Consider the following 122,102-nt stretch of genomic DNA (forward strand, 5'->3'; position numbering starts at 1 on the left):
CTTAACCAAGACAAAGGTTATGGTTAATTTTTCATGGTTTTGGGACAAGTGGAAGGTGTGGTGTTTAGGCTTAAGAAAGTATGGGTCAAGTGGAAAGTGTATATGGCTTTTTGGCTTAGATGGTTAACAAAAGATGGAAATGTGAATGCCTTGATCATATAAGTGCACAACATAAGCAAACCACCAGGGAAACTCAAGCAAAGTCTATCATGCAACCTAAGCGTAGTTCACTCATCAGTGTTTAGGCTCAAACCTCACCCGGCTATGCATCTACAAACTATCAAACTCAGCTCAGTTCTATGATCAACATTGAAACCCGTATGCAACTAGTCATGAACTAAAGATCTAATGTGACTTGAAAATGTCTAAGGTACACACACCATAATCATCAAGCAAACTATAATCCAGAATTGACCACAAGCAAAACAAGTATCAACAAGATTAAAAACCATGCTGAGGCAGACTATTCACAAAAAGAACTAACAGAGTAATCATCAAAAAGACTATATATAAAAATAGTTAAATACTGAAAATAAAAGACAGAAGAATAAATTGCAGTAGACAAAGGTAAACTAAGGTAGGCTCCATCTGCTTCCATCTATGGGGTCTGGTCATCATCATCTCCAAGAGCTGCTCCACCATCATCAACTCCATCAACCTCAGCAGCTCCACTCCCCCAAACTTAGGAGCCTGGTCCCCAGGCCAACCAGTATACGCCTGAAAGTCCTGGTAACCAGAAGTGATTGCAGAGTGTACTCATGAAAGAACATGGTGAGCACTAAAATTATACACAGTGATGACCAAGCAAATATAGCAAAAATGGAGAATATCCTTAGACCAAAATTAAGCACAACATGCATGCACACGGAAATGAACTATAACAATGCAACATAAAGCACACAAACATACAACATACAACAGAACATAAAGAAACATGATTGAAAATAGATAAATATGGGCTGTCAGGAATGTCCTACGCCGGGCGCAACACAGATGCGCCGGGTTTCATATCAGTAAAATTCAACGAGGCTTCAAAATCTGATATCGCGCCGGGCTTGCGTTAAACGCGCCCAGCGTAATGGGTTCTAGAGACCACAATTCGAGTCTTGCGCTGGGCGCGAGGTGAAGCGCGCCGGGCGCGTAACCCTGATATGGTCAGTTTTGCCTAAATTTACTTTGAAAGGAGGCCTTATAACCACCAGGAAACAGAGTTACTTCATCTCTCACACTCCAAACAAAATGTACCCTATATTTACTCATTCAAACATGATTCAAACACTTAACAATTAACGCATACCACAAAACAACACATACACACAATAACATATGACACAAAACAACTATGCATAACAAACATTAACACTAAAGTCTACAACAGAATGAGATGAAAAACACATAAACAAAGTCAGATCTCTGGGTTGCCTCCTAGGAAGTGCTTGTTTACTGTCCCGAGCCTGACGGGAACTAACTTGAGGTGCTCTGATTCCCCTTCTCCTCCTGTTGCTCTTGTTCCCCTTTGCCCTGTGTTCAACCTCATGATTGCTCAACAACGGCTCAGAAGGATTGGTCAATTTAGTTCACAGTACCTTGCATACAAGAGAAAACTGAAGACTAGAGTACACAAGTTAGTTCCAACACTTCATTACTAACAAAAAATAACAAAAACAATAAAGGATTAAATCACAAATAGCTATAAATACTAAATCGCCATTCTAATCCTCGACAACGGCGCCAAAAACTTGTTGAGATTTCCGTTGAAACACTTTTGTTTTAATATTTGTAAATTCGTTTAATTCTATCAACGGTCTCAAATACGGCAAGTATACCGGCCGTTCAAGTAGTAAAAATATCGTATCCACAGGGATTAAAAGGTAATATAAGCATTTATTGACTATTCGTGACTAAAGAATAATTCCAATTTCATAGTTTGTGCAGTGAATTCAAAGTTGTGACTATTGGAATGAAAGCTGTAAATAAATATTATTTTGTGAGTGGAAAAGGTAAGGAATAGTATTGTGGTATTGTGAGGTTGTGGGGGTCAGATTTCACCAAACGTAACACTAATGTATCCTTAATCTCTTGTTGAATTCATTGCTTAGTCAACCCAAGAGTTTACTCAAACCTAATCCCTTAGAGAAAGAGCCTAGATGCGGATATTGAATATCAATTCCTTGAGTACCCAATATCTACACCCGCATTATGGGCTAGGGTTTAAGACTACTAATGGGTCAAGCTCTATCCCTAGATACAATCACCACTAGGCATATGTTTCAGAACTAGTTTCAAAGGTTATTTTCCAATACCCATGGAACCTTAAATCATGCAAAGGTGATCAATCCAAAGCAAGCATTAAGAATAGAAACAAACACAACAAAGAATAAAACATGTATATATATATATATCATTAAAACCGTAAAGATTACAATAGAGTACGTTGGTTACATCTAACCCCACAAAAATTGGGTGAAACCACTCACAACAATGAGGGCAAATACAAAATAGAGATGGAAGAGGAAGTGAAGAACCGAAGGAAAGATCCGCACACGGACGATCCCAAGCCCTAGGAATCCCTTCCGTAGCTCCTGGAGGCGCCCAATGTGAGAATGAGGGAGAGTTCCCCGAAAATGCCTTCAAATACGAGCTTGGGGAGATAGATTAGGGTTCATGCGCCCGGCGCATAAGTCTTCGCGCCCGGCGCATAAGTCTTCGCGCCCGGCGCATGGCCTTCCAAATGCCCTCTGTCTTCAGGACACGCCCGGCGTAATTCATATTACGCCCGGCGCAATAGCTTCCAGAGGTGAGATGCTCTGTTTTGCTCGCCCAGCGCGGATCACCTTGCGCCCGGCGCATAACCTCTTCTCTGCTCCTTAGCTCCTTTTAGTTTCCAATTCTATGGATCTTCAATCCTCAAGTCCCTAGCTCAATACCTGCACAAAAAATGAGGTGTATTAAGGTATTGTTAGCTAAATTTGGGTTAGTTATATCTGCACACAAAATGAACCAAAAAGAGAACAATTATATTGCAATGGTTCAAAGGATGAGTGGAATTTGTTCAATAAGTCTCATCAAAAAAGAGGTAAAATTGAGACTTAACACTTATACCACTCAACGGTATCAGCACCGCAATGCGGCAATATCAGCACTGCTAAGCAACAACAACAGCACCACTCAAGTGGCTATAACGGCACCGCAAAGCGGCAACAACAGCACCGCCTTAGCGGTTAGAATCAGCACCACCTATGTGGCTAACAACAGCACCGCCTTAGCGGCTAATATCACACCACTCAGCACAGCCCAGCCCAGCACAGCACAACACAACACAGCACAGCACAGCACAGCGAAACACATCACAGCAATTCAAAACAATCATTATTTTCTACCATTCATTCCAACAGTCTATAATTCCACTATACCATAAAATTTCACTTATTTATCCATTGATTCCAGCTCAACAATACACCTCTAATACAGCTAACATATTTATCTCAACTTTATCCCCTAGTCATTACAGCATATTCATCAAATACCACTTGGTTCAGCATTTAACATCATTGATTAACAATCTCGGCACAATTCTACAGCCATCATCATATAGGTCATCATCTCCTTGCGCGCCCGGTGCCCTCGAGGTCGCGCCCAGCGCGGCTTAACCAATGAGCACCAGGACCAGCGCGCCCAGCGCAGGAGTACTCGCGCCCGGCGAGACTCAACCCGAGAGCACTAAGGCTCTCTTGCGCCTGGCGCAACTCCAAATTGCGCCCAGCGCCTGTCTGGCAGAGACTCAAGGTGTCTCATGCGCTCAGTGGGGCCTAACCCACGCCCAGCGTGGGGAAGGCAGAGACCTACCAAGGTCTCGCGCCCGGCGCAATTCGTATTGCGCCCGGCGTGCACTTGGCAGAGACTCCCAAAGAGCCTCCACGCCCAGCGAGCCCAAACGCGCGCCTAGCACGGCACCACAGTACCCAAAACAAGTCACCATTGATATCGCGCCCGGCGTAGCCCAAGTCACGCCTGGCGCGGGCCAACCAGAGCCTCCCATTTGCAAGCTCGCCTGGCGCGCACAGCTTTGCGCCCAGCGGGCTTGCCTAAATAGAGGCTCCTGGTGGTCATGCGCCCGGCGCGAAGAACGGCGCCCAGCACGAATTCAACAGCAACTCTTCCCAAGTTCAAAATTTTTCCTAAACACCTGCAAAACAGCCAGAAAACTAACATGCAATCCATCCAACAGTCTGCATTTTCATCAAACATCATGAAAAACATCTCCTTTTTAACATGCAACCACAAAACAAGATTTTCCCTGAAATTTTCCCAAAGACCCCTAAGACCCGAAAAGCCACTAATCATCCATCACAGCAGATCTTCAACTCAAACGTAACAAACATCATACCACAAAAGAGCTCATAGAACTCGTTTCAGCCAAACAAAACAAAAGACTAGCTTCCCTTACCTCGTAAAAGTTTTCGAGCTTCCGGGAAAGAATAAGACAATGGAGAAAAGGAAGAAAGCTTGAGACGAGAGGAGGAGAAAGACCACTTCAGCTAACTCTGAGACTCCGACTCAGCACCTTCAACCCAAGAGAATCACCACAAAGAACCATTTTAGAGAAAGAGGGAAGAATGGGGTCAAAGAGAGTGAGTGGATGAGGGTTCGGGAAAAAAATGAGAAAAGAAAAGGGGGCCTCACAACCTCCCCAACAACAGGAGTTTTCATCCCCGAAAACAAACTTACTTGGGAATAGAAACGGATACCGCTCCCTACGCTGCTGCTCCACTTCCCAAGTAGCTTCACTAGTAGCTGCATCCCACAACACCTTAACCAGAGCAATGGACTTGCCCCTCAACTCTTTCAGCTTTTGATCAACTACAGCTACTGGCAGCTTCTCAAAGGTCAGGTTCTCCTTTACCTGCACATCGTCTAGCTCCACCACATGACTCGGGTCATGAATATACTTCTTCAACTGAGACACATGAAATACATCGCGTAGGTTGGAAAGGGATGGCGGCAAAGCCAATCGATAAGCAACCGGACCTACACGCTGTATGATCTGGTAGGGACCCACGAATCTCGGTGTCAACTTCCTTGCCCTCAGTGCTCTACCCACACCAGAAGTCGGAGTCACCTTCAGAAATACATGCTCCCCCTCAGCAAACTCCAAAGGCTTACGCCTTTTATCCGCATATGATTTCTGCCTACTCTGAGCAGTCTTCATCTTCTCCTGGATCATCTTCACATTTTCAGTAGTCTGTAGGATCAGCTCCGGTCCCACAACCATAGACTCACCATCCTGATACCAGCACAGAAGAGTCCTACATTTTCGGCTGTACAAGGCTTCATATGGTGCCATCCCAATGCTATCATGAAAGCTGTTGTTATAAGTAAACTCCACCAGCGGTAGGACCTCCTCCCAGCTACCTAAATGGTCTAACACACAGGCTCAAAGCAGATCCTCCAAGGACTGGATTGTCCTCTCTGACTGACCATCCGTCTGTGGATGATAAGCAGAACTCAGCCTTAGCTTCGTGCCTAGGGCCTAATGTAGACTCTGCCAAAATCGGGAAGTGAACCTTGGATCTCGGTCGGAGATAATACTAGAAGGCACCCCGTGCAACCGTACTATCTCCTTTACATACAACTGAGTCAGCTTTTCCAAGGACCACTTGATGTTGACAGGCAAGAAATGTGCACACTTGGTCAGCCGATCAACAATTATCCAGATAGCATCACTATTCCTAGCTGACCTAGGCAGCCCAACAACAAAATCCACCATTTCGGAATCTCTATCTGCTGCATCAACCCACTCGACTTCTGATGCTCAACCTTTGCCTTCTGACATGTCAGACAGGTCGCCACATACTCAGCGATCTCCCTCTTCATACCAGACCACCAGAAATCTTTCTTGAGGTCTTGGTACATCTTAGTCATACCCGGGTGTATACTAAGTCTACTCTTGTGGCCTTCTTCCAATACAACTCTCCTCAGCTCAGCATCCTGAGGTAAGCAAATCCTGCCTCTGAACCTCAAGATCCCATCTTCTCCCAGCTCAAAACCAGCAGCTTTCTCGGTACCCAAAAAACCAAGAAGTCTCACCAACTCCTCATCATGCAACTGCTTGAGTCCAACCTGCCTCAAGAACTTATTAGTTATGGTAACTGCCCCACAACTAATGTGATCCTGAGCTAACTCCACACAGAGATTCAAATCTCTAAACTCCTCAACCAACTCCAGCTCTCTAAGCATCATACTCGACATGTGGATGGATTTCCTACTCAGCGCATCTGCCACCACATTGGCCTTGCCCGGATGATACATCAACTGAAAATCATAATCCTTCAGAAACTCCATCCACCGCCTATGCCTCATGTTCAGCTCCTTCTGATCAAACAAGTACTTCAGACTCTTGTGATCACTGAAGACGTTGAACCGAGCACCATATAAATAATGTCTCCAAATCTTCAAGGCAAATACCACAGCTGCTAACTCTAAGTCATGAGTGGGATAGTTCCTCTCATGAGTCTTCAGTTGCCTTGAAGCATATGCCACTACTCTCCCGTTTTGCATCAGCACACACCCCAGACCCTGATGAGAGGCATCACAGTACACGTCAAAAGGCTCACCAGAATCCGGCAACACTAGTACAGGAGAAGTAGTTAACCTCCTCTTCAGCTCAACAAAACTCTGCTCACAAGCATCAGTCCAAATGAATGGTTGCTCCTTCCTAGTCAGCTGGGTCAGAGGCGCTACTATCTTAGAGAATCCTTCAATGAACCTCTGATAGTAACCCGCTAAACCCACAAAGCTCCGAATATCTGTGACAGTCCTCGGGCGCTCCCACTGCAACACCGACTCCACCTTAGTCGGATCAACAGCAATCCCCTCAGCTGAAATCACGTGGCCCAAGAACTTCACCTCCTCCAACCAGAACTCACATTTTGAAAGTTTAGCATACAGCTGCTTCGCTCTCAAAATCTCCAATACTGTCCTCAAGTGCTCTTCATGCTCCTCCGGGGTTCTCGAATAGATCAAGATATCATCAATAAACACTACCACGAATTTATCCAAAAACGGCCGGAAGATCCTGTTCATGTAGTCCATGAATACTGCGGGGGCGTTGGTCACACCAAACGGCATCACAACATATTCATAGTGGCCATACCTAGTCCTGAAAGCAGTCTTCGGTATGTCACTCTCCCTCACCCTAATCTGGTGATATCCTGACCTCAAGTTAATCTTAGAAAACACCGACGCACCCCTCAATTGATCCATTAAGTCATCTATCCGGGGAAGTGGATATTTGTTCTTAATGGTCAATTTGTTCAGCTGCCGGTAATCGACACACAGTCGACTACCCCATCCTTCTTCTTTACCAACAACACAGGAGCACCCCACGGTGAAACACTCGGCCGCACCAACTGCTTTTCCAACAAGTCCTCCAATTGACCCTTCAGCTCAACCAGCTCAGCAGGGGCCATCCTATAAGGAGCCACTGACATTGGTCCCGCACCTGGAACCAAGTCATTGTTGAACTTCATCTCCCTAACAGGAGGCATTCCAGGCACCTCATCAAGGAACACCTCGGCATACTCCCTCACCACATCGATATCAGCTAAGACCCTCTCGGTCTCCACACTCATAGCAACAAGCAGAACAGCTCTATCTCTCAATAATGACTCATCCTGGCCAGCCGAGATCAACAGCTCATCCTCCTCCTAAGGAAAGATCAACCGCCTATTGGCACAATCTATCAGAATGCGATTGACAGACAACCAATCCATTCCCAAGATTATGTCAATATCCACCAAAGGTAAACAAATCAGGTTCACCTTGTACTTCTTCTCATTCACCACAACCGGGCAACCCACACACAATTCAGAAGCAATCACAGAAGCAGAAGCGGGCATAGACACTAGCAGTCTTAATCCCAAATCACACACATGTACACCCAACACAGCAGCACATGCATATGATATAAAAAAATGGGAAGCACCAGAGTCAAAGAGAATCATCACATCCTTACCAGCAGCTTTGCCCTTCCCTTTCACAAGATCAGAAGAAGTCGAAGCCTCAGCACCTATCAAGGCAAATACTCTACCAGTAGTAGTCGGTCTGTCACCCCTCTGCGTATCAGCTCTCTGTGCACTACTCCTCTGAGTATCAGCTCTCTGCGCATCACCCCTCGGAGTACTCCTCTCTGGTCTGCCCCTAGCAGGACAGTTGGCTGACTCGTGGCCTATCTGATGACATCTGAAGCAACGGCTTTCCGTGTGCGGGCAGTCTGACAAAGTGGGGCCCGGCACACCTGAAGCATCTCAGAGTGGCACCTCCACTCTGTCTACCTCCACTAGCAGCACTGGAAGATTGTCGAGCAACAGAACCCCCTTGCTGAGACTGGGGCCTGTCATACGGCTTCCTCTGACTCTCACCCTTCTTGGACCCAGATGGCCCCCCAGCAGTCCTCACAACACGGTTACCACCTTCCAACCGCTCCACCACCTTCGCCTTCTCCACTAAGGCCGGGAACTCAGTGATGGCCATAGGCACCACCACCCTCCTCAACTCATATCTCAACCCATCAGCAAATTTCCTGCATTTCCAAGCCTCAGCTATACCTTGCGAATAAAAACGAGCCAGGTGCTCGAGTTTTATCGCATACTCAGAAACCGTCATCCCTCCCTGATGTAACCCCATAAACTCAGCCTCCTTAGCGTGTCTCACGCTCTCAGGGAAATACTTCTCCATGAACATCGTCCTGAAGCATTCCCAGTCAACGGTAACTCCTCTGGCAGTAAGCATCTGATAGGTGCCCCTCCACCAATGTTTGGCCTCCCCAACTAGCATGTACACAACATATGCTAATCTCCTCTCTAGAGGACATCCCAGTACAGTAAAGATCTTCTCTAGCTCACGGATCCAGCGGTCAGCTACCTCTGGATCCGCATCTCTTGCAAACTGTGGAGGATTACACTTCCGGAACTCAGCAAGATCCCGGCTCTCCTGTGACCCTGTAGGTCTTGCTGCACCAGCTGCAGCTCTCTCAGCCTCCATCCTAGCAAAATAGGCATTTTGCTGTTGCATAGCCATGGCCATCATCTCTATGTCACGGGCTATCTGCTCGTTGGACCTATTCATCGTCTACAAAAGTAACAGCATCTTTAGTAAACAATAACTAAACCACACAACAATCAATAGCACAACAAATTATCACAACAATTTTCAGCACAGCAAAACAACACAGCACAGAGTTAACACAGCAGAAAGCCTAAAGGGACCACCCCCAAAGAGTGTCCACTAGACTCGACCGGCTCTGATACCACTAAAGTGTATCGACCCGGCTGGCCACTACACTTCCAACTACCGCACACCGGAAACACTAGACAGAATAGAACGAGTATATAATTATAGGGTCTAGAATATAAATATATACAGAATTCCAATCCAACTAGAGTTAGAGTGTACAAAAGAAATTACAATCAAATGCTACTATCCCAAGTAGCTACACAGCAAAAATCATAAAAGCGATCAACTCTACTGGTCCGCTGAAGACTCATCATCAGACGCCCACCTATCCCTGCTCTACTCCCATACATAGTATGATAATTGCAGTCCAACACCATGGAGACAACAAAAGGGTAAGCTAGTGTAATTAAAATTCAACATACAAATATATATATATATATATATATATATATATATATCATTAAAAATAACAACAGATACAGTTATCAGCACACTTGTTCAGCTTATACCACTCAACGGTATCAGCACCGCAATGCGGCAATATCAGCACTGCTAAGCAGCAACAACAGCACCACTCAAGTGGCTATAACGGCACCGCAAAGCGGCAATAACAGCACCGCCTTAGCAGTTAGAATCAGCACCACCTATGTGGCTAACAACAGCACCGCCTTAGCGGCTAATATCACACCACTCAGCACAGCCCTGTAACGACCCGCCACGGTGTTTACACTTAGTGAAATCGCACTATAACTAGTTAACTAAGAGAATATTAAACTGGATAACACATACATACAGGCATAAATATAAAGATCAAAATAATTAAGTTTCTGTATATAAAATATAGCACCAAATATGTACAGTCATCCCAAATATTCCTTAGTGCCGGTCAAGCACATACAAAAAAAATATTACCCAAAATGGTAACTCAAAACACGAGACTCAGCTCCCCGTCTCACAACAATCACATCTACTCCAAGCTATCCCTGACCTGCTCCCATACCAAGTATGATCATCGCAGTTCCACCACATGGAAACAAAAGGGTAAGCTAGAATTCAAAAATTAATAATACAAGTATAAAATAAAATCTATATTACACATGCATCCCAAATCCTGTCCCTAAGGACCTTTTCATTTCAATCAATCATTCATTCATCAAACATGAAGTCAAACACCACACTTCATCATATTAATAATCATGCAATAAATGCAACTCATGACAGATATCAATGCATATCAATCATCTACTGCGTCGTCACGCATACACCTAGGAGATCTCCATAATAATAGAGCTGTATAAGTGACATTACATCCTACCGAAACCACCCCAACCGTTTTCACGCCCAATGAGCCCGCTCGGTCACAGCTAAACAGGATATATAATCCTCACTCGGGTTTACTCGGATGATGTCACTTACACACTTGGAAGTCCAGATCCACCGTCAGGTATAGCACAGCTGGGTACGGGCTTACCACGACCTTGGCATGCATTAACCAAGTCAATTGTGGAGTTCACCCACCGACTATCTGCAAGGATCCACGCACCTTCCTGAGTACTTGGTTAAGGGAATAACCCTCGACCTCATACCCCGCTCCAACACTAGCTAAGGACTTAGAGGAGACTCACCCAACCCAGTGGTCTATCTGAGCACCACTCTCCCAAATCCAGTGGCCTCCCAGAGCACCACTCTCATATATCAGTGGCCTATCCAAGCACCACTCTCAAGAGACTCTATGTGAGCTCTTCCAGTTTGAAAATATTTTTCCTCTCCTCAAGTCCTAGGCTAGACTCATGCCATAGGCATCACATGTAATCATGCATCATACATCATAATGGTCTGCCCACCATCATGATCAACAATCATACACATGTCATAAGACGTCACATGCAATAATGCATCATACATCATAATTGTCTACCTACCATTATGATCAATAAACATACTCATATGAACATATACGCATGTCATATCATATTCAAACATTCATATGTATCATCACAAAGCATACATATGAATCACACCTCACCATACATCATATATCATACATACATGATCCAAATCTTCAACTTTAAACATGCATAAGCATCAATTATTTATAAATATACTCAAGCACAGCGCCGTCAACTCGCGCCTGACCTAACACCAACCCAAGAGCTCTAAGCTCTTCCAGGCTTGACGTGCTCAACCTGCGCCCGGCCTAAAACTATTCAGAGAGTTCAAAACTCTCATCCAAACTAACAAATTCAGCCACATGCAAACAATCTAGCTTCCCTTACCTGAAGATTGGCTCAGATAGCCAAAGACTGAACAAAAGTAGAATTTTCCCTCGAGGCTCAACTCAGAACTTCAATCCTCCCAAAACAAGCTTTCTAATCTGAATTTCAAGAAAAGACAGAAGGAGTTATTGATCTAGAGGAGAAAAGGAGTTAAACAAAGAAATTTGGGAGAGAAAGGAGCTCACTGACCCAGAGACCTTCTCTCTAAAACTTCTCTCTAGAACCAGAACTCCTCACAGCCCCCCCTCACCTCTATTTATAGGCAATCCGGAGTGGCCAGAACGGCCCGTACCGATACCGGAACGGCCCGTTCTGAACTCCCAGATCACGCACAAAATCCACGCCCAGAACGGCCCGTTCTGAAATCAGAACGGCCCGTTCCGATACTCATCCGGAACGGCCCGTTCTCCTTCTGGAACGACCCGTTCTCCCTCCGGAACGGCCCGTTCTCCCTCCAGAACGGCTCATTCTCCCTCCGGAATGGCCCGTTCTCCTTCCTAGAACGGCCCGTTCTCCTTCCCAGAACGGCCCGTTCTCAACTACAATATGTAGTTCAATTCAGTAGTGTGGAACGGCCCGTTCTCAGCCTCTTTTTTTTTTTTTTTTTTTTAACAATGTTACAAGCCCAGCCCAGCATAGCACAGCACAGCACAGCGAAACACATCACAACAATTCAATACAATCATTATTTTCTACCATTCATTCCAACAGTCTATAATTCCACTATACCATAAAACTTCACTTATTTATCCATTGATTCCAGCTCAACAATACACCTCTAATACAGCTAACATATTTATCTCAGCTTTATCCCCTAGTCATTACAGCATATTCATCAAATACAACTTGGTTCAGCATTTAACATCATTGATTAACAATCTCAGCACAATTCTACAGCCATCATCATATAGGTCATCATCTCCTTGCGCGCCCGGCGCCCTCGAGGTCGCGCCCAGCGCGGCTTAACCAATGAGCACCAGGACCAGCGCGCCCAGCGCAAGAGTACTCGCGCCCGGCGAGACTCAACCCGAGAGCACTAAGGCTCTCTCGCGCCTGGCGCAACTCCAAATTGCGCCCAGCACCTGCCTGGCAGAGACTCAAGGTGTCTCATGCGCTCAGCGGGGCCTAACCCACGCCCAGCGTGGGGAAGGCAGAGACCTACCAAGGTCTCGCGCCCGGCGCAATTCGTATTGCGCCCGGCGTGCACTTGGCAGAGACTCCCAAAGAGCCTCCACGCCCAGCGAGCCCAAACGCGCACCTAGCGCGGCACCACAGTACCCAAAACAAGTCACCATTGATATCGCGCCCGGCGTAACCCAAGTCACGCCTGGCGCGGGCCAACCAGAGCCTCCGAATTGCAAGCTCGCCTGGCGCGCACAGCTTTGCGCCCAGTGGGCTTGCCTAAATAGAGGCTCCTGGTGGTCACGCGCCCGGCGCGAAGAAAGGCGCCCAGCGCGAATTCAACAGCAACTCTTCCCAAGTTCAAAATTTTTCCTAAACACCTGCTGTCGCCACCGGCCCGAAACGGGGCGTTCGGCATTCGCGAAGGATGGTTGGACTCGTTTTTTTGTTTTAAAATGTGGATTGCTAGAAAGACTTATTCTCAAACTGAGACCTCGTCAAACGAGCAATTTTATTAAAAGGCTCACCAATCCATATTAATCCCAAGCGGGACCCTCCATGGATTAGTGGTTTTCGCAAAAGGAGGGTTCGTGGAGTCGCCACCAATGTTTTACTCAAAACATTGGAAAAAGGGATAAGGCAATTGATTTAAAAATCAACTTTGGCCACTACAACCAGAGTTGGGTAAGGGAGTCGGTTACGCGTGGGGAAGGTGTTAGCACCCCACGGCGCCCCTTTCGGGTTCCCTATGACAGATTATTTTTAAAATAATAGTATAAAATTACTAAATTACCCCTATTTATTCTAAGCAATTATAAATTGACTATCTACATGATGACAGTTTAAATGTGCACACAGAAAGCAGTAAAAGGAAGGATTGAAAGGAAACCTCTTGAAGCGTGCTTTTATATATCGCAAAGAACTGGGAAGCGTTTTGGCGTTCCCTCGCTCTACAAGCCCGCTCCTCGCTCTCCTAGAACAAAATTTTAACTAAGGGAATCAAAAGATTTCCCCTCGACTAAGTTCGATCCTCAAGCAAAATGGCTCGGGGCTCAAGAACTTCGTCGGATCGACTCCCAGAGAGATTTCTAGGGCAGAACACTGCTCAAAAACCCCAGAATACTCAAGGAGGGAGTCAAAACTGAGTGAAAAAGTGTGGAATGACGTCCAATTGACGTCATATTTATAGGGAATAGGCGCAATACGGCCTACAGGGGCAATACGGCCGTATTGAAATTTTTGAACTTCAATACGGTCGTATTGAAGTTCAATACGGTCGTATTGAAATTCAGAAATTTCAATACGCCCGTATTGAGTTCGCTGCGGTTGTATTGAAGTGTCAATACGGTCGTATTGACTTCAGTACGACCGTATTGAAGTGCCAATACGGTCGTATTGACTTCAGTACGGCCGTATTGGGCTTTTTCCCTCCACTTCCTTATTTTGAGCTATTCTAAGACCTCTAGACCTACAGAGAACCCTCCTAGGGCCTTCGAGGAGTCCTTCTGGCTGATTATCCTTCAGTCTTCGAGAGTCTTCAAGCTTTATTTCCGACCCGGACAATTTTAGGGGTCTACAGCTGCCCCCCCTTTACTTAGTCGGACGGCCTTTTGGTGTATCGGCTGACAAGTAAAGGAGTTGACCCAATTGTCCGGGTATTGTGCCGACCTTCTGACTTGTAGCGTCTTCCGGTGGAAAAATGTTGAGTAGCCTCTCCAGGTGGGTGCATACCTCGGCGTTTCTGACATCCTCGGTAGCTGAGTTTACCTTCTCCAAGGTCAACTTCACTCGACGCCCGAGCCGGAAGTTGGACATCAACGCGCCTCTGATGACGCTGATGGTTGAGTACCGCCTCTCTAGGCTTAGCTTCACTCTTTGTTCGAGCCGGAAGCTAAATATCCTTGTGACGACGGTGAGCAGTGTGAGTTTTGCCTCTCCAGGCCTTGCTTTGCTTGTTGCCCAAGCTGGAAGCTGTAAGTACCGTCTCTCCAGGCTTAGCTTCACTCTTTGTTTGAGCCGGAAGCTAAGTACCTTTGTGACAACGGTAAGCGGTGAGTACCCCTTTTCCAGAGATAGCTTCGCTCATTGCCCGAGCCGGAAGCTGCATACCTCCGTGTTTGTGACGACGGGGTAGCGTGAATATCTCCTTTCCAGGGATTTGGTGATGATTTTGTCTCCACAGTCCATGATGCTGCTTCGACGGTTGTTTTTTGATTTTGTGCCACTAGGGGCTGGATAACGCAGGGATCCGTCTAGGGGATGTGCAGTTACTCATAGGTTCTTGTGTCCCAACTTTCCATTGCGTAGTTGGTGCCCACTGGGGAATTTCTGATTCCTTTGGGGTGTAGACACAAAGATGCTCTTTCTGATGTGAGCGGTGCCTTATGATTGGCTGACGTCCTTTCGACGTTGATGGAGTATCCCGGTTATCCTTGTTCGGGTGTCTCTTTTGGTTTTCTGATTTTGCTGCCTCTGTGTAGGCTGTTATCCACTGGGGGATTTTGTCGTTGATTTTGATTAGCCTCTTCTGTTAGGCGTATCAGCTTGACGTTCAATGATTGGCTGAGAGCCAGATTCCACTTGGGGAATGATTATTGATTTTTTTATTTTTTCTCCTTCTGCAGGGATGCCTCTTGAGTAGGCGACTGGGGATTTGGGGATCTTATGTATCCCAGAGTATTATTTAGGAAGCCTCTACAGGCTTAGCCTCACTCGACACTTGAGTTGGAGAGCTATCTTCACTGAGGAAGTTTAAGTCCTTTGACTTGGATATTCTGCTTGGGTGATCGTACTTCCATTGAGAATGTCGTCGATCTTGCTTTGATAGCTCTTGCTGGGGATCTTGAGTCCAAGAGCGTGAGTTGAGGTTTCTCTGGGGAGTATTATTTCTGCGAGCCTCTCCAGGCTCAATTATTCTTTGATGTGGGGGATGAGGAGTATTGTTTCGGCAAGCCTCTCCAGGCTCAGTTATTCTGTATAAACTGTTTGTCGGATTTTCTATATCCTTGCCTTTTTTCTTTTTTGGCTTTTTCTGTACAGAATTTAAATTGCCAGAGAATTTTGAATTCAGTTATTATGAGAGAGTATTATTTCGGCAAGCCTCTCCAGGCTCAATTATTCTGTATGATGCTGCTGATTTTCTGAATCTTTGTATTTTGCTTGCTGCTGTCATACACAAGCAATTTTCTATTTTTCTATTTTATGCAGTTGCCTCATGATAAGGTCTTTTGAATGTGCAACTAATGTGTGTGTGATGCACAAATGCAATACAATTTTTTATTTTTGTTCATTTATTTAGAAAAGTGAGTGGCTCTCCCTATCCTCTTCTTCTTGGAGGACTTTCTGTCATTGACGCGAGGGGGTATTTTTGTGAGCCTTTATGCAGGAGATTATGGATTTTACAGGAACCCCTCCAATTTTCTTTTATTAACCGATTATTAAGAGTTTCGTACAATTTTTAGAAACATCAATTTAAAGGCATAATCACAAGGTCAAGAAAGAAAAGAAACAAATGGATATTTTATTGATATTCACAAATGTTTATACAGAAAGATTTACAAAAGGATTTTCTGAAGAAAGGCTGGCCAAGGTAGGCTATACATTTTTGGCTTAAACAATTATATCTGTAATTGTCGCTTTTCTCGTTCCCCTAATCGTTTTGGGTGAGATGCCTGAGCCAGGAGTGTAGATACTGCAAGACGCTTGCTTCTAGAAGATTATCACTTGAACCGCCTTTCGGTTTTCGGTTCAAGTGATCGTTGCTTGCTTTACTTTTTGCATCTTATTCTTTTGCCCCTAATTTTTGCCTAGGACGTGTCCTAGCGGGGATAATTTTGCCTTTGTTTTGCCTAGTACCCTTGTACTGGCGGGCTTTTTGTTTTGCCCTAACTTTTGCCTAGGATGCCCTTTTTGGGTTTTCATCCTAGCGGGCTGATGCAAGCAACGTCTTCAAGCATAATACTTCTTTACCACGTCAGCATTGACTGGGTATCGAAGTTCTTCTCCGTCCATGTCTGTGAGAATCAATGCTCCTCCAGAGAAGGCTCGCTTCACCACATATGGTCCTTCGTAATTTGGGGCCCACTTTCCGATTTTGTCCTTTTGAGCTGGTAGCAATTTCTTCATCACCAGCTCTCCCTCATGGTAGATTCGAGGATGGACTTTTTTGTCGAAAGCCTTTTTGATCTTCCTTTGGTAGGCTTGACCATGGCATATGGCGTTCAGTCGTTTTTCTTCGATAAGGTTCAATTGGTTGTATCGACTTTGAACCCATTCTGCCTCGGAAAGTTTTGCTTCCATGATTACTCTCAGAGACGGTATCTCGACTTCAATCGGCAGAACTGCCTCCATTCCATAAACAAGGGAGAATGGAGTAGCTCCTGTGGATGTACGTACTGAAGTCCTATAACCATGGAGAGCGAAGGGTAGCATCTCATGCCAGTCTTTGAATGAGACAACCATCTTTTGTACTATCTTCTTGATATTCTTATTGGCTGCCTCGACTGCCCCATTCATCTTTGGTCGATATGGGGAAGAGTTATGGTGCTGAATTTTGAACTCTTCGCACAGTTCTTCCACCATCTTATTGTTCAAATTGGATCCATTATCAGTGATGATTTTGTCGGGAATACCGTATCTGCATATGATATTCTTTCTGATGAAGGATGTTACCACCTTTCGGGTCACATGAACATATGATGCCGCTTCTACCCATTTGGTGAAATAGTCAATGGCCACAAGGATGAACCTATGTCCGTTGGATGCTTTTGGCTCGATGGGTCCAATAACATCCATGCCCCACATTGCGAATGGCCATGGTGAAGCCAAAACATTGAGTGGCGTTGGTGGGACATGAATGTTGTCGGCATATGCTTGACATTTGTGGCATTTCCGGACGTATTGGTAACAATCCCTTTCAATGGTCGACCAATAATATCCTGCTCTGAGGATTTTCTTAGCCATTGCAGGCCCGGGAATATGGGTACCGAAAACCCCCTCATGTATTTCTTTGATTACATTTTGAGCTTCGACTTGGTCTATACATCTCAACAAGACCGAGTCATAATTCTTTTTGTAGAGGGTTTCTCCAATTAACAGAAATCCCATGGCCCTTCTTCGGATATGCTTTTTATCATTATCACTAGCCATATCAGGATATTCCCCTTTTGACAGATATTGTTTGATGTCATGGAACCATGGATGATCGTCAACAGCTTCATCTATCAGTAGGCAGAACGCTTGCTTATCGTGCCGCCGGATATTGATGATGGGCATTTCATGCTCCTTATCCAAGGCGAACATCGATGATAGTGTAGCAAGGGCGTCAGCAAACTGATTCTCCTCCCTTGGAATGTATTCAAAGATGACACTTTGGAAGAATTGTGTCAAATCTTTGATATGCTCAACATATGGTATCAGTTTAGGATTTCGGACTTCCCAGTCACCTCGCAGTTGGTGAATGACTAAAGCCGAATCTCCAAATACTTTGAGCTTTAGGATACCATTGTTGATTGCTGCTTGGATTCCTAACGCGCAAGCTTCGTATTCGGCCATGTTATTTGTACAGTCGAAGTTGAGTCTCGCCGTTAGGGGGATATACTTTCCTTGTGGGGAGATTAGTACTGTTCCAATCCCCTGTCCAAGCATGTTGGAGGCTCCATCAAAGTACATGGTCCACGTATCATCCTTAGGATCTTCATGTTGTATACTCATTATATGCTCATCGGGGAAATCATCCTGAAGGGATTGATAGTCATTGGTCGGCCCATGTGCCAGGTAATCGGCTAAGGTACTACCCTTGATGGCCTTTTGTGTGACATGTATGATGTCAAATTCTGATAATTGCACTTGCCATCGGGCAATCTTCCCAGTGATTATTGGTTTGTCGAACACGTACTTAATTGGGTCCATTTTGGAAACCAACCAAGTAGTATGCCTTATCATGTACTGCCTGAGCCTTTGTGTTGCCCACGCCAACGCACAGCAAGTCTTTTCTAATGGCGTGTAGCGGATTTCATAATCAAGGAACTTTTTGCTCAGGTAGTAGATGGCTTGTTCTTTCTTTCCAGTTTCGTCCTGTTGCCCTAGCACGGCTCCCATGGACTCATCAAGCACTGTCAGATAGAGGATTAATGGCCTTCCCTCGACAGGCGGCACCAATATTGGTGGATTGGCCAAGCACTGTTTGACTTTGTCAAAAGCTCGTTGACAATTCTCATCCCAAGTTTCGGAATGATTCTTGCGCAACAGCTTGAATATTGGTTTGCACGCGTCAGTTAACTGTGCGATGAACCTTGCGACGTAGTTCACCTTGCCGAGGAATCCTCTAATTTCTTTCTCAGTTTTAGGAGGAGGCATTTCCATTATTGCCTTTACTTTATCGGGGTCAACCTCTATGCCTTTTTCACTAACGATGAACCCAAGAAGCTTACCCGACCGAACTCCGAAAGTACACTTAGCCGGGTTTAGCTTAAGCTGATACTTACGAAGCCGATTGAATAATTTCCTCAAATATTGGATGTGGTCCATTTCGTCTTTTGACTTTGCGATCATGTCATCCACGTATACTTCAATTTCTTTGTGGATCATATCGTGGAATAGTGTCACCATCGCTCGTTGGTAGGTGGCACCCGCATTTTTAAGTCCAAAAGGCATCACCCTGTAGCAGAAAGTCCCCCAGGGTGTAATGAAAGAAGTTTTCTCGCGGTCTTCTATATTCATCTTGATTTGATTATACCCCGAGTATCCATCCATAAAGGAATATAGTGTGTTTGTGGCGGTGTGATCCACGAGTGTATCAATATGTGGCAAGGGAAAATCGTCCTTTGGACTGGCACGATTCAAATCCCTATAATCAACACACACTCTAACCTTCCCATTCTTTTTGACGACTGGCACAATGTTAGCCAGCCATTCGGGATACTGGGATACAACCAAGAATCCCGCGTCCAATTGTTTTTTCACCTCCTCCTTAATCTTTAAGGACCATTCGGGCTTGATTCGTCGAAGCTTTTGCTTAATAGGTCGAAACCCCTCTTTTAAGGGCAACTTGTGTTCGACAATGTTGGAGTCCAACCCGGGCATATCATGGTACGACCATGCAAATACGTCCTTGTATTCCCTCAATAATTGAATTAATTGCGTTCTTATTCCATCACTGATACGGGTCCCAATGTTGACCTCTTTCAATTCTTGACCCTGCCCCAAATTCACGGTCTCCAATTCTTCTTGATTCGGTTGGAGTAGACGAGCTTCTTGATCTAGCAGTCTTTGCAGATCCGGAGAGATGGTCTCCTCATCACTGTCCAACTCAACCCATTCACCCTCGGCTTTCGGATCCCGGTCAGAGCGAGCAATCACAGACATAATTATTTATTGGTTCTGTTTAGGTTTAGAGTTTATTAAATGAGAGAGAGAGAATAGAACAAAATTAGAGAATAATGTGTGAAAAATGCCTTTTTATTGATAGATGAGTGTAAAACTGTACAAAACCCTTTATTTACATGAAAAGGTCCTCATGATCTCGGGTACTGATCATGAGTCCCTAAAAGAAAAAATGTGGAGGGGCCCTATCATGGCTTGCCCTTCTCTCTACTCCTGCTGCGGTAGAGGATTCTTGCTCACGTCGGGCGCCGTCGAATCGAAAGTGACCCACCCAGCGTCGATAAGGTCTTGGACCTTATACTTGAGAGCTCGGCAGTTCTCCGTTGAATGTCCCTGTGCCCCCGAATGGTATAAACATTTGTCTTGTGGATTGTACCAATCGGGGTAGGGTGGATTCACCTTCTTTGGTGGAATGTAAGCTATAAGACGCGCCTCTACTAGCTTCGGCAGGAGATCGCTGTAAGTGGTCGGAAGTCTATCAAACTTCTTCACAGAGTTGTTTTGCGATTTGCCTGACTTCGAAGCGGAAGAAGACGGAGCAATGGTTACAGCGTTGACTCCTCCTTCTTTCTTCTTCCCGAAGGCCTTCTTAGCTTCGTATGATTGGGAAGGCTTAGCCAGCTTCCCACTTTTAAGTCCTTGTTCCACCCTTTCTCCAATGGTGATGATGTCCGAGAAGAGTGTCGTCGTGTTCCCTATCATTTTATCGTAATAGGGACCAGTCAACGAGTTGATGAATAAGGACACCGTCTCCTTATCCGACAGCGGGGGCTCTATCTGTGCCGCCAACTCCCTCCAACGTTGGGCGTACGCCTTGAAGGATTCATCGTTCTTTTTACTCAAGGCTTGAAGATCAGACCTATCGGGTGTTAGGTCGATGTTGTATTTGTAGCGCTTGAGGAAGGCGTCGGCCAACTGCCTCCATGTGTGTACTAGATTTCCATCTAGCTGCATATACCAGTTGAGTGCAGTTTCAACTAAGCTCTCTTGAAAGCAGTGGATCAAGAGCTTTTCATTTGTGGCATATGCAGCCATCTTGCGACAGTACATGGTGAGATGACTTTTAGGGCAAGTCGATCCCACATACTTTGGGAAATCCGGCACTTTAAATTTAGGAGGGAATTGAATGTCCCTCACTAAACACATGTCGGCGGCATCCTTAACGTCAAAGTCATGCCCCTCCATAGCCCTTAGCCGATCCTCGAGGGCATGGAATTGTTCCTTTGAGACCTCGGACTCTTTTATTATAATTCCTGCCCCAAGGGGTACGGCGTTTGGAGGATCTTTTTCATGCTCTTCCTCCTCTCCCTCATGATGGGACCCATGATCACTATGATGAGAATCATGGATGTTGTGATGACGCATGAGTTCCATCATTTGCGCCATCTGCTCTTTAAGCTGTGAAAGCTCGGTTGTGAGCTTCTTGTTTTGCTCCTCCAATGCTTCCATTTTCTTGATTTTCCGTGCGCGCGTAAGGACAGAGAGATGACCAGCCACTTTCTAAAAATGAATATTTAATCTAATTAATTTATGGAATGAATACGCTCTTGACATGAGCTCGATAACCCTCCATTTTTAAGGCGCTGCCTTTTTAAAATAGAGTGTTACCACCCTCCTTGACTCATGATCTCTCCTCAATGGAGAATCTCTATAGTCATGGGTCTCTTTCACTCATGTCAAGGGGTATTGGTGATCCTAAAAATGTATGTTTTTATGAGGATGCATGATGTCTTATTGGTAATGATGTACATGCTCCTTACTTTTATTATATTTTCATACATGGTCTTTCCTCTCATGTCATGGTTTTTTATGCATGGGAATCATGTTTAGACCTTATCACGAGGTTATTTATTAATGCACAAACAATTGCACATAAGCATTTGCACAATCAATTCACTCATCCACGAACAGTCACGAGCGAATCACGAGGTAGGGGTCTCCTGCAGAAAAGTGCATATTCAAGGAGGATCTAACTGTTCTCACTTGGTCAAAGGCCCCCAAGGTGCCCCCATTATAGGGACCCAATTCCTCTCATCGTAGGTCGATGGAAAGTTCCAACGCACCGTCGGACTCAAGTTCATGGTTATCACCTTGAGTGATGTTTTCCGACAACGGTCTACGGGCACCTATAGACCCATTCGACAACCGGCCGTACTAACATCCACTCCCTATGGTTAATCACTCATGCCCCCGGGTATAGAGGGAACTGTTGTGTGCAAAGGTTTGTGTGCAGTTTTTATCTCAAACATTTGCGGAATTTAAACATACAACAGTTATTTTAAAGCCATATAATAAATCATGTTATCATACAAGCAAGGGGTAATAAAGTAATTTTAACTATTATTTGTTAAAAATAATCTGTCACTAAATGGGACTGACTCTCGAGGCTTCCCCAGTGGAGTCGCCATCTGTCGCCACCGGCCCGAAACGGGGCGTTCGGCATTCGCGAAGGATGGTTGGACTCGTTTTTTTGTTTTAAAATGTGGATTGCTAGAAAGACTTATTCTCAAACTGAGACCTCGTCAAACGAGCAATTTTATTAAAAGGCTCACCAATCCATATTAATCCCAAGCGGGACCCTCCATGGATTAGTGGTTTTCGCAAAAGGAGGGTTCGTGGAGTCGCCACCAATGTTTTACTCAAAACATTGGAAAAAGGGATAAGGCAATTGATTTAAAAATCAACTTTGGCCACTACAACCAGAGTTGGGTAAGGGAGTCGGTTACGCGTGGGGAAGGTGTTAGCACCCCACGGCGCCCCTTTCGGGTTCCCTATGACAAATTATTTTTAAAATAATAGTATAAAATTACTAAATTACCCCTATTTATTCTAAGCAATTATAAATTGACTATCTACATGATGACAGTTTAAATGTGCACACAGAAAGCAGTAAAAGGAAGGATTGAAAGGAAACCTCTTGAAGCGTGCTTTTATATATCGCAAAGAACTGGGAAGCGTTTTGGCGTTCCCTCGCTCTACAAGCCCGCTCCTCGCTCTCCTAGAACAAAATTTTAACTAAGGGAATCAAAAGATTTCCCCTCGACTAAGTTCGATCCTCAAGCAAAATGGCTCGGGGCTCAAGAACTTCGTCGGATCGACTCCCAGAGAGATTTCTAGGGCAGAACACTGCTCAAAAACCCCAGAATACTCAAGGAGGGAGTCAAAACTGAGTGAAAAAGTGTGGAATGACGTCCAATTGACGTCATATTTATAGGGAATAGGCGCAATACGGCCTACAGGGGCAATACGGCCGTATTGAAATTTTTGAACTTCAATACGGTCGTATTGAAGTTCAATACGGTCGTATTGAAATTCAGAAATTTCAATACGCCCGTATTGAGTTCGTTGCGGTTGTATTGAAGTGTCAATACGGTCGTATTGACTTCAGTACGACCGTATTGAAGTGCCAATACGGTCGTATTGACTTCAGTACGGCCGTATTGGGCTTTTTCCCTCCACTTCCTTATTTTGAGCTATTCTAAGACCTCTAGACCTACAGAGAACCCTCCTAGGGCCTTCGAGGAGTCCTTCTGGCTGATTATCCTTCAGTCTTCGAGAGTCTTCAAGCTTTATTTCCGACCCGGACAATTTTAGGGGTCTACACCTGCAAAACAGCCAGAAAACTAACATGCAATCCACCCAACAGTCTGCATTTTCATCAAACATCATGAAAAACATCTCCTTTTTAACATGCAACCACAAAACAAGATTTTCCCTGAAATTTTCCCAAAGACCCCTAAGACCCGAAAAGCCACTAATCATCCATCCCAGCAGATCTTCAGCTCAAACGTAACAAACATCATACCACAAAAGAGCTCATAGAACTCGTTTCAGCCAAACAAAACAAAAGACTAGCTTCCCTTATCTTGTAAAAGTTTTCGAGCTTCCAGGAAAGAACAAGACAATGGAGAAAAGGAAGAAAGCTTGAGACGAGAGGAGGAGAAAGACCACTTCAGCTAACTCCGAGACTCCGACTCAGCACCTTCAACCCAAGAGAATCACCACAAAGAACCATTTTAGAGAAAGAGGGAAGAATGGGGTCAAAGAGAGTGAGTGGATGAGGGTTTGGGAAAAAAAATGAGAAAAGAAAAGGGGGCCTCACAGATTTCGTTGCTTATAAACATCAGACAGAATGTTTTTGTTGAGCGTCTAGTATTTATTTAAGCACTTCAATTTACTTGGTAAATAACTAAAAACATCTCATGTTCAAATACAAGGGTATAGTACAGCTGTTATTCAGAGGAACACATGAAATGCTTATTGGATTGATCAAATATAATTCGGATCTTCTTAGAATGACACGAAATGTGTAGTAAAAAAATTAAATACTGACTTGGGAATGGTGGATTTTGATATATTTTCAGAAGAAACTGCAAACCTTGTTGTAAAGCACTTGGTTGCCTAGTTATAAAAGGGGTTTACGTATAGGAGGTAGGATTGTATTTTTCCAAAACGTTTGTTTATATATTACACAATTTTCAATCGTAGAGAATATACTTTATTAACTAAAATTATTTAATTAAAAATTGAGAGACTAAAATTATATAACTATAATATTTTAAAGATTAAAAATGTATTTAAGTCTAAATTAAATTAATATACAATGTAAAAATCTAATTTAACTCTAAGTACATGACCAACTAACATAAGTTATTTTGATTTAACTAATAATTTTGAATATAAAATCATATTAAATACTTTCTCTCATCCATTGACTCCTAAGATTAATGAGCTGAGTGGATTGAATTATGAAAGTTAAATGTTTGAACTATATCATATCATGTAATCTATAAAATGAACTAAATTAAATATTACTACATCCCGTTCTTATTAAAAAATACAAATAGTTAATTCATTGACATTAAGATAAGTTAATTTGTAGATTAAAATTAATATATATATATATATAATTAAATTTTCATTTTTTTCAAATGAAATACTTTATAATTCAATTTAGTTCTTAATTGGGTAAGATAATGGTTCAAAGGAAGTGATCAATGTAATGTTTTCAAAGATTTTGCATTTTAAGAAAAAAAAATTGTGTTTATTTGCATATATAAATTAAATGAATTTAATTTACTTGTTGAGTTAAAAAAAATGCATTTTATAAGAATATTTTTGTAAAAAAAAATAATACTTAAGACAATAGATTGGGTCTTTTGGAAAAAAAATAAAACTAAATTCTAACAACCAAAGGTAATATTTAATAAGTTAATAAATTTTACAAGGTTTAATATATTATTTGATTTATGAATTTTTGAGAATTTTAAGTAATTTTTAAATTAAGAAAAATTGTAATTGAATTATTAATCTTTTTTACTTTTTTTTCGTAATTTAGTCTGAGATTAAAATTTGTTTAAAATTTATTAAAAATAAATAAATATTTTTTATATACTTATACTTGATTACATTAGATTATTATTTCATATGATTATGAAATATAAAACTTTAATACATATGGGCGATAGTGTAACAAATTCAATTACGATGATATAAAATATATTTTATCAAATTTTAGGGATCGTAAATAAATTTCTAATTTCAGACTAAATTATAAAAAATATAAGTATATTTTTTTTTAATCTACAGACTTAATTAGAATTCTTTAAAAATTCAATGAAGAAATAATTTTGTAAATCATTTTATTATCAATACACAATGAATATATTTTTTAAAATAAATATAAGATATCCCACACCCGGACTAAAATACAGGTGTTTGTAATTTCAAGAACTAAACTCGTTTCCAAATTACAATTGAGTGGGATAGTAAACAATCGGCACACCTAGTCGCAGGTTCCATGGCAGAGATATATCCACAGACTCTTTTAGGAATTTGTCTCTCTCTTCTTAATCAACACCCCTTGATCCTTGTCCTTCCAACCTTAATAATTAAAAGAAAAAAAATTATTCCTTTTGCACACTCATTTATTCAACCACCGTATCAATCCAAGGAATTGGACTCAATTCATGCTTCTTAGCAAATGGGTACTCCTGAAATTTGCAAAAGTGAAGAACTTTGCACAGAATTGCTCCAGTCCCAAAGTGGGGGCACTACCAATGAGTCTGTGACCCTAACTTTGCGTCTTCAAGTGTTTGGTATGCTACATTGGGTTGTTTCCCTTGGCCTCTTTCTGGCCATGGATTTTCTCTTGAAAAAAGCCTTCGTAGCAGCCTCGATTGAGTTCCCAAGTACCTTGTTTGGGATGTTCTGTATTTTCTCTGTTTTGATTATTCTTGATTGTGCTGTTCCCTCTGCTGCTGTGGCCATGGTGAAGTTCTTTGAACCGGGCTTTATGTTCATTCAGAGATGGCTCCCTTTGTTCTATGTTCCCTATTTGGTTGTGCTGCCCCTTTCGATTAAAGATATTCCAACTCCTTCTGCCATCAAAATTTGCCTTATTATAGGTACACATTACTCAACAAGCTCTTATTGTTATGATGATGGTGTTTCAATTCATACACTCTTATTTGGGTATATTTGTTTTTATCCTTAAATTTAAAATTGATTTTTATAGTCTTTTAATTTTAAAAAAATTATTTTAGTCTCTCTACATAAATGCTGTTAATGAATCTGCTAGATAAAACTCTATTACATGAAGCCTACCTACTCTGTCTTTGTTAGTAAAAACATCATATAAAATCATGTTAGTGCTACATAATTGACTCAATTTACTTAATTTGTCCCTATCAGTGATATTATTGGGGGATCCTAGTGATTAAAAAAAAATTTCTATTTTTTTTAAATAATAAATACTAGAAAGATCAATTTTAGATTTGAAAGACCAGAAATAAATTTATCAAAAATTTAAAGAACTAAAAACATATTTAAGTCTGAGTTATTATAAGTATTTGAAGTCTTTTTCCATTCCAAGTTAAGTTCAAATGTGATTAACTATTAATTAAACTTGGTATGACAATAGATTACTAAAAAATGACTCATGTCAAGTTAATCTTGGGCTAACCTCACCTTATTTGGTTTGATTTATGGTCTGATAACAATATTAATGTAAAATTGTGGCACTAAATGGTCTTCCCTTTTATTTAGCTGAGTGTGGTGCAAATCTTTCAATAGACACTAACATGTATGTAATGACTCGGCTTAAATATAATTTTGTTAACTCTTTTTTCGACATTCACAGGATATTACCTTACAAACTCATCGTCTAATCCTGGAGCTGGTGACATTCTAATGGGATTTTTGGGATCTGTTATTCTCTCATTTGCCTTCTCTATGTTCAAACAAAGAAAGGTATCCATCTAGATTTGTAATTATCACTACATAAATCCTATAATGCATAAAAAAAGTAAAGCAAATAAAAAAAAATATTCTCATTACTTTGCAGGCTGTTTCTTTTGATTTTTGTCTAAGTTAGGCAAGTTGCTGTCAACCTTATTCCTAGCCAATGCTTGATATGCTATTACTGAGTCAGTGAGTTGTGAATAGTTAATGATGTGCTATAGCAGTTCCTTAAAGTGAATTGTACATATTCTTCATGTCAATAGCTTTTCTCCCAATTTGCCCCCAACCCCTAAAAGAAAAGAATGAAAATGCTTAGGGTAGATTAATGATAGTGAGTTCATTTTAACAGATCTAATAAGCATTTGAAAACTTGAGAACAAACATATAAAAATTTAATGTTACTATTATAATTGTACCATGATACTTGCTTCAATGTGTTCAATCTGTTCTGTTCAGTTGGCCTGCTAATCCAACTTTTTACATGCAGCCAGGCAGTAGGCATCTCTTTTATCTGTTCCTTGTTTTGAAATTAGGTTAGACCTTTATAAGGTTTATAGGATAGTCATTTGCAAATTACTTCATAGAGTTTGATCGTACTCTGCATGTTGTTTTTCTGTGCACCACATATTTAGATTATCATCCATTAACATGATATGTAGCCAAAGTCCCAAATACAAAACATGTCCTTCTTATCCTTTTAATTAACAGATAATGGTTAAAATCCATTAAAGCATTAACTAATGATTTATCTACTGTGTTCAGCTTGTAAAAAGGCATGCAGCTGAGATTTTCACCTCTGTCATTATCTCTACCGTGTTCTCATTGTACTCAACTGCCCTAGTTGGACGTCTAGTTGCTTTAGAACCATCTTTAACTGTATCCATTCTACCCAGATGTATAACAGTGGCATTGGCTCTCAGCATTGTGTCTTTTTTTGAAGGTAAGTATCATGTTTTGCATAGCTATTTATCATAATCATTATGCATCAAGTGACTCTACATTGGAACTAATGCAATAAATGTAGAAAGGTTACTTAGTCTGAATCTGAATTCCTTATTTATTTATGGTCTACTAAGCAAAAGAGAGATTATTTGATCTGTGAAATTTTGCCATGTGGGCAGGTGCCAATGCATCTGTCACAGCAGCAGCGGTTGTGGTAACTGGTCTGGTTGGAGCAAATTTTGTGCAATCAACACTAGATAAACTTTGACTTTGTGATCCAATTGCTCGTGGAATAGCGACAGCATCTAGGTATATTCTGCAATTCATAGATCATTCATTTGACTTGCATATCATCATCTCTGCTGTCCACTTTTCAATTACCATCGTAATGAAGAGTCTTAGCAACAAACTCTGTGATTTATGAGAGATTCATTAAATAAGATGTAAAAGTCACCAAATTTTGTGATTTTTAATAAATAACCAATAAAAGAGAAGGAGTGCATTTAAAAGAGTATGTCAGAAAGTATGTTTCTAGCATTTCTTCCATCATAATTAATGGTTGTTGAGATTTGACAGTAGTTCAGTTCACTTTGTCAAATTTAGTTGAGTTGTAGTTTGGATATGGAGAAATAGTATTACTTTAGGAAATATGGCATTGAGGTAGATAAACTATTTTCTTCCTCAAGCATATATGCTTATTTTCCTTTCTCTTGAATCAATTTATACAGTGCTCACGGGCTTGGAACAACAGCTTTATCTGCCAAGGAACCTGAGGCTCTCCCATTTTGTGCCATTGCTTATGCTCTGAATGGTATATTTGGATCTATACTTAGCTCAATTCCAGCCGTTAGACAAAGTTTGCTTGTAATAATTGGCTGAAATTGTTGGCACCTCGATGGCTCGATCCATCATCTTATACTCCTAAGGGCTATTTAAGTGTATAGCAATATTAATAATCTGTTTTTGGTGCAAAGCAATATTAAGAATCTGAGATTTAGTAGCACCATTTCTTATATTATACAGGAAGTGATAATACCACTGTAAATCCTGTATATTTTGGGATTCATATCTTGCAAGTCAAGAGTTCCACACTATAGTTTTTTTTTTTTTTTTTGTAAAATTGGTTAGTTCAACATAACTTAATGTCATGTAACATTTTAAATACATTAAATAGAAAGTGTACTTCTCTTGTCTGGCCATGACTTGATGAACTTTGTTTTTCCCATCATTCTTCAAGATGTAAAATGGGGCCTCAAAATTTTAAGTTATATTTACAAAATATTGAACATTAAATTATACTCAGAAGCAAAAAACTTTGAAAGATACTATAAATATAAAAACTAAAGCATAACTTGAAATATTAAATATTGTAGAAAAGGTAAATTCTTTTCTAAAAGTATGGATAACGTATAAATTTTAATTATTCATGTTACCATTCATTTCAATAGAATGAAAACTTTCAAAACTAAAGTTAATAATTTCTTTTGTGGTCAAATGTACTTGAAGAGATTGAGTAATTTAGTTATTTGATCAATAGAAAGATATTTAGTTTTTAAATTTGATTATACAAATTTAAAGGTGAGTGTTTGGATTAGTTGTTAATAATAAATTATTTTAATATTTGATTGTTGTTATAATTATATGAAATAAGTTTCATGTTTGGACATAACATTGAATTGGAATATACCAGCAGTGTAAAGGATTTTTTTGTTTATTTTAATATTTTTTTCTTATTATGAATATTATATAATAGGAAATTATTAAAATTATGATCCTTGATTCAAATGGTAAAAAGAAATACGGCATGTCTTTGATTTAAATGGTAAAAAGATATGCAGGATTATCAAATTTTGTACACGTTAAATTTTAAAAATTACTCTTTTAAATAAAGAAAAAGGATCAAATTACTTAAAAATTAATTATTGATATAATTATTTTACTTAATAACCCATGCTCATGTTATTCGACCATAAATTAAATGTTCTTAATGTATAGATCAAAATTATAATTTTTAAAAAACTTTAAAAATCATATAATATTTCTTTATAAAAATTCAATTCAACATATAAAATATTTTTATAATTATTTATTAATTTAAATTAATGAAACGAAATATCAAATAATTTTTATTTTTTTAAAAAAAAGTTTATAAACTTGATCTATGCATTAAATTTTATAATTTAATTTAAAATTTTACTAATTTTTTATAAATTAATTTTTAATTTAATTATGTCAATTTGCTCATAAATATATCATATACATTTATTTATAAATATATAGCGTTTATGACAACAAGCTCATCAAGTTAGTGCTCTTAATAGAGCCAATATATAATAGATGGAAATTAGAAATAAATTCGTAAGATGATTGTTTTTAATTAAACATAAAATAGAATAGAAAATAATTACATAAATTGTCCCAATTACTTGGTCTTTTGATGAATTATTGATTGATATCCTAATGAAATGAGATTAGATCCATGAAGTAACTAATAGTAGGATAGATGGATGCCCATTGCCCATGTAAGCCCGAAGATGAAACCTGTACAACACAGATAAAAGGGAAGGTTCAATAATCTCATCTTGAACAAAAGACATATCAATGTAACTATGTTTTTACAAACTTTAAGTTCCTTTTTTTACAAAATTACATACTTGAAGTTGAAACTAATATCGTAACAAGGAAATGTAAAAGAAATGTAGAAAGTAGCCAGTTGCATCCATTTGGCATTTATAGAGATTCTAACATACCTTCCATGGTACTGTTACAGTCTGGCGGGAATACATACGATAAATAAAATTCACCAACCCTTCCTGAAAGTAAAATCATGGTTATAGAGAGTAAAAGGTAATGAATTGGAACCAACAAAAACAACTGAATACAAAGGTACAATTATTGGTGAATTACATTAATGATAGAGTGGGGAAAGGAATTAGGTGGTGTGTGATAGATCATTGTTGTTTAGAGTTAGATTAATCTCAATTCTCAACCTTATAATTTTATTTGCTACCCAAAATGATTCTTCTTCTCCGTAAATGAAATTGGATCTGCTAGTGTTGGATGCGTTAAAGTTACTGTTGTCAAAGAAAAAAAATTGGATACCAAAAGTCCACTAGGAATGAGATTTTAACCCAATGATGAACAACAACACTCCATAATACACGTCCTAATTCCCTTCTCCACCATATCCTGTCATCTTTGGATAACTAAAGAAAATAATAGGAAAAACATAATAGAAAATATTATTTTTTAGATCTATAAAACAGGGTTCTTTTATTTTTAATCTTTTACAATAATATTTTATATATCTTTTTCAGTATTTTATTTTATTTTATTTTCATTTTTGTTGTCAGATTTATTGTCAAATCTAACAGAAAAAAAGAAAAAAAACAATAGGATCAAAATATTAAAAAAAGAAGAAGAAGAAAATTATGATATCTAAAATGAAAAAGGACTGAAACAACAATTAAAATTTGAAAAGACAAAAATAAAAATAACCAAAATTAAGAGGATATAAATGAAAATAATTAGAATTTAGAATATTAAGATTAAAATAATTTTATTCTAAAAGAATTAAACTTCAATTAATCTAAATTTATAAAATTTAAATCTTAATTTGCACTTATACAAAATAAAATTATTAATTTTTAGGTCAAAAAATTAAACATTAAATATAAAATTTTATAAAAGTCTACTAAGTTATAATCTCTTTTAAATGAAAGGGATATAACAAATGATGAGTTTATTTTATACATGCTCATGTGCTAAGGTTTATTTGGTTATCTCTATCTTCTTATTATTTTAGTTTTTATTTATTTATTTATTTATTATACATCTTTTTTACATTGTGAGAGTGATTTGTCATAGAATGACTTTTATGAAGATGCGAGTTTATTTTTTATAATTATTTTTTGTTAATTACTAATACATTTGTTATATTTTTTTAATATGTATTAATATATTTATCAATTTTTACATATTAAATATGAACCATGTGAGATTGTTTTTAGGAGTCTTTTTTTAACAAGAGAGGTTTTATGAATTTTTTTAACTTCTTAACTAATTTAATTTTTATTTATTATAATTATTTATAAATTAAATATTAATATTTTAAAATAAATTATTAATAAATATAAATAACTTTTTTGTTACAATACAAATTATTATTCATAAATTCAAAATATAACTTATATGTTTAAAAGTATTTATGTACATTAATTATAAATATAGTTTATATATATTCAAACACAATATTTATTTATATATAATTTATTATAAAATTCAATTATATAATAAGCATGTCTATACATTGTACAAGTTAAAATACATTTATATTTAAAAATTAAATTTTATAAATTAAATTCAATACATATTTAGTCTATATAAAATAAAATTGTTATAGTTTTAATTTTTTTATTTTAGTTCATTCGAATTTGTATTATTTTGTTTCGGTGCTTTTAATTTTTTAGTTTGATTATGTAAAAAGTAAAATAAAAAAAACATAACGATATAAATACCTTGATTAAATTTGAAATTAGATCATTAACCATTTAAGAAAATATTTTATTTAAATAAACTGCTTGGCAATTTTGGACGTAACTTACTCAACAATCCTGTCAAATTGATTCATTGGAGTATCATGTTCCCAAAAGTCTAAAGCAGAGCACATTCCAGCCGTGTTGCAGGCTGTCCAGATGTATCGGATTGTGTCTGCATGCAATATTTAAACATAAACCATACACATAATTTTTCGTAGTCAAGTTAAAGAGAAAAGGCTCATGAATTTACCACAACACGTTATTGTGTTTGAGGAGCTGACCACTCTCACTTGAGGAATGTGAGCTATGTACTGCCAATCTTGTCCTGTTTCCCTCTTGCATCGCTTCTCCAGCTCTGGGCAATCTTCAATACTTAAGTGACTCAAGTTGGTGAGGCGTTGAATGCTACTTGGTAGTGACCTCAACTCACTGCATCTCGCTAACCTTAATTCCCGAAGAGAAGTCATGTCTCCCAGCCACTCTGGCAATGAACTACAATGTTTTATAACCAATCGTTGGAGGGAGAGGACACCTTGTAAGCATTCTAGTAATGTACCGCTAATCGTCACTTCCCGAAGAGCAGTTAGTTGGTTCATGTTGCTTGGTAGAGCCACCACCTCTGGACATCTCGAAACATGAAAAACCTCAAGACAAGCTAAATGCCCCAAACCTTCACCTAACCATTTTAATTTCTTACACCTATAAACTTCCAATCTTCGAAGACAAGTTAAACCTTTCAGCACATGTTCCGGAAAAGCCTCCAGTTCATCACATTCAATTATCATTAACTCCTCTAATGCACCAAGCCTGCCAAGTTGTTCTGGTAGTACCTTCAGTTTGCTAAAGGAGATAATGTACAGAGACTTAAGACGAGGCAAATTTCCCACAACCCCTTCCATGAAGGAACCCTCGTTCTCAATCTCTCTAGCATCAAGTTCCTCTACAGATGGAAGACTTGGGAATTGAAGTTTGGGGACACCGTTAATACGTAATATCGAAAGACGAGGGAGCATCTCTACTCCTTCATCTCTCAATATCCTCTCCAAATTTGGTAAATTCCTCATGACGAATTCCTCTAACGATGGAAAGGCCTTCTCCTCCACGCCATCGTATGATTCACTGTCTATATGCTTCACATCTTTCATTCCATGTACATATAGCCTTTTTAAATGTGCTAGCTTACCAAGTGGGGGAAGCTCCTTACAGTTCACGCACTTGTACAGTATAATGTCTACCAAGTCCTTTAGAATTGAAGGGTTTCTCATCCATCTTGATAACTGTTTTCCTTTGTATCCATTCATCCCAAAACTTTTGAGAGTTGAGGGAGGTTCAAGGCCTTCAAGTACTCGCTCAGCATTAACATTACTACCTTCTGAACGACCCCACGACAAGTATAAGCGATTCAGCTCCCTCTTACTAATCAAATTTGCTTCTTTAGCATTCCCTTCACTTGGGACATTCTCCAGGCCTTTGATGTGCAGCTTGCCTCCCAACTTTAAGCCATGTAACTCTTCCAACCCATATCCTGACTTTGAACCCACAATGAATTTGCTCAGTGTTTTTAGATGCCTTAACTTGCCCATTTTGGGAGGTGTCACTAGTAATGAGCCACATCTATTGATCAGAATTTGTCTTAAATCTTGTAATTGTGTCAGGTGTTTGGACAACCTAACAAGGGCCGAACATCCTTCTAGTTTCAATATTTGCAATTTCTTAAGCCTACAAATAGATCTAGGCAAGCATGTGACATAACTCTTACGCAGATTTAAGTACCTCAAATGTGTTAAATCCATGAGAAGTGGAATTTGACGAGAAGATATCTTTAATGCTCGGAGACTATTGTTTAATGGCAATAGAGGAACATTTTTATCGTAACAATACGAATCATCAAGAAAAGTTCGCAATGATTCAACTCTATCTAAGGAAGTCTTAGTAACTGACTCATACTCATTAGATATGAACGAGTGTAAATGGTGAACTTTAGTTGATAAATCAGTCAATTTTGTTTTCCCATAAACCACACATTCTTCACCCACAATAGACTGTGCAACATCATGAAATAGATCATGCATCTTGAAACTTGTAATGATATCAAACTCATCAGACTTTGCTTCTTGAAAAAATGATCTACCATATAATTTTTTCCACACCTTATAACCAACATCCTCCACTTCTAAATTACCTTCAGGTTTAATAAACCCATTAGCCATCCAAAGATGAATCAGTTCTTCTTTGACAATATCAGAACCTTTGGGAAAAATAGCACAAAAGGAAAAACATCTCCTTAGTGATAAGTCTAAATTAACGTAGCTCAGTTTCAAAGCACGTAGGATAGAATTTTCTCCACTTGTGAGAGAACTTTCCTCCTTTATATCCCAAATCTCACTTTCCTTTATGTTCTGCCATTGTTGTACTTCACTTTCACCACGCAAGAGGCTTCCCAGTGTTTTGATTGCAAGGGGTGAACCAACGCATTTCCTCACTATATATTTGCCAATTGCAACAAGCTCTTCACTCTCTTCCCTGTCATGTCCAAATGCATGATGTTTGAACAATGACCAGCTGTCATCATCAGATAATTCTATCAAACGATGAACATGGCACGCTTCCATGATGGATGCAACTTGTTCAAGTCGAGTGGTGACCAAAATTGTTCCCATTGCACACTGCAACACCCCCTTCAACTCCTTCCATTTCCTTTGGTCTTCATTCCACACATCATCAAGAACAAGTAAATACCTCTTGCTCTGCAACACTTCTTGAACCTTTTTCCGCATTGCTTCTAAAGTATTGAGGTTGGGATTTTGTCCAGTGGTGTATTCTATGATGGCTTGCAGTATTGTCTTCATATTGAAATTATTAGAAACACAAACCCAGATGGTCAAGTCAAAATGTTTGCTTACCCGGTCATCATTGAAGACCTGCTTGGCAAGTGTGGTTTTCCCAAGTCCACCCATACCAACTATGGGATAGATGGAGAGATCTTGGCTGTTGCTAGCATGCCCCAAAAGAAACTCCACAATTTGCTCTCTGTCTTGGTCTCTACCATAGATTATGGGTTCAGTAATGGCAGAGATAGTTTGGCGCCATTCATCATCATCCTCTGCTTGCTTGTCAGTGACACCAGTACTGAATTGAAACGTGCTCCTTTCTTCATGAATGTCATGAAATCTTTGGGTGATGTCTTTCATCCTCTTGCCAACATCACGACGAAAGAGAATGTCCTTAGGGTGGACACGAGATAAGCATGAACTTTTTGAGTGTATTGAACATTCATCCAAGATATCGTCCAACACATATGCTGCATCTGTGAGTTTCTGAAGCCAATCCTTCACAACTTTGCTTGTGATTTGCTTTTTCTCAGCATCTTCGAGGACAGCACGGATTGCAGTGAGATAGCTAGAAAGCTTCTGAATCTGTTGGTCAACACCCAAAATGGTTGCAAGTTCATCTTGGACAAAAGATCTCAAGTTTTCAGTCACAATTCTTAGCAAAGCCTCGGCCATCTACAGCAACAAGATCTAGATTGAAGGAAACCTTGGTGTTTATTCTGATTTTGGACAAGGAAATGTGATAAGAGTAATGTATAAAAATTTCACTAGATAGATGCTTTTGAGGGGAAATGCTACGCCCGAGGTAAAGTTGTTGAAAATGTGTTACATGGATGATTCATGAATTTGACCGGTGATATAAGGTTTCACAACTTATTAATTTTGCAAGTGAGTCCTTAAAATTTTTTAGTTAATCAGAATTTGAAAGTTGTACAGTAGCAAATACAGTCCTTTATCATAATATAATATTAGATGTTGCAGCGGTGTTTGTTGTTTGAAAATTATGTAATTTTGTTACGATTTTCATTCTACAGAAAATTTAATTCTGGAGTTGATGCACATTGGATAGTTGTTATGTTGCAATCGTTTCATTTTTTTTTGTTGCTATTAGTGATGTGATTAAGTAGCTATAATTTGTGCTACCTTGAGTGTTTCAACCCACAGGTCCAAGTTTTCAGTTCACAACCCACCATGAGATAAGAATGCCAACGAAATACAGAGACATGGGACACTGGAAACCAGGAGCAAACCAATATCACCATGAAACTTAAATTCAAACCATAGAGGGATTAACTTGCAATTTTAAAATCTTGATTTCCATTAAATTAGGCGGTCATGGGTTTATGCCTTTGATTATATTATATTATGATACCTAATATAATGCTAATTTTTTAATGCTTCGCATGTTATGGAAAGTTGCATAGTCATGTGCAGCTCTTTTTTAATTGGAACGGCACTTTACACTCTCCAATTAAATGTAAGTCCATTACTATAGGTCTTGAATATATTAATAAAAATATAAATGGATTAGATCAAACACCGACTGCGGGCGACTATGAACATTCAATAATGATGCACAAACAGTATAAATATTTATTTGATACTGCTTTTCTTTCTTTAGTGCCTGTTAGCATATAAATATCCACAAAACCGTTATTTTAATTTTAATTTTTAATAATCTAGTCCTCTGTTTCACAGGCTGATTAAAAAATATGATAAGAGAGAGTGAATAAGAATTTCAGTGGAAAGATACTCTGGTTTGGACAAGGAAGTATGGATAAGAGATAAAAAAAATGAGTGGATGGGAGTTTTTTTGGAAAGATATTTTGATGTGATTTAAAAATTTATTAGTTTGCATTGAGTAATTATTGTCGGAAAATAACTACAGTTTATTTATTTGAAATGACAATTGATTAATACGTGCCATGGCCATGGCAAGAAAAATAGTAAATTTCATCTTTTGTTCCATTTGGTTTTTGTTAGCGAGGAAGAGGGGGTGTTGATCTCACGAATCAAGTCAAGCTAAGAACCGAGCCTTGGATTTTGGAAAACATATATTTGTCCATCTCCTCTATGAGTTTCCCGTTTTACCACAGTAACTCTATCTTTACTCAGATTAAGAAAAAGGAAAGGAAAGAAGTTTCTTTTGCAATCTTAGCAGCTCGGGTCATACTTTTTGATGGTATACTGGAAAAATTAAAAAAAGCAAAGCTAACCAAAATCAACTCATATCCTGAAGTAATTGAGTAAATACCATTCTTCCCGGGTCTCCAAATTCATAATCACGAATAGAAGATGAGATGTTGCACTTGCATGACTTTCAGGCTCTAAAACATGGATACTCCTAAAGTCATGTTATACTTGAACTCAGTCTGTATGCATTGATTACTCAAACATACCTACTAGTTATCTTTTCTATTTTCATTTTATAATATGCATGATTTTGTAATATTAGGTCTTCTTGTTTCTTAATTTCTTGTCTTTGTTCCTTGAGCCATCCATGGGAACCGAGCTTGGCACTTATTTTAGTCCTCTCTTATTCCTCTGTTCAACCATTGCTATTCACTTATTTTAGTCGCTGATGCCACCCGAAACCAGAAGCAAACCAATATCACCATGCAAATTAAATTCAAAACATAGAGGGGTTAACTTATAATTTTAAAATTTTGGTTTCCAACAAATTACTCTATTATAGGTTTATGCCTTTGATTATTTTATTATCATACCTAATCTTATGCTACTTTTTTATGCTTCACATGTCATGGCAAGTTGCTTAGTGGTAACTTTTGTGCAGGTTCCTTTTAATTGGACCGACACTTTACACGGCTAATTAGAAAAGTAAGTGTATCGTGTACCTAACTTACTTTAGCTCAGCAGGGACCTCTCTTCACTTTAGTTCTTAATTCCTAATAAAATTACTATTAAATGTGACTCACCATGACCCCCTTATCTTCTGTCCCTGTTAGTCACCCTATATCGGATACAAAGAAGGTGGGAGAGATTTTTGGAGCGAAATTTTAAGAAAATTAAACATTTTTTTGTTGTTGTTTACGTTAATTTTCTGGCACTTGGGTGAGAGTGTTCAAAAGTATCTCACCCATGAAGTTGGTAGAGAAGGGGATACAATTGGAGAATTAGAGATAATCATGAAACCATATAAAATCAGGGGTTGTTGCGGATTCAATTCAATAATTCAATGAAATAAATCTAATTCAATCTGAAAAATAGAATTCGTTCGCACTATCAAATTAGTTGGAATTTAAAAATTGAATATCTAATAGTGTTTTTTTTTGGTCCCTATCCTTAGTTATTTTTTAAGTACCTTTAGCAGAACTTTCGATGTTTTTAGATATTGATATTATGCAGGTGTCTTAGAGGAGGCTGTAAGCTATCTTTTTCTTTCTTTTTATTTCTTTGGCTGTTATTTACCAAAAAAGAAAAACCATGAACGCTTTTTTACACAAAAATATTTTTATAACTTTTTTTCAACAAATTTTTTTTTAGAAATTCTTTTAACTTCTTATCTAAATTAATTTTTATTAATCATAATTATTTATTAATTAAATTTTAATTTTTAAAATAAATTATCAATAAATAAAAATTATAGTGTTAAAATATAAATTATTTACTATAAATCTAAAATATAATGTATATTCTTAAGAATATCTATTCATACAAATTTTTAATATAATTTATATATTTAACTATTATATTTCTATATATATAATTTATTACAAATTCTAATATGTTTAATAAATATCTAACATATGTATTGCACATGCTAAAATACTAATATTTTATAATGTTAATAAAAAAATTTATGATATTGAATATTTTATGAGTTGATGACATGAAATCCAATATGGTTAGATCATATTAAGGACTTAAAAACAAAAAAAAATCAAATCAATCTAATCTAATTAAAATTAATCGGATTAGATTGAAATATGTTTTAAATGGAATTTGAGCCCACCACCCCATATAAAATCATTCTCAATTTCTTTTGCAAAGAAATTTTTTCTTGTTACTATGATATTCGTAAGAGTATCCTCTGACTTTATCGAAAACTAATCCCCTACAGATTATAGTGCCCGTTAGACCAATAATTATTGGTTCTCGTCCAAAGAAGATGCCAAGTTATTGCCAACAAGTACAATAATTATAACATAAGTTAATTTTGTGAATAAATCTATGCCTCCATACAATAATAAAAATATTATTTATAGCATTAAATAAAGAAATATTCCTTTTATAATTATTTTAATTTCTATTTTTTATATGGATTATTTATTTTTTCATTTTATCCAAAAAAATAAATTAAATCACTTATTCTTTTTCACTAATTTCATTATAGTTTATTTTAATTAGTTTCCATTTTTGTTTTCATTTTATCCTTTATAATGAATAATTAAGGGTCATTACTTTCTTGTGCATACCACTTTTATTCTATACAAAATATATAAACACATGAAGTATATTGATCTCATTAATTTTTAAATAAAAGATATATATTTAATAAAAGTATGAAAATTGGAATGTTACAAAATCATTATTTAATAACTAAAAGATATAGATCAAAACATATTGAACATAACACACAACATATTCAGCAGAAGCAAAAGAAAAATAAATACACTAACCTCCAACAATTACTATGCACATAAACATTCTTCAAGCAGTTCTAAATCTCACTCTTAATACACTATGTTAGTGTATGTTATAGATAAAAGAAGACTAGATAACATTTTATGAAGAGTGACTCACTCCTTTATATAGAGTTTTCATCATTACAAAAATTCAAACAAAACATCTCACATATGAAATATGGATTTATCCAAAGATATATGATTACTAAAATAATGAAAACACAAAATGGGCCATATATACAAATAACTTCCTCTTAAAATCAGAAGCATTTTTTAAAACTAAAAATATATTCCTATATTCCTAAAATAAAGGGGCAGTTACCAACATTCTCAACCTCTAAAGCAAATAAGATTTTTTGGTACTATAGTACTCAATAACTAAGCAGCGACTGAATTAATTATTATAAAGAGACCAATCCTCAACAAATGTATTTAAACTATTTTTTCGTTGAATGAAATAGAACCTTTTAGCAAAGTTTGTTGTTACATTTAATGTGTGTTTGGATTCACGTAACCTATTCCACGTTTTAACCTATTTGATTAACGTCTTATTTTCGCATTTTTTTTTACGCAAATTGAGCCCAGAAACGTGAACCAAATACACTGTTATTCATGGAACGAGTGACAATTTCTAAACAAGTAAAATATTTTAAAGAACATTTTTATTAACTCTAAAATTAATCAAGACCATATCTGCCCCCAAATCCCTTTTTATCACTCATCATATTTAGTTTTTCAAACTATAGTCTCTTTTAAATTTTAATACGGTAAATTCACGGAATAATTAACATACACTCAGGTTCGATTCCTATTGATATTAAAATAATGCTTAACATTAAACAAGTTCTGATGCACATGTTGATGATAGGATGAATTATATTCCACGAGAAGATAAATAGAATGATAAAACAAGAAAGATATTTTAGGATTGAAAAAATATGCATTGAAATGTAAATAGTATTTTAGAATTATATGACTACAAGTTAAAAGAAAGAAAGAGTATGAGGAGCATGATTTTGCATGCAGCACTCGTGCGTGGGCTCTGTGGGATACAATTGCTGAGGGAGATTCTGATTATGAGGTATTGAATTCTTGCTTTTCCTTCATTGAGACACCTTTTAATTTATAAAATCTTACATAGCAGCAAATAAAGCTTCTAGAGATTTGGAACTTTCAAGTAACTTGATTATTAAATCTTTTGGACACCTTTGGATTTTGTCATCCGTCTCCAATCTAAAATTGATCACAACAAATTAGAGCACCACCAAAACAAAATCACCGCGGTATCAATGTTTGTCTTATTTTTCAATTTCTTTTAATCCTCTTTTGTGTATCAATTTCACATGTTCAATTGCAGCAATTGAAGTCACCAAAAAAAGGTTTTGACATGTTCAATTATTTGTAAATGAGACCACCATGATACTTAATTCATTTATTTGTCCTTCTCCAAGCTTTTATATAATATGCTGCTTTCTTGTGTATTGTTTGTTAATTTATGATATGTATGTCTTAAAAAAACCAATTAACGAATAAATCGCGTTTAATGTAGATCAGTTGTCCAAAAACTTGTGAAATCATAAATGGTGAATTCAAAAAATTTTAACAATTTTTTATTCATGTACAAAGTTAAAACTAATTAAATATATTATTAAAATATTAATTAATAAATAAATTAATATCTACTATCACTCTATATATAAGATTCAATTACTTAATTCATCGAAATTAAAGACAATATTTAGTATGGTTAAACATAATAAAATGTATTGTCTTATTTAATATTATTAATATAAAATAAATTTATAAATAAATTAATATGTTAAGTTTTTAAAAGGATCAGATCAAACTTATAAAAAATTTACAACAAATAAATTAACAAACTTAGACTTTAATTTTATAAAACAAACTTGACATGTATATTTGAAATCTAACTTAATTTAACATATATTCTCATATCTAATTACAATAACAACATTAAAGTTCAAGCCTAAAATCATATTATTGATAGTTGATTATTTTAGTTGATGGAAACAATAAACCCAAAAATAATAGTTAAATCAAATGATTAATTTATTTTTAATAAAAAAAAGTGTTTGCTTCATTTTCTAAATATTCAAGTTTTCTCAACACAATTGTTAAAAGGCATAAATTAACTTTGTATAATTTAAGAATGAACACACTGTTATTTACGATAAAAATAAACTGACTTCATTTTGTTAGGGAGAAAAAGAAAACAATTGATCCACTAAGGGACGAAGATGACAATAGCTAGCTGTGTAAAATTTGTTTCTGCTTTATGTTTATAGAAAAATAGCCTTTTATACAAACACGTCTAATTAATTAGAACACGAAGTAGAGATATTTGAATCTAAATTAATCCTTATTACTTAACATCCAGCCAACAGCTATTGAGGAGTCAAATATTTTATCAAACTGAAGACAAATCCAATGAATGTATGACAAGAAAGGAACAATAATGAGTCACTGGATGTTAACAATATTTGCACACATTGTCCACTAAAACATGCCATGACCTCCAAATATTATCAACATTGATAAGATTTGGCCTTTGGTATATGAGACTTGAGCTCCAGGGCGTATTTGATTTCATGGTGCTTCACCTTGAATGCGTGAGAGTGGGATAGGCATTCAATTTGCCTTGGAAAGTGAGATTTGCGTAAGACAAACAAACACACTTAGCAATTGCACCATATGGTCTGGTTCTTCCAACCGGGCTTTATGTTCATTCAGAGATGGCTCCCTCTGTTCTATATTCAGAGAATATGATGAAGCATATTCTCTATTGGAGATCCTTAATGAGATGACCTGTATATAATTAAAGAATAATCTTTCTCAAGTTTAAGCTAGGTTGATAATTCACTTTTTAACATAATATTAGAGTCTAGTATCATTGACATTAACTAGTCATGTTATCGGGCCGTTATTAGATTACCTACGATGTTTGTTCTTGATGTGAGTGAGTGGAGATCAGAGTGTGATTAAATATGAGCTTTCAAAAAAAGATTTTTAGGTGAGAAATTGACTGGTGAGTAGCACAAAATTGTTTTAGAAATGTTTTTTTTTAATAAAAAATTGGAAAGTGAATCAAACATGCCCTAAATGTTTGTTACGATTTCATGATGAGAGTTGAGACTTGTTAATCTTGTGCAGTTGGAGGATGGCTAGCTACACTTTGTGTGGCTGGTTTGACCGCTATAGGTGTAAGGAAAGCTGTGAAGACAGAATTGTTAGATGCTGAGCCGATGGAGAAGCCCTTTATATATCGTATACGATTACGAGCTTGTTGGTTTTAGATAAGAATCATTGCAAAAGCTAAAATTGAACGTTATGAGGCAAGTTTTATCAAAAGGAAAAAATCTTCCTTGTGTCCCAACATTGTTTTTGAAGCAGCATGGTAAATCAAATGAGAATCAATTAAATTTAGAATAAATTTGTTTTTTTCTCTCAAATTTAATATTTTTTTAACCTTGTAATTTGAAAAAAGCTTATTTAGTCCTTCTACTTAAATGTCCTTGAAGAATCTGTTAAATAAATCTCTCTCACTCAAAACTTACTTGAATCATTGTTCGCAAAAATATTATATAAAATCTGATTGATGTTGCACAATTAACTTAATTTACTTAATTTTTCCTTGTCAGTGGTATTATTAGGAGGTCCTGGGGATTAAAACAAGTTTTTCTTTTTGAAATTACAAAATCTACGAATATCAATTTTAAATTTAGGGACTAAAATAAATTTATTTTAAATTTAAAAGATTGAAGAGTGAAAACAAATTTAAACATGTGTTACTATAAGCTTTTTCCATTCTAAGTCATGTTCAAATGTGATTAATCATAAACTTAGTATGACAATTGATTATTGGAAAATGTTTAATCTGGAGCAAAACTCACCTTAATTTGTTTGATTTATGGTCTGGTAACAACATCTATCTATCTATTTATTATATATAAAAAATTGAGTTACATTCTATTACTTCGACATGTTATTATAAAATTAATTTTATATGTTGTCATGTTAGTATATTTGTTTGTGACAAATTCTTTAAACTTTTATCTTCTATCATATTTTTCCTTTACTTTTTATATATTACATCTCTCTACATTTTATCTAATTTATTTCTTATGCTTTTTGTTTAATTTTCATTTCACATAATAATCTTTGTCAGGTACTACTTTTTTCTTCTTTTTTTTATATTACTATTCTCAATTTGTCACACATTTTATCTATAATAATAAAAACATTTTTTTGGTCAAAACAATAATGTGTGATGATTTAAAATTACGTTTAATATGTCATTATATATGAATTAATGATTTTATTAATTAAGAGATTAAATTTTGTTAAATTTTCAATTCCAAAGAAATTAATTTTAATTATAAATAAAAATAAAGCAATATTAATTAATATTAATTGTAGATTAAAATATTCAATCATTAATTTACTATTTAAAAAATTTAATTTGATTAAATTCTCTGTTTCAAAAAAATAATAAATATTATAGTAATTAATATTAATATTAATGTTATAAATCATTATTTATTTATATATAAAAGTTGAGTCACATTCTATTACGTCGACACATCATTATAAAACTAATTTTAGGTGTTGTCATGTCAACATATTTGTTTATGTGACAAATTCTCTAAACTTATTTATATATAAAAGTTGAGTTACATTTTATCAGGTCGGCACGTCATTATAAAACTAATTTAAGATGTTGTCATGTTAGCATATTTGTCTATGTGATAAATTCTCTAAACTTATTTATATATAAAAGTTGAGTTATATTCTATTACGTCGTCATGTCATTATAAAACTAGTTTTACATGTTAACATGTTAGCATATTTGTCTATGTGACAGATTCTCTAAACTTCTATCTTCTATCATATTTTTTCTTTATTTTCTATGTATTACATCTCTCCAAATTTTATCTAATTTATTTCCTACCTGCTTTGTTTAATTTTCATCTCACATAATAATTTTCGTCAGGTACTACTTTTTTTCATCTTTTTTTTTTCTCTCACTATTATCTATTTGTCACACATTTTATCTATACTAATAAAAATATTTTTTCCACAAAACTATGATAATTTAAAATTACGTTTAATATGTCATTATATAAGAATTAATGATTTTATTAATGAAGAGATTAAATTTTGTTAAATATTCAGTTACAAACAAATTAATTTTAGTTATAAATAAAAATGAAGCAATATTAATTAATATTAATTGTAAATTAAAATATTCAATCATTAATTTACTATTTAAAAAATTTAATTTGATTAAATTCTCCATTTTAAAAAAATATTATAGTAATTAACATTAATGTTAATTACAAATCATTATTAGAAAATTGCTTTTTGTCAAAATATAATAATTATTATTAATTGACATTTATATTCATTAATATGAAAAATAATAATTTTTTTATTAATATTAATTTTAAACAACAATTAAAGAAACTGACTTACATATTTGAAAATAATGGATATATGTAAATTTTTTATTATTAATTTATTAATTTGATAAAATATTAAAGTAGATTGTTTTGTAATTTAGTTATATATAAAAAATATTTATTTGGATATATTACCTTTAATTATGTACTTTTTAAAAGATTATTTACTTGAATCTTTTATTTTTTAATTTAAATCTAAGAAAAACAATAAAGGATGAAATATTATATAAATATAAATATAAATATAAAAAATATTTATAATAATATTTTTTCTTTACAAATCCTATTACAAACAATAATAAATTTATTTGTAGTAAAAAATTAATATCAAACTTATGTTACATAATTAAAAATTATATAAAATTTATTTATTAATTAACAAAATAATATTTTTTAATTTAAACAATTTTCCTTTTATCTCCACGGGTCTATATCTAGTTAATGTAAAATTGTGGCACTAAATGGTTTTCCCTTTTATTTTGCTGAGTGTGGTGCAAATCTTTCAATAGACACTAACATCTATGTAATTACTCAGTTTTGATATAATTTTGTTGATTCTTCTTTCGACATTCATAGGATATTACCTTACAAACTCATCGTCTAATCCTGGAGCTGGTGACATTCTAACGGGATTTTTGGGATCTGTTATTCTATCATTTGCCTTCTCTATGTTCAAACAAAGAAAGGTACCCATCTAGATATGTAATTATCACTAGATAAAGCCTATAATGCATAAAAAAGTAAAGCAAACAAAAACAATATATTCTCATTACTTTGCAGGCTGTTTCTTCTGATTTTTGTCAAAGTTAGGCAAGTTGCTATCAACCTTATTCCTGGCCAATGCTTGATATGTTATTTCTGAGTTGTGAATAGTTAACGATGTGCAATAGCAATTCAGTAATAGTGTGTTTGGATCAGAAAATTCAAAGAATTTTAAATTCTTGATATTTAAATTAGTTTGATTTTAATTTTTATCATTTTTAAAATATTTTGTTTGAAAAAGTTAATTCAAATTTTTAAATTTTAAATTGTTAGGTTGGATATGATAATTTAATTCCACCATGATAAAATTGATTTTAAAAATATATTTTATGTTGAGATTTTTAAATTAAATTTTATAAAAATAAATATTAGCTAATTTTTAAATATTTAATAATTTTAAAAATTAATATTAGATAATATTTATTAAGTTTAAATATATTTTTAAATATTCAATAATTAAAAACATGAAGAGATAAGAATAGGATAAAATATATAAGTGAAATAAGAAGAAGAAAAAATGAGGAATTTCAAATTCTTACTCTTTTGGGAGAATTTGAAATTCTACTATTTCAAAGAATTTCACAAATGCTTGAATTTCAAATTCCTTATAAATTCTTCATCCAAACAAGGTATTTCACCTCAAAGAATTTGAAATTCTTCAAATAAATGAATTACTCCATTTAAATTTCCTATCCAAACACACTATAAGTGAATTGAACATATTTTCCATGCCAATAACTTTTCTCCCAATTTGTCCCCAATTCCTAATGGGGCGTTTAGAAAGGGAGAAATTTTTTCATATTCAAGAATCATGATTTTTGAGAATTACAATGATTCTTGAGAATAGCTAAAATATTTTTAATTACTCATAAAAATATCTGGCAATAATCATATAGGATTTTTGAAAATTAAAAATTTTCATATTTAGTTATACTACTATATTCCTGAGAATATAGATATATTTTATAAAAATATCCTTTATTAAAGTAAATTTATTAGATATATTTATTTACTCAAATCTTATAATAAATATGACATTAAACTATTTTTAAAAAGTTGAAATTTATAGTTAAAATTATTTAAATACAGAATTCAACAAAAAAATAAAGAAATAAAAATGCTCCATAATAATTAAGAAGAATAAAAAAAATATATTTTATTTTGTTCAAATAAATAAATTAAAGTATTAACAAATACTATTAAATTATAGAAACAAAACAAATTTTAATAATATTACTATTAAATTTAACAAGGTTAAAAAATAATGAAATACAAGAAAGAGAGAGAAATAAAGATATGAGAGAGAGAGGGAGAGGAAGAGAGAGAGAGGGAGAGGACGAGTGAGAGAGATAGAGATGCAGAAGGAGAAATAAAAATCAAAATTGAGCAAGAAAGAGAAAGATTTTATGTTTTAAAAAAGGATATTGTAGTATTTTTATATGTATTAAACTTTCTCCCTAATTCGAGAATATTGAATTCCCACCCTTCCTCATGAGAATGTTTTTGTGGGAAAGTGAGAAAAAAATGATTTCTAGAAAACTACGTTCCCAAGAATCTTTTTTTTTTTATTATTTAAAAAAAACAACTACCAAACATAAAAAAGATTTTCACTTTTAAGATTCACATAAATGTAAAATCATTCCGCTTATCAAATGTTTCCTAAAAAAAAAAAAGAATGAAAATGCTTAGGATGAAATAATGATAATGAGTTCATTTTAACGGATCTAATAGCATTTGAAAACTTGAGAACAAACACCGAATAAATTAATATTATTATTATAATTATACCATGATACTTGCTTCAATGAGTTCAATCTGCTATTTTCAGTTTGGCTTGCTAATCCAACATTTTGCATGTAGCCAAGCGGGCATCTCTCTTATCTGTTCCTTGTTTCCAAATTTGGAAAGACCTTTATAAGGTTTATAGGATAGTCATTTTGCAAATTACTTCATAGAGTTTGATCGTACTCTGCATGTCTTGTTTTTCGGTGCACCAAATATTTAGATTATCATCCATCAGCATGATATGTAGCCAAAGTCCCAAATACAAACTTCGCTTCCTCATCCTTTTAATTAACAGATAATGGTTAAAATCCATTAAAGCATTAACTAATGATTTATCTACTGTGTTCAGCTTGTAAAAAGGCATGCAGCTGAGATTTTCACCTCTGTCGTCGTCTCTACCGTATTCCCATTGTACTCAACTGCCCTCGTTGGACGTCTAGTTGCTTTAGAACCATCTTTGACTGTATCAATTATACCCGGATGCATAACAGTGGCATTGGCTCTCAGCATTGTGTCTTTTTTTGAAGTTAAGTATCGTGTTTTGCATAGCTATTTATCATAATCATTATGTATACAGTGAATCTAAATTGGAACTAATGCAATAAATGAAGAGGTTACATAGTCTGAATCTGAAGTCCTAATTTGTTTATTGTCTACCAAGCAAAAGAGAGATTATTTGATCTTTGAAATTTTGCCATGTCAGCAGGTGCCAATGCATCTGACACAGCAGCAGTGGTTGTGGTAACTGGTCTGGTTGGAGCAAATTTTGTACAATCAACACTAGATAAACTTCGACTTCATGATCCAATTGCTCGTGGAATAGCAACCGCATCTAGGTATATTCTGCAATTCATAGATCATTTTTAACTTAGATATCATCATCTCTGTTGTCCAATCTTCAATTACCATGGTAATGAAGAGTCTTTGCAACAAACTCTGACTTAGATTTATGAAATAAAATGTGAGATTCATTAACTTTTATAATTTTTAATAAATTTCAACCCATAAAAGAGAAAGAATGCATTCAAGAGAGTATGCCAGAAAGTATGTTTCTAGCATTTCTCCCATCAATAATTAATGGTTGTTGAGATTTGGCAGTGGTTCAGTGCGCTCTGTCAAATTTAGGTGAGTTGTAGTTTGGATATGGAGAAACAGTATTCCTAATGGTTATTAAACGTAAAATAGAATAGAAAATAATTACATAAATTGTCTCAATTACTTGATCTTTTGATGAATTATTAATTCATATCCCAATGAAATGAGATTAGATCATGAAATAACAGTAGGATAGATGGATGCCCATTGCCCATGTAAGTCCGAAGATGAAACTTGTACAACACAGATAAAAGGGAAGGTTCAGCAATCTCATCTTGAACAAAAGACGTATCAATGTAACTTTGCTTTTACATACTTTAAGTTCTTTTTTTTTTCTTTTTTTTTTTACAAAATTACATACTTGAAGTTGAAACTAATATCTAACAAGGAGATATAAAAGGCATGCAGAAAGTAACCAGCTATCCATTTGGCATTTATAAAGATTCTAACATACCTTCCATGGCAGTGTTACAGTTTTCCATGAATACATATGATAAATAAAATTCACTCAATCCACCTGAAAGTAAAATCATGGTTACAGAGAGTAAAAGGTAATGGATTGGAAACAACAACAAAAAATTGAATACAAAGGAATAGTTATTGGTGAATCACATTAATGATAGAGTGGGGAAAGGAATTAGGTGGTATGTGGTAGATCATTGTTATTTAGTGTTAGGTTAATCTCAATTCTCAACCTTATAGTTTTATGGCTTTGTCTATACATTATACAAGTTAAAATACAATTATATTTAAAATTAAATTTTATAAATTTAATTCAATACATATTTAGTCTATATAAAATAAAATTGTTTTAGTTTTAATTTTTTTATTTTAGTTCTTTCAAATTTGTATTATTTGGTTTTGGAACTTTTAATTTTTTAGTTTGATTATGTAAAAAAGTAAAATAAAAAATGTAACGACATAAATACCTTGATTAAACTTGAAATTAGATCATTAATATTTTAATAAAATATATTATTTAAAATAAACTGCTTGGCAATTTTGGACATAACTTACTCAATAATCCTGTCAAATTGACCTGTTAGAGTATTATGTTGCCAAAACCAATAGTCTATAGCAGAGCGCATTCCAGTGGTGTTGTAGGTTGTCCAGGGGGATCGGATTCTGTCTGCATGCAATATTTAAACATAAATCATACACACTCTGCATGTTTAGGAGACAAAGAAAAGGCTCATGAATTTACCATAAAGTGTGCAAGTCTTTCTTTTCGGGTGGGAGATCACTTCCAGCTGTGGAATGTGAGCTATGAATTGCCAATCTTCCCCTCTTTCCCTCTTGCACCGCTTCTCCAACTCAGGACAAGATGCAATACGTAATCGACTCAAGTTGGTGAGGCGTTGAATGCTACTTGGTAGTGACCTCAACTCCGTGCCATTGTAAATTTTTAATACACTCAAGTTGGTGAGCTTTTCAATGCTACTTGGCAGTGACCTCAACTCCCTATTTCCAGATATTTCTAATTCCTTAAGAGAAGTCAATTCTCCCAACCACTCTGGCAATGAACTACAATCGTATATAATCAAACTTTGCAGGGAGAGGATACCTTGTAAGCACTCTACTAATCTACCGCAAATCATCACTTCCCGAAGAGCAGTTAGTTGGTTCATGTTGCTTGGTAGGGCCACCACCTCTGGACATGAGCAAACACAAAAAACCTCAAGACAAGCTAAATGCCCCAAACCTTCACATAACCATTTTAATTTCTTACACCTATAAACTTCCAATCTTCGAAGACAAGTTAGACCTTGCAACACATGTTCCGGAAAAGACTCAAGTTCATTACAACCTGATATGAATAAATCCTGTAGTGCACCAAGCCTGCCAAATTGTTTCGGTAGTACCTTCAGTTTGCTAAAGGAGTTAATGGTTAGGGACTTAAGACAAGGCAAATTTCCCACAACCCCTTCCATGAAGGAACCCTCGTTCTCGATGTCACCAGCATAAAGTTTCTCAACAGATGGAAGACTTGGGAATTGAAGTTTGGAGACACCGACAATGTTTAATTTCAAAAGACGAGGGAGCATCTCTACTCCTTCATCTCTCAATATCCTCTCCAAATTTGGTAAATCCCTCACAATGAATTCCTCTAACGATGGAAAGGCCTTCTCCTCCACGCCATCGTATGATTCACTGTCTATGTGCTTTACATCTTTCATTCCATGTACATATAGCCTTTTTAAATGTGCTAGCTTACCAAGTGGGGGAAGCTCTTTACAGTTCACGCACTTGTACAGTATAACGTCTACCAAGTCTTTCAGAACCCAAGGGTTTCTCATCCAACAAGATAATTGTATTCCTTTGTATCCACTCATCCCAAAACTTTTAAGTGTTGAGGGAGGTTCAAGGGCTTCCAGTACTTGCTCAGCATTAACATTACTACCTTCAAAACGACCCCATGACAAGTATAAGCGATTCAGCTCCCTCTTACTAATCAAATTTGCTTCTTTAGCATCCCCTTCACTTGGGACATTCTCAAGGCCTCTGATATGCAACTTGCCTCCCAACTTTAAGCTATGTAACTCTTCCAACCCAAATCCCGACTTTGAACCCACAATGAAACTGCTCAATGTTCTTAGATGCCTTAACTTGCCCATTTTGGGAGGCGTCACTAGTAATGAGTAACATCTATTGATCACAAGATGTCTTAGATCTTGTAATTGTGTAAGGTCTTTGGGCAACCTAAGAAGGCACTGACATTCTTCTAGTTTCAATATTTGCAATTTCTCCAACCTACAAATAGAACTAGGCAAGCATGTGACAAGACTCCGACGCAGATATAAGTACCTCAAATGTGTTAAATCCACGAGAGGTGACATCTGACGAGAAGATAGCTTTAATGCTCGGAGACTATTGTTTAATGGAAACATAGGAACATTTCTATCGTACCAATACAAATCATCAAGAAAAGTTCGCAAGGATTCAACTTTATCTAAGGAAGCTTTATTGACTGACTCATACTCATTAGATTTGAACAAGTGAAAATGGTGAACTCTACTTGACAAATCAGTCAATCTTGTTTTCTCATAAACCACACATTCTTCTCCCACAACGGACTGTGCAAGATCATGAAATAGATCATGCATCTTGAAACTTGTAATGATTCCAAGCTTATCAGTCTTTACTTCCTGAAAAAATGATCTACAGTATAATCTTTTCCACACCTTATTGCCAACATTCTCCACTTCTAAATTTCCTTCAGATTTAATAAATCCATTAGCCATCCAAAGATGAATTAGTTCTTCCTTGACAATTTCAGAACCTTTAGGGAAAATTGCACAAAAGGAAAAACATCTCCTTAATGATAAGCCTAAATTAACGTAGCTTAGTTTCAAAGCACCCAAGATAAAATTTTCCCCTCTTGTGGGAGAACTTTCCTCCTTTATATCCCAAATCTCACTTTCCTTTATGTTCTGCCATTGTTGTACTTCACTTTCACCACGCAAGAGGCTTCCCAGTGTTTTGATTGCAAGGGGTGAACCAACGCATTTCCTCACTATATATTTGCCAATTGCAACAAGCTCTTCACTCTCTTCTCTGTCATGTCCAAATGCATGATGTTTGAACAATGACCAACTGTCATCATCAGATAATTCTATTAAACGATGAACAGGGCACGCTTCCATGATGGATGCAACTTGCTCAAGCCGAGTGGTGACCAAAATTGTTCCCATTGCACACTGCAACACCCCCTTCAACTCCTTCCATTTCCTTTGGTCTTCATTCCACACATCATCAAGAACAAGTAAATACCTCTTGCTCTGCAACACTTCTTGAAACTTTTTTTGCATTGCTTCTAAAGTATTGAGATTGGGATTTTTTCCAGTGATACATTCTATGATGGATTGCAGTATTATCTTTGTATTGAAATCATTAGAAACACAAACCCAGATTTTCAAGTCAAAATGTTTGCTTACCCGGTCATCATTGAAGATCTGTTTGGCAAGTGTGGTTTTCCCAAGTCCACCCATACCAACTATGGTATAGATGGAGAGGTCTTGGCTGTTGCTTGCATGCCGCAAAAGAAACTCCACAATTTGCTCTCTGTCTTGGTCTCTACCATAGATTATGGGTTCAGTAATGACAGAGCTAGTTTGGCGCCATTGATCATCATCCTCTGCTTGCTTGTCAGTGACACCAGTACTGAATTGAAACATGCTCCTTTCTTCATGAATGTCATGAAATCTTTGGGTGATGTCATTCATCCTCTTGCCAATATCACGACGAAAGAGAATGTCCTTAGGGTGGAGACGGGATAAGCATGAACTTTTTGGGTGCATTGAACATTCATCCAAGATATCGTCCAACACATATGCTGCATCTGTGAGTTTCTGAAGCCAATCCTTCACAGCTTTACTTGTGATTTGCTTTTCCTCAGCATCTTCGAGGACAGCGCGAATTGCAGTGAGATAGCTGGAAAGCTTCTGAATCTGTTGGTGAACACCCAAAAACGTTGCAAGTTCATCTTGGACAAAAAATCTCAAGTTTTCAATCACAATTCCTAGCCAAGCCTGGGCCATCTGCAGAAAGAAGATCTAGATTGAAAGAAACCTTGGCGTTGACTCTGATTCTGGATAAGGAAATATGATAAGAGTAGTGAATAAGAATTTCACCGGAAAGATGCTTTTGAGGGCAAATACTACGCCTAAGTTGAGGTAGTTGAAAATGTGATACATGAATGAGTCATGAATTTGACCGGTGATAACAGGTTCCCCAACTTATTAATTTTGCAAAGAAGCCTTAAAATGTTTTAGTTGATCAGAATTTGAAAGTTATATAGTAGCAAATACAGTCCTTTATCATAATATAATATTACATGTTGCAGCGATGTGTGTTGTGTGAAAATTATGTAATTTTGTTACGATTTTCATTCTGCAGAAAATTTAATTCTGGAGTTGATGTACATCAGATGGTTTTTATGTTGCAATCGTTTTTTGTTGTTGTGATTATTGATGAGATTAAGTAGCTATAATTTGTGCTAAATTTTTTTGTCTTTATTATTAATGTGTGCTTAATTTTTATAATTTGTTTTTGCTGGACACTAACACATTTTGATATTGTTATTTTTTTAATATGTATTAATGTCATTACTGTATTTAAATATTTAATTTTTATAAATTTAATTCAAATAAATATTCAGTCTTTATAAAATACGATTGTTTTAGTTTTAATTTTTTTTTATTTGTAGTTAATTTTATTTTAGTTCTTTCAGAATTTTATTATTTCCGTTTTGATTTTTTTTTAAATTTTTTTAGTTTGATTATATAAAAAGTAAAATAAAAATATAACGACATAAATACCTGGATTAAATTTGAAATTAGATCATTAACCTTTTAATAAAATATAGGCTAAATACCTATTTTGGTACCTTATAATCTTTTTTTGTTTCAATGTAGTTTCTCATTAATTTTTTGTCTCAATTTGGTCTCAAACTAATTAATTAGTTTCAATTTAGTCCCAAATTAATTAATTGGTTTCAATGTGGGACTTCCGTCCAAATTATTTAAACGGAGTTAACTTTTGGCCATGTGGATGCCACGTGGATGCATACGTGGATGCCACGTGAATGACAATTTTGTTGGAAACACCTGGACTCAAAACGGCCCGTTCTGAAACCGAAATGGGCCGTTCTGGTTGCACTTTTGGTGTGTTAATTTTGCATCCGGAACGGCCCGTTCCAGGTGCAACATTAACACACTAAAAGTGCAACCAGAACGTCCTGTTCCGATTTCAGAACGGGCCGTTCCGGTTTATTTGTTTTATATATAAAATATTAATAATTTTATAAAATATATATTATTAATTATATTTTAATTATGTTGTTATATCTAATAAAATAAATATATTAATATTTTTTTATATTTTATTTTATTATGTTTATCTTATTAATTTTTATCATTTTATTCCTCTAATTTTAAATAAATTGCAAAAAATTATAAAGTGATACTTAAATATTTCTTCAAACAGAAAGAGAAAAAGAAAAAATTATTACTCTATTTATAAGACAATTGTATTTTATAAAAATAAGTAATGTTAAAATTTTTACCATAAAAAAATATTTTTCAAAATTATTATATTTTTTAATAAAATTAATAAAGAATATTGGTTTAATTGCATTTTTTATCCCTCAAGTATTACAATTGTGCAGTTTTGATCCACAAGATTTTAATTGGGTAATTTTAGTCCTTAAAGAATTGCAATTGCGCGATTTTGGTCCTTCAATTTTTAATTGAACAATTTTAGTCCCTCGAATATCATAGTAGTACGATTTTAGTTTCTCCCATTAAAAATTAATAATAAATATATATCATTTAATACATTAAAAAAAATTATAATATACGTTAATTTAAATAAGCAAACAATTATATAGTTTTAAAACATTATATATATATATATATTAAAATTTTAAAATTATTAAATTTTTAATGAGAAAGACTAAAATTGCACAATTATGATATTTGAGATATTAAAATTGTTCAATTAAAAATTGTGAGACTAAAATTACACAACTAAAATCTTTTAAAGACTGAAATTACTCAATTAAAATCTTAGGGATCAAAATTGCATAATTATAATACTTGAGCGATCAAAAACACAATTAAGCAAAGAATATGCTATTCTCAGTTTTGGAACGGGCCGTTCTGAAATCAGAACGACCCGTTCTGATTTCAGAACGGCCCGTTCTGCTGCACTAGTGGTGTGTTAATTTTTGCATCTGGAACGGCCCGTTTCAGTTGCAAAATTAACACACCAAAAGTGCAACCAGAACGGACCGTTCTGGTTCCAGGTGTTTTCAAAAAATTGGGATCCACGTGGCATCCACCTATGCATCCACGTGGCATCCACCTATGCAACAGTTAACTCCATTAAAAAAATTTAGACGGAAGTCCCACATTGAAACCAATTAATTTATTTGGGACTAAATTGAAACCAATTAATTAGTTTGGGACCAAATTGAGACCAAAAATTAATGAAGGACTATATTGAAATAAAAAAAATTATAAAAGACCAAAATAGGTATTTAGCCTAAAATATATTATTTAAAATAAACTGGTCGGAAATTTTGGACATAACTTACTCTTCAATAATTCTATCAAATTGGTCTTTTGGAGTTTTGGCTGTTGCTTGCATGCCGCAAAAGAGACTCCACAATTTGCTCTCTGTCTTGGTCTCTACCATAGATAATGGGTTCAGTAATGACAGAGCTAGTTTGGCGCCATTCATCATCATCCTCTGCTTGCTTGTCAGTGACACCAGTACTGAATTGAAACATGCTCCTTTCTTCATCAATGTCATGAAATCTTTGGGTGATGTCATTCATCCTCTTGCCAATATCACGACGAAAGAGAATGTCCTTAGGGTGGAGACGGGATAAGCATGAACTTTTTGGGTGCATTGAACATTCATCCAAGATATCGTCCAACACATATGCTGCATCTGTCAGTTTCTGAAGCCAATCCTTCACAGCTTTACTTGTGATTTGCTTTTCCTCAGCATCTTCGAGGACAGCGCGAATTGCAGTGAGATAGCTGGAAAGCTTCTGAATCTGTTGGTCAACACCCAAAAACGTTGCAAGTTCATCTTGGACAAAAAATCTCAAGTTTTCAATCACAATTCCTAGCAAAGCCTCGGCCATCTGCAGAAAGAAGATCTAGATTGAAAGAAACCTTGGCGTTGACTCTGATTCTGGACAAGGAAATATGATAAGAGTAGTGAATAAGAATTTCACCGGAAAGATGCTTTTGAGGGCAAATACTGTAGGGCCCGATTGTCCACCTGTTCCACCACCATAGTATGATATTGTCCGCTTTGGGCCCAAGCCCGCACGGTTTTGTTTTTGGGCTCCTTGCCAAAAGGCCTCATACTATGTAATGGTGGACACCCTTATAAGCTAGCCAATGTTCCTTCATTTTACCGATGTGGGACTTGGGATGAATCCCAACAAACCTCCCCTCAGACCAAAGACCACATGTCTCGTGACCTCCTCCCCTCAAGCGATAATCCGTCACCATCTTGTACCGCCGTTAACTCTACGGGACACGCCGCCTGAACACCACAATATCAAGAAGACTTTCGACACAAGGCACCAAGTTCGGATCTCTTCTCCATCGCAAGGCACAACACTGAGGGTCTTCCCGCATCGAACCCGACCGAACCATTAGCTCTGATACCACTTGTAGGGCCCGATTGTCCACCTGTTCCACCACCATAGTATGATATTGTCCGCTTTGGGCCCAAGCCCGCACGGTTTTGTTTTTGGGCTCCTTCCCAAAAGGCCTCATACTATGTAATGGTGGACACCCTTATAAGCTAGCCAATGTTCCTTCATTTTACCGATGTGGGACTTGGGATGAATCCCAACAAATACTGCGCCTAAGTTGAGGTAGTTGAAAATGTGATACATGAATGAGTCGTGAATTTGACCGTTGATAACAGGTTCCCCAACTTATTAATTTTGCAAAGAAGCCTTAAAATGTTTTAGTTGATCAGAATTTGAAAGTTATATAGTAGCAAATACAGTCCTTTATCATAATATAATATTACATGTTGCAGCGATGTGTGTTGTGTGAAAATTATGTAATTTTGTTACGATTTTCATTCTGCAGAAAATTTAATTCTGGAGTTGATGTACATCAGATGGTTTTTATGTTGCAATCGTTTTTTGTTGTTGTGATTATTGATGAGATTAAGTAGCTATAATTTGTGCTAACTTGAGTGTTTCAACCCACAAGTCCAAGTTTTCAGTTCACAACCCAGCATGAGATAAGAATGCCAACGAAATACACAAAGACATGGGACACTGGAAAGAGCTCTTCTCTTATTCCTATCTTATTTTAGTTGCTGATGCTACCCGAAACCAGAAGCAAACCAATATCACCATGGAACTTAAATTCAAATCATAGAGGGATTAACTTACAATTTTAAAATCTTGATTTCCATCAAATTAGCCGGTCATGGGTTTATGGCTTTGATTATTATATTATGATACCCAATCTAATGCTAATTTTTTAATGCTTCACATGTTATGGCAAGTTGCATAGTCAATTAAATGTAAGTCCATCAACATAGGGGGGTGAATAGCGCTCAATGTAGCAAGTTCTTGGCTGTTATGTGGTGGACATGGCGGTGGCGTAATATGGACGTGTTAGGAGGAGAAGAGTGGAATATGGAGCAGGTCCGTTATAAGATTAACTCCACACTGTGTGATTGGAACAATGCTTTCGCAGGCGAGCAAGTGCATTCTCATGAGGTGCAGGAAGTCACATGGTGTAAGCCAACTCCCCCAATGGTGAAAGTCAACGTAGATGGTAGTTATAAGAGTGGGGATCTCTGCGTGGGCTTTGGAGGAGTTATTCGGGACCACGAAGGGACTTGGAAGACGGGGTTTTCTGGGCGGCATCAAACCACATCAGTGCTGCTGGCCGAGTTATTGGGATTGAAACATGGATTGTTGCTTGCGTGGGATGCTGGTTTTAGAGAGGTGCAATGTGAAACAGATTCTTTGGAAGCCTTTAGGCTGGTGTCTATGGCACATGTTCCCAAATTTCACAACTTTGGGGTGGTTATTCAGCAGATACGTGAATTGCTAAGGCGTGATTGGAGGGTAGCACTTTCTCATATTCTGCGTCAGGGGAATGCTTGTGCAGATATCTTGGCAAAGATGGGGGGGTCTCTTGATAGGCCTTTTGTTGTCTTTGGCTCTCCTCCTCATTCGTTATGTGAAGCTCTACGTGATGATGCTAGAGGACGTTCCTTCCTTCGTTTGTAGTTTCTTTTAATTTCCAGTGCACCAAAAAAAAAAGTCCATCAACATAGGTCTTGAATAAATTAATAAAAATATAAATGGATTAGATCAAACACCGACCGCCGGCCACTATGAACATTCAATAATGATGCACAAATAGTATAAATATTTTAATTTTAATAATCTAGTCCTCTGCTTCACAGGCCGATTAAAAAATATTTTTTTAACTTTTTATATAGTAATTGGATTTAAAAGGTAGGTGAGGGTGAGGTTGAAACATAAACTCTTTCCGTGAATTAAATTATTGAACTAAAGTTTTCCAAAACTAAAGAAGATTTTTATAAACAATTTCTAAATAAGCAAAATATTTTACAGAACATTTTTATAAAGTCTAAAATTAATTAAGACCATTTTGACATAATACAATGTTTTTGAGCATAACTTGAGTGGTAAAAGTCAAAACGATGTGAGATAGTTGTGAATTTTAAGGATAAAATTATCTGCAATATGGAGTTTAGAATATTATGTATGATGGAATGTAAAGTGAACATGGATCACTATAAAGTGGTGGTGATTTTTGTTTTTGAGGCATCTTACTCGATGAGTCAAGTGTGTGCAATAGCTGACAGTGTAATAGCATAGGAACTCTAGACCATGAATGTTATATATGGAGGATTTGTTGTTCTATATATGAAAGGAATAAGGCACAAGGAATGCAAAGGTATATTACAATTTCTAAAATAACGGATTTCGTTTACATGAAATGCTGATAGAATAGCATTGCAGAAAATAAAGGAAGCGTTGTCGTATCAGAACAATTACATATAAACATTATTCTCTATACAGTTTGAGAAATAAGTTGTAAAGGTCTGTTAACAAAATAATTTAAATCATATTAATAAAGATAATATATTGTATGACTATATTGTAAATAAAAATAAAAGACAAGACCATTTAAGTTCTATATATTTAGTTATATGTATTCTAAATTTTAGTTTCATCGCATTATTCATGATTTTTCAATATGATTAATTATTGAATTTGGACTTGTAGAACTAAAATTTGAATCAACTTATATTTAATATAGATTGCATAGTTGTTCTTGATATGATTAATATATAGTTATAGAATAGTTGGTAAGTATAATATTATAAAATTTGTTTATAAGTACTTATTTTCCTAACATGGTATCAACCACAATAGCAAAATAAAAAAAAATGTATGTTATTATGTAGAAAATTTTAAAGATGACTGATAATTGATTTTGTAGTAACAAAACTAAAGTTTGATCTTATTAACTTATCTCTGATATAAATTGTATTCAAACTTTTGAGTATGTATTGCTCAAGACATTTCTAAAGTTAATTTATAATATGTCTATTAAGAATGAATAATAACAATACTTTATTTTTATTTATTATATCATCTGGTTGGTGCTAAACTTTATTAAAAAAAAGGTTAAAAAATAAAACAAATGTCCCTAAAAAAAACTTTAGTAATCCTGAATTTTACACATGACACAATATTAAAAAGTCTAATAATGTAAATTTGTTAACTTATTCCTCTTCCCTCACAAACACACACATATATATAGTTAATGTGTACAATATTATAAAATTTGTATAAAAATACTTATTTGACTAACATGATATCAACCATAATAGAAAATATATATATATATATATATATATATGATCATGCCTAAATTTTTAAAGACTATTGATAATTGATTTTGTAATCACATAACTAAAGTTTGACTCTAATTTATCTTTAATATAAGTTGTCTTTATATCTTTGAGTATGTATTGCTTAAGACATTTATAAAATTAATTTATAATGTGAATATTAAGAGTCAACAATGAGAATACTTTTTTTTTCTTCTATTTATGGTATCATCTAGTTAATGCTAAATTTTACTAAAAAATGTCGTAACACCTCAATTTTTTTCTATTAAAATTATATTTTGATAATTAATAATTAATTTGATTGATTTTAATAATTATTTAATTATTTTATGTGAATAGGTATATATATATATATATATATATATATATATATATATATATATATGTTTATTAACTAATTGAGAGAAGGATTTTGTAACTAGAGTTAATTGTTTTTAACTATTGGGTTAAGAGGGAGTTAGTTTTTAAAAGGGATTCCTGATTAATTTTTTTATTTTACTCTCTTTTACTCTTTTCATGTAGGCTTACTCTTTGAAGGTTTTGGAGAATCAAAAATAGTGGGAGATCACTGTTAAACGATTTCTTTCAATATGGCAAGCGAACCAATCGCACAAGTAGTAAGTAGAAGTAATAGTCGTTCTTCCCAAGGGACTTGAGTAATACAATGGCAATATGTGAAATTTAAGCTAATACAAACTAAAGAATGATTTCATGTTTGATGGATTGTAATTTTTAAACTAAAAAGAGCAAAATGATTCAAAGAGAACTTTCATCAAACACTTGAAATGCAAATTTGGGAATTGACTTATATGAGTGAAATGTTAGGGTTAGACTTCACCAACTTTAATCTCATGCATACAAAACATTCCTTCTCATTCAAACATTAATGCTAGCCCACTAATTTTCTCAAATTCCAATTTCTTGGTTAAAAGAGCCTAAGTTTCATTACCAAATATCAATCCCTTGAATATTTCAATAAATCCACTTGCATTAAGTATAAGGGCTTCACACAACAAGTAACTCATGTTCCATTCCTAGACACAAGTTTACAAGGTATCACATTCTCAAACAAGATTACCAATGATATTCCCACACCAAAAGTAATCACAAATCATGTAATAGTTGATCATTCCATACAAGCATTAAGCACAAGAACATGATACTAACATTTGAATGAAGAAGATAGATATATATATTCAAACAAGTTACATGAGAGTCAAGTTGGCTACATCTAACCCCAACAAAGGGGTTTTAGCAATCCATGTCCATGAGAATAGCAAGATACATCAAAAGAGGAAGAATGGAAGAAAACCAATGAGAAACAATGGTGAAGAGGTGCTAGCTTCTCCCTTTGACCTGCACTTCGCTCCTCCTTTGGTCTCTCGTCCCAGACTGCTTTCCTTTCGCGCTCCGCCAGAAATTATATCGAGCCACGCAAATCTTTAAGTGACGCGCCCAGTGCGCTATGCTACGCGCTGAGCGCATGACGGGAGGCGCGCCCGGCGCGTGATTGAGCACGCCCAGTGCGATGCCAATCTTCCCGGCAACTCCTGAATCCAATGCGCTGAGCGAGATGAGATATGGGCTCAGCGCGGGTCTCTTGAAAATGTCAGCTAGCTTCACTGGAGTTCAATCGAGCTTCTTCTCTTTGACATGGATTTGTCCCACATGATTACCTATCCAAAAAATCACAAAAAAATGAGGATTAAAATGTATAACCCTGTATGTGTAATCGAAGTGTCTTTACTTACAAAAGAGAAGTTAAATTGAGGATTACATAAGTCAAAAGTTAGAAAAGAGTTGAATGTGTTAACAAATTTGGTACTAGAATGTAAGTAAAAATTAACATTATCAATCACCTTTGGAGAACAACGTCCATCTTCTAACACTCATCAAGGTAAGAGAGAAGTGAGTAGTCTCACTCTAGGCATGAAGTGTGTTGAGTAGTGGGATCGACTCTCAATCCTTTTTTTTTGTTTGTGTTGTGTGCTAGGGTTTCTTAATTACATGTCTTTGTCTTCTCTATTGTTCTTTGATGTTCTAATTGATATCGTATAGTTGTTTATACTGTTAATTTTGTGATTTGGTATGAAATTATGTATCTTGGATTGTCCATGGATTCATGTGATAACCCTAAGGGAATACATCGGTGATTGTATGAGAAGATTACATGAGCGCGCAATTAGTTAGTGTCAAATGTGCATTTTAGAATGTTTAACATGCTTTATGGAACACTTTTTATTTGCTTGAGCTTACAAATTTAGAGTTAGGTAAATCATTGTGAGGTTTTCGCTGCTCCCATAATCTCATTGTCTCCTTGATGGCTTGATCTTGTGAGTCACCATCTTTATTCTATTTGTTGAAGAAGACGAAAATGCAGTCATGCTCAAGCATGTGCTCACAGGGTGACTGTAATGACTCACAATGATCACTCAGACCACAGAATTACGGGGTACCACTTCACTATGTAAGAAACCTTTTTCTTTATGATGTAATTTTTTTTTGCTCAACTCTTCAAATATATTTACCTAACTAATAAGTCTTTTTTTGTTATGACATTTTTCTTGTCTCATTTCAATTATCATTTGTTGTTTTATTATCTATTGTTGGTGCCCCGAGTTCCAACTCTTACCAAATACCAAATATGCTATTTTATTTTTTAAGGCTTTTGTTGTGTGGACTAAGAATTATGAATTAAATTTTGGCTTGTTATTGCTTGTGAAATGAACTAAGTATATTGGTTCATTGTTGCTTTATAATCCATTGTGGGAATCGTAAATAGAATGAGTAAACTTGTTTAATTTTGTATATTCCAATCAGGAATGTTAATGGTATTTTGATAGTATGGAAGATGATTTGGATACCTTGAAACTCCACCTAATACAATAAGAGACAACCTTTTGTTGTTATTAATCCTTTTACTATTACTATTGATAATAAAAGCAAGAGTAATGTTATCAATGATCAAGACAAAGATACTGAAAAGACTAAGAAAAGTAAGCTTAATACTTTTGATGTATGAAATTATTATGAAAAGATTAGTCTAGTTGATTGGGTGGATAAATACAAATTGTAATAGTTGTAGAAAATTGTATACATGTAAAGCTATTTCAAGTATGAATCATTTAAGATGTCATATTATTAAATATATTGGATCTCCTAAGTACCAAGATGTTGGAGTCATGTTAGATAACAAAGCTAGTTTATTGAAGCAGTAAAAACTTGATCCTAAGACTTATAGAGATGCACTTGCTAGATATATTATCATACATGATTATTATTTACCATATTGTTATTTGAGCATTAAATTATGAATGATACAATATAATTTAAAAAAATAACTAGGTTGGGCTTTCAACTTCAAAGAATAGAATGACAAACAGAATCAACATAAATTGTAAAGATAAAAATATATTTAAGTGTTTATAATTTCAACCATTAGACAATGTATTTTTAACCCTTATCCTGAGTTTCAAAAATTGACTAAATCATCTCTCATTTGGATGACCATTTTGGGGAGGGAAGAAATTGTTACAAGGTTAATAACTTTGAATAATAAGATTTTAAGTCTACAAAAATTGATTAAATCCCATTTATGCATACTTTTTTTTAAAGGAAAAATTGTTTCAATATTAACTTTGTACATTAAAATATAGAAATTGTACTCTCATACTTCTTTTTTTATTTTAACTTTTTCGGAGGGAAAAATCAAAATATAGTAACATTGAAACTTTAATTTATGAATCCAAATTTATCAAATAAGTATCTTGTGTAATATTTTTTTAAAAAAATTTAGACTTAAATATAATTTTAGTCATTGTAAGTTGAATGAGTTTTAATTTTGCTCTTTGTAATTTTTTTCTTCTATTTTTCATTCTACTAAAATTTGTAAACATTATTTTTCATCATTGTAAAATATGTTTGGTCCTTGTAAAATGATGGATAGATTTTGGTTTTGTTTCCTGTAAAATAGTTTTCTTTCTTCTTGATTTTCATCATTTTAAAATTTAATATTACCATTTTTTATCAATGATGATTTTAAGATAGATAAATAATTTATTTTTAGGACTTAAAAAATATTTAGAAGTATCACATACTAATATGATATCTCTTAACATGGTAACACTTGAGATGATCACTTCACCTTTTAATATAAAAAATAAGTAATTAAAAATGATTATATAATAACAACAACTAAAAATATTAGTTTTGAATTTTAAAGGATCAAAAGTAAAAAAACAATGACAAGAACCAAAAATAAAATTTGTTCATTTTAGATGGACTAAAAATATATTTAACTTAAAATTCTATTATATTTTTTTATAAATTATTTTTTAATTTAATTATTTCAAATTTCTCATAAATATATCATATGCATTTATTTATAAATATATAGTGTTTATAAGAACAAGCTCGTCAAGTTATTGCTCTTAATAGAGCCAAAACATAACTGATGGAAATTAGAAATAAATTCCTAACATAATGGTTCTTAAACGTAAAATAGAATATAGAAAACAATTACATAAGTTGTGTGAATTACTTGGTCTTTTGATGAATTATTAATTCATATCCTAATGAAATGAGATTAGATCCATGAAGTAACAGTAAGATAGATGGATGCCCATTGTCCATAAAGTCTGAATTTGGGACTGAAAGACGAAACATGTAGAATCAGATAAACGGGAAGGTTCATCAATCTCATATTGAAGAAAAGACATATGAACACTATACTAAAATTAGTTTTTTTGTGGCAATTAATTTATTATTTAGCGGTCATATAAATGACCATTATTTTTCTACCAGTATTTAAATAATGACTGGTGTATTCAGTGTCGCTAATACTATTACCGCATTTATATAAAATGCCGGTAAAAATCTACTAAATTATCGGAAAACTTATTTGTTTTAGTGGCAATTCTAGTAGTCATTTTAAAGGCTATTAAAAGTTATTTTTTTCAATTGTCTCCTTTACTTTAAATAAATTATTCCTATAATTTCCTTTTCTAAATTCATAACTTATATATTTTTTTATCTCTACTCGATGTGTGATTTGTAAGATGAAAGTTGTCAAAGTTGTCAAAGTTGTCTTTTATTTATATATTTTTTAATTGTCTTGTTTCTTAAGAGATGTGAGAATTATAAGGTGAAAGTTGTTCTCTAATTGTTTTATAGCACCATTGAACTTGGTAACAATGGGTGATTTGATACCAATTTAGAATAGTGAATTAGGTGTCAACCCTATAAAATGAACCTATAAGATGATAGTTATTACTCCTTATATACTGTTTAATTATCTTATCTCTAATCGATGTGGGACTTAAGTTTTTTCTAATAAATAATTATCGCTAATAATATAAATACATTTTTAGTGGCTATTATATATTAGTCATTAATATTTTTATATACGGCGAAAATTAAATTATTGCCATTAAATAATTATCATTAATAATAAATTTTGTTGTAGTGGAATGTAACAATGCTTTTACATATTTTAAGTTAACTTATAATTTTAAAATCTTGGTTTCCAACAAATTACCCGATTATAGGTTAAGCCTTTGTTTATTTTGTTCTCATACCTAATCTTATGCTTTTTTTTTTTCTTCATGTTTTACATGTCATAGTGGTAACTTTTTTGCAGGTTCTTTTTAATTGGGCCGACACTTTACACGGGCCAATTAAAAGTAAGTCCATCTAGTACCAACTTACTTCAGCACAAGGACCTCTCCTCACTTTAGTTCTTGATTCCTAATAAAATCACTATAAATGTAACTCATCACCATGGCCCCCCTTATCTTCTGTCCCTGTTTGGCACCTTACAGACGCATAAAAGCAATCGGGTTCGAAAAGAATTGGGAGGGTTTTTTGGAGCAAAATTTTAAGAAAATTAAACTTCTATAAGAAAATTTATGATAAAGGTAATTAATTCCACTCTTGATACATGCCATATGAACAAAAATTTCAGGAAAAAAATTGATTTTCTATGTTTTTATTCATTATTTTAAACTATTGTTTTTCCATTATATACAAGAAAAATTAGATTAACTAGATAACTTTATGTTGTTATAGAAGTTAACTACAAATTAAGATAATAATTAGATTACAAATCAAGAAATTAATCAAGAGATTATACATAACAAATATTCTAAATATATATCAAAAGATATTAACGGCCTAAATATTTTATATGTATATTATTTTATCATTAACAACATTCCTAAGTGGATCTCCTACCACGAGAAATCAGATTTGCGTGTTTCATACTTGATATCTGTTTTGATAAATAATTTTTTATAAATTAAAATTAATTTATACATAAATTAGTTTGTAAAAATTCTTTTTATTTTATTTTTTCTAAAATATTTTTTAATTTATACATAAGTTGATTTCAGTTTATAGAAAAATTTAATTCAATGTTTATGTTTATCTTTTTCTTTTGAAGTATTTTTTGCAAACTTTTTTTATCTAAATATGGCTCAGTATGTTGAGAATCCAAACAGGAAGCTGCATATTGTTTAACATCTGCAACAATTCCCTACCATGAGAAATGACAACTTATTGTTTAGACACGACCCACTATTCGTAGTGTCTAAGGCAATGTAGTTAAATCAAATGATTAATTTATTTTTTAATAAAAAAAAAGTGTTTGCTTCATTTTCTAAATATTCAAGTTTTCTCAACACGATTGCTAAAAGGCATAAATTAACTTTGTATAATTTAAGAAAGAACACAGTGTTATTTACTTTAAAAATAAACTGACTTCATTTTTTTTAGGAAAAAAAAAAAAAAAATTGCTCCACTAAGGGACTAAGGTGAAAATAGCTAACTGTAAAATTTGTTTCTGCTTTATGTATATATAAAAATAGCCTTTTCCAACCGAAACACACTAACACGTCTAATTAGAACACGAAGTAGAGATATTCGAATCTAAATTAATCCTTATTACTTAAAGACCCAACCAACAGCTATTCAAGAGACAAATATTTTAACAAACTGAAGACAAATCCAATGAATGTATCACAAGAAAGGAACAATGATCAGTCACTGGATGTTAACAATATTTGCACACATTGCCCACTAAAACATGCCATTTTGAATAGGCATAACCTCCAAATATTACCAATTCTAACTGTACCAAAGAAACTGCTCGTTCTACAGATTCTAAAATGTTAAAGTGAACAAATGATCAGAGTTAAAATGCAAAACCTGATCAATCCTCTTTCCTGCTGTACCCAGCAGCAACTTACAATGTCTAAGCAGAAAAATTGAGCTTCTTCATCACTTTAGCAAAAGCCGCTGGGACAATAGCGGGTTTCCTCAATCTACGTTTTGATTTCTTTGACTGCAGAGTTTACCACAAATTTAGAAGTTTTAAGGACCAGTAGAGATAGAATTCATACAAATAAAATTAAAGGCTATTCAGAAATACAGTGCTGACTACTGAGAGAGAATTTTGTTCAATCAACATTGATAAGATTTGGCCTTTGGTATATGAGAGTCGACTACTCGAGCTCCAGGGCCATACAAGACATTTAAGGCCGTGTTTGATTTCATGGTGGGATTGGCATTCAATTTGCCTTGGAAAGTGATATTTGCGTAAAACAAACACGTATAACTACAATACTAGGATTCTTGTTCTAGAAGCATGAGCATACCCATATGGAGTGAATTGGAGGCCAAAATGTCCCCACTAAGTACAAACTCCGTATTAAAGATATACATATATTTTTTGTTGCCGCCATTACGCATTTTGAATTGCTTGCACAATGTATTCTGAATTTCCAATTGACATTTATTAGACAGCAAATATGGATAAAAATAGAAATTCACCCATAGAATTTTCTCATATGCTAGTTAATGAAAGAAAATAACTCCACTCATTTGACCACTTCTTTTATCACACGTACATTTTTCCAAGTCAAAACCAGGAGTTGGATCAACAAATTGTGCAAAATTCAAATGGTTTTCCCTGCATTGTTCTCAAGAAAAAATATTACTTTTGGACTAAGTACATAGTTCTAAAATTCTAATTTACATGAACCATGCAAAAGAATCTGATGTGTGTTACTAGATAGGTTCAATAATTTTTTTTAAAAATAAATATTCCCTCCATCTCATAACAAGTATACTCCTAGGTTGTTTTAAACAAACTAAAAAAAGCTTATAAATGGATGAAAAAGAATAATGATTTTACAAAATTAACCTTATTAATATTCTTTACAAGAAATGATTAACACAACAATCATTTTTTTTAAAACAATTATAAGTATAAATGGAAAAAAAAAAAAAAAAAAAAAAAAAAAAGGGGGGGGGGGGGTGTAATTAAAAATACATTTTTTTTGGTAAAGTAGAAGTTTAGATTAAGGCAAAACACGACTTCATGCAATGCTAGAGCAAACCACCAACCTCTTTAAGGATTTATAGTGGGATTACGGATCATCTACCCCATCTTCAACACAAGTTCGTATAGAAGCATATAAAATACGAGGGAAGCTGAATTGAACCCAGGTTCTAGCTAGTAGGAGCAAAGAGACTTAGTCAGCTATGCCACCGTCGTGGAACATGATACTTATTTTGGGACTTTTTTTTTCTTTTCAAATGTGACACTTGTTACAAAATAGAGGGAGTAGTATAGTGGAATTTATGTAATGCTCAATGGACATGTAAAAGTTGATGTATTTACATGCAAACAAATAACATTATGATTATAGTTTTTTTTTTCCACCCAACTTATACTAATGCAAAGTTCCAAACACACAATACAATTCGTAATACAGTTGAGCTTGACTTTTATAACTAAATGAACTATGTGAGCAGATTTTGTACTGCAACATCTCATAACATCGTTATTCTCAGCAGACAGCTGATAGGGGAGTTAACAAATACTGTTGCAGAAGTATATCAATGAGGCAATGACCACAAAAATGTTAGTATTTATGTCAAGTGACCATATTGTGGAGAAAAAAGCAGCACAAGGAGGCAGCTAGTAGTCACTCGTCATGGTCAGTCAATATGTAAATATAAATAAGAAAAGAATGTTAGTCAGCTACTGTTAGTTTGAATTTTATGGCTGTTGGGCAGCTGCCTAAAAATAAAGCATGGCATTTAGACAAAGTGAATATAGATAGACTGAAATGATAATCACAAAGTGAACATTTTCCCTGATCTATGTTTCTCTTCTCCCTCTCTTTCCTCTCTGTTCTGTTATTCCCCTCTTTCTCTCTCTTAACCATCTAAATTCTATATCATCAACCAACAGCAGGGTGCCAATTTCCAACTGCCCCAACAGCTATGATGACATAATAGGAAACATGTTATGCATAACATACCGCAACATCAATCACAGAACTTACCCATAATAAGGGCAATATAATGCAACTATTTTGCTCTTTGACATATCATGTTTTATAATATTTATACATGAGTGCAATCATGCTGGATTGCCTATAAAGCATATGCCCACAACAAATACCAGTGCCACTTACATGACTATTTTGCATATATATTTTTCAAATGCTTGCTAATGCTTTATGTACAAGCATACCAATACTACAATTACTTCCTCATCATCCAGTCGAATTTCACAACCGTGCATCCTAAGGAAACACAGGTAGCTCTATTTTCTGCAAATGATGAAATCCAAATCATAATCCAGCCAATAGTCCTACAACTTTTACGGTTTCAATTTTCAAAAATAGTCTCACTACTCTGAAAGAAATTTGTCAATGTGAGCGATTAAAAAAAAACATTGTTACAGCTAAGCTATTATTTTGACAGGTCCTGACATATTAATTTAAGGACTTTAGAAAGTAATTTAATGTCCTACAAATGCTACATCCTACAGGAAACTTGATAAGGACGGATAGCAGCGTTCACTGTGAATATGATCGATTCAATAACTTAGTCGAGATGGACTTTGGTCATTTGTTCGTAACTCATGAAACGTTGAGATGGAAATTTTGGAAATGAGTGTGATGTTATTTATTTGGCAATTCACACAGATAGAACAGTAGAATTTTCAATGATTCTAGATAAACCACTAACAAACTCATGCTTCAACAAATCATCACATTGAGCTTGTTTGGATAAATTTCACTAGAAATAGAAACACTTACACGAGAAGAAAATAAAAAACCAAATGAATTAAATTTCCTTCGTAAGTTAAAAATTAACTTAAGCACCTTAGATTAAAGAGTTTCTATAAAAGTTGAAGTTAACTTGATATTTTCTTTTCCTATAAACACTTACGAAGAAATTTACCCAAACGGGTCGCTAACACACATCATCAGGAGCTTATAAAGTCGAAGAAAAGAACTGAACCTTCAAATGAGCATTGTGACGCTTGCCCTCCTTCCAGCGCCTGATGTTCCCATCCTTCATTGTTCTGAATCTGGACTTGTAAGACCTGCTCAAACACAGTAAGTAAAACCACTTATTCCACAAAATCACAATAAAAACAGCACACACTAAAAGGCTGAACCAGTAACGAAGATGAAACTCACGAATAAGACTTCATTTTGGGTTTCTTAATCTTGGAAACGGTTGGAGTCATTGGCTTTCTCCTGAGCTTTCGTTCCCTCGACGACACGTGCCGCACTTGAACGAACTATACACAAATTAAACTGCTATCAAATTAACGATCGTAATAACAAACTCAAAAAGGACGAAATTCACAGAATTAAGAGTCAAAATGCGTGTGGCTTTAATATTTGATTCTCAGATATGAAACGGCAGAGAAGAAGGACTTACGGAAGGGGAAAGGCGAGATGCGTGGAGAGGCCATGAGGAGAAAATGAAGGAAGGAGGAGAAGCGCGGAAAGTGGAAGCAGAGAGAAGGGGATGCGGCGGCGGCGGCGGCGGCAAGTGGTGGAGGAGACGCCGCGAAGAAAGCGGTGGTAGAACTTGCCGTGATTGAACGGCGAAACAACGAAGTTTCGTCAAGCCACGAAGCATTGGTGATTTCACTGATTTTCCACTGCGCAATCGAACCAAAATCTGCGATTGCAAAACCAAAGGTGTTTTTTTTTTTTCCCTCTTCAATTTGGGGATGGAGTTTTTTTTTTAATTATATTTTTTTGTTTTCATTTTTCAATGAAGATGTGGGCTTATTTGGGCCTTATTGTTGCTTGTTTCACACCGTGCTTTTGAAATTTGAATAAATGGAGCCCAATACGATGGGGGTGGACAGTATAATTAAATAATTAACTTCAAATATCTTTTTGTTAATATTAATTTATTTATTTAAATAAAATATTAATTTAACTAAATTATGCTCTAGTATAATTATTTTACTATCCCTTAATTCTATATTATTATGTACAGTAAAATTATTATATTTTTAATTAGTTAATGATGTAAAAATATTTATAATGGTATGAATATTAAATTTAAAATCTTTAAATATTTTAAAAATAATTATCATTCTCAAATGTAAATAAAATCTTAAATCAAAACCTATACACCCACACCAAAAATACAGTGCGGGTTGACATATATAAAATAATATAATTAAGATAAATGTTACGATATATCCTATCAATACTTTTTACATTGGCTAAATTTTATTGGGACTCTTGATAAATTGTGACATTATTTAACGAGCTTCATTTAATGTATTAGGTTTAATGTGTTATCAAGTTTATTTTTAGCTAACTACCAAAAATAAAATGTTACTTATAATCCCCACATGATTAATTAGTGTATTTAAGTCTACACTCGAGTATTTCGTTAACATATTCTACATTATAACCATCACATTGGTCAGAGTGAACTGAATTTGAATTCTTTAAAAAGGTTTCCGAGTATTTAAACTCTGGATGAAAAAAAATATATATCATTTAACAGGAAAAATCTTATTAAAGCTAATTAGTCAAGACGGTAATAATTAATGAATTCAACAATTCTATCAAGAAATTATTAAAAAAAAATTGTAAATGAATTCACCCAAAACCAAAAGCACGCTTGAAAAGGTGTTTAAACAAGACAAATAAAAATGCGGTTCAAATAGCCATCAGTTCTACTAAAATCAATTACAAAATCATAAAAAGCAATAATTAGCTACTTCAATTTAAAAAAAAAATTAACTAAAACTATTTCCATGTTCATACCTCGGAAGACGCATCTTTTGACATATGCTAGTAAACACCGGAATCTTTTGACATACTCACGAGATAGATCAAAAATCCACTTTCAAAAGTATGGAATTTCTAACTAAAATCAAAGCTTAAAAAAACATTAAGCCTAAAGAATATTTAAATGGCAGGAATCATACACATAGATTAGGCAATTGCAGGAGCAGGAAAGGTGTTTTAGGGTATAAGAGAAAGAAATATGACAAAATACTATAAGACAGTTACACAGGCCATGAGCACCCAAATCCTCAACAGAGACCAAACATATGCATGCATGCACAACAACAGCAGCAATTACCTACCAGAAAATACATCTAAAATCAATCATCATAAAATGAAACCTTATACTCTTGCATGCACCATTCGCAAAGAATCATATCATAACGCACAAGACAGCAACAACAACAATAATAATAATATTAATAATAACAACATCCTCCAATCTCCACCACCATCATTCAAACGCGTGCAGATTCCTTTGAATCCAAGCCAGTCACACCCGAACTCCTCTCACATTCCTCCCTCACGTGCCCCGCAGCAACAGCACCACCCACGTCACTGATGTTCCCGAACAGCAGCACCACGATTCCGGCAATGGCCGTGCAAAACGCCGCCCCGAACGCCGTCCTAACGCGCCCCGGCGCCACCGACCCCACCGTGAACCCCACGCACAACCCCGCAGCTCTCATCCACGCGTACCAGATCGAGAACGCACCTTCTTTCCCCGAGGGAGCACAGTCCAACACCAATAGCCTCCCAAAAGCATGCAAAACCCCCGTGGCTGTGCTTTGAATTGCACCAAACAGCACCAAGTGGCCCCATTTCCAGTGGCTGTGTCCGTAGTAGAATCCAAACCCTGATGACAACAACGACAAGATGAACCCCACGATTTGCATCTTCACAGAGTTCATCTTGATCACGTGCAACAAGGGTTGTAGCAGGGATAAAGAAACAAGAGGGAAAAGGAAGTATGTTAGCCAGAAATATAGCAAGTGAAGTGGCTTAATGCAGAGTTGTCCCACTATGAAGATAACTCCCCCAGTGAAAATCGACATGGTGGTGAACGAGGAGAGGAACACCCCTGCAAGGCCTCCAACTGCGTGAGGGTATTTGAAGATTGAAAAAGGGTGCAACCTGGAGGAGAATGAGATGGAATCAGTGGTTCTGCTTATGGCTGTGACAATGTGGAGCACCCCCACCAACCATATTAGGCCACTGAAGATGGAAACCACCCAAAGGCTCATGACGTCACGGTCGTTGTCATTGAGTTCCCGGAGCATGTGGTATGTGAAGGAGGAGATTATGGCGGCGCCAAGGCAGCCGGCGGCGGTGGCGTGGAGGGAGAGTCTGCTGGAGACGGCTTGCCGGATGGAGAACTGGCTTCTCTTGAGGGTTGGTCCTGTGAAGCAGCGGATCATGAGGCCTAGGTGGTGGGTGTGAGCAGCTGTGGCCACTGTGCTGGCTGCTACAATGCCTGCAATGTAGGGAATGAAGATGGCTGTGACTTTGAAGAAGCCTGCTGGGAGGCAGAAGAAGACTCCTATGCCTGTGGCTGATGCTAGGATCAGCTTTGGGAAGTGGCCATCGAGGTGGAACGAGACGAATCCTAGAATTGGAGCAGCCAAGGCTAGCCCTGTGGCCCATGCAATTGATGTCCACTCCAAGGATGAGAAATTTGATCCACCACTTGTTCTTATGGTGTGGTTTGTCAGTTTGCTATACCTGCATTTTCACAACATATCTCAACTTTGTTAGATGCTTCTAATTTAAATTAGTGTTTTAACTTTTAGACAGAACTTCAATATAGTATGCACCGTTGATACTGTTATCTGATTAAAATTGAAATTTAATGGAATCTTTTACCATAAGTATTGTTTAAGTAAAATTTCAATTGTGATCGAAAAACAATACCGTCAATACTACATATAAGTTTTCTCCTCAATTTTCATGTATTGCATCAAAGAAAGGAATTTAACAACTCAATAGATTAGAAATCATAATTTATATAATTTTCAAGATAAGATTATCATAAAATACTACAAATTTACTGTAGAAAGACTATTTGTGAATGGATCACAAGTGAAAAACGGAGTTTGCCCCTTAAATTAATGTTGTCTTAATATGTTGGCACAAAATATCATGCTTCTGCGTGCACACATAAACTGCCTGCAATTTATGGGAATGCTGGCATGGTTTTAATTGGAACTTTGGGAACATGCAAATGCACATGGGGAGAACTATTTACATATAGTGATTACTGTATCTTGGCTTAGTTCCTGTAGTTACATAGTAATCCTGCAGTGAGTACTGTATTTTCGTTTGGGAACATTGACCTTAAGGCTGTGTTTGATTTGTATTGTACACGAAGAAAGAAACAGTTAATTCTTGGTGGAAGCACTTATGTTTTAAAAAACAAAAATGCATGGATAAAGCGTAGAAACAGTTTCATGCTGTCGGCACTCTGAATTGTCGTTAAACTGGCTATCATATCATAACCAACGTGAGCTAACTACCGACAACGACTTAATTTAACTTTTAAGTATTTTACAAAACGGATGGCCAATGCTTCGAAAAGGCAAGAATTCACGTTGCGCCTTATTAAGTTAGTACATACTTGTGTATCATATACTCCTCTTATTTTTAATGTGAAATCTATTATGTATGTAGGAGTATCATATGGTAGATCTTAATGTTAAAGAAATGATTAGTGTAAATATTTTTTTTGTAAAAGCTAAAAATAGTTTTTAAGTTGAGTAACGCGGCATATAATGCATAATTTTACCGTTGTGGATAATATCAAGGATATCTTATTAAAAGTTTAAAAGGTGAGAGATGACTTTTGGGAGAGTCCGACAAACATTTTGGTACTCCCTAGGAGGGAAAGCATAGATTTTTACTCTCTTTCTCTCTCTTGTTTTGGCCAAGGGCGTGGCTTTAGTTTTTTTTTTTTTTTTTTTTTTGTACATCAAAGGTCGACATAGAAGCATAGTTAATAAATGGGGTTGATGTCCGATGGGTAATGAATTGCTTTGAAAAAGGAATCTTAAATCTTGAGTAGAGTAAGAGTAAAGTAGAATTGTAAGAAAGCCACAAAGGACACGGCTTTTCATGATGGCGAACTATAGTGGAACCAAACGGCTCGAAAATAATATTTTTTTTCAAAAAAACAAAAAGAAAAACATAATGGAACCCTATGCTCAGTTTGTCACGCTGCCTAGTTTTTAAAATAAAAAACCTTTTTTTCTCATACCATCCATGGCCACCACCCACTACAAGAAACAACCTTTTCAAAAAATTTGCAACACCCAAAACGCCAAAACACATAAACTAGCTTAGATCAAGACCGCAGAAGATAAAACACATAGTAACCAATTTTTTTCCTTAAAAAAATGACAGTTAGTGGTACTATTGGTAGCGAAAAAACATGGCCATATTTTTTTTAAAAAAAATCTAATTTTTATTTTCCCAAATAATTAACCAAAAAAGAAGAAAAATGGAAATGTGGACTTACAGATGAATTTCCTTTTGTGAGCAGTGTTTTCCAGGGTGAGTCTTGGCCCATTGTTGAAGTGAATCTGAGGAGAGGGGCTGTAGCTGAGTGATAATGAGAGGGAAGACAACAGGAACAAGCACAGTTTGAACAAAGTAGAAGCAAAACTCATAAAGGTACCACCCCATGACTTCAAAACCTGAGGGTTTCTCTCCAACTTCTTCATAGCCATTATTGTAGGGCTCTCTTGCCCTCAAAATTTTCATGGCCCTGTTGTGTATGTCTGGCCTCACGGTGCCTTTCTCTTGCACACCTTGTGCTCCTCCTTGGCCTCCATCAGCTTCAACCGTAACCTCTTTCATCACGAAGCAGTGGTGTCAGAGAGAGTAATGGCGAGGGAAGAGAGAAGAAAAAGAGTTGGAACGTTTAACAAAGGTGACAGACACACTAGGGAGGGGCTAACTAGAGGGTTTGGTTTGGTGTGTGTTGTGTGTGTGCAACTGTGCACAGCTAATGAAACTTTCTAGGGCGTGAAAGTATATATTACTATAATTTTTGACCTTACTTTATTTTCTTTTGTCTCTAGGGAATTGATAAAATATCAGCACAGTGAAGACGTTACAAAACAAGGAAACGTCCCTACAGTGTTACATTTTTGGGCGTGGGAACGTTTCCTATAAATATATACATATAAATTTCATCTAAAGAGGACACTTGGTCCTCAGGAAACAATAAGATAAACAACCAAAGTTGGTGTATGGGTTGGTAAGGATATAATTTTAATTTATATCACACAAAGATCTGAATTGGAATCTAAGTATGGACCGGAAATCTCTTATTTAGGACTAACAATAAATCTATCTGATTTGAAATTTAATTTGATAATTAATTTTTAAAATTTAATTTATAAATTAAATAAATTGAATTTGAGTTAAAGAACTTAAATTATATATAGTTTAACTTATTTAAGTCATGAATAGACTCAATATATAAATAATTAATACTTGTATAAATTTTAATATTATTATCATAAAAATTAATAAATTTATCATTTATAATAATTTATGATAATGTAAATTATTTTATACTATCAATATATAGTTTATTTTATTTTTTTAATATTTCACATCAACTAATAGACGACAATATAATGTATACGAGTGAAAAAAAAAATATTACGTTACAAATTAATTTTATTAGATTAAATTAAACTTAATTCACTTCTTAAAATAATAGTATAAAAGTTACTCAGAGTGACATTACTGTAAATAATATTCGAGTTAGACTGAATGACACTATTCTGAAAAAACGTTGAGAGTGTTTTTCAATATACTCTATATTACGAACGTATATATGAGTGAGGTTGCTTTAGAAAAATGTTGAGAGTGTTTTTTTTTTTTAATGTTTTAGACTAGTTGATATATGTAACCCATAATCTATGAGCTGCATATTATTATTTGGACATATTAGTTATTGCAATGGATACTCAACTGGCAGCCACAGGTTCGTTCGTCGTAAATTAAAAAATAATTGCTGTGGTGTCTTCTTACCTTGCCAGATTCTGTCACCTTAATTTGTGCAAAATTACATTACAGGTATTCAGATACTGTCCAATTACATAGTTTAACAAAATCTCACTTGATGCTTGCAGCCAATTCTAGTTTTAATTTCTTGCACCATCAGTAATGATAATAATAGTAGTTAAATACCACCATGTCTATGTAGACTTTGTGTTTATTATTTAAAATTAATTTCACACAGCGTAACACACGTTTAAATGTAAAATACGTGGTTAAAATTAATTTAAATATAAATTTTAGTTAAATACATCCAATAATTTAAAATTAAATTTATACACTTTCGTGTTGTCGTGTTGCTTGTTCCGTACTTTATGAATAAAACTAAACTGATGTAGCCGTGCACATTTGGAGTCACATTACAGGTTTCTCATCAAACGGTCAAATTAATGACCCAACTTAGGCTTACTGGATTAAAAATGTTTTGACTCGTTCAAGGTTTAGTAACTTTTACTAAACTGTCACAAAATTATGCATAAAATGCCCTTATAGACATGCATAGAATTATTTTTGAGAGAATGATTATTAATTTTTATTAAACAGGAAAATACCCTTATAGATAAATTAATAATAATTGATACTTGTGTTGATAAGTAACACTTGTTTTTATTAAGTAGTCAATTATTAAAATCCGATGTAGATACCTGAATTTAAGAAAGAAAAAATTGTGAATGATTATTATTTTTGTCGAACAGTCATTAATGAAGTTCTACAATAAGTATATAAAATAAAGATATATAAAAGATTGTCACTGTTGAGTGATTATTTATTATTAGTAAGTGAATAATCGTACACTATAATATTCATATTATAAATATACACAAAGTTTGAAGAAAAATTATGAATATTTATCCTTTTTGTTTTTGTTTTTATTGATTATTAACATATTATCTGTTGTCATTATTGCAAATTAATGAAATCCTGTATTAGATAATTTGAGGAAGAATTATCAATGGCTATATAACCTATTACCGTGTGATGATTAATAACAAAATATTAGTTTTGTTTATAGGTGTGCAAAATTATTAAGTTGGGCATAAATATTATTCATTGATGCTAGTTACTATTTATAGGTGGGCATAAATATTATTTTTATGTAATTATGCTCTGGTTTTATTTTTCGCTCATTTCAGAACTCTTTTTTTTTTCGTTTTATCTCGTATATTTATTTTAAATATAAGTGATATTCAAATTATCGCATGAAATACAATAGCTGATAAAACTTTAAGAATGTTAGTCATTTTTTTAAGGAATAAAAAATAAAAACAAAATTATACTGAAGTGTAATATTTAACTTTATTTATTTTCACCAAGCTATTTTTTAATTATAAAAACTTTATTTATAAAATTAATATTTAATATTTTTATGATACTCGTGAGTGAGTCAATCATATGTGTTGCTGGGTAACGATTTTTGTAACGCCCCTAAACGAGATATTATTAAATTTATTTAAATTTAAAATACAAAAGATCCTTAAACATTGTTAATAACTTCCTTTTATTGATGATAAATATGTTACTTTTATAGTTGTTGTATTTTTTCTTGTCACTCATGTGATTTCTTCGAATAACCATTTTATATTAGAATAAGGTTAATTATGCCTAATAATTGAGCTAGTAATTTCTTTTTTTCGAAACATGATTGCATGAGCTATCATGTTTATTTAAGATGGCTATAAACTTTTGTGCTTAGCCTTGATACTATGTATTATATAGGTAGGTTTCAGCATCATCAGTGGGTCATGCCCGGTTTCACATTAAAATCTTTGAAATTGTTCGAAATCGATTAAAAAATATCAAGAGTCATCTCTGACTAATGAAGGTCTTGGTTTTTTATGAGTTCAATCATTGCGGGTTACAGGTTAATTGATTGGGTTCTTCAATTTAATAAGTTTTCTCTCGTGTCTCGTGCTGCCTTCCATCATTACCCTTCGTTGGTCTCTATCGTCACTGTTTCATTGGAGGAAATTGCTAAAGTTTTAAATCTCTACATCACCACTGTCGTCAATTAAAGTAGGGAACGGGGAGCTTCTCAACGACGGTGGCCATGTTAGAGAAAGGTTGAAGAGAATAGGATGTTTGTGAAGTGAAATAGAAGAAAATAAAAGAAATAGAAGAAGATGAAGACGCTCAACGATGAAGAATATGAAGATGAAGACGAAGAAGATGAGTGGTCGAATTCAAGTGTATCATATGAGAAAATTCCAACACCAAGCCCAACCATTTAAACCCGTTTGAACCCAAAGTTTACACCCAGAAAAATCTAAAATCTATGAGAAGCAATTCTCTTCATCAAATCTAAGTGTCAGCCTGGTCGATTTCGAATTGACCGAAAATTTTTGCCTAGGACTAGATATAAGAAAGTGATACAACTTACATGTGTACTATCATTGCATAGTCTCGAGTCAAATCATAATTATAAGATTATTATCACTCTTTATGTGTTGTCTACTCAAACTTTAAATGCTAAAATGCAACATAATTTTTTCTTACACGTAATATTTAATTTTGGTCGAGTTCGATCATTAATAAAACTAAATTTCTTAAACCAAGTTAGACTTATTGAAATCATCTAAAACAAAACATTCACCCGCTTTACCTGTTATTCGATTGCACCCATCCAACAATTAGTTTTTCTTTTACGAATAAGTCGAGTTTGGATGGGTAGTAGGTAGGTACATGCTCACCCCTACTAAAAATAATGAGCCTAGCCCAGTTTGGCCAATGGGTCAAACCTAAAGTTAGCAAAGTGGGTTAAAACTCGTGAGTTAGTCCGGTCATCATGGGTTTGAGTCAAGTTGGACCAGAAAATTTTAACTCATTTTAATTATAAGAAAAATTTGACCCGACTTACCATGAGTCAACCCATGGTGAGTTAGGTTGGCTCACGAGTTAATTAACCTAATTTACTTTTATTTTCTATTTTTTTTATTTTGCTTTTTATATTTTCAAATGTTAATTTATATGATTATACATTTATATCATTGACTAAATTTTGTACATACTAGTTGTGAATTGTAATAATTAGTGTCAATTTGATATTATTTGTCAATATTTTATGTAACAACTTTGATTTTATAAGTTGACTAAATTGGTTGCGAATTATATCTAACTCCTTTTTAACATTTTATTTGTCCTATTTGATAAGATAATTGTAATTTTAAAATATACAATCATAATATATATTTTTATATAGTTCAATACTTAAAAAAACTAATTTAAGTGAGTCAATTCGTTCAATCCACCATCCTGTGATGAGTCGAGCTAGGTTGATTTTTTTAAGCTCCCTTAAAGGTGAGCCATGCCGAGTTGGTCCACCTATTGTCCAACTCGTGTTGGGTCGAGTTGGGTTACCCACTTTAACAATTATAATCAGACCAATTTTAACAATTTTATCCCCACAATGTGACCAATCAAACTATAAAATCATGTTGAGATAATGACATACTTAATGTTCAATTGTGTTTCAAATGCAAACTATCTAAAGAAAATACAACCCTTATGAAAAAGAAAAGATATAAAATTAAGGAAATTAAGTACACAAATAAAAATAAAGAAAACTATTTTAATAAAGTAGAAAAAATAATTTTTACGAACTCCAAAAATAATGTGTGAAATGCATGAAACCTATACTTTAATGTATAATATAAAAATAGATAAAAATCAAATAACTTTTAGGAGGCAATTGGTACATTGATTTATTTTACTTTTTTAAAAACTTGAAGTTGGAAAAGTTAGTTGTCAACATTTGATTATCAATTAAAAAAAAATACTATTTTCAGGAATCATGGTTTCTTGATAATGGTTTTTACTTATATTTCTCACAAAAAAATTTCTATGAGAGGGGTTAGAATCTAACAATCACGAATTAAATAAAAAGTTTTACTTTGATAAATTATCATTTTAACTTTATTTTTGTATTTCATGTAGTAATAATATTTGATTCATAGGTAATATTTATAACCATTTTCAAAAGTATTTATGGCCAACCAAACAGATTAGTTTTAATCATTTCTAAAAATCAAGATTCCCAAATTTATGTTTCTCATGAATCATGATTCTCGGAGATGAAAATTTTTTTAGTATATCAAAGGCACCTTTAAGAATGATTTTAAACATTCAAAAGTGATGAGTTCAAGAAAAAAAATAATTATAACTAGCAGAGTTTGAATATAGCAAAAAGGGTTGGTCTCAAATTGAAGTAGATTTTCTAAAGTACATGTGAGAAAAAACATGTCATAAATATGAAACTATAATAATAATGCATCATAATATGAAAAATATTTGTTAGGCGAGGTTAACCCCCCCCCCCCCCCCCCCCCCCTTAAACAGATCACAATATATTAAAAGTTTACTCCTAAGATGTGAGTTAAAGAATACCTTAGTTTATAACAACAATAATAATAATAAAGTCTAAAATATGATAATAACATTTTTCAAATTTTAATTATTAAATGGATTAACTTTGATTACCAAAATAAAATATTATAGATGGTCAATCGATTATCAACTTAGGTTGATACTAGTTGCGAGAGGCTCAGATTGCTTAACTAATCGATTGAAGTTCAAATCTTGACTTTTGAATATAGAAAACTTAAGTTTGTCCGATTATTTTGTGATTGTCAAACATTCAAAGGAGATTGTCCATGTGTTTGATGAGAATACTTCTTGGTAATGAAAAAAAATATTCATTGATTTATCCTTGAATTGAAACAAAAAAAAAAGTGCTCCTTTTATCAAAATTGTAAATTTTGGATTGTTTGTAAGTTTATTTTAATAATTAATTGTAAATTTTTAATTAATATTATTTAACTAATTATACGAAATTAGTTTTATATTTGAATACGGATTTTTTTAGATAATTTATTTCATTTGAATTAATTAAGATATTGAATTTTGAGTAAACGTTTCCATCCTATCTCTCTAATAAGTATAATTAGAATGTTGATAACCTCTTGTGAATAGGAACTTCTTTAAAAGCAAGTTGGTTCTCAAGATTGTCCATGCATGTCTTGGAGCTATGATATTTGACTCTAACTAGGGAAAAATATAAGGGTGTGAATTTTGTTTCTTAGAATCTTCTCACAATTTTTTAAGAATAGGAGACAGACAAATGTATAGTCCTATATGAAAAACTCCTTTCATGTAAAACTTATTTAAGAACACTTCTTAATTTTGTCAGACGTTTAACTCCCTTAGCATCAGAAAATATAATGCATAAAAAATATTTAAATATGTTTTTAATTTATCAAATTTAGTATAAATTTATTTTTATTCCTCAAATTTAAAAAATATTTTTTTTTTGAAATCATAAGATTAAAAAGACTAATTTTAAATTTAAAAGACTATAAACAAATTTATCTTAAACTTAAAAATATATTTAAATCTAAAAATAAAATATATACAGTAATTTATAATGGTTTGTCTCATAATATAAGACTACGTTTAGTTATAGAAAATAATTTTTTTCTAAAATACAAATTAAAAAAATCACACTTTTATAAGTATTATTTTCCTCATTTCTTCAAGATTCATATACAAGTATTATTTTATTTTTGCTTATATTCTAGCTTCGAGGGAGTGTAAAGGGTTATAAATATAGTTAAAACTCTTTTTTTTTTCTTTTATTTCTTTTCCTTATATTTCAATTTGGAGGCAACATTTTTTTTAATCCATAGAAATTGAACTTAATTCTAAGAGATTTATAATAATTACACATCTTATTCAATCAATAGAGTTATACCTTATTAGTTAATTATACTATAAATAAATTGTTTATGATTGTACTCTAAGGTCAACTTTTTTTTTCTTCTTATACTCCAACTTGGTGGGAATATGAACTGTTATAATTATAATAAATTGTTTATAATTTATAATTGTTACTTAATATCCATTCACACTCACAAAAGTTTGGCCCAATTGACGGATCCTTTAATCTTTTTGTCCAAATTTATTATGTAATAAATATATAAAATTGTTGTGTTTAATCTTTTATTTTGTTTTGGTCTGACAACTCGTTTTGTAATCATATATGAAATCAACATTTTTGTATTGTCTAAGCCAAAATCAAGAAGCAGTGAAATTATGTCATTATTATACACACACACAAACACATTAAATATAAAAATGTATTTAATCATAAGACTAAATATTTAAGTTCAAGACAGAGAGTATTACATAAGTAATAACAGTAGGCAATGTATATCCACAATGATTTATAATCCTTGACTTAGAGATTGGCTTTGAATAAAGAGGTTTTGAGGGTATGACCGTACCAGACAGGGTACTGTCTTAACGGTTAATGTGGTCCGATTTGAAACTCAACTCATGGTCGTAATTCTTGTTTCGTCTCACCTTATGAACTAAACTTCATCATGTGTTCCAACAAGCATGTTTTCAACATCAATTATGAGAGAAATTGAGTGCTGAGGGTCCTTTTTGTGGGCTCTATGTTGCTCAATAGCCAACATAATGCACCACGCACTCTATAATGTTACTAGAACGTGCATTCCCTTATTATTTCGTCTTTCAAAAAATTTGTCAGTACTTTCTTTAGAGTTGGACTTGGACTCTACATCAAAGTGAGGTTAAATCTAAATGCATGCCTAATAGTAATAACTAACTAATTATTAGACCACCCAAAGAAAGTCTAATTTGGAAGCTCCCATGCTAATGCATGCATCATAGGTTGTACATGTGGAAGAAAGTCTTGGTTGCAAAATTCAATTTTTTTAGCAATTAATGGTTGCTGGCTAGTTATCAAATGTTTTAAATAATCAACTTTTTAAAATTATTTTCCACATGCTTGTGATCATGGATATGGATTAAGAAAACATGCAACATATATAATAAGGATCAAACATGAACAAATTTATGGTAGGATTTGTGCTAAAAATGGATGTACAATGTAGCTAGACTGATCAAACATCAAGAACTTAAATCAATTTCTCAATGCACTGCTCTTTCTGGGATTTCATTTTCTTTAAATATGTTAATGGAGTAATTATTCACTTTAGTTCCTAAATTTAGAAGATGTTGTTATATTGGTATCTGAAATTAAAAGAAAAATCAAATAAGTCTTTAGAATATCAAATAAGTTCTTGAATTTAATTATTTAATTATTATCATTTTGATTTCTAAATATATATTAATAAATGTCAATTTGCATTTCCAAAAATTTATTTGACAGTTTATTTGTTTGAAGAACTAATATAACAGCATTTTGAGATCAAGGTGAATGTATACATTATGTTAATATTATCGACGAAGTGAAGGTCAAACAAAAAGAAAAACTATGTTACACATGTTTCAAGAAGTTATTGAATGGGCTGGGCTGGACCTGCCTATGGTTATGAAAGAGAAGTGAGTAATAGCAATTAACTTAACTATTTATGACCTATGACGTTGGCTCTTGCTCTATTTATTAATCACCTTATGAATATTCTTTTGCTAGATGTCCATGTATCTGCTTAATTATATTTATAATTGTTGCTTACTTATTTTTTATGGTGATGATTTGTTTCAGAAGTTGGATGCCATGTAAGGGCTTCTTAATATGCATGAAGCCAAAAACATTAGTGAGGATCCATTGAAAGCTATGCCAGAAATTCAGATGTATAGAGAATTCATTGCCAGTTTTATCAGCTTTAAGTGTACGCAAGAAATTCATTGCTTTCTGTTCCTGCTAAGTACTATATTTTGGCGTCATACTATTCTTACACAAATTTCGCAGCAATTTATAGACATTTTTTTTAATCTCTCTTCATCACATGAATGAAGTAGGAGTACCCTTTCCCATTATTATTTTTATATCACATTTTAAAAGTATATGTACGGCTGTTTTTCTAGTTAAACTGTCAGTTGCGTTAAATTTTAAATTAAAATGTATATATATATATATATATATATATATATATATATATATGTATATAAAATCATAAACGTTATGGTTTGTTGATTATAAATATATAGATAAATGGTGGAGATAGTTGGATCATAGTTTTCCAACTAGATCGATTTGAAATTGGAATATAAACATATTTAAATACAATTTTAGAAGTATTTTTAACACCTTTTCTATTAAAAAAAATATTATTTATTTTAGATAAAGAAACTTAAAAAAAAATGTTTAGAATATGAGCAGATTCATTCAAATTAAAGGAAAGGAACATATTAGAGCATCAAATACTTTGTTTGTCGCTTATAACTTGCATTTGAATAACTGGTGGTAGGTATATCTTCCTGTGCTTTAAAGGATTAGGACATGCAGAGTTCTTTTAAGAATTTCTGTAGTTACTTGTGACAGTTTCTTTAGCGTGATTTATGTTTTTTAATATCATATTTGAATGATTTTGTTCCACGCTCTACCACAACAAGCAGATATATGATCCAATAGATTTTGAATGCATTAACAAGCTTGACTTTTGGGAGGTAGAAGAACAACTGAAGAAGAAACTTGAAGTTTGATAATGATAATCATCTAGTAATGCTCATCGAGAGATAAATTATCAAGTGGTCATGGACCACATGACTCTAACTAGTATCTATATGATATGTAATTAAATGTTATTATTTTTAAAGGTTGAAAAGTTTAAATATATATTCTATAGTGATTGGTTAAGATAATTGATATTTCCCTAACCTATATTAATAATTTCTTTGTAGGAAGAGTTGAATTTTGGCCAATTGATGTTTATATGGACTTTTGAAACATTGTCCGAAAGGTAAAGGACAATGAATACTTTTATGAGAGTATTATATTGCTTAGGTAGGAAAAACATGTTTATAGTTTTAATCCTTATTATGTATATGAAATAAAATATGTTGTGTGTATTCTCATAATTCTTAACAAAAATTAATAATTATTTTTTATGATAAATATTTTGTGTCAATACAATGCTAATAAAAAAAATACGAGAGAAAAAAAAATATAATAAAAAGAAAAAATTATAAGGAGTTAATAAGGTATCCTAATAAATATTAATTTTCAATCCAATAAATAGATATTAGTTGCCATTAATTTATTTTACTATTTAGGAAAGAAACTTTTATTTACTTCAATTAAATCCTTAACTAATTAAGTTTTTTTTTTCCTTCTTCTTTTATATAGTGTTTCATTCGAGGGAATTGGGGAGAAGGAGATTTTTTATTTTTTTTAAAAAAAACTTTTGCTGTATGATTCAATTTTTAAAGGAATGAAGTCTAACAATCCTTCTTCATCTAATTTTAGTCCTTTAATATTGAAAAAATTTAGAGGAGAAATTTTTTAAATATTTTAAATGTAATCTCTAAAATATTCTTATTTATGTTTTTCAATTAAAACTATAAAAGAGTTACCTTTTTCTCTCTCTCCCTTCTTCTTTATTAAAATCTTTTCCTTTCTTTGAACCACACAAACCTAAATTTAAAATTATAAGTATTTTAATTTAAAAATCTAATTATTGTTTGAAAAAGATTTAATCCTTTTGGATCATAAATCCCTTTTCTTAGTAACATATTTTGTGGAGTAAAAAAAATGTTCGATGGTGTTTTATATTATTCAAATGTTGCTTTTCCCCATGGAACAGCAAGTTATTGCTGCGACTTACGATTATTCTTCTCTGATCTTAATTAGTTTTTGACAGCAACATAATAACTGTTTATCTATAAATCAACTGTTTCAAAATTCCTAAAATTTATTGAGTAACGTAGAATTTCTCAAAATTATAATAACAAAAATGCAAATAACCAACCAACTAGAGTGGCCTAGTGGTGCTGCTGCTTCTGCTTTATGCAGATATGATCATAATGCTTCTGCTTCCACATCTATGTTGCTTTTTTTTTTTTTTCAAAATTTTTTTTTATCTTACCCAGTTTTCTTATTTGTATTAACTATTTAATTTATTTATTTTGGGGTGATAATCAAATTGTAAGTCCTAAATAGTCAAGATATGGATTCTGCATTATACATGTTAGATTCAAATGTAGCATTAACATATTGGACACTTTTCTTACTGCCTTTGGAAAAACTTGTATTCAAAAGAGAAGGTGCCTTTAGGAGAGGCTACGAAGGTTGGCTACTATAATTAAAAAAAGTTAAATTGTCAACTTTCGAAGAAACAACGTATGGTGTTGGCATGCGATTTGGAACATTTTCCCACCATCATGACATTGTAACCCAACCCAACATGTGATCCATAGTAGATTGGATTGCCATGCCAACTTGTCATCTAGTATCATACTGTATAACGTTGCCGGCTCTAATAGTAATTGACCCGCTTTGTCATTTTCTAAATTAATGCATAAAACAAGAGCAAAAATGTTAGAATTTAAAATGTTTTACTTAACTTGTTTTTAGAGTTTTACAATACTTTAGATTTTGAAGTTGAAAACTAAAGTTTTAGTTTCAAAATTAAAGTAGTTTCTTTGTGTATATTAGAATTTGAAATAAAGGAAAAAAGTAAAAGTCAAAAGTTTTTTAAAAAATTGTTAAGAGTTTCTTTTAGTTTTTTAAATAGCTCTTTTATTTGGTCAAATTTCTCCTTTAAAGGAAAAAAATTCACAATAAGTTCATACTTACATTGTCTAAACATAAAAAAAAAGGGAAAGCAACTAAATTGGAAAATGATATGTGGAGAGATAGAATATTTAATACTCATTTTGAATCACTTGTTTAATAATTTTGTTTAAGCTTTTAATAAAAGTTTAGGCAAGAAGAGTTTTTGCCAAGGAAAAGGAATTGTCATAAGCTCGGATAAATGAAGAATCAACAAACTTTTAATTTCGATTCTTATGGTTGAGTTTCAAATCTGAAATTAATTGGACATAAATATAATTTAGCTTTTTAGCCATACTATAGCAATTAATCATGGATAAAACAGTGTAAGAGATATTTCTGGCGTGTGCCAAGGTGGGATGGACCCAAAGAACACAAGGAATAAAATCCAGGCATTAAAAAATGAACAGAAGACGATAAAAAGAGAGTAAAAGAGACAGAAAAAACACTAGGTGTTAGATCTTGAAGGATCATCACCTCTTCACGGACTAAACAATCTTTAAATCAAGAATGCTACTATCTTGCATATTGGACACTATTTTTGGTAGTGAAACTTTCATTGTGGCCCAACTAAAGAGGGATACAATTACCCTTTGGTGAAGAAGAAATACAGTTAAGACAAAAGAAATGACTGAGAAATAAAAAAGTTGAGTATGCTTGGTAGAGAGGAATAAAAAGAGGTGAAAAATAAAAAAAAAAGATTTATTTTCACTTCATTTCTCACTTATTTATCTTTTTATTAATTACTTTTCTAATTTTCTTAAACAAAAAGCTTTTATTTTAACTAAAATTTCACCTATTTTCTTTCACATTTTTTTTCCTTTATATTCACCTTATTTTCACATTTTTCTTTTTTCTTATCAAACGGACCCTTAAAGAATAAAATGTTAAGTTATAAAATTAATAATTATAATTTAAAAAATTCCATAATCTATTACCATTTCAATAGTAATTCTAAAATAAATGTTTATAACTTTTTTGTATTTTTTTTAATAAATAAGAGGGATATTTAGAACAAGGACATACATTCTTAATATTATTGGATGACATATTAAGACTGACAACAAAAATTCACCCAAAGTATTACTACACAAATATAGCTTGCAAACAGTTTTATTCGGTGGCTAAGGAAAAAAATAGAGAATGAAAAATTACTTCAAATCCTTAACCACATGTACTAATTCAAACGTTTTTTACTTAACGAACAGTTATAACTAAAGAAATTGTATAAAGTGATTCATAAATATTGGTTAATTTATTAACAATATTGGATATATGTTTGTTGGTGTGAAATGTGATCAGCTATTGTGTTGGTTAACATCTATTGATTCTTGAATTGGACAATTAACATGAGGAAGAGATTGTGTTCCTTGATAGGATTCTTGGTTCGCTACAAAGAACTTTCCAGCAATTGTAAATTGAGATTATGTGGTTTTCTTAGTTTTAGTGAAAAGCAGTAAAGAAAGCTCATAAAAATACTACAAAGAAAACTGTAATGACCTAAACTTGAAGGAAAAACTGTAAAATTAAGCAAATGAGATAAATTAGATTGATCTCGACCCTGATCACAACGTTTGTTCAATATTTAAAAGGCTTGAAACAATTAGAATTGTTACATATTTTTAACAAAAATCAAATAGTACCATTTTTTAAAATGTCATTTACTTTTTACTTTATTTTTAAAACGTGCTACATATAAAATAAAATTAAATTTATAATTTATAATTTTTTTATTCACTCTATGCTAAAAAGAGGGCCAAAGGGCCATCAAGAGATTTTACTAAATAATTGAAAATTTTAGAAATGAAATGAAATTGAAAAGATAAAATTTGTGGTGTTTGTATAGATTTACATCTCCCACCTCTATTCCTCCGGTGGAGAGAGAATATTCTTTGGTCACCATCCTTAACGGACAAACCGAAACGTGTTCGTTTCGTGGGATCCACTTTCCAATCCAATCCATGTGACCCTTTTGGACTCTCATCTTCCATTTTCTCTTTCGTCCGAATATTCCACGCTGCATCCACGTGGCTCCCTCCCACCGTTGGATCCTCCTCATCTCCCTTCGCATCCAACGACCACAACACGCACCAAAGCAAACACCTCACCCTTTCATTAAATAAACGTAGTATCCACGATGTTACTTCGGATTCGTCGCCGAGATTTCCTCTAACATGTTCCTCAAACAATTCTATGTAGCTGCTAATTTCTACAATCTCATATTAATATCAATATAATATCATGTACATGCATTAATGCATTGCACCTAAACGATGCCATGCCTTAATGCATCATATAATAATTTATTACTATAAACAAAATAATTGAATTACTGTTGCAAAAGAGCATTATATAAGCCCATCAAACGCCGTATTTAATGCTTTTGTTATTGCTAGTGTTGCTTCCTACGCTGTTGAGCCATTTTTCTTTGTCACAAACACTGGTCCTCTGTTTGTGTCTTATCAATGATGTTCTGTTATGTTCTCCTCTGACTTGTTTGGTGTTTATGGTTTCGTTCCTATAGGTTATGATTGCCAACAATCAGAGTGTGATTGCTAACATATTCTTCCATTAGCAAAAACATGGTTCACTAGTTGCATAGGGGTATATGGTATATGGTATATCCCTCTCTTTTTCCTTTCTTCTTTTCCACTTTTGGGATAGAATGAAGGCACGGTTTGGCTGAGAGGTATAAAGCAAAACCTGCAAGTGGGGGTTGTTCGAATTTGCTTTTTGTAAGTTGAAAAGAAAAGAAGGGTAGTTGAAGGTGAAGTGTGAAGTGGGTGATGGAGGGTGGAGGAAGAGAAAGTTACAATGGAGTGGTGATGACTATGACAAGAGACCCGAAGCCAAGGCTAAGATGGACAGCAGATCTTCACGACCGGTTTGTGGATGCAGTCACAAAGCTTGGTGGCCCCGATAGTATGTATAATTTTTTCTTTCTTCTTCAATCATATTAGTTGGTGGTGTTGTTGATACACAAAAGTTAACTTTAAAAGATAAGTTAAGGTTGTAACTTACGTTGAAACAAGGTGAGAAAATTAGAAAAAGTGAAACAATGGGGTGCTTTTAGATTTTAGAACCTCCAATTACTTGCTGCAGCACCAAATCAAGAAATTGGTGTGTCACAAAAATAAAATTATATATTGTATACTATACTATCAAGCAAACTTGTATTGGTGTAATCTGATGCTGATGTAGCCCACCATTTCTGCTTATAAAATTATAAACTAAAGTGGCTTTTGGTTTTTGCCTCATTTGTAAGTTCTTTTTAAGGTACGAAACTTTGATCACTTTCCTTCAAGATTATACTCTAGGGGTTTTGCTTGTACAGCTAATGTACTCTGGGCTAATCCAATATTAGTTTACTAAATGCTTACCATATTGAAAATTTTCTAATCTTATGTCTAAATGCTTGTGGAGGTTTTCGCATGTTAGAAAACGACATTAATCTGAATTGGTTTGTTTTGTGTTCAGAGGCGACTCCCAAGTCTGTTCTGAGGTTAATGGGCTTGAAAGGTCTGACACTATATCATTTGAAGAGCCATTTACAGGTAATCAGTTTTTTCTCTTTTTCTTCAGCATTTTACATATAATAAACCTCATTGATTCATTCACTAGGGTACCTTTTAATTGGTATAGAAGGAAAAGTAAATGGACAAGTGAAAAGAAAAAGTATAAGTTATTTTGATTTGATGTTATCATTAATTAATTAGTACCATAAGATAATATTGTAGAAAGATGGAAACAGATTAAAATAGAAACATGGAGGGCTGAAAATACTGATATTATTAGTCCATGATATTTTGGAATATTTGAAGTAGAACACCTCACTCATGTGCCGGCTTTTCTCTCCATCTTTTTTTTCCTTTCTTTTTCTTATAGATAATTTTTTATGCTTTGTATTGTAATGTACTGACTGACTATTGTTCAAATTTGTCTTTCCTGTTTGTCCTTCATTTTCTTGTATTCTCCCAACCATCATCAAAGAATTTCCATTTGGAGGCTTAATTTGGTATTGCTTGTTATTTGTTAATTTGCAGAAGTATAGACTTGGACAGCAGGCTCGAAAACAAAATGAAGAACTGCATAAAGAGAATAGTAGTGAGTCCATTTCAAGTTTTGACAAACACTTAGTATCACATTCAATATTTTAATTAACTATCTAGAATAGTTCGACCAACTTCTCCCTCTGAGATTTTATCATTCTATTTACCTTACAAGCTATTTGCTTAAAATCGAGAACATAAGATGTGGAAATGTTTGATAATATTGTTTCCATGTTTCTGTTTCTTTTAAGGATGTTCGTATGTAAATTTTAGTAATCGTTCTTCAGGGCCTAACACCAGTCACAGAGGAGATAATGAAGGGGGGTATGTTAAAATTTAAGCAATCATTTCACTTCTTTTTTTAGATTACACGCATTTCCATGAGCCAAATTCTTATCAAAATTTCTTATCTCCATAATTAGCTTTTTTACTTTTGTGTAAATGCAACTCACAGCATGCATGATGCACTTGTTTAGTTTCTCCTTATCCTAACAAGTTTTTCATAACCAAAATAGAGAAATTCCAATCGCAGAGGCGCTAAGACATCAGATTGAAGTTCAAAAGAGGTTGGAAGAGCAGCTAGAGGTATTTATCATTTTTAACTTGCATAGTTTTACCATGTCTAAGAAAATTTTGTAGTTCAATTGTAGAAAATCTTAATTAACTTGTGCAAAACTTATTTCATGCCAATAGGTACAGAAGAAATTGCAGATGAGAATAGAGGCACAAGGGAAGTATTTGCAAGCAGTGTTAGAGAAAGCTCAGAAGAGCCTTTCCCTGGATGGACCAGGCAGTATTGAAGCATCAAGAGCTCAGTTGACTGAATTCAACTCTGCTTTGTCACATTTCATGGAAAATATGAACAAAGATAGCAAACAAAACATAATAGACGTGAATGATTTTTATAGTAAGAGCCATGGCTCAGCTTTACAATATCAGGAAGTAGTGAGAGGAGAAAATAGGGACCAAAAGCCTAAAGTTGAAGGGGGTTCAATACAGTTTGACTTAAACATCAAAGGTAGCAATGACCTTGTATCTGCAGGTGGAGCTGAAATGGATGCCAATATGATTTCGTATAGGGTATAAAATTTTTTAATTGTCACATGTTTAACCATTGAATTGAATGATAGATAATGTACCCTTCCCCTTGCTATTCTCCATAATTTTCTCCCTCTCTTTTATCAACTGAAGTTGCATATCATGACAGCGTGTTATCTCTACCTATTCCAAAGGAAATTTGTAGTCCATGCTTTTAGTGCTATTTTCCTTTTAAAATTGAAGTTTCAATTCTATAGTCCATTATTCATGTTCTAGTAGTAATTGGAACTTGGAGACACAACAGAACATACCAATGCAATACTGTTTATTAACCTTTCCTTTCCCTGTTTCAAGGGACATCTTAATACAATTATGGATAATTCAATCTCAAGATTGCACGTTCAATTTTATGGCACAAGGGACTTCTTAATGTAGAATGAAATTTCACAATTACAGAAAACATGATAACAAACCATTCAACTGACAAATAAAATAACTAACAAGTAAGGTCAGCAATATTTTATTATAACAACACCTAATTTTATTGTTTTTGGTTGGTCAAATAAGTAATTTTTGAAGCTTATAGTCTCATCAGATCACACAAACACTCTTAAGTATTCATCCATGCGTGTGTACTTCACTTCTGGATAAAGCTCTGAGGCTTCTTCTCCACCTTCTCCAATTTCAAAGTTTGTCAAACACCCTTCATAGAAAATATGATAGAAATGCCCCACTCCCACTTGGCTAGCATAGTCCAAACCTGGAATTCACATGAATTAAAGTCACATTTTTATTGATATGAACTAATCCAAAATTCCATTTGTTTCTCTTTGGGGTGTATTTTTACCTTTCATGGAAGCAAGAAAGTCTTGTTCACTTATGCTTGACTTCTCTAGTTCTTTTCCTACGAGTTTCTCCCACTTCTCAATTAGTTGTCTTTGAGTGAGAATGTTTTCTGGTGGTCTTAGGTACACCGTCTTGTTCAACGTTCGAGGATCATCAATTGTCTTAATAGTGTATGTGGCCACATCATCTTCATCCATGAAAACAACTGCATAGTGAATTCATCATTAGAATAAAATACTAGATCACGTGTGATTAATTTCTTAAACTTTTTGTTTATCCATCATAATTATAATATCGGCATGATTCAAAGGATATCTACATGCTATTTCAACTTCTGATCCTAGTAATTTAATTAATTTCTTAAACTATGAATACAATTGACACACTATGCCATATATGTAATAAATATATGAAAAAGTATTAATTTGAAAATTAGGTGTACCTTTGACATTGGCATCACCATAGAGAAGAACCTTGTCTCTTGGAGGGAGTAGGGTCCCCATTTGAGAGAGGTTACCAACAAAATATCCCGCAAAGCAGTTAGCAGAAACGTAAGTGAAAGGGATGTTGGCATCCTCAATAGCTTTTCTTACAGTCATTTTCTCATCAAATGTGACTCTTCCAGGTTCAAGTGCATGCCCCATAAGTGCTGGGTCCATGCCAAATTCTGAAGGCAAGAAACGCTAGAGAAAGAAACAAATTGTATATATTTTTGGTTACTAACAAATGTGATTCAGATATAAATTAAATCGTATGTGACCAAATCAAGATTACATTATTACATTATTTTAAGCAGTTTTTTTTCCCCAACATTATTTTCCACTTCTCTTCAGCTGTTGTATTTTTGAGCTGATAATTTGAAAATCCATTACCAAACATTTTTTTAGTTGTATCAAACAAGAATTCTTCTACCTAAAAAGTTGTTGGTAAAAACTTAAGGTCTCTAATTTAAATCTTAAATAAAAAAATAGAATAAAAAAGAGAAATTTTATTAAGAATGGCAGGCCGAAAATTATTATCAACAAAATGAAAACTGTTATGTAATGTGAAAAATAAAAGTAGTAAATCTAAGTCATAATCATAAGACATTTAAAAATTAAAATATAACATTTATTTTTATCTATCAAAATTATAATGATGATACTTATATTTAAATATAAGATTCTATGCATATTACTTTAACCTTTCATTATTAAGTTGACTCTTGTGCTTAAAGATATAATATATTGATTTACTTTAACTTATTTTAAGGACTAAACATTTATTTTTAAAAAACTTCTTAAAATAAATAATTATTTATTCAGATTTATTTTTTTCAAACGTATGATGTTAACTATAATTATTCTGTCTAATAAATTTCAACATAAATTAATGTGTTACCTCATATTTGTGTTGCAAACAAGTACCACATCGTTAAAATAAGACAAGAAATAACAACTTATATAATATAAACACACTTCAATGATTGAGAGGCTTTTTAGGTAATGACCAAAAGCAAATAGTGAGGACTTAGGTTCAAAGCGGACAATATCTAATTATTGTGGAGTATGCTTGTGTAATAACCATATAAAAATGATTATAATAAAATAACCCCATCAATATTAAAAATATGCTTAAATATCTTTAGGAAAATAAATTAGATTTTGATAAAAATATTTGATTTATATTTCAAATATTTAGATTTAATCTGTTTTGATTATTTTAGGATTTATTTCCTTGTTTTCTATAATAGGATATCAATATATAATTTTATATAACAATTTTTCTCTATAAATAGAGACTCGTAAATAAAATTAGATTATGCTCCTCTAATCAAAATAACTCTTATAAAATATTTCCTCGTAAATAACATATCAATTTGAAAGGAGATCCCACCAATTGATCATTCAGGTGTGGCTAATCTTAACGTCAATTAGTTAACATATTTGTCGAGAGAAAAAAAATCAAGAATTAGCATTAAAATAATCATTCACGCGTTTCACAACTGAAAATCAAAATCACCTGCTCATAGTATCCACAATTTAACATTTTTTCACTTATTATTTGTAGAAAATATCTGATAACTTTGTTGATCATTAACTTTTGTTGAAAAATATAAATAACTACCTTCTGTGAGATTTTCCTCCAACCATATTATTTCATCTCCATAATTTAAATTCGATACCTTAAAAAATCTAATATTACTCAAATTAATTAATTGTTTTACTTAGCCAAATGGATCTACAAGATCCATAAATTAAAAAAAAGAAATTATTAAATGGTTGAAATCTATCACGTCATTAAATATCAGTCATTAATGACATACTTTTCAATCAACAAATTAATAAAGCTCAATTATACATTACATCTTACAGAGATATTACTGGTAAAACAAACATGTGATACTCTTATACCAAATATTTTTCTGCAGAGAGAGGCAATAAGCTTATAGAACATCATACCTTAACATTCCCTGCAGCCTTAATGGCCTGAACAAGGTTGAGCTGCATCAACAAGTTATGTGAACGAAAATGAACCCCAGACATGGTGCAAATGACAACATCCACTAGTTTCACTGCCTCCACTAAGCTCTGGTGATGAGAGACAGAAGCCTCCACAAGATGAGCACCTTGCTTCTTGAATGAAAGAAGCATCTGCACCTTCTCAATGTCAAGACCTATCTCTGGACGTTGAAGAACAAAGGTTTCATGACCTTGTTCTAAACTTGCCTTCACTATTCTCCTCCCAATATACCCTGTGCCCCCCACAACAAGAACCTTGCTCTTTCCCATACTCTCTCCTCTATACTCACTTTGACTCACATAATAATAACTAAGCCCAGCTTTATAAACACTTGTCATGAACTCAACTCAACCCCTTACCTTCACGTTTGCTCTTTTTGTCAATACTGGTATTTTAATATCATTTTCTTTTCTACCCACCATGAAAAAAATATATGTATATATAGAAAAGGTGTAGTTCAAGTTACTCTCTAGATGGAAACTTGTTGGCCTTGAAAATGATAAATATTAAAGGCACTCTTTAGTCTTTATTATTGATTTAATTAAGCCACTCAAAATTTACTAGTCTTTTATTAAAAGGTATTTATTACACAATGAATAGTTTATTTCTTAAAAAAGTTTAATTACTTTTAGATACTAGAGGTCTGTTAAGTTCTAGGAGAAAAAAAATTTAATAAAAAATAAAATAATTTCTTAAAAAAAATAAAACAAGCTAGCTTATGTATAAATTAATTTGTAAAAAATTTTCAATTTCCATATTAGCATTTGTAAAATATATATTTTCTTTCTAAAATTACTTTTTTAAAAATTATTCAGATAAATCTTAAAGTAATTTTAAAATTTGATATTAATAAAGTTAAATTTTAACGTTAGGGGTTGAAAAAGCCCCTCACTTACGTGAAATTATTATTAAGTATTAGATATATTACTAAAAATAAATAAATAATTGAGAGAATTTGAAAAACAAAATTTCATACACCATTACCATTCATTTATTTTCTTAATAGTAATATTTTTTGGATACCATAATATTAGCAAAAATATCCATTTCGAAATCTTAGCTGCATCAAAATTAATTATTTTTTTCAACGTTATTTTTTTATTAAATCTAAAATTTTGAAACTTAAAAATTTGACAACCAACCGCAATGCTACTTAAATTAATAAACAAACGTCAATTTGAATAGTAATATATACAACAGATCAGAATAATTTTACGTGATTATTTTTCTCTCCAACTCAAAATCATCTCTAAAATCCATTTTAAAAAGAAAAAGTATGCATTTTAAACAAAGCTCAGAGTTAAGGTAGGGTGATTTCTTAACTAATAATTGATACCAATTTCAAAAGAACGAATCAAAAGCCGATATTAACACTCATCGGCATCATGAGTCCCCAAAAGATATGTTTGTTATTATTGTCTTAGTTCTGTAAGAAATATTTTTCAAAAATGCGATTGCTTAAACGTAAATTTTAATCATTTTTTTTTTTAATTTATTCGATCTGACAGTAGTCTGTAATATAAAAAAATATTATCATGTCCCACCAATATCTTCGTCTGAAGGTCAGCACTTTATACAAATAGATATTAATTGAATTAAATTTAAAGATTGAAGTGGATTAACTATTTAAAAACTGATTGTAAAAAAGAAACTATTTGAAAAACTAAAATGATACATAATTAGGTGATAAAAACGACTATGGTGTCATTCTGACGCAGTAATGATCCAATCTTGTTTAATCATCTCGATTTGATGTTTTTTCCGCGTATTATATCTCTGGCTCAAAATTATGACTAATATATATTAGCATCACTATTTTGCTCTAAAATTATTTATTTTGCTCATACTCACTTGTCACTCTTATAAAAATAAAGTAACACTTTTAATCACAAATTTATGTTTAAGACGAATCGATTCTCAATTGAAATTATCAATATTTTATAAATTTCAAGAATCTGGAAAAGATATTTTTAATTTTAAACGTCTTAATAACAACATATTCCATATATTTTTTTATGTAATATATATAAACCTGAATTAAAATAATTATATAGTATTTTTATGACATAATTAATACAGTATCCTTATAAATATGGAAATAAATTGATTTTTTTATCTAATATTAATTATTGTATTTAAAAATAAATGTAATGTATTTAATAAATGAGTGATATTTATTTGTGTTATTTTTTTATTTTGAAAATTAGAAAAAAAATATTCACATTAACTAAGAAAGTTAGTTTTTTTTTTTTGGTTCGTTCTTAGAGTATCCACCGCCGACAACAGTGACTAATCTCCTCGCTACAGGGATTCGAACCCCTAACCTTGCTTAAGCGTGGATCAACCCCTACCGCTGAACCACACGCTTGAGGTTAAGAAAGTTAGTTAATGTTCTTAAAAAAAATAAAATAAAATAAATCAATATCATTTAATAACACTTTTATTAACCAATCTAACATTTGGATTTACAAAATTCACATTTAATATAAAGTTATTGAGCGGTGTAATACTTAGTAAAAGTTACATCGGTGTTATTATAACCCTTATCATTTTAAAATATATAAATTATTATTTAAACTTTTAAATTTATAATAAATAATTTAAATTGTATCATAATATTAATTTTAAATAAAAATAAGTAGATTGTTAATTATAAAAGTAAGTATATATAAATAAAGATTAATTAAATATAATATAATTATTATTATTGGTAATATAATTATTATATATTTTTATAGCGGTCCGGACACACCGAAATGAGAGGGATCCAAAAATAGTAGAAGTATGAGATTGTATAGTTGAAGATGACTTAAATGAATTAATTTGTACTACTTATATTGACAACATGCATCTGCTTTTTAGTAGCTTATCTCATTAGAATTCTACAGTTAAACGTGCTCGACTTTGAGTAATATAGGGATGAGTGACCTTCTGGGAAATTTTCCAAAAATTGTGCAATAAGGACAAAACACGTTGAAAAGAGAAGTGTCGTGAAATAACATTCTTGAGAGGCCAAATATGAGGATTGTTATATTAATAAATTTATTAAAATTAAACAAAAATTTTCCTACTGAAATATTCGTGGATAAGTTATCTACAGAAATAATCTGTAGATAAGTCTTTTAAATCTTATCATAGATATAATCCATAGATAATAACTTCCGTGGGTAATTCGTAAATATGTTCGTATATAAGGTTATTTACGGATAAACTTTTTGTAGATAACGTTATCTACGACCTTATTACCTACAAATTTTTTGTTGTAGATAATTAAGACTTATCTACGAATTTTCATGCTTATCTATGAATTTCTTCCGTAGATAATCTTGATTTTTTTTGTAATGATAGAGGAAATGATTTGTGAAAAGCATGTGAGGAATTTTGAAAAGGTAGCTCGACATGTGAAGTTATTTAGTCTGGACTTTCCTCGTGTTAAGCTAAACATTGACTTTGATGTTTACAAAGGTGAGTTAGTGAATGAGACAAACATCCTAAATAAGGATGAGGTAGCGTGTGATGAGTAGGAGATAGAGGCTTATTTTGAGGCTTTAGTGATGGAGAAGGAGGTGATTGTGGAGCAAGATGAGGAAGCATCTTTGCTAGAGGGGGTATGGTTATTTCTACTGCTAAGAAGGGAAATTTAGCTGGGTAGGTTACAATTGAAATTTTGGTTGTTGACAGGATTGAGGTAGATTGAGTAAGCAAGTGGTTGATATTGGAATAGTTGGGAAGAAGGTAAACAAGTAAATGGTTGACATGTTTCTTGCTTGAGGATTTGATAGTTGTTTAATGTAGTTGTTGAACAATATGTTTAAGTTATTTGAGGACTTTTTTTATGTTGATATTTGCTTGTCTATTGTTTGTGTTTGTGAGATTTTGTATAATGTGTGAGAGAGTGCCTATTGGTAATAGCACAAAAGTTCTATTGTTCACAATTGAACTCGAGAGTTTGTTGTTATGTGTTTAAGTTATGAGATCTCCTTTGCTCTAAAATTGCACTGGAATTTAGAAATTGTGTGAGAGTTGTGAGAGTTCATTTGCTTAAGAATTGTGTGTAAACTTGAAAGTTCGTGTAAGGGTTACGAGAATTTATTAGCTCGAGAATCGCATGTGAACTCAAAATTTCGTATTAAGATCGTGAGAGTTTATTATAATTGAGAAGTATAATACACCTACAAAATATGGAAATAAAAAACGATTACTAAATTATTTATTCCTTTATATAACATTATACATAATATGTATTAATTTTAGTGATAAATATTATTAAATATTATATTTATCAAATATAATATATTTATTATATTTATCAAATATAATATATATATTTATTATATTTAATTAATATAACATTTGGTTATTAAATGTATTACTTTTCCTATGAATCTACACTAGTCAAAATATATTACTAAATAAAATAGTCATAAAAATAAATTTAACATCTAAACGTATATTTACCAACATTAAGCATATTCGTAAATCTTAAATTCTAAATTCTAAAATATTTATTGATGTTCGGTCGTCTAATTGATGTTACAGTTAGTATAAAAGAAAATAAAAAAATGTAAATATATTTACAAAACAGTTTAAATTTACTGATGTTTATAATCCGGATCTTTTTGACTAAATGAGTAAAAACAAGAACTTTCATATCATTCTGAATTTCTGATGCCCGTGATTGCGGTCTCTTTTGATTATCTTGGGTTTGATATTTTTCTGCATATTATATTATATTATATTATATTATATTATATTATATTATATTATATTATATTATATTATATTATATTATATTATATTATATTATATTATATTATATATTTAAGATGTGGACGGTCGGGGAGGTGATGAATTTTGTTCAGCAGTTTGGTGATATTTTTACTTCATCACATCTTGAATTAGAAAGCTTTAAATTTTATATTTTAGTTTTGTCCACTTTGAATTGGTAACATAGGAAAACTGAAGAGAAAAGAACTCAAGTTATTGACCAACGTTGCATATGAAAATCATAGCAGTTGGGTTATCTATTCCATAAATGAGAAACGGAAACATACATAATCATGATAACATCATATAACAATTTTTTTAAAATTATCAAGAAACTAAATATAAGATATATGAATAATATCTCATTACTTTAATAATAACTTTTATTATCATATTTCACTTAATAATTTATGATTTCCTCGGTCATTGCATTTGCATCAACGCTTTCTCCTTTAAAATAACATTTTATTTGCTGGGGTTGTCACCATGTTGAAGCATTTCCCATTCAAAGGCTTTAAGATTCAACAATTACAATTGTCCTTTGAAACTTCAAGCAACTTGCGAATTTCGTTCTTTTCAGCTCAACTAATACATGTGAATTCACATGACAAAGTTGTTGGATTAGTTGCTTTAACATGCTACTATCATAATTCAGAACCTCATTAAAGTGTGTTTTAGATAAGACATAGAATTATTCGTGTTTCTCGCAGCAGTTTTAGTTGTAGGATGACATTTTTTTTTTATAGTTAAAGTTGTTGTACTTTTTTTGTTTTTGTTGTTGTTGTTGTTTTTTTTTTTTAGTTGTATTTGAACAATTGAAGTGTGTTTCACGTGAGACACCGTCCCTAACATATGATGGGATTAAAAAAAATGACCGACCTCATCATTTTATGAATGAATTTAGAGAGATTAATTTAATATAAAGAAAAGTTTAGAAGACTAAAAGTAAATTTGAAATTTTTTTATAAACTTTAAAAAAAGGAAATATAACTTAATGGATTAAGTAGAGTAAATCTAAGTTACACATCAATAAAAAGCCTATTATCTTTATTTGTATTGTAATAAGTTGTACTTGTCTATATTCAATAATTAAATTAGATGTTTAGAAATGTTAATAACAAAAAAAAAAGTAACACTTTTTTTTAGACATTTTCTTTATTATTAATTGAAGCTTATCAAAAGTTTGGATTTTACTTCTTATTTAATCAATTTTATTCATAATTTTATAATTTTCAACACAATATAATTAATAATGGGATGTGTGTTAAAAATATGTCACTAATATTTCTATAACTCATTTAAGACTTATTTTATAAAAAGAAAAGAAATAGATAAAAAAAAAATAGAGAAAAAAAATAAGTGAATGAAAATAGATCGATAAGATATAGAAAAGATTTTATTGTTTGAATAAAAAAGGAAAGAAATAAAGAAGAGAAATTAAAAAAAATCTTAAAATTATTTTTTAAGTTAAAAAATAGGAAAGCACATGAAGAGTATATTTTCATGCTTATATTTTTTGAAAATAAACTTGTAATCTATGAAACAAAATCTTCATACATTTTTCTTATTTATTTTTGCGCACTTTAGAGCGGAAATAAAAAAAAACAGGGTAGAGTTCGTACCCTTTTATTTACAACCTCTAATTTTCTATATTTTATTTTCACTCTTTTTCCTATTTCTCATGTAGTTCTCGTGTACAAAACAGAAGGTTTAAAAAAATGATGAAAAGAAAAGTTGTTTGAGTTAATGAAAATACATTGAAAAGAAAATTGAGTATCGAAAAGAATGTGACATTAATTATGCTCGACATTTGACAACATTCAAAAGTTTCAAATGCATTGACTTTTAATAACAAATTGTCAAAAATTTCAAATACATTACATTATAATACAATAATAGAAAAAATTAAGTTGAACTTCTCACCATGTAATATTTAATTCGTGATTTTAGTCTATTAATTTTAAATTTATAATTTTATTTTCCCATTTTAAAAATATATAATTAATATTCATTAAAATTATAATATTATCTATGATATAAAATTAAATAAATAATGTAATAATTAATGTTTAATATTTTTTAGGTTAAATTATAATTTAGAATTCATTTTTAAAGCATTTTTTTAATCTATTTTACTAATTTTATGAGGTAAAAATGGCTTAATGTTAGTTCATGGATAATATTACAATTTTAATAGAAAACAAAATAATCATTTAATAGTAGAACTAAAATTACGAATTTTATAAACTTGAGAGATTAAAATTGGGAATTTAAACTTGGAGACTAAAATTGCAAATTAAATATTGTAAAGAGACTAAAAATATAATTTAATCAATAAAAATTGTAACAACCTGATAGATCTTACACTTTACAGTTCAACAATTAAGCAACGAAAAACATAATTTTAGTTACCTAAGATTACCATGCAAACAATTTTTGGATACACATACAACTATATATATATATATATATATATATATATATATACATATATATACATGTGTGTGTATGTATGTATGTATGTATGTATATATGTATATATGGTTTAAATATATTTTTAATCTCTCAAATTTGGGTAAATTTCTTTTTGATATCTCAAATTTAAAATTATTTTTTTAGCCTTTGTAATTTTAAAAAATATTATTTTAGTCTCGTAAGTCACTAATAATACATCTAAAGTGATGAATTAAGATAGTTATATAATATCAGCTGAGTTTAATATCATATTTTTACTAACAAAGAGACTAGTAGGTAAATTTTGTGTGACAATATTTGACAAATTCCCTAAAAACATTTAGTATAAAAATTAAAACAAGATTTTTTTTTGAAATTATAAGAACCGAAAAGATCAGTTGTGACACCCTTACTACCCCAAAACATATATCGAAATAGTGTAACAAAATTAAAGAAAATAAACTTTTGAAATTGGTAAAAGGGTTCACATAACAAAAATTCAATACACCACATTAATAGAAATATCAAACCTAAAATACAAGAGTTTCTAAAATTGTTTTCAAAATAATATTACAGAATTTTCATAAATATCTTAAACTAGAAATCCTCTGCCCCGATGTCACACTATCAGAGCATTTTCCCAAATAAAACTGCTGACATACTATATACCAATTGCAGCTGGATCCTCTCCACCTAAAAATATCCACAATTTATACGGTGAGAAAAGAAAAATTATCTATATGCAAAACACATACAAACACATCACAGTATAATTTATTATAACAACTTGTTTATTTCATATAAACGTATATAGATTTAATTATCAAATATTCAACCATTTAACAAACCATTATACATGTCACTTTCACAATCATAAAATCATTTTCATGTTCATCAATATCACAATTAACACTATGCCAAGACCTCGCCACATCTGACACAAGTGATACAGGTTAATTGCCTCCCTTACTCACACCATACCAGGGGTACGCTCGTCCCTGAAGCATCACCTACCCAAGGTTCGTATCATCCCTGATTTACGAGGAGTACGCTCGTCCCTGAAGTATCCACCACACAGGGTTCGTATCATCCTTAATCCTTTAGTGTGAGTAACAACAATCACATTACAATCAATACAATCTCTTGCAATTAACCCTATGTCAGGGCTGCCATAACTGACATAAGTGGTGGTGTTAACTGTTTTTCTCATCTCACACCATGCTAGGGTCACGCCTTCCCTGTAACACCACTTATACAGAGTCGTGCCATACTAGCCATCGATGTGAGACATCACAATCACAATCATACAACATCTCATCAAATTTATAACACATGTATAATTCCATATAACAAATAAACTTAACAAAGTAAGATCTACATACCCCTCAAGCATATTATATCAATATTCTTCATTCTTACAAGTAATATAGCAATTAACTTTCATTAACACAAAAGTTAATAGAATAACAGTAAAATTCCTAATTATTCCAAATTAGAAATTAATAGGAGGCTTGGCCGTCCATTCACATAAATTCCAAATTTTAAATCAATAGGAGGCTTGGCCGTCCATTCACATAAATCAAACGTTATTCTAAGAAATTCTACCCAATACCCTCATGTATTTTACATATAAATAACCCTCTTTTCCCCCGTACCTGATTAAATAGAAATTTGAGTAGAACTTCCTCTTCTTTTTTATTAACTAGGACCGGAACTAGAGCAGAACCTCCTCTCTTTCTAGATTCTTCTCTCTCTCTCTCTTTCTTCCTCCGGAATTTCCTTATCTCAAGTTATGAATTTCCTTCAGCCCCTAGCCTCTATTTATAGAAATTCTGGAATTACTATGCAGATTAAAATAATATTATATTTACTATGCACTATTCATTAAAATAATATTAATAGTAAAATACTGTGCATTCACGAGATTACTGTTCGTCCACGGATTTACTGTTCAAAAATACATATATTACTATTCAAAAATACGTATACGTGAATAGTAAAATACGTATACATAAATAGTAAAATACATATAAAAAAATATGATAATCCTTTTAACAATCCCAATACATAAAAATAAAATTTTAGGATGTTACATTACTCCCCTCCTTTTAGAAATTTCGTCCCCGAAATTACCTGATGCAAATAAAAATGGATATGAAGCTTTCATCTTTTCCTCTAATTCCCAAGTAGCACTTTCAGGTATAGCTCCTCCCCAAATAACCTTTACCAAAGGAATTTCTTTACCCCTAAGTTGCTTTACCATTCGATCCTCGACTCTTATCGGGGTAGCTTCCACCGTCAAGTTCTCCTTAACCTTAATATGATCCGACTCAATCACATGCGAAGGATCGTGGATATATTTTCGAAGTTGAGAAATGTGAAAGACATCATGAAGATTTGACAAATTAGGAGGCAAAGCAATTTGGTAGGCAACATTGCCGACTCTTTTAAGAATTTGAAAAGGACCAATAAATCGAGGAGTAAGTTTTCTGGATTTTAATGCCCTGCCAACCCCAGTCCACGGAGTGACTTTCAAGAATACATGGTCACCTTCTTGAAATTCTAAATCCTTTCTTCTTCTGTCAGCATAACTTTTCTGTCTACTCTGAGCTGTCCTCATCCTATCCTGTATCAATTTAACTTTTTCAGTAGTTTGTTGCACAATCTCAGGTCCTAAGATGACATTGTCTCCAGGCTCACTCCAACACAAAGGAGTTCTACACCTCCTACCATACAAGGCTTCATAGGGTGCCATACCTATGCTAGAGTGGTAACTATTATTATAGGTAAACTCTATCAAAGGTAAAAGGCTATCCCAACTTCCTCCTTGGTCCAAAACACAGGCTCTAAGCAAATCCTCTAAAGACTGAATAGTCCTCTCAGTCTGACCATCAGTTTGAGGATGATATGCTGAACTAAGTCTCAGTTGGGTTCCCAAGGCTTGTTGTAGGCTCTCCCAAAATCTAGAGGTGAATCTAGGGTCTCTGTCTGAAATTATGCTAGATGGTATCCCATGCAATCTCACAATTTCATCAATGTACAATCTAGCCAATTTCTCTAGAGAATGCCTAATGTTAATAGGTAGAAAATGTGCACTCTTGGTCAACCTATCAACTATAACCCAAATGGAATCATGCCCTTTCCTAGTCCTAGGCAAAGCAACTACAAAGTCCATAGAAATGCTATCCCACTTCCACTCGGGTATACTCAAAGGCTGAAGTAGTCCTGAAGGTTTTTGATGCTCTATCTTAGCCTTCTGACATACTAGACAGGCACTCACAAATTCAGCTATATCTTTCTTCATCCTAGGCCACCAGAATATCTTCCTTAGGTCTTGATACATCTTAGTTGCTCCTGGATGAAAACTAAGCTTGCTCTTATGACCTTCCTCTAGTATCAGTCGTTTAAGTGTAGGGTTACTAGGCACACATACTCGATCTTTAAATCTTACCACTCCATCTGCACCCAAGGTAAATTCTTCTCCAATCCCTTGTCTTATATCCTTTCGTCTAGCCTCTAGAAATGAATCCATTAACTGTGCTTCTCTAATTTCCCCCAACAACTCACTAGTCACCCGAGTCATACCTAGTCTTACACTATTATGGTTCACTTCACAAGTCAGACTCAAGTCTCTAAATTGTGTCAAAAGATCCATCTCTCTAATCATAAGAGAAGACAAATGCAAAGATTTTCTACTCAAGGCATCAGCTACCACATTAGCTTTTCCTGGATGATAATTAAGATCAAAATCATAGTCTTTAAGGAATTCCAACCATCTCCTTTGCCTCATATTTAATTCTTTTTGGTCAAATAAATACCTAAGACTCTTATGATCACTAAACACCTCAAATTTTGAACCATACAAATAATGTCTCCAAATCTTAAGTGTGAATACCACAGCTGCTAATTCAAGATCATGGGTGGGGTAATTCCTCTCATGTACCTTCAATTGTCTGGATGCATAAGATACAACCCTACCCTCTTGCATTAATACACCACCCAAACCCATCTTAGAAGCGTCACAGTAAACCACAAAAGTCTTACTAAGATCAGGCAATACTAAAACAGGTGCACTAGTCAATTTTTCCTTAAGGGTTCGGAAACTATCTTCACATTTACTATCCCAAACAAACACAACCCCTTTCCTAGTCAAATTTGTCAAAGGTAATGCTAACTTAGAGAATCCCTCTATGAATCTCCTATAATATCCAGCTAATCCAAGGAAACTCCTAATCTCACTAACTGACTTAGGTGTCTCCCAATTAAGCACAGCCTCAACCTTAGATGGATCCACTGCTATTCCCCCACTTGAAATTACATGTCCTAAGAAACTCACCTCCTCTAGCCAAAAATCACACTTGGACAACTTAGCATAAAGTTGTTTCTCCCTGAGAGTTTGTAGTACTACCCTTAAGTGTTCCTCATGCTCCTCTTTAGTCTTGGAATAAACTAGTATGTCATCTATAAAGACAACTACAAATTTATCCAAGTATGGATGAAGAATCCGGTTCATGTAGTCCATAAAAATTGCAGGAGCATTTGTCACACCGAAAGGCATTACTAGATACTCATAGTGTCCATAGCGAGTTCTAAAGGCTGTCTTAGGTACATCTTCTTCCTTAACCCTAATCTGGTGGTATCCTGATCTAAGATCAATCTTACTAAACACACAAGCACCTGCCAACTGATCCATAAGATCATCTATCCTAGGCAATGGATATTTGTTCTTAATGGTCACTTTGTTCAACTGGCGATAATCCACACACAATCTCATGCTACCGTCTTTCTTTTTGACTAAGAGTACGGGTGCTCCCCAAGGTGATACACTAGGTCTCACAAACCCCTTCTCCAACAATTCTTCTATTTGCTTTTTCAGTTCCACTAACTCTATGGGTGACATCCTATAAGGTGCAATAGAAATAGGTCCTGCTCCTGGAACTAAATCTATGGAAAATTCTACTTCTCTTCTAGGTGGTAAGCTAGACACCTCAGAGAAGACATCCGAAAAGTCACATACAACAGGCAGTTCATTTACTGAAACATTTTTCTCAGAATTTAAAGAAGCTAACAACATGTACACTTGGGCATCCGCTTGCATAGACACCTTAACTTGGTTGCCAGTCAAATAATCCTTACTCACTTTTTCAACAGGTTCACCAAAAACAATAGATTTACAAGCACAGTTCAAAAGGACATGATTGGAAGATAACCAGTCCATACCCAGAATAACATCTAGTTGACTTAGAGGTAAACAAATTAAGTCAACCAGGAAATCTCTACCTTCAATAGTTAGAGGACATTTTGGACAGACATCAGAAGTAATTACAGAACCATTAGTGGGTGTTTCGACAATTAACTCAAAAGATAAGGAAGAGACAGGTAATTTTAACTTAGACACACATGCGTGTGATATAAAAGAGCGAGTTGCACCAGAATCATATAAAACGGTTAAAGGAGTTCCATTAATGAAACACATACCCTGAATTAAGTCCTCGGATTGAGTAGCTTCAGCACCACTCAAAGCAAATACTCTTCCTGTGGTTTGAGGTTTGTTAGCGTTCCCTTCAATCTCTGTTGTTTCTTTCCTATTCTGAGGACATTCATTAGCCTTGTGTCCTTCTGCTTTGCATTTGAAGCATATCAGTACCTTTTGCATCCGACACTCAGCTGCTCTATGACCTGACTTTCCACAGTTATAGCAGTTTTTGTGTGGAACAATACTCCGATTTCCACCTCCAGAAAGTTGGCTAGCTTGGTTTCCTTGCACAAAGTCCTGATTATTCACTTTAGTATTCGCATTTCCAGCAGGCTTGTTATAAGGTTTACCTTTATTGGATGAACCAAACTTATTATTTCTCATTGGTCCTCCACTTTTATAATGAGTTACCCTAGCTTGGTTGTCCTCATCATAAACTCTACACTTGTTTACCAATTCATGGTAGTGCGTGATCCCTTGATAATTGAACACTTGTTTAATCTCTGGGCGAAGACCGCTCACAAACTTTACGCATTTGTCCTCCTCATTGCCCACACCGTCGTACATAGGGCAGAATCTCACCAAATCTTCAAACTTAGTCACGTACTCGGCCACCGAATCTTCTCCTTGTTTTAACTCAAGAAATTCTACCTGTTTCTTGTGTCTTACATCTCGGGGAAAATATTTCTCCAAGAATAACCGCTTGAAAGAATCCCAACTTACTTGGGTTCCTATGGCTATTATTCTTTGCCAAGTACTTTGCCACCAGATACCAGCTTCTCCAGAGAGCATGAAGGTAGCCAAAGTCACCTTCTGCGTCACAGGACATCCCATGACTTGGAATATCTTTTCAATTTCAAATATCCAGTCAGCAGCTCCGTCAGGATTATAGCCTCCACGAAAACTTGGTGGATTATTTCGCTGGAATCTTTCTAGCCAATCAACTTCTGGTCGTTGGTTCAAATTACCAAGAGCCTGAGCCATTGCTTGCAGAGCGTCGGCGATTGCAAGATCATTTCTACCTCCTGCCATTGTTTTTTCTGTCCTCCCAGAAAAATTAACAATTATGCTTTAAAAACAACAATTTTAATCAATTGTCGTTTTAACAAATCAATATGTTCAACAATCAATTTACTACAACATTCATTTATCAAACAAGCACAATAGACTCATAACTCACGGCCGATTGAATCGACCTGCTCTGATACCACTAAATGTGACACCCTTACTACCCCAAAACATATATCGAAATAGTGTAACAAAATTAAAGAAAATAAACTTTTGAAATTGGTAAAAGGGTTCACATAACAAAAATTCAATACACCACATTAATAGAAATATCAAACCTAAAATACAAGAGTTTCTAAAATTGTTTTCAAAATAATATTACAGAATTTTCATAAATATCTTAAACTAGAAATCCTCTGCCCCGATGTCACACTATCAGAGCATTTTCCCAAATAAAACTGCTGACATACTATATACCAATTGCAGCTGGATCCTCTCCACCTAAAAATATCCACAATTTATACGGTGAGAAAAGAAAAATTATCTATATGCAAAACACATACAAACACATCACAGTATAATTTATTATAACAACTTGTTTATTTCATATAAACGTATATAGATTTAATTATCAAATATTCAACCATTTCACAAACCATTATACATGTCACTTTCACAATCATAAAATCATTTTCATGTTCATCAATATCACAATTAACACTATGCCAAGACCTCGCCACATCTGACACAAGTGATACAGGTTAATTGCCTCCCTTACTCACACCATACCAGGGGTACGCTCGTCCCTGAAGCATCACCTACCCAAGGTTCGTATCATCCCTGATTTACGAGGAGTACGCTCGTCCCTGAAGTATCCACCACACAGGGTTCGTATCATCCTTAATCCTTTAGTGTGAGTAACAACAATCACATTACAATCAATACAATCTCTTGCAATTAACCCTATGTCAGGGCTGCCATAACTGACATAAGTGGTGGTGTTAACTGTTTTTCTCATCTCACACCATGCTAGGGTCACGCCTTCCCTGTAACACCACTTATACAGAGTCGTGCCATACTAGCCATCGATGTGAGACATCACAATCACAATCATACAACATCTCATCAAATTTATAACACATGTATAATTCCATATAACAAATAAACTTAACAAAGTAAGATCTACATACCCCTCAAGCATATTATATCAATATTCTTCATTCTTACAAGTAATATAGCAATTAACTTTCATTAACACAAAAGTTAATAGAATAACAGTAAAATTCCTAATTATTCCAAATTAGAAATTAATAGGAGGCTTGGCCGTCCATTCACATAAATTCCAAATTTTAAATCAATAGGAGGCTTGGCCGTCCATTCACATAAATCAAACGTTATTCTAAGAAATTCTACCCAATACCCTCATGTATTTTACATATAAATAACCCTCTTTTCCCCCGTACCTGATTAAATAGAAATTTGAGTAGAACTTCCTCTTCTTTTTTATTAACTAGGACCGGAACTAGAGCAGAACCTCCTCTCTTTCTAGATTCTTCTCTCTCTCTCTCTTTCTTCCTCCGGAATTTCCTTATCTCAAGTTATGAATTTCCTTCAGCCCCTAGCCTCTATTTATAGAAATTCTGGAATTACTATGCAGATTAAAATAATATTATATTTACTATGCACTATTCATTAAAATAATATTAATAGTAAAATACTGTGCATTCACGAGATTACTGTTCGTCCACGGATTTACTGTTCAAAAATACATATATTACTATTCAAAAATACGTATACGTGAATAGTAAAATACGTATACATAAATAGTAAAATACATATAAAAAAAATATGATAATCCTTTTAACAATCCCAATACATAAAAATAAAATTTTAGGATGTTACATCAGTTTTAAATTTGATGAACTAAAACAAAATTTACCTTAAATTTAAGGAACTAAAACACTAGCACAAAAATCACTTTTAGAATCGGGGTTTTAAAATCAGTTATAAGGTGGTCGATTTTAAAAGTGACGGCGGTGACAATTTTGTAAATAATGACATTACTTTTTAAATCGGCTACTTTATGACCGATTTTAAAAGGTCTCTGATACTACTTTTAAAATCGGTTCTTAAATAGTTGATTTTAAAAGTGCTACTTTTAACATCAGCTATCTAAGACCGATTTTGTATGTAGTTTTTAAAATCAATTTTTAAATAGCCGATTTTAAAAGTGGCTAATTTTAAAATCAATTCTTAAATAGCCGATTTTAAAAGTACTACTTTTAACATCGGCTATCTAAGAACCGATTTTGTATGTAATTTTTAAAATCGGCTCTTAAATAACTGATTTTAAAAACTACATACAAAATCGGTTCATAGATAGCCGATGTTAAAAATGTCAGAACTTAGTATTTCTCCCTTTCCCTCCATTCTCTTTGATCTTTGGCTCCATTCTCTTTCATTTATCCCTCCATTCTTTTCTTTACTCTCTCGCGCTCTCATCTAAAGTCTTCAGCTTCTCGTTTTCTTTGCAAGACTACAATATCAATGTAACATTCTCTTCTAATCATGTCTCTAGTTTTATTGTTACTGGGCAAATTTCGAATCTGGAACGGGCCGTTTTGAAAGCAGAACAAGCCGTTCTGCAAGCAAAATGGCTCGTTCTAAGCCCGTTCCAGGGACTCCAAAAATCATTAAAGTAAGCACATGTGCATTTTCTTTACCAAGTAACTACCTATTGTTTTAGTTTTGGTAATATACAATATTCTTGATGGTTTATACTTTGGGAATGGTTTGAATTCTCAGGATATTTAGGGTCCCTGCTAAATGTCGTAAAGATGATCTTTTGTTCGCCTTGAAGAGTTTCATGGACAATAACTTGTGCGATATACATTCCCCTTAGCATTATTTTGGCTTTTAGTGTTTTTGGGGGACGAAAATTTTGTATTATTTGTGTTTACATCTATTAATTATTGTCTCCAAACGGTCTCTTCCTTGATTCCTTAACCTTCATGTTACTCTATACGAACTAGCTCAAGCTCTGTAATTCTAATGTTAGAAGTTCTCTTCATGTGCAATGTAACATCCCAAATTTTATACAATAGTTAATTATTATTTTTATATTTATGAAAATTATTTTTTAAAGTTATTAATTAATAAAAAGAGTTTTTATAGAATATTTTAGAGATTTTAATAATTGATTATTATTTATTTTTAATATTTATAGAGATTATTAAAGGGGTTTTATAATTAAAATAAATAATAGTAATTAAATAATTTTTTTTAATCTTATCGATGAATTCCTGTCATAGATAATTCTGTAATATATAATAATTAATTGTATACAAGTTCAATTCACAAAGGTGTTAATTATGAACGAAGGTGCTAATTATGTACAAATTCAATTCACGAAATAAATAATAATATGATAGTAATTTTTGAAGATGCATTCACGAAGGTGTATTATATAATGATAAGATAGATGATAATAGGATAGTAAATAGTAAATTCTGAAGGGATAATAGAATAGTAAATTCTGAAGAGATAAGGTGTACGATTCTGAAGAGATAAGGTAAAAAATAGATAAGGTGCACAATATAGATAAGATGGTGCGCAGTAAAAAATAAAAATAAAAATAAAATATAAAAGAAGAAATGTGCATGGCAACGGGCCTATAAATAGGAACGGAACAACAACACATTCAATAGGAACCCGAAAAAACAAAATTGGACAGAGAACTTTTAAAAAAAAGTGAGAAGTGAGAGAAAGAAAGAGAGAGTGAGAGAGAGAAAGAGAAAGTGAAAGAGAAAGAAAGAGGGAAATAGAGAAAAAGTGAGTAGGAAGAAGATCTTGAAGATTTTTCGTAGATAAGTCGATGTTCTAAGGTAAAGGGGAGGAGAACTTTATCTCTTTAAAATTTTATATACTACTATGTTTATTTATTTATGTATATTTATTTAGTAGGCTGTCTCTAACCTCATTTATTTGCTTAACCTATGATTATTTTTATCTATAATAATTATTAAGGTGTTCATATTTTATATTTTTTAATTATTTTATAATGATTTTCATTTTTTTATTTATATCATTGGTACTCTTAATATATTATTTTTTACGTAAATGTATTTATTGTAAATATATTTTATAATCAACTATAATATAGTTGTGATATCTTGAACTCGTCTTATTGTTATTTTTTCATGCATTTATGAAGATAAATATTGTTCTATGGCCATAGAAGATAAAGTTTGAATTATTTGTAGCTGGGGGTTTGACCTTGGGGATTTAAATGAGTAAGGAATGAAGGTGAAATATCCTCTTGTTGGTTAATATTATGATGATGTTCATTTATCCTGACTAGTCACTACAATTATAATTCAAATTTTATTGTAAGATGAAAATTTAATATATGATATATATATACATATATATATATATATATATATATATATGTTTAATATTGATTATAAATAATTTTGTACATTCTTTTGAATTATTGTATTTATTAGATATTGTTCTTACTCCTCGTTTTTTCTCTATTTTTTTAAAATTAAATATATCACAAAATAGATGGATCTACTTGGGATTCCAGATCATTTTGCAGTGGTTATTGCTGTTGTTTTCCTTGGAAGGAATTGGAATGTAGAGACTGTTTGATGGATCTATTTTATTTCAATTGTAAATTTATTTCCATTATTAATGTAAATATTGTAATAGAAGTGGAAGAAAGAAATAATGTGTAAAATAGTACATTATTGCAAATATTATTTGTAAAAAAAATATTTCATTATTATCACGTATAATATTATTAATAATACATTTTTATTTTCAATATATATAAATATATATACGTATAATATTGGGATTTATAAATTGGGCGTTTCATGCAAAGCAAGATTATCAGGTAGGAGAAGAACAAAGGCCATTAATTTCTTCTAAGGTATTTTTTTTTAATTACCATTACTACTAAAATTGATTTTTATATTTATTTTGTAGTCTCGTAAGCAAAAAGGAAACTATAAGTGCGGATAATTTATAGTTTTACTCATTTTGTAATTTAGGATACATAATAATTTGTAAGTTACTTAACTTATTATGTACACATTTATGTATTACATGCATGTATTTTAAAAATATTTTGATTATATATATGGTTAACATTTACCAACTCTTGTCATTTGTATGTAATTTGGTCTATTGAAAATATATGAATTGTCTGGTATTTTATTAATTTGCAGGTTTTGTAAGTTTTGTTCAGAGATCCTCCTAAAATAAGTCAATTATTTTAAAAAAATTAACCACTTTTAACATCGGTCATGCCATAACTGATGTTAAAAGTTAGACTTTTAAAATCGGTTTATGCATGACCGATGTTAAAATTATAACTTTTAAAATCGGTTATGGCATGACTGATGTTAAAAAGTCTAGCTTTTAACATCGGTTGATGATTGATGTTAAAAGTACTACTTTTTAAAATCCCCTCTTTTAAAATTGGTCAGAGAATCGATTTTAAAAGTAAAAAATGATCGATTTTAAAAGTGTTTTTTCTACTAGTGAAAATATATTTAAAGACACACACACACGCACACACAATAATCCAAACTAAAAACACAAGTATTAAATTATCAATCATATAACATCTATAACTAGCTACATTAGAGTAACCTAAATAGATACTGTCATCCTTTAGCATAACCCTTAAAATTTGCTCATGCTCCAACCTATTTATACCTTGCCTCCATAACATTGCAGTTCAACATTAAGGAAATGCAAGAGTAAGCTTGAATTCAAAAGAAACACATTGTATAGAAGTATTAAAATAACTATACAAAACTTTAGCATATAACATACACTTACAACTCAACAACATATCCAACTTGATACATAGACCACACAACTTACTAGCATATCAATTTAGTACGTCAAAAATACGACTATTCAACACAACATGTGGTCAACCCCATAACTCATTCAACAACACAATATGTAATCAACACAATAGTTCACAACACAACTATTTAACAACACAACAAATAAAACAACATTGCAACATAACAATGCATATCAACTTTCAACACACATCAACTTTACAACGAGTCAACACAACAACATGAAGTATCATCATGCATTTCAACTAAGAGATATTTTACAATACATGTGAATAATCTAAGTGACTTGACCCCCTACCAAACCAACTTAATAAGACAGTTTTTTTGGGTTTGCTAGATCAATAGCAAATTTGGATATCAATCCACAATACAACATGATTTCTCATATTTTGTCATTTAAACTAGAAAAGTCTAGTATTTAGGTCAAGGTTCGAACAAATTAAATGTGAGTCTACCACGACCTTAACATGCATAACTAAACCTATATGGAATTAGCTTGTTGACTACCATCCAAATACTGCACCCTTTTTGGTACTTAGTAAGGGATTTTGATCCCTGACCTTGTTCCTTACTCAATTGGTCACTTCATACACATATGGCTCGCCCCATACAGATCTACACTAGTTACTTTTAATTAGTATGACCCAACCTGACCCCTATATTGTATTAATTAAGGACCTAGAATAAACTTAACAATCTACTTTAAGAGACAATTATACTCAAGAAGGTTTTTCCAACAACTAGGTTTGTAGAGAACCACAACACCATATCCTTACAATGGAATATTCATCTTTTAAAGCAACATCTCTCATTTAGTCTTAAGTCAATCAACATAGTATAACTACACATTTCAAGCATTCACAATCAACTACTTCAACACTACACTTCATACAACTCTACTACAATTCAACTTCAATTCTTAATCAACTTACAACTTTAAGCAACTTAAACATTGTGACACCCTCTACCCCAACATTAATACACAATAAATGTAAACAATAATTTTTTTTCTTTTTGAGTAAATAAAATCTTTCATAGATAAAACAAATGTCTCACATATCATAAGGTAGAAGATTCACATTCATAACTCATAAATCATAACTCCAATGTAGAAATGACAAAAGAAAAGAAAAACTAAAGTTTTCAAAACAATTTAATGGAAATAACATCCTAAACTAAGCCTAGCTATGCCCCGATGTCACATATTCTATCAAATCATGCCCAACTGAAGCCTTAAGCCTCATCACCAACATCCTCATGATGATGATCACCTGAAACATTATTTAAACATATACAAGAACAACAAGGGAGTGAGAAACATTCGACTCTAATTCAGATGTAGAAATAAATGTTAGGCAAACGCACACACAGTCATAACAAATACCACACCAGTTACACTTAAACAATCATAACTATCAAGTTATAAATACATTAGAATACATATACATTCACTTATCATGCAATAATGTCATGGACTCGACTCATAAGTGCATGCATGTGGCGCCATACAGAAGTTTACATTTCTCATCATTGGTATGTTGCACAGCAACATACCTGGGCACGTTCATTCATGAATACATCACTGGTGACCAAAGGTACACCTAAAATATCTCAGTACATCACTGTTATGAGGCCTAAGCAGCACACCTGGAATAAGTCATTTCACATAGCTTTTTACATCACTAGTATGCGGCCTAAGCAGCATACCTGGAATAAATTATTTGATCACATCATTTCATCATTGGTGAAGGTACACCTGGAATACATCATTTCATTACTGGTATACGGTCTAAGCGGCATAACTGGAGTTATATATGTATGTGATGCATGTCATACATTCACTATCTCAGACTCAACATTTCACTTATCACGGAATTTCATTTATTGCCTCATGTCATCATTTTTCATATTCTCATAGTCATAACTTATTTCAATAGCCCATTCTCTTGTCTCATGTCACTTGTTCATATTTACATAGTCATGTCATAATTATTCCTCATAAGGTCTGCACAAGAATCTACAAAGCACCCTTATTCATATTAAATCTTATTTATTTTCAAAATTAGTTACATATTCATTCATCACTTCCAACAAGGAACACAGTAGAGTAATCAGAAAGTAAAACAAAAACATTCATGCTTTGCATGTTCCTAGAAGCATGCATCAGGCAAGTGATTGGGGGCCAATCCGACTACCCAACAATTATTCCCACACCCCTGAACGAGGTTTCTTACTCCCCCTTACCTCGATAAGTAGGAGCAGAAACTAGAGCAGAACCTTGCTAATCTTCTTCTTTGAATTACCCTTGGTATTTAGAAGGTTTAGAAGAAGAAGAAGTCAAAAATGAATAGTATGATTTGAAATCAAGCCTGAGCCTCCTATTTATAAGCATCAGGGGTGGCCGGAACGACCCGTTCTGGACCAGAATGGCCTATTTTGGACCCATCCGTTATATGCAAAATTTACAACTAGAACGACCCGTTATCAAAATTAGAACGACCTGTTCTGGGGTTGATTTTAACACACATTGACCATAATTGGAACGATCCGTTTCTAACTTAGGAGTTTAGGCCATTTTATTAGTCTGGAACAACCCGTTCTACTTTTTGGAACGCCCGTTCAACTTTTGGGAACGTCCCATTCCATTTTTTGGAACGGCCTGTTCTAAGCCTAGAAAAATAGAATTTAATTTTTTCATAAATATTTAAATTATTAAAAAATATCTAAAATGTTCTATAAAACCCCTTTAATTAATAAAAATAACTATAAGAAGATAATTTCCATAAATATAAAAATAATAATAATTAACTATTGTATTAGTAGAAAATTCAGGATGTTTCAAACATCATTATACATTATTCCAAATCAATGCATAATAAAATAGAATCATATATCAAAATAATTCATGTGAATAATTCAATTGACTAATCACATGTTCAACACTTAGTCAAATAAACAATAAGTTTATCATTTAGTAACTCACGCCCGATGTCGTTCTCCCTATGAACAACATCATTAAGGTAGAGAGTTTCTAGCTCGCTCGTGCTTGGTGCTAATCCATTTATGTATGGCGTGGATGAGGCAAAGAGTCCATGTGTTAATCACACATTGAATAGTAAAAACTACGCCCAACCTCATTTAAACAAAGAGCCTCTGCCTGAATTATGCTCGATGCTACAAAACTTGCACCTGGTACTGTCCAAGCAAAAAATGTAACATCTTAAAATTTGAATATAATATTTTTATGTTATTCTTAAAATAGTAATCAATTTTTTTTAAGTATGATATTTTATAATTTTAATTTTATTGTCAAAACTTTCAAAAATTAAAATAAAAATAGATAATATTTAGTTAAGATTCAAAAATCTTGTTTATGATGTATTATTTTAGAATGATATTTTAATTATAAACTATTAATATATATATATATATATATTTGGTGAATTAAATTTTTATTTTTAAACATTTGAATTATGATATAAAGATATGTATAAATATATGTGGATTACCATTTTTTTTCTTTTTCTTGGCAAAATTTATTTTTAATTTTCAAAAAAAAAAATGCAATTAATGAACGGATAAAAGGTGCATGGATAAGCCTTATCCCGTGGAATTCAAATCCATTCCAATATTATGTAATTGAAACTATAGATACCAACAGAGTTATAATTGAACAAACTTGAATCAATTTTTAACCAAGTAATCATTACTTGGAGTACTATATATAGGTTCACTTGTGGTAAAAAAATTGGAGACATCAAACTCACGGAAATAGAGCAGCAGAGAGATGTAAGTGAAGAGAGAAAAAATAAAAGGAGAAGAAAGAAAGAGAGATAGAGAGTGAAGTAAGAGATTTTTTTTTACAAGCACTCCTTGATAAATCTACATTTTAAGGTAAGGTAGAAGAGAACTTTGTTTCTTTAAAATTTTATTTACTACTATGTTATTTATTTATGTTATTTTCTTGATACATTTATCTAGTGAGGTTTCCCTAACCTCATTTATTTGCTTAACCTATGTTTATTTTTATCTATAATAATTGCTAAGGTGTTCATATTCTATATTGTTTAATTATTTTATAATGATTGTCATATTTATTTTTATTATTGGTACTCTTAATATATTCTTTTTACGTAATGATTGTTTAATTATCTATAATGATTGTCTTGTTATTATTTTTCATGGATTTATGAAAATAAATATTGTTCTATGGTCATAGACGATAAAGTTTGAATTATTTATAGCTGGAGGTTGGACCTTGGGGATTTAAATGAGTAAGCATTCATGATAAAATATTCTGTTGATATTGGGTTGATATTACAATAATGCTCATTTATCTTGACTAGTCACTATTAAAATGATTCAAATTTTATTATTTAATTTTTGTTACTATCAATAATCTTGTTCTTTATTTAATTAATTATATTTATTTAACAAATGTTCTCACTCCTTATTTCTTGTTGTGAAAAAATTAATATATTATAAAAAAGATGGATCTCCCAACTATCCCAGGTCCTTTTACAGGAGTGATCACTGCCGTTTTCCCCGGGGGTAATTGGGGAATAGATGCTATTTCCAACTCTGTCACATTTCAAGGCATCGCACTGTCTTCGTTCTTTTTCTTCCCCGATCAAGAAAATCCTACCACCATAGATGGACCTATTATCGTGACTTTCTTTTTACCACCGGCAAATCATATAAACCCTATTGTGAACTTGTTTCCACCACCAATGTAAAATCGTAATAGTCGTGTAAAATAACAAGATATATATATAGAATAGGTAATGCGTGTAGAATAATATGTGTGTAAATGTTAAAAATAATAATGTAAGATATATGAGTAGTTTAAAATGATGTACATATTTTGGTAAATATATTAAGATCCTTGTAAGTTATTTATGTGTATTTACTCTTATTTCTCATTTGTGCTTTCAATTTAAATATATATATATATATATATATATATATATATGACTATCTATAAACGTATAAAATTAGGATTAATATGTATATTTTAGACGTTACAAAAAACTACTGCCTTGATCACATATGGCAACACTTGACTAGAGCTTGACATCACAATGTCAAAGAAGGGCAATCATGCTCAATACCTCTCAATCCATGTCTGACGTGACCAAGTTAGAGAGCTCTTCTCTAGCTCATACTCAACATTATCAATCTTGCATCCAACATTTAAGGTAGAGAGTCTTTAACCTATATCACACCCAATGTTAGATGGTGATTTTTGCACTTGTTAGAACCATGATTTGGCTCAATCCTCCTCAAAATTTGCCCATAACCAGCATGCAAAGCATAACAACACAACTATACGTGATCAACTACTTAATTTCATCCTCAAAATCAACATATGCAACTGCAAGATAACTCAACAATTTTCTCCTTCTCCTACTCACAATAATCAAACCAAGAAACATCTTATATTCACATCTTAATTCATCAACACAATTTTAAAATGATAATTCCATACAACAACAACAACAATACTTCAACAATTAATAGTTAACAAACTTCCCTTACCTCAAATCATTCAAAAAAGTGGT

The 122,102-nt window shown here is 33.2% G+C and overlaps 8 protein-coding genes and 1 long non-coding RNA gene across 14 annotated transcripts; 3 read left to right on the top strand and 6 right to left on the bottom strand.

Annotated features, from left to right (window-relative positions):
* The first annotated feature begins 25,736 nt into the window (after positions 1–25,736).
* LOC145953009 (plastidal glycolate/glycerate translocator 1, chloroplastic) lies at positions 25,737–29,398 on the top strand. The gene is made up of 5 exons (XM_083066299.1): positions 25,737–26,422; positions 27,157–27,266; positions 28,020–28,197; positions 28,379–28,508; positions 28,928–29,398. The coding sequence occupies exons 1-4, from the start codon at positions 25,999–26,001 to the stop codon at positions 28,465–28,467; spliced, it is 801 nt and encodes a 266-aa protein (XP_082922425.1). The 5' UTR covers positions 25,737–25,998; the 3' UTR covers positions 28,468–28,508; positions 28,928–29,398.
* Positions 29,399–30,550: 1,152 nt separating this feature from the next.
* LOC109790549 (putative disease resistance protein RGA3) lies at positions 30,551–36,373 on the bottom strand. 2 transcript variants are annotated; one of them, XM_083066297.1, is made up of 4 exons: positions 32,988–36,373; positions 32,804–32,909; positions 30,950–31,012; positions 30,551–30,740 (listed from the first exon to the last, which is right to left on the bottom strand). In XM_083066297.1, exons 1-3 carry the CDS (start codon positions 36,241–36,243, stop codon positions 31,000–31,002), a joined length of 3,375 nt encoding a protein of 1,124 aa, XP_082922423.1. In that variant the 5' UTR covers positions 36,244–36,373; the 3' UTR covers positions 30,551–30,740; positions 30,950–30,999. The 2 variants fall into 2 exon arrangements, with proteins under 2 accessions (XP_082922423.1, XP_082922424.1); XM_083066298.1 differs by lacking the exon at positions 32,804–32,909.
* An 11,840-nt stretch (positions 36,374–48,213) lies between these two features.
* On the bottom strand, positions 48,214–54,086 carry LOC145953192 (disease resistance protein RGA2-like). 3 transcript variants are annotated; one of them, XR_014430740.1, is made up of 4 exons: positions 50,541–54,086; positions 50,354–50,465; positions 49,791–49,853; positions 48,214–49,084 (listed from the first exon to the last, which is right to left on the bottom strand). XR_014430740.1 is itself a non-coding variant. In XM_083066987.1 (3 exons), the coding sequence occupies exons 1-3, from the start codon at positions 53,872–53,874 to the stop codon at positions 49,841–49,843; spliced, it is 3,459 nt and encodes a 1,152-aa protein (XP_082923113.1). In that variant the 5' UTR covers positions 53,875–54,086; the 3' UTR covers positions 49,514–49,840. The 3 variants fall into 3 exon arrangements, 1 of the variants encoding a protein (XP_082923113.1); XR_014430741.1 differs by lacking the exon at positions 48,214–49,084 and adding an exon at positions 49,514–49,569; XM_083066987.1 differs by lacking the exon at positions 48,214–49,084 and having other exon boundaries at positions 49,514–49,853.
* LOC145953193 (uncharacterized) lies at positions 48,510–61,561 on the top strand. Its single transcript, XR_014430742.1, has 2 exons — positions 48,510–49,077; positions 61,307–61,561. It is a non-coding gene; the product is annotated as an uncharacterized LOC145953193 (long non-coding RNA).
* Positions 61,562–67,747: 6,186 nt separating this feature from the next.
* Positions 67,748–71,839, bottom strand: LOC109791503 (Ribosomal protein L35). The gene is made up of 4 exons (XM_020350803.3): positions 71,531–71,839; positions 71,284–71,387; positions 71,102–71,186; positions 67,748–68,123 (listed from the first exon to the last, which is right to left on the bottom strand). The coding sequence occupies exons 1-4, from the start codon at positions 71,732–71,734 to the stop codon at positions 68,034–68,036; spliced, it is 483 nt and encodes a 160-aa protein (XP_020206392.1). The 5' UTR covers positions 71,735–71,839; the 3' UTR covers positions 67,748–68,033.
* A 1,190-nt stretch (positions 71,840–73,029) lies between these two features.
* LOC109791499 (uncharacterized) lies at positions 73,030–76,960 on the bottom strand. The gene is made up of 2 exons (XM_020350796.3): positions 76,424–76,960; positions 73,030–74,634 (listed from the first exon to the last, which is right to left on the bottom strand). The coding sequence occupies exons 1-2, from the start codon at positions 76,762–76,764 to the stop codon at positions 73,371–73,373; spliced, it is 1,605 nt and encodes a 534-aa protein (XP_020206385.1). The 5' UTR covers positions 76,765–76,960; the 3' UTR covers positions 73,030–73,370.
* A 13,705-nt stretch (positions 76,961–90,665) lies between these two features.
* Positions 90,666–93,725, top strand: LOC109791502 (Homeodomain-like superfamily protein). Of its 3 annotated transcripts, none has more exons than XM_020350801.3 (6): positions 90,666–91,435; positions 91,991–92,067; positions 92,557–92,617; positions 92,850–92,886; positions 93,078–93,147; positions 93,256–93,725. In XM_020350801.3, exons 1-6 carry the CDS (start codon positions 91,300–91,302, stop codon positions 93,646–93,648), a joined length of 774 nt encoding a protein of 257 aa, XP_020206390.1. In that variant the 5' UTR covers positions 90,666–91,299; the 3' UTR covers positions 93,649–93,725. The 3 variants fall into 3 exon arrangements, with proteins under 3 accessions (XP_020206390.1, XP_020206391.1, XP_020206389.1); XM_020350800.3 differs by having other exon boundaries at positions 90,668–91,435; positions 92,814–92,886; XM_020350802.3 differs by lacking the exon at positions 92,850–92,886 and having other exon boundaries at positions 93,095–93,147.
* A 178-nt stretch (positions 93,726–93,903) lies between these two features.
* LOC109791501 (isoflavone reductase homolog) lies at positions 93,904–97,347 on the bottom strand. The gene is made up of 4 exons (XM_020350799.3): positions 96,888–97,347; positions 94,889–95,129; positions 94,448–94,651; positions 93,904–94,360 (listed from the first exon to the last, which is right to left on the bottom strand). The coding sequence occupies exons 1-4, from the start codon at positions 97,284–97,286 to the stop codon at positions 94,197–94,199; spliced, it is 1,008 nt and encodes a 335-aa protein (XP_020206388.1). The 5' UTR covers positions 97,287–97,347; the 3' UTR covers positions 93,904–94,196.
* An 8,033-nt stretch (positions 97,348–105,380) lies between these two features.
* Positions 105,381–110,677, bottom strand: LOC145953517 (uncharacterized). The gene is made up of 7 exons (XM_083067491.1): positions 109,648–110,677; positions 109,187–109,308; positions 109,011–109,070; positions 108,731–108,853; positions 108,413–108,607; positions 108,113–108,178; positions 105,381–105,407 (listed from the first exon to the last, which is right to left on the bottom strand). The coding sequence occupies exons 1-7, from the start codon at positions 110,675–110,677 to the stop codon at positions 105,381–105,383; spliced, it is 1,623 nt and encodes a 540-aa protein (XP_082923617.1).
* Between the last annotated feature and the right edge of the window lie 11,425 nt (positions 110,678–122,102).

The sequence above is a fragment of the Cajanus cajan genome, chromosome 11 (genome assembly GCF_000230855.2).
Source record: "Cajanus cajan strain Asha chromosome 11, NIPB_CcT2T_4, whole genome shotgun sequence".
Taxonomy (NCBI): Eukaryota; Viridiplantae; Streptophyta; class Magnoliopsida; order Fabales; family Fabaceae; genus Cajanus; species Cajanus cajan.

Bases quoted from the DNA above. Each gene is read 5' to 3' on its own strand.
- LOC145953009 (XM_083066299.1), top strand. From the start codon at position 25,999: ATGGGTACTCCTGAAATTTGCAAAAGTGAAGAACTTTGCACAGAATTG. The intron at 26,423-27,156 runs GTACACATTACT...CGACATTCACAG, and splicing joins CAAAATTTGCCTTATTATAG to GATATTACCTTACAAACTCA. The intron at 27,267-28,019 runs GTATCCATCTAG...TACTGTGTTCAG, and splicing joins CTATGTTCAAACAAAGAAAG to CTTGTAAAAAGGCATGCAGC.
- LOC109790549 (XM_083066297.1), bottom strand. From the start codon at position 36,243: ATGGCCGAGGCTTTGCTAAGAATTGTGACTGAAAACTTGAGATCTTTT. The intron at 32,910-32,987 runs GTAAATTCATGA...TATTGCATGCAG, and splicing joins AAACACAATAACGTGTTGTG to ACACAATCCGATACATCTGG.
- LOC145953192 (XM_083066987.1), bottom strand. From the start codon at position 53,874: ATGGCCCAGGCTTGGCTAGGAATTGTGATTGAAAACTTGAGATTTTTT. The intron at 50,466-50,540 runs GTAAATTCATGA...TATTGCATGCAG, and splicing joins AAAGACTTGCACACTTTATG to ACAGAATCCGATCCCCCTGG.
- LOC109791503 (XM_020350803.3), bottom strand. From the start codon at position 71,734: ATGCTTCGTGGCTTGACGAAACTTCGTTGTTTCGCCGTTCAATCACGG. The intron at 71,187-71,283 runs GTGAGTTTCATC...GTGTTTGAGCAG, and splicing joins CCCAAAATGAAGTCTTATTC to GTCTTACAAGTCCAGATTCA. The intron at 68,124-71,101 runs GTTCAGTTCTTT...TAAACTCTGCAG, and splicing joins GTCACAATGCTCATTTGAAG to TCAAAGAAATCAAAACGTAG.
- LOC109791499 (XM_020350796.3), bottom strand. From the start codon at position 76,764: ATGAAAGAGGTTACGGTTGAAGCTGATGGAGGCCAAGGAGGAGCACAA. The intron at 74,635-76,423 runs GTAAGTCCACAT...GTGAAAATGCAG, and splicing joins TCACAAAAGGAAATTCATCT to GTATAGCAAACTGACAAACC.
- LOC109791502 (XM_020350800.3), top strand. From the start codon at position 91,300: ATGGAGGGTGGAGGAAGAGAAAGTTACAATGGAGTGGTGATGACTATG. The intron at 92,618-92,813 runs GTGAGTCCATTT...GTTTCTTTTAAG, and splicing joins ACTGCATAAAGAGAATAGTA to GATGTTCGTATGTAAATTTT. The intron at 92,887-93,077 runs GTATGTTAAAAT...TAACCAAAATAG, and splicing joins AGAGGAGATAATGAAGGGGG to AGAAATTCCAATCGCAGAGG.
- LOC109791501 (XM_020350799.3), bottom strand. From the start codon at position 97,286: ATGACAAGTGTTTATAAAGCTGGGCTTAGTTATTATTATGTGAGTCAA. The intron at 95,130-96,887 runs GTATGATGTTCT...TTCTTTCTCTAG, and splicing joins AGGCTGCAGGGAATGTTAAG to CGTTTCTTGCCTTCAGAATT. The intron at 94,652-94,888 runs GTACACCTAATT...TTCACTATGCAG, and splicing joins TGGTGATGCCAATGTCAAAG to TTGTTTTCATGGATGAAGAT.
- LOC145953517 (XM_083067491.1), bottom strand. From the start codon at position 110,677: ATGGCAGGAGGTAGAAATGATCTTGCAATCGCCGACGCTCTGCAAGCA. The intron at 108,608-108,730 runs GTAATGCCTTTC...GTTTATTCCAAG, and splicing joins ATGGACACTATGAGTATCTA to ACTAAAGAGGAGCATGAGGA. The intron at 108,179-108,412 runs GTTAGTGAGATT...GACGCTTCTAAG, and splicing joins ATTGGGAGACACCTAAGTCA to ATGGGTTTGGGTGGTGTATT.